The sequence below is a fragment of the Anguilla rostrata genome, chromosome 17 (genome assembly GCF_018555375.3).
Source record: "Anguilla rostrata isolate EN2019 chromosome 17, ASM1855537v3, whole genome shotgun sequence".
Taxonomy (NCBI): Eukaryota; Metazoa; Chordata; class Actinopteri; order Anguilliformes; family Anguillidae; genus Anguilla; species Anguilla rostrata.
The window spans coordinates 1285449-1429627 of record NC_057949.1 but is presented as its reverse complement, the minus strand read 5'-3'; the positions used below and the strand labels follow the sequence as shown (position 1 = coordinate 1429627).

General features: G+C 44.3%; 1 protein-coding gene across 1 annotated transcript; it reads right to left on the bottom strand.

The window, feature by feature from the left end:
• Positions 1 to 61605: 61605 nt before the first annotated feature.
• LOC135243220 (C-type mannose receptor 2-like) lies at positions 61606 to 141021 on the bottom strand. Its single transcript, XM_064314874.1, has 29 exons — positions 139623 to 141021; positions 122328 to 122696; positions 117418 to 117438; positions 116378 to 116527; positions 114360 to 114524; positions 113685 to 113798; positions 113458 to 113601; positions 112938 to 113129; positions 109881 to 110035; positions 108051 to 108155; positions 89648 to 89763; positions 88853 to 89001; positions 87749 to 87978; positions 86449 to 86591; positions 86000 to 86096; positions 85639 to 85774; positions 84313 to 84345; positions 83928 to 84097; positions 83186 to 83354; positions 82566 to 82708; positions 81474 to 81588; positions 80979 to 81139; positions 77353 to 77461; positions 73221 to 73459; positions 71933 to 72098; positions 70325 to 70474; positions 68991 to 69110; positions 68422 to 68610; positions 61606 to 66640 (listed from the first exon to the last, which is right to left on the bottom strand). Exons 1-29 carry the CDS (start codon positions 139738 to 139740, stop codon positions 66387 to 66389), a joined length of 4422 nt encoding a protein of 1473 aa, XP_064170944.1. The 5' UTR covers positions 139741 to 141021; the 3' UTR covers positions 61606 to 66386.
• Positions 141022 to 144179: the final 3158 nt, after the last annotated feature.

Sequence of the window (144179 nt, the reverse complement as noted above, 5' to 3'; positions counted from 1 at the left end):
TATTTTTTATTCTAAGCCTCTTTCTCTCTCTTCCTCTTTCTCCTCTATTCTTACAGCCTTCAACACTGTCAGCCAATAATTTGTTTTTGATACCCTGAAATTTTGATGATTTATTAGGTCTATTAAGACTGTGCAAGGGCACTAACCGCTGTGTTAAATTGTCAAAACCTAACCTAGATATGAGGTAAACACAGGTATTTGTCAAGGTTGTCCAATATCCCCATTCTTCTTCCTGATAACAGCACACATTTTATTTTTATTGATGATCCAAAGCCTTTGGTGGAATAAGAATTGATAGCAATGAAATAAAGATTTCCAGCTGGCTGATGACACCATCATATTCTAAAGAAACAGTAATTAAATACCAGTAGCACTTGAGACAGCTGAAAAGTTCTCAATGGTTAAAGTAAAATGAAAGAAAATGTCAGATATAGGCCCTGAAGCATACATCCGTCTTAGGGCTCTGTATTATGTCAGTGAAGAATAAAGTAATATTTGGGAACCCAAATTAAAAGATAAAGTAAGAATGAGTGATCTTAACTTTGGCTCAGTGGACTCTGCTATAAGGAATAAATATAAATCCTGGTTAGGCAGAGACTTGTCCCTGCAAGTTTAGGCAGGGGATCTCTCTGATTACCTTTCCTCTTGCTTGGACTGCCCCAGATCATTTCCCACCCCTTTAGATAAAACTCTTTGATGTAAAATAAGACACCCAAAAAAAATTTGCGAGGGTGGCCCGAAACATTACTGACATTAACTGCAGTTTATTTTACCATTAGAAGTCTTCAATTTGTGCATACAGATTATGAATAAAATCTTTTAAAGAAGAGGGTAAGGCTCATTAGGCTATGTGAGGGTAGGCTACTTGAATATGAGAAATACAAGCAAACACAAACCGTAATGTTAACAGTCTTTGTGTTCTACTGAAACAGTACAACCTGAACTGTTGTAAACAATGAAAAGGATTGTGCGGTGCGATTATGTCCTGATAACTTAAAGCCTCTGAGATGGGGTTTATCAGTTCTACACCTGTGAGTGCAGGTGGAGGTTTATCAGTTCTACACCTGTGAGTGCAGGTGGAGGTTTATCAGTTCTACACCTGTGAGTGCAGGTGGAGGTTTATCAGTTCTACACCTGTGAGTGCAGGTGGAGGTTTATCAGGCCGCGATGGAGGGAGGGGACAAAAGGGCGCAGAAAAGAGAAGAAGAGGTCAGGAACGTGACAAAGAGAAGGACAGGCATGGAAAAGCAGGGGGAAAAGGAGGCATGCCAATAAATAAGAGGGGAAGAAAAGGAGAGAAAGCAATAGAGAGAAGACTGGAGAATGGATGAGGGACAGGAAGCAGGCTCTGCAGGGATAGGCTGTAGCAGGGGATGGGGGTCTGTGCTGTTGACCAGGCAGAGAGGTAGCCCATCTGTGCAGAAGCAGCTCTGCAGGGATAGGCTGTAGCAGGGGTTGGGGGTCTGTGCTGTTGACCAGGCAGAGAGGTAGCCCATCTGTGCAGAAGCAGCTCTGCAGGGATAGGTTGTAGCAGGGGATGGGGGTCTGTGCTTTTGCCCAGGCTCAGAGGTAGCCCATCTGTGCAGAAGCAGCTCTGCAGCATGTCTGGGGCCAGGGGCGTGGTCTGTGCCACTCACGGCTCCACCCACATCTGGCTAAAGCACGGCAGGGCTGGGAAGATTGACAGACAGCACCAGCTGCCCAGGCAAGACTGAAAGCTTTAAACTGCCTGTAAAAGGTTAAATCACAGCTGCCAATCACAGCTTGCCTGCCTTGTGCAACTATACCCATGTGATCACCACAGCTGCCAATCACAGCTTGCCTGCCTTGTGTCACTATACCTGTGAGATCCCAAAGCTGCAGGGGCCGCCCTAATCTACAGCTCCTTCTCCGCGACTGAACCCCAGTATCTGCGTCACGTGTACCCCAGAATGTTCTAGGAAACATGTGACTAAACAAATCCTACAATCCTATGAAAGAAAAATCTTGTTTGGAGTGTATACACGGTTAGTGAATTTAAAATGAAGCATTTGAGCCAGGTTGGACACATGCATGTACATGCAGACACACACACGTGAGCGGTGGAAGTAGCAAAAACTATGAATTAAACACTGAATCAATTAAATTGCAATTAAATTAAATGATGAATCAAATAAAAATGCAATTATATGAAATATTGAAGTGTTACAATGGTATCAAATTAAATAATGCCTCAGTGATAAAATTAAATTATTTACAAGTACCTTTATCATTGTATTTGATTGCCTTGACATTTGTTTATTCATAAACAGTTTAATCAGTTCAATTCGCTGCAATTCCAATCACCATCACTTTTATCAGTTCACTGCTGCTTCCAACACTACTTTTATAAATTCAATGGCAGGTTTCACAGTTTCACCAAGTGTCAATCAAATGATCCCACCCACCAACATAAACTACCTCTATGCACTTGGCCATCTTCAGGTCTTGCGTTTGGGCTCAAGATTAAGACTCTCCAGCCGTGGGTTCTTGTGCCTACTTGTTTATATGCATGGTATTTCTAGGGTTCCATCAAGGAAAATATGTTTTGTGTGTGGTTTCAATGTGTCTGCCATTTAGCCCTAAGTGGCTTTAGTTTTCATTATTATTGTATTGTTATTCTTATTAATTTGAAAACAGCCAGAACAAGTTTGCAACATCAACATATGGACCGATTGTTGAGCTGGTTAGCTAGCTAAGGTAGTTACACAGCAGTAAGCTAGCCCCAGCAATTGACAGAGTTGCTGCAGTGGTAACCAAACCTGTTCCTGGAGATCTACTCTCCTGTTTCCAGTTCAATCCTAACTTGGCGGTTTAAGGTAGTAAAAAACACGGCCTTTCTAGAGTTGGACTGCTAGTGAATTAATGAATGTCAAGGCGATCAGATACAATGATAAAATGATTTGTAAATAATTTTATTTTCTCACCGAGGGATTATCTAATTTGGTAGCATAACACTTGAATATTAAATTGCATTTTGTTTGATTCAGTCTTTAATTGGATTGCATTTTATTTGATTCAACATTTAATTTAAATGCAATTTAATCAATTCAGAATTTCATTCATAATTTTTGTTACTTTCACCCCTGACACACACACACACACGCAGTGTGCCTCCATACACACATGCACACTCACCCAGGCCTGCTTGTCAGTTTCAAGATTCAGCAATGATATGGATTCAGCAGGCATTTGATGCCTACCTACACTTATTTAAGAAACTGCTGGAAAAGCCCCCCCAGTTTGGGCCCTTGCATGCATCTTTAATGCTCCTGTTTTGTCAAACGAAATCAAATGTGTGCAGCTGGAATTTTTAAATGCGCCTGTTGGAGAAAGTCAGTGATTAAAAATGCATGGCCCATTTATATGGCATGTAAGAGCAGGGAGATTAAAGTCTGCTCAGCCCCAGTGTCCACGAGGCCCCCTGCTGCCTCAACTGCACCAGCAGTGCAACAGCTGCAGGATCTGCCATCCGGACTTCACTGGACAGTCACTCCAATGTCACCAAGGAAATATATGGTCTGGTACTGCGTGTGTTTGTGTGTGTGTGCGCGCGTGTGCGTGCATATGTTCGTGAATGCCAACATGTATGTGGACTGTATATGAAAGAAAGGCATGAAAGCATTTTAAATTTCAACTTGAATTTGAGGCAGAAGATGAGCTGGGGACTAAAATGTGCACAATGTATGAAACCAGCTTTATTTACCACCTCACAGCTGCCGATGTTGACTTCTCAAGAAAGTTCTGATTTTATTTTTGCTCTGACAAAACATGAATTCTGTAACTGGTGTCTGTGCTGCATCTGCTGTAACAACTATTAAAATCTGCCGTGAATGAGTTCCCAGAAAGCCACACAAGTGTTATTTTGTAAAGGAGGATAGGAGGGAGACAGAGAGAATGAGAGAGTGTGAGAGTGAGAAAGCGGCAGGTGAAGAATGAAAGAGGATGTGAGCGTTCAGTGATTCAGGCTGAGAAAATCGATCAGACGGAGAGAACATGACAGCTACACTAATTATTTACAGAGGTGAGACAGGAGCACTACGGCACTCTGCCAGTCAGTCCCCAATGCACGACTGTCCCTCTGTCACCTGCTCCAGGGGACCTGCGGAATTACACACTGGGGTTATCTCTCAGGGGACCTGCGGTATTACACACTGGGGTTATCTCTCAGGGGACCTGCGGTATTACACACTGGGGTTATCTCTCAGGGGACCTGCGGTATTACACACTGGGGCTATCTCTCAGGATACCTGCGGTATTACACACTGGGGTTATCTCTCAGGGGACTGGTGGTATTACACACTGGGGCAGCAGAGTATCTCTCAGGGGACCTGCGGTATTACACACTGGGGTTATCTCTCAGGGGACCTGCGGTATTACACACTGGGGTTATCTCTCAGGGGACCGGCGGTATTACACACTGGGGTTATCTCTCAGGGGACCAGCGGTATTACACACTGGGGTTATCTCTCAGGGTCCAGCGGTATTACACACTGGGGTTATCTCTCAGGGGACCGCGGTATTACACACTGGGGTTATCTCTCAGGGACCTGCGGTATTACACACTGGGGTTATCTCTCAGGGGACCTGGGTATTACACACTGGGGTTATCTCTCAGGGGACCAGCGGTATTACACACTGGGGTTATCTCTCAGGGTACCTGCGGTATTACACACTGGGGTTATCTCTCAGGGGACCTGCGGTATTACACACTGGGGTTATCTCTCAGGGGACCTGCAGAATTACACACTGGGGTTATCTCTCAGGGGACTGGCGGTATTACACACTGGGGTTATCTCTCAGGGGACCTGCGGTATTACACACTGGGGTTATCTCTCAGGGGACTGGCGGTATTACACACTGGGGTTATCTCTCAGGGTACCTGCAGAATTACACACTGGGGTTATCTCTCAGGGTACCTGCAGAATTACACACTGGGGTTATCTCTCAGGGTACCTGCAGAATTACACACTGGGGTTATCTCTCAGGGGACTGGCGGTATTACACACTGGGGCAGCAGAGTATCTCCCAGGGGACCTGCAGTATTACACACTGGGGTTATCTCTCAGGGGACCGGCGGTATTACACACTGGGGTTATCTCTCAGGGGACCGGCAGTATTACACACTGGGGTTATCTCTCAGGGTACCTGTAGTATTACACACTGGGGTTATCTCTCAGGGTACCTGTAGTATTGAACACTGGGGCAGCAGAGTATCTCTCAGGGGACCTGCAGTATTCATACTTTGTTGAAGGCTGCAGGGAGGGTGCTGTTGCCTGTATGGTAATGAGATGCCAAACTCCTGACCATTTGTTTACTTTTGTAAACTATCCAATCACATTGCACAACAAAGTATGACGGTGTCCACAATATGACAATATTCTAGTGGTGCATGACAATGTTGTGCGATACTTTTTTCAGTTGAAAATATGTCATTCTGTCAAATGACACTTGTTGAAACTTATGTACAATGAAGGATGAATTAGCCTTAAAGGGAACCCTGCCTGTTAAGACTTGGCTTAATGGCTTAATATGGTGTAAATGCCCTCAACTATGGAAATATGTTGTAAAAATCACACAAAAGATTTTTATTTTTTTAAACCCAGCATTTAATAGAAATTTTGACCTACGGGGATCATTTTTAGACGCGCAGTGCACTTTGGGTAATGACGTAAAGTAGTTCCACTGGAGGTGAACTCGGTGAGTTGTTTTGTCCAGCAGTTGTGGATATTAAGAGTGAAAAATATCAATACAATGCCACAGGATATCTGTGAAGAGGGAGGATTCAAAGAACATCTTAGTGTACCAGCAAGTGTTATTAGGGATTATGAATTTAAAGGAGGTATTATCACGTGTTTATGCTCATATTGTGATGTTATTATTGATCCACGTCGTATATATACAATATCGTTACATCAATTAAATTAATGGGGATGATGACACGTTTCAGTTTCACCAAAAACGAGTTTGACTCATATGCTAAAGCGACTTTGAACGGTGGCTGCTAGAAAGCGCAGTTCTTTACAACAGGCAACTTTTCCATCTCTGTTGGCATAGGCAACCAGTTGCCGCACAGACGCCATCGCTAGTTTTACGCCCTATCTCTCTCCTCCGATCTTCATTGTCTTGATTTATTTGATGAGGGTTGTCCTCAGTGCTCCTGAGTAATGTCCCGCTTGGACTCGAATTGAAATGCCTGAACAGAAGACATTTTCAATGCCAGTGCTGATCTCCATTCCTACTTCTACATATCTCATGTTAGACCTGGACCAAGGATCAAAAGAACACACATCTGTGACACTTACACAGGTCAGAGGTCACCGTGCAGCCTGCGAAATGCATCGGCGGGTGTTTGAATGGGTCTGCAGCTCCCAGGTCAGAGTTCAGAGGTCACCGTGCAGCCTGCGAAATGCATCGGCGGGTGTTTGAATGGGTCTGTAGCTCCCAGGTCAGAGTTCAGAGGTCACCGTGCAGCCTGTGAAATGCACCGGCGGGTGTTTGAATGGGTCTGCAGCTCCCAGGTCAGAGTTCAGAGGTCACCGTGCAGCCTGTGAAATGCATCGGCGGGTGTTTGAATGGGTCTGCAGCTCCGTCAGAGTCAGAGTCCCGGCAGCTCGAAATGCATCAGGTGTTGAATGGGTGCAGCTCCCAGTCAGAGTCAGAGTCACCTGCAGCCTGCGAATGCATCAGGCGGTGTTTAATGGGTTGCAGCTCCCAGGTCAGAGTTCAGAGGTCACCGTGCAGCCTGCGAACCATCGGGGTGTTTGAATGGTCTGTAGCTCCAGGCAGAGGTCACCGTGCAGCCTGTAAATGCTTCGGCGGGTGTTTGAATGGGTCTGTAGTCCCGGGTCGAGAGTTTAGAGGTCACCGTTGCAGCTGTGAAATGCATCGGCGGGTGTTTGAATGGGTCTGCAGCTCCCAGGTCAGAGGTCACCGTGCAGCCTGTGAAATGCATCGGCGGGTGTTTGAATGGGTCTGCAGCTCCCAGGTCAGAGTTCAGAGGTCACCGTGCAGCCTGTGAAATGCATCGGCGGGTGTTTGAATGGGTCTGCAGCTCCCAGGTCAGATCGGGGTTAGAATGCTCAGTGAAGGGGGGTGGCTACCCTGTAAGAATGATGAGATCACATGTTCATCCTGCATCGTTACGTACACACAGTAAGGACACTGAGCACAGGAGCGGGCTGGGTCCTGTAGCTGAGACTTTAGAGGTCAGAGTCTGCCCAGTGACGGAGAACCTACAGAGCTGCAGTACCACTGGAGGACTGTATATACAAGCCTTCTTACGAGGATCTTACCATGACTAGTGGCATCACCATTAACCTAAATTTCATCTATTCGATACAACGAACAGAAGACATATTGCATATATGCAGGGGTCTGTATCCCTGATCCTGGACAGTCTCAGGGTCAGTTGGTTTTTATTTCATGCATCGAATAAAAATAAATGAGTTGCATGTAGTGTAAAATGGGTATAAAATCAGGTCCAGCCATCAGTTCACCCACAGTAGTAACATTCCCATAAACCACACACACATTCATCATGTTTTTTTTTCTGTTTCCCTCTCTGTCAAACCCACAGGGTTTGATTAGCTTGTTTGAGCTCTCTTGCTGAGAGAGAACAATAGTTGGCCTTTCAGCTAGTTCCTGCTATAATGTGACCGATAAAACATACATGCATGTACAAATGACTAACTGAGAAGAAAATTATATGTATATGAAACGTGCAGAAATTATTAAAAGAGCCAAGAGGAGAAGAGACTGGAGTGGTGGTTATGCACAGTTGTATAACTACATTTATAACTCCATATTTAGCTGGTTATTTTGTGAGCATTCCAGATGGGATGTTATAAAATATAAATAAAACCTCTCAGTGTTGTGGAAACGACAGAGGATGGAGTTTCATGGGGAGAGTGCTCCCGTGTTAGTTCACACCAGTTTCTTTATAAGCAGAAGAACAGCAGATCTGAGAAGCAGGGCGTAACAAACAGGACATATGAGAGGTGAACAGAGCAGGGAGGAACTGGAGTATGTGTGCATGTGTGTTTGAGTATATACGTGTGTATGCCTGTGTGTTTGTGTGCATGTGTACACTTATGTGTATGCCTGTGTGTGCATGTATTTGTATGTCTGTTTGTGTGTGCATGTGTATGCCTGTGGGTGTGTTTATTTGTATGTCTGTGTGTGCATGTGTATGCCTGTGTGTGTGTATTTGAATGCCTGTGTGTGTGCATGTGTATGCATGTGTGTGCGTGTATTTGTATGTCTGTGTGTGTGTGTGTGCATGTGTATGCCTGTGTGTGTGTACGCCTATCCATGTATGCGTGTCTACATCTGTGAGGGTGTTTGTGTGTGCCAGTGCTCGTGTACGCCTATGTATGCATGTGCGTCTACGTCTGTGAGGGTGTGTGTGTGTGTGTGTGTGTGTGAGTGCGTGTGTGTGTGCACAGCTTATGCACCTGTCTGTGCAGCAGCCCATGGGCTCAGAACAGCTGAAGACACATGCGTGTCTTTGCTACAGTTTCATAACATGAGCTCCCACGATGCATTTGGCAGTTTCACCCAAGCATGCAGAGCTCAGCTGTATCTTCACAAACACATACACACACACACACACACACACACTCCCTCTCTCTCTCTCACACACACACACACACACACAGGAGTCCATTATTTACCCCACTGCCCAATGAACTGTCCCAAAGCCCCTAAGGTTCTCTCTCACTGCTGCACTAAGCTATACATGTGAAGTGTTATAATCAAAGACAGCGTATCTGAACCGCGTGCCATAAACCAGACTCCAGAGTGCATCTGCTTTTCCCGCTTTCCTCCACCACGTCTCAGAGGCATTGTCCCGCTAACCGCCGTGAACCACTCATGTGGAAGACGCGACACTCAACAGCCACGACGCGACAAACTCAACAGCCACGACGCGACAAACTCAACAGCCACGACACCACAAACTCAACAGCCACAACGCGACAAACTCAACAGCCACGACACTACAAACTCAACAGCCACGACGCGACAAACTCAACAGCCACGACACCACAAACTCAACAACCACAACCCGACACTCAACAGCCACGACACCACAAACTCAACAGCCACGACGCCACAAACTCAACAGCCACGACGCCACAAACTCAACAGCCACGACACCACAAACTCAACAGTCACGACACCACAAACTCAACAGCCACGACACCACAAACTCAACAACCACGTCTGCAGACCAGCACACGGAACGTTCACGGAGACTTACCCCACCACAAACTCAACAGCCACGACACCACAAACTCAACAGCCACGACACCACAAACTCAACAGCCACGACACCACAAACTCAACAGCCACGACACCACAAACTCAACAGCCACGACACCACAAACTCAACAGCCACGACGCCACAAACTCAACAGCCACGACACCACAAACTCAACAGCCACGACACCACAAACTCAACAGCCACGACGCGACAAACTCAACAGCCACGACGCGACAAACTCAACAGCCACGACGCGACAAACTCAACAGCCACGACGCCACAAACTCAACAGCCACGACACCACAAACTCAACAGCCACGACACCACAAACTCAACAGCCACGACACCACAAACTCAACAGCCACGACACCACAAACTCAACAACCACGTCTGCAGACCAGCACACGGAACGTTCACGGAGACTTACCCCACCACAAACTCAACAGCCACGACACCACAAACTCAACAGCCACGACACCACAAACTCAACAACCACGACACCACAAACTCAACAGCCACGACGCGACAAACTCAACAGCCACGACGCGACAAACTCAACAGCCACGACACCACAAACTCAACAACCACGACACCACAAACTCAACAGCCACGTCTGCAGACCAGCACACGGAACGTTCACGGACACTTACCCCACCGCAAGCTCAACGCCACTGAACGCGGTGAAGACGGTGAACATGCTGAACGCTCTGAACGCCACTGAACATGCTGAACACGCTGAATGCTGCTGAACATGCTGAACACGGTGAAAGCCGCTGAACATGCTGAACACGCTGAATGCTGCTGAACATGCTGAACACGGTGAAAGCCGCTGAACATGCTGAACACGCTGAATGCCGCTGAACATGCTGAACACGGTGAAAGCCGCTGAACGCGCTGAACACGGTGAAGGCAGTGGTCTGGGCACCTGCTACCACACACAGCTGAGAGCGTGCAGCTCTTTGGTGCTGTGAACTGAGACTGCTATTTTGTGGTTTGCACCTGAAACCTGCAGAAGGCTAACTAGCTACAGTAGATTAGCATAAACCTTATGCTTGTGCTTTAAATATAGAGAAATGATGATGTGAAAGGAGGCCTTTGTCCAAACTGCTGGTTATAGGAGTGCTGCCTGTGTTCTTTCATTTGCAAGATGTAGGGTAAATGAGCCACACACACAACACACACAAACAGACATGCGTGCACATACCACACACATCTATACACCGTATGTATGTACACACATGCACACACACAACACACACACATTTTCACACACAACAAACATCTATACACCATATGTATGTACACACATGCACACACACACACACATACCACACAAATCTATACACCATATGAATGCACACACACAACACACACACACACATTTTCACAAACACACATGCACGTACCACACACATCTATACACCATATGTATGCACACACACAACACACATATACATTCGTACATATACGTACACACACATGCATATACCATACACATCTATTCACCCTACAGTACATGTTCACACACATGAAAAACAAACAAGATGCATTTTGAATATCCCGGAACTTACCTCTCCAATCAAAAAATGGCCAGCACACTTATACACCCAATTCACTAGCTTTGAAGATGAAAAATTATTCCCATTTCCATTAACCTTGGCGTGAATGGTCACTGGGACGGCTTGAATTGGTTTGTGAGATTTTGGCAAGATCTTGGATCTTGAACATCTTGGCAGGGCATTATCATCTTTAATCATGCTCATAGCATTGTGAGTGAGTCAGGGACAGATTGTGTGACAGAGAGAAAGAAAGAGAGGGAGAAGACAGTGAGAACTAACACCGTAGCAAGTGCTAATAGCAAGTAGCACAATGCCTGAACTGGCATACGGCTATTAGTGATATCATTCATAGTAGGTCTACACTGTCTAGGCCCAAGGAAACTGATAAAAAAACAAACTTGCTTACTGTGTTTAACAATATGAAATATGTCTTTATGTGTTTATAAAACTATGTATGTAACTGAAGGTGAACAATGGAAAGGTACTGGAGAGGAAGAGGAAGAAAACAATGTGAGTAAAACAGGAAGCTTGCCACAGGCGTTTAAGAAGGTCATGAATGTGTAAATGTGACTTGAGAGATATGCTTTGTAAATGACATAAAATCATAGCTAAAAGTAACATCTGCTGTAAGCATAGAACCATTGTGCGCAAAAAAAAAAAAAAACTGTGGACAGAGCAACAGTGTTTTGTGCTGAAGACCAGGGTACAACACCTGAAATTTCATTCTTTTACAGATTTTTTTTCTTCATTTTTTGTAGCGGCGTTTCAGGCACATTTCAGTGTTAAAACAAGAACGACTGACCAAAATGACCTGGAGAATCAAATGCTTTCGCTGATGTTGGGTAGTATGCTGGTGATTGCCTTGCTATACTTTTTTTTTTTGAGCAGTGAACATGCTTTTTGAGATTAGCACTCTCTCTGTTGCTTCGTTCCACAATGGCATGTCAGATGCACTAGATATACCTGTACACTGTTTCCTTTCCACGGAAGCACTGTACCACATAAAGGAAGGAATTAAAACCATCTTTCTGCTTTCCATCCATTACTTGAATAGGAACTTTTCTACTTTTGCTCCAACGTGTCATTAAATAAAAATGCATTGACCTCCTGGGTGGTGAGTTTTTGTAATTTTAGAAATGTGGGAAGCTATCAAATTCAGGGGTGTGTCCCAGTTGTAATTATCTTGAAGATGAAGTGTCTTTCACCTGACGTCCCCTTATGCCACTTGATTTTCTGTATCAGGAATGAATGTACTGATTTAGCAATCAGCTGATAATCCGTTGTATAAACATATCTTCCTAAACACGGGTGCTTGCAGATTTAGGTCAATACATAAGTGCTGATTTGTCAGCTTTTTTCAATTTTAAAATGACAAAAACACCTCATAGAGGCCATGGTCAATGCCCCATTACTTCATGGTGCTTTACAGTGAAAATAGAAAGGTTTCTACCCTTTCGCTACACAGAAACATTTGCATTGTGCTATGTGTTGCTAGCAAGAAAAGGTCCAGCTCAATATGAATGGCAACTGTATGTTTTTAAAGCACCCATGATAGCATGCAGGCACCCTAACCCAAACCATGCAGTTTCAGCTCTGGCTCAGCAGGGACTCAAACACCCTGTGATGTGATATGAAAGGAAATCAGATTACCAGGGAAACAAAGGCAGACCAGAACTGTAATTTACACACTCCCAGACACAACCCACACGTTAAACCTCCTGTAGGGAGAGGACTGCTAATGGCTCAGACTCCATGCTGTCACAGCAAACAAACGATAACCCACAATTTTGGCAGGGTTTGCTTTCCTTCAGAAATGAGCGCCGCGAGAGTGCGCAGCAGGGACATGGTCTGGCGGGTCTCTGGTCATGTGATGCGGGAGCAGGTGCACTTTGGCTTTAGCCCTGGCTGCGGCTCCCGCCTGTCATGTGGATCCAGCCAATCAAAGCCCTGGCCAAGTGGCAAGCTTCCAGACTGGCACAGCACCTGCTGCTCAGCAACATGGCCTCTGCTTTAAAGCCCTCACAGCCGCCTACTTCCCCCTTACCCTTCCACTACCTCTCTCCTTCTCTTGCCCCTCTCTCCTTCCCACTCACCCCTTCCTACCCCTCTCTCCCACTGCTTCATCCTCCAGTTGACCCCACCTCCCCAATTTTCACTCCCTTTTCCCTTGTTTCTCCTTTCTGTCACATGGGGCCAAACACATGCTCACTGTATCATTGTATCATACACACCAGCCTGTGCCTCTGGGCCTTCTTGGCGCATCTTGACAGCCCCAAAGGACAGTCTGGCCTGACAGAAGGAAATGACATACAGGCTTGGAGCTTATCCACCATCCTGCAGATTGTCATTGAATTTCAATGCCAATGATGTAAAATCACAGTTAACTTTTCAACGAGGGACAACCTGCCGTGGTTTAAATAATTAATGTAAATATTTTTACACTGCAGATACCTGCAGATTGCTTAGGATGTACTAGATTTTTATGTGGGACTGGTCTTACTCACAGCTATAGTCTTGCTACAGACTTCCATACTTTGGAATGCATGTTTTAGAAGTTTTTCACATTATGACACCATTTGAAAGTTAAGACATTTGGATAGGGTCACCATGTCACCAATACACAAGATGTATTTATTCTCCTTATCATAAGTCGCCATGGCCCTTTTCACAGCAAGCGGCAGTGACGTCTGGATGGGTAACAGTTTTTCCTGTTTCTTCCCTGAATGGTAGATGCAGCAGATATAGATTTATCATTATGTCATAAAACTGCAGGCTAGCAGGTACACACTGGCCTAAACATGTGATGATCCCACTTCCCCGTCCTCAAGTCCCTCCTTCAGATATTTGTGACTGTCAGCTCCCCAATATAAAATAGTGATGTCCTTGATACCAATCTCAAATACATTGTAAATATGGTTCTTCTTGTTTTTAATTGCCACACATTGTCATTGGGACACTACAAAAGCTGCTGTTCCAACTCTAAGGAGGTTAATGAAAAGGACACTGCATAGTATTTCTGAGTTATTGTTTCCCCATGAACAGATTACAATCCAGTCTTCTGGTCTTCTTCAGGAATGTCTTAAATGACACAGTATTTTTCTGACCAAGTAGTGTACATCAGTAGTGAACATAACCAGACAGGCCAGTTCAGGAAATCACCACCTAGACCTAGGACAAATCTCCTCAAATCTACTGTAATTTACAGAGCCATTACAGGATGGAACTCTTTACCTAATCACGTTATTAAAACAATTACCAGAGCCACTTTTAAGAAAACAATAAAAGAGTACTTAATGCAATTAAATGTATGAACTAACAGTAAATTATTAATCTTGCTTGCTGATTGTTTTTGTTTGTAGTGTCTAATGGTTTGATGATGAAGGTGTCTTTGGGCACACATGGTCGTTTGTCATGTCTTTTGTATGTAATGTGATGTCTGAATGTATATAATGTATACAATTGTTTGTTAAACCTTGTGATTTCTGTGTCGGACCCCAGGGAGACTAGCTGACGTCATGGCGTTACCTAATGGGGATCCTAATAAACAATAAAACAATGTTGAGTGCTCCCATTAAAAAAACTATTATTTCCCATTGTAACATCTGAAATCAAATGTGTTGGTAAGAAAAACATCCTTTGGAAATGGTTGGTTGAATAAATGTATTCATGCATATTCACACCGTGAAATAATGGTAGCTGTCAGGCCTATTTATGTTTATGAGTCATATCTGTTTAAGCAGCATTCTTGTACAAGCAAATAAATAAATCATTTTGTCCATCTTAAATTGCCAAATGTATCTGTTGGATATGTGCCACAAAAAACAAACTGACATTTTGTTAAGCTTGCTTCCTAAAATTATGGATAATGTCAGATTCTTGGGATGGTCCTTTAATCTGTGGGCGTGAGCACGATGCTGTCACCCAGAAATGTCAAAATACTTGTGTAGTATCATACATGCTGGTGTAAGAGCAAAGACTGTTGCAGGCATAGACATATGTCTATGGTTGCAGGTACAAAACCTGTTGCCTTCTGCTTCTGGGCAGCCCCTTATTGGATAAAACGGCATCACATGCTTAAAACTTCAGGACATTGCTTTACGCAAGTGTGCATATAAGTTACTGGAACATAAGCAGAGTTGATTAGCTGGAGAAGCCCATTACACATAGGCCTGTGTATATGTCAGGTACACCTGCTTGTTATGTGATGTAATTGGACATAATGATACAAATATCCAAAATATGGTTTATGCAAACATGCGATCTCTACAGTGGAATGAACGGGGAAGTTTGGGATTTGGCAATTCTGTGCAAATGTTCGAATTATACGATAATCCAGTGTGCAATTAAGGGGACTGTACTAAACATATTTGATGCAGCTGGCACTGTACTGTATCTCTTTTCATCAAAGTTTTATGGGCAACCTGCCATATCGGGTTAGCTAGCTCAGTTTTGGCAGGCAGGCGGCCATGGGCGTTTAGGCTGGGGTAGCGCGGATCTGAAGAGGTTGATCAACACCGTCTTTTGTTAGCACTTGATGACAGGCTGATATTGAGTGCAATGTCAACCTGAGTGAAGTGAAATTATGGGTTGGTTACTCTAGACAGCATAAGTAGAATTTCTCACTGAAGGTCCAGTAAATATGTTAAGCCTGGTATGTATTATGATAGTTAGCTTTTTTTTTTGCTGAATTTTATCTGAAATTCTTTGTTTTGTGATCTGATACTCTTACTGTCGGTTTTATTGCACTTGCAAGCCTGAAGCCCTCTGCTATTCTCGATAGATAGATGTAGGCATTACAGCCATGTGTGTTCACTTACTTATGGGAGGTATGTGTTGACAAATGCCAATAACAGACTCCAAAGGCAAGTAGAAGACTAGACACACTAAGTAAGCAACTGAACACACCTGACTAATCACAAACACCTGTGAGGCGATTTGTCCGAACTGTTATGGCGTCCTGAAAAAACTGCATGAAAAGTTTTGTAATTTCTTCAAGGTAAAAACCAAAATGTATAATACCCTTTAATAAAAGCTGAAAATCTTCACTTTAACCACATGTGAATTGTTTGATAACAAATCTAAAATGGGGTGGGGCGTACAGCGCCAAATCAAGAAAAAAATGTCTTTGTCCCAAATGTTTTGGAGCTCACCGCAGCTGTTTCAAAATGAAATTTAAATTAAATTGGCAGCTTTTAATTAAATTAATTTGGTATTCTTATACTTATTACTCTTGATGTAAATACTAAAGAACTGCTCAGTCTTCCTCAAAATGGACAGCTATATCTGTGAAGGAGTTGGAGTTTTGGGAGACCAACCGCGACTGAACAGGGGGTTCTTTAAGCTAATAACCAGAGGTAAAATAGCCACAAAGTCTCAAGAGACAAGGGAAAGGAAAACAATACTCCTTAGGGAGAGTATCCCAAAGAAAAGCTCTACACAACCCACGTACTGGGTAAAAAAGAACTAAAGCTTAAGGAGTATGAAAATAAAACAAAACTGCCGGAGCAGAAAACGGGGCAACTCAAAGAAAACAGACCTCGAACCGAGGCTGAAAAAGTAAAACCCTAAAGAAAGAATACTGAGCTTAGATTGTGGCACTAACTTGTTGCCAACAATCTAAAAAAGCTAAAGACTGTTGTGCTAATTTTATAGCCACAACAATCCAATATCGCAGCTCAATCCTATACCTTTACATTTACCTCGCTTGACAGAATACCGGCTCTCGTGCAACATAAGTGACACTGAAGCAAAGCTTATCGGCTTGCTCAGGGTTTAAATAGAACACCAACAGGTGCAAATTGTAAAAGGAAATTTGCACGTGTATAATTCAATCAACTCAATGGCCGTAATAACTGAAGAAAAGGCGCAGGAAGGAAAAGAAATGGTGGCATCAGCCAAAACCATGACAATATCAGGACACTGCACTGCAGAAAATGTGGTGACATTCATGAAAACCATCTCATCAAAAACCTGAGGCACATTGTAAGGTCACCACCCCTAATTAATTTCTTTAAGCCAGTTTCTGAAACTACTAATGTAACTGGTCAGTGGACAATGCAGCTGTTCTTTTGTAAAAATATGTCCAGAGATAGTGGTCTTTCACAGAGCACTGATGTTGCCAAATATTTCTGTGGAAGATCTACCAAGCCTTCATAGGCACCTTTGTGTTTTTATCATAGCTGTAATGATCCAGTCAATGCGAGAGCCACTGTATGAAACCCTGTGTCCTCATATGAGGACATAACATTTTGGCTTCCCTGAGCTCTATACAGTATTTTTTCTTAACTACCTTACAACTGTTGTACTCAAATAAGGATGGATCCTGCCATGTTTGACCTAGACAATTGAAAAGAATGTCAGTAGATGCCCCTCTTCACAGAGAACAAATTTGCCTCAAAGAACCATAAGACTGACATTGGATTTTCCACCATTTTGAATTTCCCGAAACCACTTAAAATGGTCCTCCTTTCATACAATTTGCATGAAATTTGGTATTTTGCTTCAACTCACAGGTATTATCTTGGTTATGTCAAAATATGGCTCACTGATGATCCAATTAATCTGCAGTAGACACGGTTTATCACAGAAATGCCAAACCATTTCAGAGTTAGGAAACTTGGTATGGACACTGACATTAGGGTTCTTGCACACCTCACTTCTGCTTTGCCACATTTCTTTTGCCTCCGGCCATCGGGTGCTACCCTGGGAGCGTACCTATGTTCCCATGGTCCTAGGACCTTGGGAACATAGGACCCTGGGAGAGCACATATGTAGAGCTGGGGAACATAGGACCCTGGGAGAGCACATATGTAGAGTTAGGGAACATAGGAATGACCCTGCTACCCTTACAATGGGTTTCATTTAGATTTCACCAATAGCGACCCAGATAGCCAGCGACTCCGGGCCGGATCTGCGCCGAATCAGGCCCGAAGTCTGCACTGCCGGGCCGGACTCGGCGCAGATCCGGGCTGGAGTCGCTGGCTATCTGGGGATGCTAAAGAAATAGTTTTGAAATGGTACCAGTGCCAAAACTTCTTCAAAATAAAAAGCAAACAGTGACATTAAAGAACATCTTTTTCATTGCAAATATCATTAAAAATAATAAATTGAATAAGTGTTTTATTTAATTGCTTAAATTATACTTTATACTAACACTGTACAGTGTTACACTGTAGACTGTATACATTAAAATCAGTAAAAATGCCAAGAGCAAAATTGCTCTTGGCATTTTCACTGATTTTAATGTTAGCTAGCTTGCTAATGGTACCTGCTGTCATTAGCTAGTGAAGAATACCTCTGATTAAAAACCTATTGCTTGCTAGCGAGCTACATCATGGGGACAATGTCACTAGACATTCCACTTTCAGGTCCTGGCTAGCAGGGTTGCAGAACTGGATCCATGGCTGTCGGCTGGAACACATACAGAAACTAGGAAGCTAGCTTTAACTAGTGACTAGCAAATCTTGCTAGTTGCTAGTTAAAACTAGCTTGCTAGCTAACGTGATCATGGCTGTCACCTGGAACATTGACAGAACCTAAGAAGCTAGTCATTAGTTAAAACTAGCTACTGTTCATGGCTGTCTCCTGTAAGACTGACACAAGCTAGGAAGGCTAGTTTTAACTAGCGACTAGCTTCCTAGCTTCTGACAGTTCATCAACACTGCTAGCCAGGAACTGTGAGTAGGATGAGTATCTGCATTACCCAGCTAGCTAGCTTGTTAGCAAGCATTAAGTTTTTAATCAGAGGTGTTCTTAACTAGCTAATGTTATCTAATGCTTGAGTCCTGAATCAAAGTAACAATGCGTTCACTTGTTTGTAGTCAAAACTAGCTTTCAAGCTTCTGTCAGTGTTCTAGGAGACAGCCATTAAGACTGTTCAAAAACCCTGCTAACCAGTACCGGCGTGTGAGATGTCCAGCTTTATCAGTGCTAGCTGATTAGCAAGCTGTAGGTTTTTACTTGGAGGTGTTCTTAACTAGCTAACATTATCTAGTTAGCATGCCAAGTGGCTAATGTGACTATTGGCAGCTGAATAATCAATAAAAAGTAAAAAAAATCATGTGAGTGCTAGATGATGATTTCATTTGCCAGTTGCTGCTTTAGCCTCCTAGGTTCTGTCACTGTTCCAAGAGACAGCCATGAAGTCAATTCAACAACACTACTAGCCAGAGCGAGTTATGTTTTGCGAGATCTTGCAAAAGTAATTTGTTTTTTCTTACCCATGTTCATTTAGGGGCTCTTATACTGTATAATAGTCTTATATATTGTCATAATTTCTCAGTGAAATAAGGTATTATTCCAATTTGACAACATTGATTTCCTTTTATTTCTTTTGTTGAATAGATTTAGGTTGTTTTAGATTCATTTTAATGGTAAAATACCATACTTGAGGCAACTCCCAGGCTGTAGGTTTAGTGTAAAATTAAGGAATTACATTTTTATGTCTGGTACATAAAAAACTCACCAATTTTCTCTAGTGTGCCAAGTGTACTGTTAACAGGTTTTCTCCCGAGAAACTGCTGGCTAGTTTAGGTTTAGGTTAGCTAATCTGGGTAGCAGTGCAACTCGAGCAAACAGTCAGTACCGAGGACATGGTCAGAAGTCTATTCTGTTTAAGCGATACCAATTGTCATTTAATAAGCAGCTTTCATTGTTTTTCCAACTACACAAAGTATTTTCAAAATTTAAGAAACAAAATCAGTAGGCTATTGTTCATCAAGAACACAAAAAGTGCCGTTTTGAGAACGCAGATTCCCTTCTAGTCCTTATACAGTTCAGTGGGTGCCAACTTACAATAATTGTCTCATTTGAAAAAAATGCACATCCGGTTTCATCCTACCGTCTTCCATCCACTCTGTGAATGGCCCTTTAACTTTAAGCTTGCATGTCTGCTAGAAAACCTGACTTAACTTAGCTTATTCAGTAATTTCGTGCTAGTTCTGCCTGTTAATGGACCAGCTTCTCATTAGCCTTGCTATAAAAATAGCACTGTCAAACACACTCAAGCACGTGGTCCCAATATATGCTTTGCATTTAGCTTTGTAATTTTTCAAATCGAGAGGCTTTTTTTACAGACAAGGATTCTAATTTAAAAGCACAGGTTTAGAAATAAGGATTTCTTTTTCTTTCTTTTTTTTAAACATGGATTTCTTTTTAGGAATAAGGATTTCTATCTCGGGGTTCCTACAGGTCCTTAATAAGTCTTAAACCAGTACCATGGTGATTTTCACACTTTCTTTTTTTCACTTTTATGTGCTATTTGCACAAGAGGCATTGAAGAAACACAATGAGTAAATATTAAATATGTCCGTTCTGTATTTTTGGAGAAATATGCGTTTTAAATTTATCGTCCTATTTTCAACCGGTTGAGAAAGTTGTCAACTTGGTGCGTCACGAACACAGTAACCACTCCCCTTTCCACGCCCGTAAAGCCATGGATAACTCGAGACCCATAGTTTGCGCCACTGGCTTACAGGCAAGACAATGCAAATATTTGACTAACGTTAGGTTCACTTAAATTAGAGTGCCTTTTAAGGACTATTAGATTATTTCTGGTTATATTCATTTAAGGTAGTTAAAGGTAGTTTGCTTTCATAAGGCAATGTTATCGATAACGTTAGCTAACTAGTTTGCTTTTATGAGGACGTTATAGTTGTGCTTTTATCTTAACTTGGCTAGCTAGATAGCAAAAATTATAATTGGATATAAGTCAACGTCCTTACCTTAGCTATCTATCGATACTTGATATACTACTAAGCTAGTGAAAAGTCTCCCAAAAAGAGTGCGTATCATGGGGGTAGCTATGATAACGGGGCACGGTCTGTCAATCATAGCTAACTGACAGTTCTCATTACCACGCCCAGACGGTTCGGGTGAACTTTTATAGTGGAAAATTTAGGCTTAGAAAAATACGTTTTAAAGTACATTGAAATGACTGAATAACAACCACCGTGTTACTCCTTTAAAAGTCCATGAATTAAATTACTTAAATGAATGGCCTTGAAAGGTATTAAACATCTTAAATACAATTTTCATGGGCCTTACAAAATACGGCCACCTATGATGACTAAGGGTACTTTTTATGTAGTCTTCACATTGGACACAAAAGAATGAATAGTGAAAATAATTTATTTAGCAGGGGAGCGTGTAGATTAGCAACCACAATGTCAGTTACACAGGGTTGTCAAGTATTTAGCTACAGTAGTTAGCTACAGGGCTAGCTAGTGCTAGCTCGACATTGTTATATTTTCACTGTGTTTGGTCACAATGCATGCCTGCATGGAGAATAGTGAAGCAATGTAAGATACATAGCCTTAACTAATGTGTGTTTTGTCTTTTGATCGTATTGATTTTCACCTGGTTCACATTAATCCAATTTATGACAAGTAACATTAAGGTCTGTGACTGACTGAATAATCTTATTTGGGGCTATAAGGTATTTTAGGCATCTGCTGCAAGGTTAGTCCAGATTGGCTGCAGATGGGTCAGTATATCAATAGCCTACTATAGTCTTGCCTTAATATGAAATGTACTTTTGTTAATAAAACGTATTCTAGTCATTAACAACTAAAAGCAAGACAGCTGCTAGGAAAGTTAGGTTGGAAACCATGAAGCGATATCTGGACAGTTTCCCTTAGCTAATCATGGTGATTGGTATCAAGTGGAATTTTCTAAAATTTAGACAGGAAAGTATATATTTATGGGACTTGCATTATAATTGCACCCAGTGTTCTACAGCGTTTTTCAAAAAGAGTACAGGGATAAGCGTCTGAAAATGACGCTTGGACTGCAGTTTCAACTTGCTCACTTGCTAGCTAGTGAGGGAGATAGAGAGATCGTTGGCTAGGCAGCTAACTAGTGAGAGAGATTTAGAGAGGGAGAGAGAGACATGTCATTCTCTGCTTCAGCTCTTGAAATTTTGGCTTTGTTTGTCATTTAAAAACTGATAAAGTATTTTAAATTTAATTACAACAAAGATAGTTAATCATATAGATAAGGAAAATAAACAAATTCAGAAAAAGAAAGGACAATCTGAAGAAACAACACCCTAATCACAGGAGAGGGAGGTGATACAGCAAATACCTAGCAAACAGGACAGCAACAGAAAATAGGAGGACAATCAGACACAAAAAGCAGGAGTGAGTACATTAGGAACCAGCAGAAAAACATATTCAAGTACAGAAGAACATAATCTATATAACTGTGTTTTTTTAATGTTTTAATTTTAGTGATTTTTAAATTACAAGCTATTGCTAAGCGCTAAGTAATAAGCTAAAGGACTAACAAAGTGACAGTTGGGTTAAAAAGAAAAAAGTGACAGTTGGGCTACCAGCAGTTGAACTCCAGATCTACTCTGTTAAATGTAACAATTTAAACTAACTGCATAAATGAGCCAATCAGAAGAGCAGCAGCCCCTCCCCCACTGCCCAGCAGAGAGAATGTATCCACTCAGTGATACACTATAACCACACTGCAGCCCAATTCACTATGGCGGTCATGTGTAAAATAAACATAAAATCTTATGTACAAAAACAAAATATACACATATAAAATATTATGATTTTTAGTCGCCCAGGAAAGTTTGTAGCCGTGGAAGACATTTTTCTTGCTGCATCCACACACTTCCATATTTTTTACTACCCAGTCAGAGATATTGGAGCCATGAGAAAAGGCCCATATTTCCGACTCAGAATTACAGCTCGGGGGCTTGAACAGGTTTTCCCAGGCAGAAGCTGGTCATTTCAGTAACTCCCATAAATATTATTGTGATGGCTAAATAAAATAAAGTATTTTATTTATAGTACAATTGAGAACAGAACTTTATTTTACACTTTTATGCAGATTTTCCCAGCTGGGAATTCTAACATGGTTTAAGATAGCTGGTCTGTGGCTGGTCAAACCTGGTTAAGCTGAGTAAGCTGGTGGTCAAACTGGTGGACTAAAGGTCCATCCTCCAGCCGCTCACAACAGGCATCCTTTTGAATGGTTGCCAAGCGATGGCACGCGTTGTCTCTCAGGCGCATCCTTGGACCCACATCTCTGCGACGGGACCGTGACGTCATTATCGCCGTCTGTAGGGGAGACAGAAACAAACGCGGCGGCAACAAATCACAAGGCACAAAAGGCACGGGGGACAGCAAATAAATTCCGTCAAATATCTCCACATGAAACAACAGCAATTTATTTGTTATAAGTCTCGCACATTCTTGATAAGGCATCAGCAAGAATGTTATCATGACCCCGAATGTGTCGAATGTCCGGATCATAACCCTGTAAGAATAAACTCCACCGCATGAGATGTTGATTGTTACGCATGCAATTAAGAAAAACAAGCAAGTTATGGTTGGTTAACACTGTAATGGGACGAAAAGTAGAGTTCACACAAACATCAAAGTGTTGTAGAGCGAAGATCAGAGCAAGTGCTTCCTTCTCAATAGTGGAATATAACCGCTGGTGTTGGTTGAATTTCTGGAAAAGTAACAAACTGGGCGTTCAACACCGCTTGGGTCCTGTAAAAGAGCCGCTCCAGCACCAAGCGCAAGCTTGAGAGGACGTGCAAAGTCAGGGACAGTGAGTACCGGAGCGCTAACTAAAAGGTTCTGAACACATTAAGCTGACATTTTTCCGACCACACAAAAACAGTTTTGGGGCTAAGGAGATCTGTCAAAGGAGAGGCGACAGTGGAGAAATTCTTGCAAAAACTACGATAGTAGCCTACCATTCAGAGAAACCTCCGCAGCTCATGCCAACTCTTTGGGACTGGGTACTGTTTAATGACCTCTACCTTAGAATCGACTGGGCATACCTGTCCTCGTCCAACAACCTTCCCAAAATATGTAACCGTAGCCTGGCCAAACTCACATTTTGCAAGAATTGTGGTGAAGTTGGCATCAGCCAACTGGGGCGTTCCTTATTCCGAAAGGCATGATAGTATATTGGTGGAAGTTATCTGGACTAAAAGTGGCAGAGATTTACTTTGCGCGCTTGAAGCAGATTGAATTTGCTCACAAAGGCAGCTGAGCCCACGTGGTCCACACAATCGTCCATCCTCGGGAGAGGAAAACAGTCAGGTTTTGTGACTGAATTAAGCTTCCTGTAATCCGTACAATACCGGAAAGTGCCACCAGGTTTATTAACCAAAAAGCAGGGAGAGCTCCAGGTTCAGCAATGTTGTTTTCTAACATGTAATCCACCTCCTTCTGTAACAGAACATTTCTCAGGATTGATATGATAAGCAAGCTGTTTAATTGGGCGTGAGTCACCAACACCAATATCGTGTTCAATAAGATGGGTTTGATTGGGCACATTAGAGAACAGCGGCAGGTGCGACTCGATGAGGTTAATTATTGGCTGTGTGCAGTTGATGGTAAGAGCTGGCTCCTCTGTGCAGTTGATAGTAACAGCTGACTCCTTTGTGCAGTTGATGGTAAGAGCTGGCTCCTCTGTGCAGTTGATGGTAAGAGCTGGCTCCTCTGTGCAGTCGATGGTGAGAGTTGACTCCTCTGTGCAGTCGATGGTGAGAGTTGACTCCTCTGTGCTGTTGATGGTAAGAGTTGGCTTCTCTGTGCAGTTGATGGTAAGAGCTGGCTCCTCTGTGCAGTTGATGCTAGCAGCTGGCTCCTCTGTGCAGTTGATGCTAACAGCTGGCTGCTCTGTGCAGTTGATGCTAACAGCTGGCTCCTCTGTGTAGTCGATGGTAAGAGTTAGCTCCTCTGTGCAGTTGATAGTAACAGCTGGCTGCTCTGTGCAGTTGATGCTAACAGCTGGCTCCTCTGTGCAGTCGATAGTAAGAGCTGGCTCCTCTGTGCAGTCGATAGTAACAGCTGGCTGCTCTGTGCAGTTGATAGTAACAGCTGGCTCCTCTGTGCAGTTGATAGTAACAGCTGGCTGCTCTGTGCAGTTGATGCTAACAGCTGGCTCCTCTGTGTAGTCGATGGTAAGAGTTAGCTCCTCTGTGCAGTCGATGGTGAGAGTTCGCTCCTCTGTGCAGTCGATGGTGAGCGTTGACTCCTCTGTGCAGTCGATAGTAAGAGCTGGCTCCTCTGTGCAGTTGATGGTAAGAGTTGGCTCCTCTGTGCAGTTGACAGTAACTGTTGGCTCCTCAGTGCAGTTGATAGTAAGAGCTGGCTCCTCTGTGCATTTGATGGTAAGAGTTGGCTCCTCTGTGCAGTTGATAGTAACAGCTGGCTTCTCTGTGCAGTCAATGGTAAGAGCTGGCTCCTCTGTGCAGTCGATGGTAAGAGTTGGCTCCTCTGTGCAGTTGATAGTAACAGCTGGCTCCTCTGTGCAGTCGATGGTAAGAGTTGGCTCCTCTGTGCAGTTGATAGTAACAGCTGGCTTCTCTGTGCAGTCAATGGTAAGAGCTGGCTCCTCTGTGCAGTCGATGGCAAGAGTTGGCTCCTCTGTGCAGTCGATAGTAACAGCTGGGTCCTCTGTGCAGTTGATGGTAAGAGCTGGCTCCTCTGTGCAGTCGATGGTGAGAGTTGACTCCTCTGTGCAGTCGATGGTAAGAGCTGGCTCCTCTGTGCAGTTGATAGTAAGAGCTGGCTCCTCTGTGCATTTGATGGTAAGAGCTGGCTCCTCTGTGCAGTCGATGGCAAGAGTTGGCTCCTCTGTGCAGTCGATAGTAACAGCTGGGTCCTCTGTGCAGTTGATAGTAAAAGCTGGTAGTAACAGCTGACTCCTCTGTGCTGTTGATGCTAACAGCTGGCTCCTCTGTGCAGTTGATGGTAAGAGTTGGCTCCTCTGTGCAGTTGACAGTAACAGCTGGCTCCTCTGTGCAGTTGATAGTAATAGCTGGCTCCTCTGTGCATTTGAGGTAAGAGTTAGCTCCTCTGTGCAGTTGATAGTAACAGCTGGCTGCTCTGTGCAGTTGATGCTAACAGCTGGCTCCTCTGTGTAGTCGATGGTAAGAGTTAGCTCCTCTGTGCAGTCGATGGTGAGAGTTAGCTCCTCTGTGCAGTCGATGGTGAGCGTTGACTCCTCTGTGCAGTCGATAGTAAGAGCTGGCTCCTCTGTGCAGTTGATGGTAAGAGTTGGCTCCTCTGTGCAGTTGACAGTAACTGTTGGCTCCTCAGTGCAGTTGATAGTAAGAGCTGGCTCCTCTGTGCATTTGATGGGAAGAGTTGGCTCCTCTGTGCAGTTGATAGTAACAGCTGGCTTCTCTGTGCAGTCAATGGTAAGAGCTGGCTCCTCTGTGCAGTCGATGGCAAGAGTTGGCTCCTCTGTGCAGTCGATAGTAACAGCTGGGTCCTCTGTGCAGTTGATAGTAAAAGCTGGTAGTAACAGCTGACTCCTCTGTGCTGTTGATGCTAACAGCTGGCTCCTCTGTGCAGTCGATGGTAAGAGCTGGCTCCTCTGTGCAGTTGATGGTAAGAGCTGCGCAGTCGATGGTAAGAGCTGGCTCCTCTGTGCAGTCGATGGCAAGAGTTGGCTCCTCTGTGCAGTCGATAGTAACAGCTGGGTCCTCTGTGCAGTTGATAGTAAAAGCTGGTAGTAACAGCTGACTCCTCTGTGCTGTTGATGCTAACAGCTGGCTCCTCTGTGCAGTCGATGGTAAGAGCTGGCTCCTCTGTGCAGTTGATGGTAAGAGCTGGGTCCTCTGTGCAGTTGATGCTAACAGCTGGCTCCTCTGTGTAGTCGATGGTAAGAGTTAGCTCCTCTGTGCAGTCGATGGTGAGAGTTGACTCCTCTGTGCAGTTGATGGTAAGAGCTGGCTCCTCAGTGCAGTTGATAGTAAAAGCTGGTAGTAACAGCTGGCTCCTCTGTGCAGTTGATGGTAAGAGCTGGCTCCTCTGTGCATTTGATGGTAAGAGTTAGCTCCTCTGTGCAGTTGATAGTAAGAGTTGGCTCCTCTGTGCAGTTGACAGTAACAGCTGGCTCCTCTGTGCAGTCGATGGTGAGAGTTGACTCCTCAGTGCAGTTGATAGTAACAGCTGGCTCCTCAGTGCAGTTGATGGTAAGAGTTAGCTCCTCTGTGCAGTTGATAGTAAGAGTTGGCTCCTCTGTGCAGTTGACAGTAACAGCTGGCTCCTCTGTGCAGTTGACAGTAACAGCTGGCTCCTCTGTGCAGTCGATGATAACATATCATTATCCTTCTATAGCCATGTACTCTGTCATTACAATCTGTGTTCATTATTTAATGCCGTATGTTAGTGAATTGAATTAAACAAAGCTAGAGATGCTAGCTAACCAGTCAGTTTACTAGTTAGCTTTGCATTAGCATGAGCTAGCTTGCTAGCTGCATTTCTGCATGGCTGAACTCAGTTGCCAAATTTGTGAGTGAAGCGTGGGAGGCAGCGATCGGCTGAAGCGTGGGAAGCAGCGATTGGCTGAAGCGCGGGAGGCAGCGATTGGTTGAAGCGCGGGGGGCAGCGATTGGCTGAAGTGCGGGGGGCAGTGATTGGCTGAAGCGTGGGAGGCAGCGATTGGCTGAAGCGCAGGGGGCAGCGATTGGCTGAAGTGCAGAGGGCAGCCATAGGCTGAAGTGCGGGGGGCAGCGATTGGCTGAAGCGCGGGGGGCAGCGATTGGCTGCAGTGCGGGGGGCAGCGATTGGCTGCAGTGCGGGGGGCAGCGATTGGCTGAAGCGTGGGGGGCAGCGATTGGCTGCAGTGCGGGGGGCAGCGATTGCCTGAAGCGCGGGGGTAGAGAAGCCTTCCAGGCTGCAGCCTTAGAGTTGAACGTTGCTTGATTAAAAGGCACGAAGCTCACAAAGTGGTTTTTGTTGACTTGGTGACACAGGTGTAGGCTCAGTTTAGTGGTTATTTTTGTGGCTGTAGTTTTGGGGTGTTTATCAGCTAACAAGCTGTCAAGTATCTGTCTGGCCCTGTTGGTGAACTTTGATGTGTTTGACGTATGTCGTCATGTTTTTTTGTGTGTTCCCCTAGCCATGTTAGATCATTTAGCAGTTTTTGTGTCTGATGACTGATGCACCTTCAGACAGACTATTTTCCTTCTTTAGAACACTGTTAGTTGCCTCGTTGCTTTGGAAACTCATTTTTGAAACTGCTTATTGTCAGACCTCTTTTATAGCTGACACATACTCCCATTTGACATTCAACTAAGCATGACTCACCCGTGTAGCTACTTTTGTAGCAGTGTTTTAGTTACTTTAGGTCCTTTTCATGGGGTGTTTCTGTTATTGTGTCCACCCCCTGTATGCATTCATTAATAAACAGTGCTAGAAGCAGCTTGTTGAGCTGGGTTGTCAGAGACAATTCATAGTTAAAAGTGATTTTGTTAAAAAGGAAAAGTTTCAAGTAAGGCTATAATAATGGGAGTAATCATTCCAATAAATTACTCAAATTTAAGAGTATTTCTGGAAAGGCCCTATTCCCAATGGTACTGAGGTTCTACTGTAGTACTGGGCTGGTCTGCTATGGAGACAAACACAACCAGAGGAAGGGAGATACTCTGCAAATCTTACTCTGCACAGCTTGGTTACACTGATCCAGCCCATTGCTACCAAATATTAAACCGGCTGGGTTTAAAAACTCTCCCCCACAAAGCAAACCAAGAGGTATGGAGAAAATTTTTTTTTTTTATAAAACATTTGAACAGATTTCACCCTAAATGCAAGATGTTTGATCTTATGCACCAAAATCTATGCATAAATTGAGATTTATAAAATTTGAAATTAACATGAAAACCATTTTTCCCCGGAGTATGCGTGCAAGCTATTCCCTGGGGCTGTGCAGTGGTACTGCCGGCTCAGCACATTTTGTTCAGGCCTGAGAATGGGCTGCCAGTCCCCTCACATATGGGGGTGCACACACAGTGGCGACTGCGGAGCTGAAAATCAGCTTCCCTTCACCTGATTATTGGTCTCAACCTGTTTTCAATCATTTTTCTTAAGATGATTAATTAACTCATTTAATTAAAGTGGAGAGTGAACACCAGAGTGGCAATGCTTTCAACCTCAAGATAACGAGAGTAGAAAGACCACAGATAAGAGTTTTAAGAGTAGTCAAACTTCATAAACACAGTGTTTCTGTTATTTGTACCCTTTCTGCTGTTGATGTTTCTCGGAGACATTTTCATCTGTAAAAAATGGATTGAAAACAGTTATCTTGACCGTGAGTGGTAATGACGTGACCATTAGTAATTTGAAATAAAGTATACAGTACAAGCAAAAAAAAATATTTGCATGAATATTGTATTATTTTATGTAGAAAAATACAGGACAAAGAAATAAATGTTCAGGCTGATTAAATAATTTCCAACAGACACGTTAGACTTCTCATTTAGGTGTGAACTAATACATATCGGAAGGTGTGATCATTATTGCTTGTATAACTCAAATGCGAATTATTTCTTCATTTTTGTTTTCTTGTAATAAATTACATTAAATGACACTTATTGTTAAATTACATTTATTACAAATTTATGTTTATAATGCCAAAAAGAGAAATTGTTGGAAAATATTGCATTTATTGCGAAACTCTAAATTCAGTATAAATTCAGTGTTTTCATAACTTGTACCAGTACTGTATATAGCTAGCTAACCAGCTATAAAATTTAGATAGGAAATGGATAACATTAGGTAGCTACTTAAAGATATTCAAAGTATGATTAATTAAGTTCATCATGGAAGAACATGTATCCTTTATCCAGTTTTGCTCATTTGTCTTGGAGTGTTTTTCCATCTGAGTTTATCTGAAATATGAACTTTGGGTAGGTGTGCGAGACATCTGCTGAAAAGCACCACATTTCACACACCCCCTCTACAACACATTGCAATCGCTATCCTTGGTGGGTTTACACCTCACTTGCACAACTTTGTTTTTAAAATGGTGGCAAGAGAAAGTCTGAATACTTATGTTCACTTTTACCATGATGCAAATTATATTTTTCATTAATTATTATACAAGTAGTGAACCCAATTTAAAGATGAACATCTTAAAGTGACATTTTCAAAATATATATAAATGTAGTATAAAAATATAATTTTCCTATATACAGTATGGACAATTGCAGAGTCATATGAAACAGCAGAGGTGTAATTTTCAGTCCTTGCTGTCTTCAGGTATCCTCAAATAATTAAACAGCGGATTTAGTTATTCCACGTGATACTTTTTTTTTCTGATTTCACACATATTTCACACCAAATTATTACGATTATGAAAGTAGCAGCTCCAGCTGTGATACTAGAGTGTGCATTTGGTGCTTTGGGAGAAAAAGACCTAAGATGTGATGACATCAGAGATTTTTGGTTCACCAGATGGCTTTCTCACGAGAGGAACTGTGATTTATGCAGTGCACTCAGGTTCCCTTTGATGTAGAGGGTAAGTATCTCTGCAGAAAGTGAATCTAAGGACATGTCAGTGCACTGTCAGAGTTAAACACAAAACGTCATATTTTAACTGCATGTTTTGTTTTTGCATTCAAAAACCTCAGTGTTCATGCACTGCTGCTGTTGTGAATATGTACGTGTGGATCTGTATCAGTGAATGTGCATTTTGTGTGATTGTGTGTGACAGAGAGCGATGGAGAGAGGAACAGTGTGTGCTTGCTTTGTGTGGGGTCATCTGAGAGAGAGGTGTAGTGTCGAGCATTCACATGCATCGTGTGACGTGTGTGGTTAGTTACACGTTGTACCCAGATACTCGTCTTATTCGGTTGGAAACATGAGAGCCAGTCCTCTGTGCAGGTCCAGTCGGTACAGAGAATGTCACTTCCGCGTGAAAGACCAGGGCAATGGATGCGCAAGCTACTCGCGGTTTCCACACGTGCTGAGAGGCTGACGTACCAGGCAATCTAAGATTCAACCCTGCTGCACCAGGGCCAGCTCAGCTACAGCCCTCTGCTGAAAGGGCCTCCCAGGGTGGGCTCCACACCTGTCCGCTCCCTCCATCTCCCTGCCAGGGTATAACAGAGTGGACTCTCCCTGTCGGGGTATAACAGTGGACTCTCCCTGTAGGGGTATAACAGAGTGGATTCTTCCTGTCGGGGTATAACAGTGGACTCTCCCTGTCAGGGTATAACAGAGTGGACTCTCCCTTTCAGGGTATAACAGAGTGGACTCTCCCCGTAAGGGTATAACAGAGTGGACTCTCCCTGTCGGGGTATAACAGTGGATGCTCTCTTTCAGGGTATAACAGAGTGGACTCTCCCTGTCGGGGTATAACAGTGGACTCTCCCTTTCAGGGTATAACAGTGAACTCTCCCTTTCAGGGTATAACAGAGTGGACTCTCCCTGTCGGGGTATAACAGTGGACTCTCCCTTTCAGGGTATAACAGAGTGGACTCTCCCTGTCGGGGTATAACAGAGTGGACTCTCCCTTTCAGGGTATAACAGAGTGGACTCTCCCTGTCGGGGTATAACAGTGGACTCTCCCTGTCGGGGTATAGCAGAGTGGAATCTCCCCGTAAGGGTATAACAGAGTGGACTCTCTCTGCTGGGGTATAACAGAATGGACTCTCCCTGTCAGAGTATAACAGAGTGGACTCTCCCTGTCAGGGTATAACAGTGGACTCTCCCTTTCAGGGTATAAGAGAATGGACTCTCCCTGTCGGGGTATAACAGAGTGGATTCTCCCTTTCAGATGTATTTTTAAGCCTGTTTTTGATTGTGAGCTGGGAAAGAGTCATCCTGGGAACTCATTAAAACCCAGCTGGAAAGAGGCACACTGATCCCTGAAATGATCACAGGAAAGGTGTGTGTTTTCATGTGCTTCTCTGCTTACCTCTGAGGTATTTTGGGGTGGGTGAGAGTGGAGGGGGAAGAGTATTTTTCGTCTGTCTGGCTGTCCCTGAGAGGAGAATTCAGAGCCCAGGCAGTCCAGAGAGGTGGACCATCTGCATGGAAAAGCAGAGTAGAGCGCAGACTCTTTTTCTTCCGCTCGGCAGGGAGGCTGTGTTATTAGCAGCCAGGGCTGAATAGCACACGATTTTGGCTTGCTGCACAGGGTCCAGCCAGCTTGACCACACGCCTCGTGATGGTTTCCCTTTCCCCCGCTGTCCCGGCAGGGTGCTGGAGTCCTGCCTGAGGGGAAGTCAGAATGGTGCTTTGAAACAGCTGGCTTTCATCAGTGACCACCCTTTTCCCCAGCATGCCTCCTACCTCCTACCCCCTCTCCTGGCTCGGTGGCGAACAGGCTGCTGTTACCTGGCCAACCCTCCTCTTTCATCTGCGTGGTTAATGATGAGACACTGGCCCTTGCTCAGGTCTTTATCCCCATGCTGCGTGATAGCATAGCGTCCTCTTTATCCCTATGCTGCGTGATAGTGTAGCGTCCTCTTCATCCCTATGCTGCGTGATAGTGTAGCGTCCTCTTCATCCCTATGCTGCGTGATAGTGTAGCGTCCTCTTCATCCCTATGCTGCGTGATAGTGTAGCGTCCTCTTCATCCCTATGCTGCGTGATAGCATAGCGTCCTCTTTATCCCTATGCTGCGTGATAGCATAGCGTCCTCTTTATCCCTATGCTGCGTGATAGTGTAGCGTCCTCTTCATCCCTATGCTGCGTGATAGTGTAGCGTCCTCTTCATCCCTATGCTGCGTGATAGGGTAGCGTCCTCTTCATCCCTATGCTGCGTGATAGGGTAGCGTCCTCTTCATCCCTATGCTACGTGATAGGGTAGCGTCCTCTTCATCCCTATGCTGCGTGATAGTGTAGCGTCCTCTTCATCCCTATGCTACGTGATAGGGTAGCGTCCTCTTCATCCCTATGCTGCGTGATAGTGTAGCGTCCTCTTCATCCCTATGCTACGTGATAGGGTAGCGTCCTCTTCATCCCTATGCTACGTGATACTTTCCTACGGCGACTGTGTTAGCTGCCCAGGTGGCTCGTGGAGACAACCCACAGCCAGTCTGTTATAGAAAACCCAAGGAGGAATATGTTCGCTGCTTAGTAGATGCCCTTTGGCTCATATTATGGGTATTATGAGGCAGAAGGTTAAAATGCTGTCATAAACGTTTTAACAGTTTGGGCTTGAAATGAATAAAGCGTCTTCATTAGGAGAGTTAACTTCAGATGCGTTGGTAAGTTTAAAAACAGGGATATGTTGCTTTCATAATGGTCTTCACTCTAGTGTGTTTTTCTGCGCCTCTGCACCTTGAACTAATGCACTTGTTGTACGTCGCTCTGGATAAGAGCGTCTGCTAAATGCCTGTAATGTAATGTAATGGTCAGTCTTTCCATGTGGCCTTTGTTAGAAAATAAACTCTCCTCAATTCATCTCCTGTTGCCTTCAGTGTGAGAGGGAGAAGGGTGAAGAGAATATATAAATGATTGGAAGGAAACCACAAAAACCTGCAAACAATAGGTCTGGATTTAAACCAGCAGACACTCACAATCCCATTTCATCTACTGTACGACCAAGCCACATCTGTACACACTGGCAGGGTGCCGTTCACCTGGCCTGGATCACACCTTCCTCACCTGTGATAGGGCATGCATTTCTGCTACACGTAGCTCTCCACAGCCATATGAAACGTGACTAGATATGGGACTGCACTGTAGCACAATAGTTATGGAACTATTGAGGTTCAAGGTTAAATTCCCCGGTAGGGCACTGCCAGTTTTATCCTTAATAAATTTGCTTAATTGCTTAGGTCATACTGAGCAAAATATGCATCATGATCTCCTGTGGAGAAACAGGCACAAGTGATTTGTATCTGAGGCACGGTGCTCAGACAGACCTGGGTGAGTCTTCAGCACAAGGCCAGGCCAAACAGCCAAAAGGACTCCTGGATAGGGGGACTTATTTTGAGAGCGCACTGAATGTGAAGTAACTGCTGGTTACTGTGCCAAAGCTGTAAGACATGGAGGCTCCACCAGGTATGTGTAATCGCAGTTCCGTTCGCCAATTCGTTCAGTCAGGGAGAGGCTTTGTTTTTAGTCGCGCTCATTTTATTTGGCGTGAGATTTGTTTGGGTGGCGTGAGATTTGTTTGGGTGGCGTGAGATTTGTTTGGGTGGCGTGAGATTTGTTTGGGTGGCGTGAGATAGAGCCTGAAAGCCTCAGACGAGAGCTGGCAACCCGGCCATTCAGGACTGGATTTATTTACATTGTGCATCGCGGTACACAGGAAGCAAGTGGCGTTTTCTCTGTGGGACAGGCTTATTTTAGCAGAGCCTCTTGCTTCACAGAGAATCCGTTCCCTTTCCGCGCTGCGTTATGGTGCCGTTTCCCTGGATACCATTCCAACATGATGGCAGGAGTTAAATGCAAAAACGGGTCAAAGTTCCATCTTTAGGTGTCTGTTCTTCAATGTCCGACCTTCTTCCAAATAGCCTTTTATTTTCTGGAGTGATCTATGGCGGCCCTCAGATGAGTGCCTCAGACTGTTCCCAAGCCTAAAATCGAGGGGGGGGAACGCGACTCTGAACAGGACATGTGCTCTGCATCTGCCGGGGAGAAAGCTGGCACATTTCCATAAATTAACATCCCCTTTGTTTTTTCCCTCGTGTCCGTTTTGAGATCTATGCTAATGAGCTGCGTGTAATCTCTTCCTGGGCACGGACAATCCCGTCGTTCATCGTACAGGTGTTAGCGGCTTTAGCGCCTCCGCGCTCTGAGGCAGAGTGCGTGGCGAGCGAACAACAGGCCGATTCAGGAAGCGGGAACCGCGGGGGGGATCAAAGGGACCATCAAACGAGCGGAGCGAACAGAGGGAGGCTGTGGAGAGCGAAGGGGTCTGCTGTGAGAGCGTGTGCATGCGAGCTCAGGGCGACCGTCAACAGTCCTCTTCAGAAAGCAAAGCGGAGTGCTTTAGCGGGCGAGGAAGATCGCCTCGTCGTGACTGCGCTTGTATTTCAATTAAGTGTGTATGCACTGAATGACGGCTTGATCTTGAATCATTAACAGGATATTCAAACCTGAGTTTTAAATGTCATTTATATGCTAGGATGAATGAAGGATGCAGCAAGGTGTAGAGTTATTGTTAGCTGTGTGGTACCTCTGAGGGTTATGGACGTATTCAGATAAACGTGCATTTTATCATAATCCCGATTAAACTGGACATTCACATGATTCCTTCCTGGGATTTTGTAACATTACATTTTTATTTTTAACATTACAAGTTCAGCTATTGCTGCCATTAGTTTTTTTTTCATTGGTAAAATGATTTATCAGTTAATTCTGACGCTATAGTTTTTATCAGTGGGTTTTACACTGCGAGGCTCCGCCCTCAGAACCTCAGCTGTGGGAATGGGAGGCTCCGCCCTCAGAACCTCAGCTGTGGGAACGGGAGGCTCCGCCCCCAGAACCTCAGCTGTGGGAATGGGAGGCTCCGCCCTCAGAACCTCAGCTGTGGGAATGGAGGCTCGCCTCAGACCTCAGCTGTGGGAATGGGAGGCTCCGCCCTCAGAACCTCAGCTGTGGGAATGGGAGGCTCCGCCCCCAGAACCTCAGCTGTGGGAACGGGAGGCTCCGCCCTCAGAACCTCAGCTGTGGGAACGGGAGGCTCCGCCCTCAGAACCTCAGCTGTGGGAACGGGAGGTTCCGCCCTCAGAACCTCAGCTGTGGGAATGGGAGGCTGATAACCCTTCACTCCCAACATGCCCTACAGCACAGTACTCCAACCACCTTCCCACCCAAAGTGTATTCAAATACCCAGTCTGCACTTCACAACTTCAGTGTTCCCACTTCTCCATTTAAAGTTTCAGAACCCAGTCAGTTGGGTGCAGCCTGAGAAAGCTAACCCTAGTTTTTTAAAAGAAAAAGAAACGCATCTTATGTTGGATGCTGTAGAGGTGAAAAATTGTGCATGCAATAAGGCGAATTTACAATGGAACTACCACACCGCATACCTTTTACTTTCAAGCTTGTTTGAATTTGAAATGCAACTCCATGTCTGGATCCAGTGGATCCACAAATGATTTAAACTGTTGTTGTTGTCAAGCAACAAGATCAAAGCTGCCATATCAGGAAAATCAAAGCAGGCCTCAGCGTGAGCCTTGGTTCTGGTTAGTTAAGGAACCACAGTGGAAACCTGGGCTTTGTTCTGCATAACCAGTGGATATCATGCTTTCCATAAAGGGTAAATCAGGGCTACCAGTCCTGGTATACCTAACATCTAAAAAAAGTGTTTAGACAATTTAAATTTACAGAGAGGAACCAACATGCTCTGCTGAAAGGAACTATGGCTTTATTGTACCATCAGTGTTTTGGAGGCTGGTCTGAATCAAGGCACTGTGCCCCACCATCTGAAGCATCCAAAGCCAGCAGCATCTAACCTGCCAAGACCTTAAAGCCAGTCCAATAATGACAGACCATGGTGTGCGGTTATTAAAACATCACCTCAACAGGAACAAGACTTCAATACAACTTCATCTTTATGAGTATTTGTGCATTGCCAATCTAGTCATAAGAAAGGCTACCCACCAGGGAGAGGACAACTACCACAAAAATGTACCTTCTTCACTACAATGAATCACCTATCCCTTTTGCCTTGCTTTTGGGGGTTTGACACAAACCCCCAAAATCCCATGTGGCTTCCATGTTGAAAAAGCACAATCGCCTTGTTATATTCTAGGTTCTGACCCTTGACCCCACTGTCAACAGATTCCTTTAGGGCAAAATACATGGTAATTTACCAGACAATTTTCATACATTTTCCATTCCTTAGAAATTACATGCCACTTAGTCTTGAATTATACACCCCTAGATTTGGTTTCCTGCAGCCTGATTGGTCCTACCAATTTTCAGCCAGAGTTATGGACAATGTCAGAGTTTGAATCTCTGTCTCCACCTACAAGCGATCTGGGCCTGGCTTTTCTCTATTTTAATGAATACAGGGTGGTAGAGAGTTAGCTGAATGGCGCATGTTGACATCCCTATTTTGGGTTTTCTGGGGAATTTATCTAAATTGTTTCACACATTGATTCACAGTCAGGGAACACAATGTTAGCTGGAGCAAAGGATTGTCCTAATTTATTGAAACTTGTGCCTTGACCTCTGGGAAACGCATATTATATTACAATGGCAGATATGCGCACGGTGTATGCCAGTAATACAAAATATTCTAATAATTTTATAGGACATTCTGCTTAAACTGGCTGTGAAATAATATTAATGATAAAAAGAACATATTTATTGTTCTAAATAAGTTCTGCCGAAATCACAGAAATTATTTTCAAGGATGTCAGGTATAACTTTATTGGCAACATCTGCTGATGGCTTGGTTATTGAATCATAAAAACATCATGGCAGTTGTTACAAATACATTCAAAGAATATTCTGAATAAAAGTACTGAGATGTCTGATCTGTCTAAAATGACCAACAGTCAAAATGAACTTAACACAAATGGCCATCCACAAATCAAATAAAAAATGTATTAACTTGAATGACAGAAGTGAATGGAATCCTAAGGCTGTTTCTGTCGTGTTTTTTGTAACTTAAAGATAAAGTTCAAGGATCATCCAGGCAGCCTATTTGAAAATGTGCATGCTGGACATGTTCCACAAATTTACCTTTCTTAATTTTCTAGGAGGACTCAGGGAAATAACTTTAAAAAAAAACTGAAATAACCCTTAAAAGACTAACAGATAATTTCATGGGTATATTCCTGTATGCTTATCGACTGGGTGAAATATGAAGGGCAGTCAGACCGGTAGAATCTCAGGTCTCACAGCTGTGAACGTGTGTGTCTGCGTAACCCCGGCCTATCTCACCCAGAGTAAGGAACCATAACAGGCATGACATTGCAGCATGATTTAATTAGGGGCACATCAGAGCCCCTGAACCCGCAGACGTTTCAAACGGAGGGAGAGCATCCGCCTCGCGTTAGCTCCGCGGCGCTCGAGCGCACAGTTCACCGCTCGCCGCCTCCTCTCAGGCACGTCTCAGCACAGTCCACCGCTCGCCGCCTCCTCTCAGGCACGTCTCAGCACAGTCCACCGCTCGCCGCCTCCTCTCAGGCACGTCTCAGCACAGTCCACCGCTCGCCGCCTCCTCTCAGGCACGTCTCAGCACAGTTCACCGCTCGCCGCCTCCTCTCAGGCACGTCTCAGCACAGTCCACCGCTCGCCGCCTCCTCTCAGGCACGTCTCAGCACAGTTCACCGCTCGCCGTCTCCTCTCAGGCACGTCTCAGCACAGTTCACCGCTCGCCGCCTCCTCTCAGGCACGTCTCAGCACAGTTCACCGCTCGCCGCCTCCTCTCAGGCACGTCTCAGCACAGTTCACCGCTCGCCGCCTCCTCTCAGGCACGTCTCAGCACAGTTCACTGCTCGCCGCCTCCTCTCAGGCACGTCTCATCTCCACAGGAGTGAGTAAAGCTCGATTCATTCTCATTTTTACACATTCAGGTTCTTTCATTTTGTCGCCCGTCCCTTGCCCCTGGGCTGGTCAGGGGGTCAGGGGTCAGGGCGGGGAGCAGAAGCAGGGGGCATAGGCAGTGGAAGCAGCCTAAGAGAATATAATGCCGTCAGGACCTAATGTTTTTAATTTCTCATTTATCCACAAGTGACTGTAGCACGTTGCAGCCTGTTTAGTTCTTCTCCTTACAGTTTGTCCTTGGCTGTGACTTATGAACTTAAGTACTCTCTCTGAAGTGCTCTTGTCTTGATTAGTTTTGCAATGTATATTTTGGAAACCTCTGCAACTGTGGTGATCAGTAATGTGGACGTTGTTGAAAAAGATTAGTGTTCTCTGAGTGTGCAAATTGCAAAGGCACAGAATTTAAGAGCCCTTTAAGATATAGCTGAGAGTCAACAGGGCTGATGAGTCAAAAAGGGCCATAAAAACGCTATCGAAATGCCGCACTGATGTTTTTATGAATCTTATGCCTATCTCACCGAGTGGCCACCCACACATTTATCCACATGTGATGTTTTAGCTCTAAAGTCGGGAATACACCAAGCCAATAGCCGGCCGACAGCGTGGGGGTCAGGTTGGCGCTGGTCAGGAGGGAGCTGACCCAACTCTGACCAAGTTGGGTCCCTGCGCAGACGCTCGCCTTCTCATTTACACCTATGTGCATTCTTTGCTGGAGGCATGCAGTCGACACAGAAAGAGAACGGACAGTGAGAGGATGGTGAAGATGGCGTCTGTCGCCAAGCTGGATTCCGAAAGGAATCTGCAGGAACGCTGGCTTTAAGTGCAGCCTTGTTTGTGATGGAGAATAAAAGGATGTGGAGAAAGTGAAGGAGTGCATAATGGCTGAAAATCTGTGTCAGAAATCTGTGTCACCAACTTCAGGGGAAAGAGATTGCAGATTTAAAGAATTTCTCCTGGTTGTTTCTTACTCAGTTTCGCATGTTAGAAGTGTTGGCCACTCCTCTGATACAGCGGCACAGTCTGAACTAGAGGGACTGTCTTTCTATTGGGGAGTGTCTATGATAACTCTGCGATTCTTGGCCACAGGTAGTAAAAGGTTTGTCAAACGGGGGAGGTAGCTAATGTACTACAAGTTACACGCATAACAACGCAAAGAAATAATCAATGAGCAGGGCTTGTTTAACTAGTTTAATTATAAGACTAGGACAGATGACTCTGTGTTTTGAATGTGCCACTGCAGAAATATCTAATCAAAAATTGTGGAGTACAGAGCCAAATGTGTCTTTTTCTCAAACATTATGGAGCTCATTCTATATATATACTGCTTGTCCAAAGCACATTTAGTTGCTTTTTTCAATGCTCTATATAACTAAAATTTGATTTGTATGTGGGGAGATGTGCTGTATGGGGGAAGATTGGTTGTATGGGGGGAGATGTGTTGTATGGGGGGAGATGTATTGTATGGAGATAGATGTGTTGTATGGGGGGAGAGGTATTGTATGGGGGGATGTGCTGTATGGGGAGAGATGTGTTGTATGGGGGGAGATGTATTGTATGGGGGGATGTGCTGTATGGGGAGAGATGTGTTGTATGGGGGGAGATGTGCTGTATGGGGGAAGATTGGTTGTATGGGGGGAGTTGTATTGTATGGGGGGATGTGCTGTATGGGGTGATGTGCTGTATGGGGAGAGATGTGTTGTATGGGGGAGATGTATTGTATGGGGTGATGTGCTGTATGGGGGAGATGTATTGTATGGGGGATATGTGCTGTATGGGAAGAGGTGTGTTGTATGGGGGAGATGTATTGTATGAGGGGATGTGCTGTATGGGAAGAGATGTGTTTTATGGGGGAGAGGTATTGTATGGGGGGGATGTGCTGCATGGGGAGAGATGTATTGCATGGGGGGATGTGCTGTATGGGGGAGATGTATTGTATGGGGGGATGTGCTGTATGGGGGATGTATTGTATGGGGGGATGTGCTGTTTGGGGGGAGATGTGTTGTATGGGGGAAATGTATGGGGGGATGTGCTGTATGGTGGGTGATGTGCTGTATGGGGGAGATGTCCTGTATGGGGAGAGATGTGTTGTATGGGGGGATGTGCTGTATGGGGGATATGTGCTGTATATGGGGAGATGTGATGTATGGGGGGAGATGTATTGTATGGGGGGATGTGCTGTATGGGGGGAGATGTGTTGTATGGGGGGAGACATGCTGTATGGGGGGAGATGGGTTGTATGTGGTGGAGGAGGCAAGATATTAATCAAAAATGGAGACTCCCTATAATGGAATGTTTCATTAATTCCTCATTCCAGTTGAAAGCTGCACAAGAAAAGCCCTATGTTTTGGATATGAATGAATTTTATAACATACTGTAAGATCAAATGAAGCAAACTTTCATCACAATGCTTGTGGATTGTAAAGACCAGGGTCTGCTATGGTAGTGTGCAGCTGCGATATCTGCAGCATGAATGCATTTGCTGTGATAGATTTGTTGTGACAGGGCTCATATGTGTACACATGCATGTCTGAGTATATGATCCCTCTTCCCTTCACAGATGCAGACCACTAGGCCTGCTTATCACGGACTTGTGCTGGAGAATGACCAGATTTATGACACGCCCCCTGCTCAACCTCATTCTTCCTTTTGTTTAAAGAGATAACCTCAACTTCTTCATTCTAAGTGTCAAAAAATAAATCTTTATGTTTAAGTATTTTTATATAGTGACTGTAATGTAATCCCATAAATACATGGGATAATGCATGATGTATGAACAGTTATAAATAGGTATTTATATAATATTTATGCCTCATTGAAGCTTGACGGACATTCTCATGCAATGTGGAAACATCAATGGCTCTCAGACGAGGTACTTGTTTTGGTTCGTCTTTATTGCATTCAGTCAGAAAGGAAAATTCTAATTAAATGGCACTAGCCCAGATGCTCTTTCTAAGTAGTGCCCTTACTTCACAAGGTGAATTAGCTGAACCGTGGTACATCGTGTCCTCAGGCTGAAGATGAGCTCTAACCCTAACTGTCTTCAAAGCAGTCAGACACTCTGTCCACTGACTGGAAGAAATGCCTTTTGTAACGGGTAAAAATTGAAACTGGATTTGTACATCCCAGCATTAATTTTAGACTATTCAACAATGTGACTTGAGGCTCAGGTGGAAATGAATCTGAAACTGAAACAGAAACGTAAACAAGGCCAAAAACATTGTCTCATAGCAACCTCATCAGCTTTAATAATTACATGTTCATGTTCAAATACACGTTCAAAGCCTCAGTTTTAAAGTTCAAACTTGCAGGCCTCTGAGCAATGCGACCTTTAAGGGAAGGTCATTTTGTAAGATTACAATGAAAAGTTACAGACTTAACCTTTAATGGTTTTGTTTGTATATTGCAAATTGAAAACGTGACTCAATCCATCGATCTTTGATTTGTCTGCTTCCATTTACAGTAGGGTGGCCACACAATATTTCACAGTGGATATTCTCCTGAGGGAATAGAAAAACATACAAAACTCATGTACGTCAACATGAGGAAAACTTGAGTATCTCCTAAAAGTGCTAGTGGGCTCTAGGGTTGCTTTATATTGTTCCAGCTGTATTGTATATTTTTATGTCAAATGAAAGATATTAGTGATCGCTACCCAGCAAGCTGCCTTTACAGTGGTGAGTATAGGCCATTCAGGCATCTGAATGGCCTATACTCACAATTAAAAGAAAGAAAACAGCTCACAGGTAACTCAAATAAGTTGCTTTGGTGTTATTTGAAGTTTATTCTTTTGCTCTCTTGCTTTTAATGATTATCATTATGATGACAATGATAATGATGGTGATTATTATAATGATCATCATCATGAAGGTAGCATAGAGATATGTGTAATCTCTCAAGAAACAAAATGAGGATTCTTCAGTTTTGGTTTGAAAATATATTTTTAAAATATTTATTTTAATTACTATTACTAATACTAATACTAATAAATTCATGTTCATGACTCAAGGAGAGCCCGATGACCTTTTCATCCAACCAAACTTTTTGTCTTTCATTTCACTGTCTACTACAAAAACAAAAAAGGTTTCCATAAAAAAAGCTAATTCATAATTTTTATGTACTCACACAAGGAGTGGATAACATAATTTGATTCAAAATGCATTATAATCAGAATATTTCATATTTATGTCAACATGTGTAACCTGGAGCCTCTCCAAAATGCACAGCTGTTCTCCAATATTTTAATAACCAGCGCCATCATGAGGGGAGGTACCCTGTGGGGGCATCTGCAGTGTCTACAGAAATTATTAATCCCCTAAAATCTTTTACATTTTTTTCCTGTTAGACCATAAAATTGTAATGCATTGAAATGTTTTCCTCCTCCATTTACTAGCACAATTTCAACTCATTTATGATGCAAAAACTTTTCTTTCAACATTTATTAAAATGAAAGACATTTCTCATTTCCAAAGCTATTTGCACCTCTAAAGTACTTTGTACATAGGTCTTTGGCAGTAATTGCAGCTCTGAATCTTCTTCGGTCAGTATGAGCTTTGCACGTTGAAATTTCTGAATTTTTTCCCTCCATGCAAATTTGCTCCATCATAGACAAGATTGACAGCGAGCGCCAGTGGAATGCAATTTTCAGGCCATACCGCAGATGTCTGGACTTCGGATTGGCCATTCCAGAATAATCTTCCTGTTTCTAAGCCATTCTCGTTTTTTTTTTTTTTGGGTCATTGTGCTGTTGTAACAGGAATCTTTGCCCTAAATGCAGATCTCTTGCAGACTGAAACAGGTTCTCCTCTAGGCTTCGCCTGCATTTGTTTCCATCTATCTTGTCCCACAGTCTTCCCTGACTGTCCTTCTGAAAAGTAACCCCATAGCCTGATGCTGTCACCACCATGCTTGACAACAGGGATGGTCTTACCTGGATGATGAGCTGTTTTAGGTTTGCTTTCAAGACCACAAAATCTTCTTTCAGAAAGTCTCAGGATCTGTCATGTAACTTCTGACAAACTCCAGTGTTAATGTAATTTAGGAGTTTGTTGATCTCCTGACAGTTTCTCCTAGATCAGCAATTTTATTGACTAATGACAATATTTTTTTACCCACTGTTCAGACTATTTTCTTATAAACCTACTATATACTGTAATGAACAAACATGAGAAGGAATAGCCCAGTAATTATGTATGCAGTTTAACAGATATTGTCACAACTGTACCTTGGTATACATTCCAAGCTACACGTACACCTACACTTACACACGTACACGTCTTGTGGTGGGAGGTCGTGTCTAGATGGGATACAGGAGATTTCAGAAAGTGGTGTCCTATCCAATAGGTTCGCCGCAACAGAAAGGTCACCAAATAAAAGTCTGGGATACTATTAACGTTATGTAAGTAGCTAGCTACCTAGCGTTACTAGTTTCCCTGTCTTCTCTAGGTAGTTTTCCCATCTTTTATTTGGCTAATATTCTTGATTTAAGGTCAGATTTTACTCGATTTAATTGTATCATGGCAAACCTTTTGGATAAGACACCACTTTGTGAAATCTCATCTAGACACAACCGTGGTAATGTTGTTGTAGTCCTCACTGAGACATAGGCTATTCATTGAGAGTACAGCTTTTCCAGTTGAATATATCGATAGCACAGATTTAACGAAGATGAAATAGGCTGATTCAGTATGAGACTGCTGAGCTGTTCCAGTGAGATAATTGGCTGATTCGGTATGAGACTGCTGAGCTATTCCAGTGAGATAATTGGCTGATTCGGTATGAGGCTGCAGAGCTGTTCCAGTGAGATAATTGGCTGATTCGGTATGAGGCTGCAGAGCTGTTCCAGTGAGATAATTGGCTGATTCGGTATGAGGCTGCAGAGCTGTTCCAATGAGATAATTGGCTGATTCAGTATGAGGCTGCAGAGCTGTTCCAGTGAGATAATTGGCTGATTCAGTATGAGACTGCTGAGCTATTCCAGTGAGATAATTGGCTGATTCAGTATGAGGCTGCAGAGCTGTTCCAGTGAGATAATTGGCTGATTCGGTATGAGGCTGCAGAGCTGTTCCAGTGAGATAATTGGCTGATCCAGTATAAGGCTGCAGAGCTGTTCCAGTGAGACAATTGGCTGATTCGGTATGAGGCTGCAGAGCTGTTCCAGTGAGATAATTGGCTGATTCGGTATGAGGCTGCAGAGCTGTTCCAGTGAGATAATTGGCTGATTCGGTATGAGGCTGCAGAGCTGTTCCAGTGAGATAATTGGCTGATTCGGTATGAGGCTGCAGAGCTGTTCCAGTGAGATAATTGGCTGATTCAGTATGAGGCTGCAGAGCTGTTCCAGTGAGACAATTGGCTGATTCGGTATGAGGCTGCAGAGCTGTTCCAATGAGATAATTGGCTGATTCAGTATGAGGCTGCAGAGCTGTTCCAGTGATATAATTGGCTGATTCGGTATGAGGCTGCAGAGCTGTTCCAGTGAGATAATTGGCTGATTCGGTATGAGGCTGCAGAGCTGTTCCAGTGAGATAATTGGCTGACTCGGTATGAGGCTACAGAGCTGTTCCAGTGAGATAATTGGCTGATTCAGTATGAGACTGCAGAGCTGTTCCAGTGAGATAATTGGCTGATTCAGTATGAGGTTGCAGAGCTTTTCCAGTGAGATAATTGGCTGATCCAGTATAAGGCTGCAGAGCTGTTCCAGTGAGATAATTGACTGATTCGGTATGAGGCTGCAGAGCTGTTCCAGGCTTGAGTAGGGAGTGGGGATCCTGAATTACCTCCTGGGCCTACCAGCGCTGTCCAAGGTGCTGAGATTCTCTTCTGCTGGGGAAGGTGGCGGTGCTGCTGGGGAAGGTGGCGTTAGGAGTCAGTGCTGATGGGGAAGGTGGCGTTAGGAGTCAGTGCTGATGGGGAAGGTGGCGTTAGGAGTCAGTGCTGCTGGGGAAGGTGGCGTTAGGAGTCAGTGCTGATGGGGAAGGTGGCGTTAGGAGTCAGTGCTGATGGGGAAGTGGCGTAGGGGTCAGTGCTGATGGGAAGGTGGCTTAGGAGTCAGTGCTGATGGGGAAGGTGGCTTAGGAGTCAGTGCTGATGGGGAAGGTGGCGTAGGAGTCAGTGCTGATGGGGGGTAAGGTGGTGGCTTGGCAGCTATGGAATGGGAGAGTCAGTGCTGCTGGGGAAGGTGGCGTTAGGAGTCAGTGCTGCTGGGGAAGGTGGCGTTAGGAGTCAGTGCTGATGGGGAAGGTAGCGTTAGGAGTCAGTGCTGATGGGGAAGGTAGCGTTAGGAGTCAGTGCTGATGGGGAAGGTGGCGTTAGGAGTCAGAGCTGCCAGTATGCAGGTAGGGGTGGGGATTCCCATCCCACCACCACAATACATCGATAGATAGATTATAGAATTAAAACTGAGACTAATTGTGTTATGAACTGGTCATTCAGAAATCATATCTCTGGATCTCACTGCTTTTCCTGGTTTATCTGACCATCCTTAGTCTCTCCACCTGTTATATGAGTCTCAGTATTTAGAGTACGTCTGTGTACTGTGGTTACCAGCCCTCTCAGAGGTCTGCTAATCAGTCACATTATGAAAAATACCAGAGTTCTTCACTTATCATTTTTCTAAATTTTCACAAATGGTTTCCATCTCTTTAATGAATAACTGCCTTAATGTGTTTTTTGGGATTTAATTTACTGTGATCGATTCACGTGTTTCTCAGAAGACTCTGAACCTGAGGGGCCTTCCTAATGAAGGCCAGCCGTGTGGCAGGACTATGCTGGGATATTGTCTGCCCTTGTTGATGGAGAGGCCAATGCAGTTAGATTAAATAGTAATTGGCCGCACAGAAATGTGAACATTATTGCCGTGACTGTCCCAGAATTTGTTTATTAATTATTTGGCAAAACCCATACTCACAGAATCACAAGGCTATTACACATTAAAAGAGCCTATTAATCACACCAACTGTACAGTATTCTACGACCCTGCGTTTCACGCACTGCCCTCGCAGACGGAGGACTGGCACAGCCATCTGAATACTATGTGTACAAAGACAACAGCAACTCCTCCCACCACTCTGGCCCCACCCCTTTGCCTCTGCAGAAAGATTGAGTGCACAAACTTAAACTTGCTCCCTGTAAAAGGATAGTTTGCTTTCTGGAGTTTTATTTTTATTTTTCATTTATAGTGTATGTTTTGATTGGCCCAAACAGTTTTTGTGTAGAATGAAGAATATTTTAGATAGTAGAACTTTCTCATGACCTACTGGCTTCACAATGACTATTGGCAGGATCATTGACAGGTTTGTGGTTTATAGAGTTTGCACGTTTGAGCTAGCTGGCATGAATGGGGGGCGACTGAGATTGCAGATAGGGGTGTGGCACTGAGGAGGGTTGGGGGTTGCTGAATTCTTGGATAATATCCGACCCCTCGGTATGACAGATAGATTCTCACCCCCTCTTCTAGTTTAGCTGCTTTGGAAAAGGTAAAAACATCAGCAATGTACGAACCAGTTTGTCTGAAGCATGTTGAAGCCTTTAGGCATGTGAGAATAGGCGAGCGGTATGGTACTGACCCGTTAGCCAGGCTGGCTGCGTCCAAACCAAGCCTCTTAGTTCCCTTCGGGAGTACAGAGCTTGCACTGGGGGGGACAGAAACACCAGAACAAAATTTAGCCAGATATTTGTTTACAGTTGTGAATAAAAGCAAGAAATGCTTTTATATGTTCATATGTATAGCCTGGGAGCATAGCATCACTGTAAACCACAAACCCGTTGGTGCCAATACTAGCAAAGCTGTAAAGCTGGCAGGTCATCGGAAACTTATTGCACAATATCCAGAACTTGGCCTGAAATGATACTGTATATCCAGAAAGCCAGGTGCTGATTCGCTGGGTCTATATTTGCCACACACACACACACACACACACAAATGCACAGATATATGCACACAATAATAAAAAGTTTTTAAACACACACAAAACCTTGCCATGTTTGTAAGCACTGTAAATTTGCATTCTGAGAATTCCATTTAATTCTTGTTATTGGAAAATTCTATTCTAACCCTTCAGCAAAGTGTTCAGTTTGAGTTAACCATTAACCATATACAGTATTTTGTTTATACTTTTTGGAATTGAGATACAAAAAATATATTGAGTATTTTTCTATACATTTTATTTCTTAAAAATCCCATGTCCTGCGTATATTTGACCCAGGCTAACAGCTCCCCAGGTCCTAATAAGTAAACAGACCATGAGTGTTAAGCAGCTCCCAGACACTTCTGAGTATACATTATGATTTTGTGTAATGTAGCACTTTTATATGATTGCTAGTCTCCGTGAGAGTGGTCGCATGATGCAAGCCAAACTTCTTGAGCTGAGTAATTTTCTAGCGCTGTAAACACAACGCTTTAAGGTAGCGTGATAAGCATAGCCTGGCTCTGTGCTAACTGTCTAACCCTCTATGGTACCGTGTTGCCTCTAGGTAACATACCCATTTTTGGCCTTTTACACTCACACAATACATCCTCAATTATGATGCAACACTTTAAAAAAGAGGCAGGGCCCTAAGGAAACCAATAGCAGTGTTTTAATTTGTCACATGACTCTCTGGAGGCCATTTTGAATCCCTATTTTTTTTTCTGCCTTTACCACATGGTTCAGCTCCATCATCTCTCTCCACAAAATTCGTCTTAAAATGTATTTTTGTGTCATTTTGCAATCTGGAAAAAGAAAGATTAATTTTTAATTGTTTAATGTACTTTATTTGATAATTAAGTAATGGAAAATTGTTAAAATGCAAATGTTGCCTTGAAGTAACACCGTACCATTATGCATTTCCACCATGACATTTTTTGGTATTGTGTATGTAGGTTTATATACTGTTCAAAAGCATAACAGTCATCATAATTTTTATCTCTACAAATTAACCTAGGTAAATCTGATAGTGTTAGTTGTAATAAAGTTCAGGCTATTACACTGTATTGTCTACTATAACAGTGCACTTTGTGAGTCCTCTCTGCAGAGCATAAGCTTATATTTTACACACATTTTTCTTCCATTTAGAGAATGAACACAACATTTTTCTATGGCTCTTCAAAGAAGAAGGTAGAATTAGCACTCCCAGTTGATGTTAGTGAGGATGAATTAGAATTTAGTGGTGAGGAAGACAACGAGCTGCTAGCAACCCTGCAAGAAGAAAGTGAGAGTGAGGGTGAGAGTGAGCCTGAGGATGAAGATGAGGACAGTGAGGGTGAAATTGCAGCGACAGGTATTACCAGTATAAGATAGGGTGTATAATGCATTGATAACCATTTTTCACCTATTCTTAATGTATTGCATTTTATTTATATTTTCATAGCATGCTTAGGATATTTGTTTGTTTTTTAGTTCCCCTTCAAGAAATACCAAAAAGGGCCAAGGGACTAGAGTGGAAAAACTGCAGGACCATTCTTCCTGTCCCACAATGGAAACGCAGTCTCCCACAAGCCACAGAAGTGAAGCCTCCAATTGAATACTTCAGGGGCTTGTTAAGTAACACCTGCATTAAGAACATGGTGGAGCAATTTAACCTCTACGCTGTCCAATGTAATTTAGAAAAGCCACTAAATGTCACCTGTGATGAAATAGAGCAGTTTATTGGCATTAGCTTCTATATGTCCATTTATGGGCTGCCAGGATCCCGCATGTATTGGAACTCAACCACAAGGGTTGACTGTGTAGTGAATACCATGGCGATGCATCGTTGGGAGGCTATCAAACGCAACCTCCATTTCGCAGACAACATGCAGCAAATTCCTCCAGGCCAACCTGGCTATGACAAACTTTACAAAGTGCGATCTCTACTGACATCACTCCAGCAACGCTTTCAAGAAATCCCAAAGGATGAGAGGCTCTGTGTTGATGAGCAAGTTGTGCCATTCAAGGGAAAAAGTGGCACAAAGCAGTATAACCCAAACAAACCAAAGCGCTGGGGTTACAAAATATTTGTCTTGACAGACAGCAATGGGATCGCCTACAAGTTCGAAGTATACACTGGCTCAATCTCTCCAATGGATGGAATGCCAGGTATTCGAGCAAGTGGCAACATCGTTTTACGACTTGCAAGCATAATCCCAGGCAACTTCTCCCACAAGCTGTTCCTTGACAACTGGTTCTGCAGTGTAGATCTCCAAATCACTCTCCAGAAGAGAAAGATCCACTGTGTTGGAACAGTGCGGCAGAATCGCCTGGCAGGGTGCAGCTTCTCTGAGGATGCAGCAATGAAGAAGAAAGGCAGGGGAGCCTTTGAAGAGAAAGAAACCAGGCATGATGGAGCCCAGCTCAGGGCAGTTAAATGGCATGACAATCGTGCTGTCACACTCCTCCTAACCTTTGCCTCAGCCAACCCAACGGTCTCCGTGCAAAGGTGGGATAAGAAAAGAAAGGAAGCAGTGGAGGTTACATGCCCAAGTATTGTTCAGACCTACAATAAAGGTATGGGAGGAGTGGATCTTCTAGATTCGCTGATTGCTCTTTACAGAACAAAGGTGAGGTCAAGGAAATGGTATCACAGGATTGTGTTCCACATGATGGATTTCACTCTAGTTGAGGCGTGGCTCTTATACTGCAGGGACTGCAGGGACTGTGGCATCTCAAAGAAAGATGTGTACAGCTTGCTAAAATTCAAGGCTGAAGTTGCAAGTTGCCTTTGCATGGAGAGGAAAGTCTTGAAGAGGAGGGGCAGACCATCATAGAATGTTGAGGAAGACCTGGCTGAGAAGAAGCGCAGAGGTCATGCTGCACCAGTGCCATCAACACCTGTGCGTCAGGACAACACTGATCATTGGCCTGTTTGGGTGGAGAATAGGGGCTGGTGCAAATACCCTGGCTGTAAGGGTATAGCAAAAGTTCAGTGCTCAAAGTGTGCCACTTACCTATGCTTCACAGCTGAGAAGAACTCCTTCATGAATTACCATAAGCAGTGAGCCAAAGATGGCAGCAACACAAGAAATGGTGGCAAAATATCTGAGGAAAGTCACACATCAGGAAACTGAAAACAAGCATTTAAATGTAGCACAAATGATCAAACACTGAAATGTGACTCACTATCTTGTTTTGAAGAGGGGTTTGATAGTTCGGTTTGATAGACTGTTGATATAAAGTTTGCTGAAATATGCTTACACTCTTTATTGCATTCATTCCTATAGGCTGTTCCACAATGGTACAATGTTAGGGTAACGTTCAGACAAACTTCTGAAAAAAGTTCATTTTTAATGTTTTTCAGTTTCAAATGGCATGAGTTTTAAACTGTTGAGGCGATTGAATATTTTCCATGAGTTTTTGTAATAAATTTCATTCAAATTTTAAACAATAACTCTTTTTTCATTCCTTACCATTATGGTACTGTGTTGCTTTAGGGTAACGCACCCTAAAGTGTACCCCAGAAAAATTATTTCTTGAAAATTTCTTTAAATTATGTTTACTTGGTCTATTTTATGACAAAAAAACATTACAAACATTTTTTTACCAGCTGGCATCATAATGCGTACCATAGAGGGCTAAGGTAGCGTGATAAGCATAGCCTGGCTCCGTGCTAACTCTTTAAGGTAGCATGATAAGCATAACCTGGCTCTGTACTAATGCTTTAAGGTAACGTGATAAGCATAGCCTGGCTCTGTACTAATGCTTTAAGGTAGCATGATAAGCATAGCCTGGCTCTGTGCTACTGCTTTAAGGTAGCGTGATAAGCATAGCCTGGCTCTGTGCTTACTGTTTAAGGTAGTGTGATAAGCATAGCCTGGCTCTGTGCTTACTGTTTAAGGTAGTGTGATAAGCATAGCCTGGCTCTGTGCTAACTCTTTAAGGTAGTGTGATAAGCATAGCCTGGCTCTGTGCTTACTGTTTAAGGTAGCGTGATAAGCATAGCCTGGCTCTGTGCTTACTGTTTAAGGTAGCGTGATAAGCATAGCCTGGCTCTGTGCTAACTCTTTAAGGTAGCGTGATAAGCATAGCCTGGCTCTGTGCTAACTCTTTAAGGTAGTGTGATAAGCATAGCCTGGCTCTGTGCTTACTGTTTAAGGTAGCGTGATAAGCATAGCCTGGCTCTGTGCTTACTGTTTAAGGTAGCGTGATAAGCATAGCCTGGCTCTGTGCTTACTGTTTAAGGTAGCGTGATAAGCATAGCCTGGCTCTGTGCTTACTGTTTAAGGTAGCGTGATAAGCATAGCCTGGCTCTGTACTAATGCTTTAAGGTAGGTGATAAGCATAGCCTGGCTCTGTGCTTACTGTTTAAGGTAGCGTGATAAGCATAGCCTGGCTCTGTGCTTACTGTTTAAGGTAGCGTGATAAGCATAGCCTGGCTCTGTGCTAACTCTTTAAGGTAGCGTGATAAGCATAGCCTGGCTCTGTGCTTACTGTTTAAGGTAGCGTGAAAAACATAGCCTGGCTCTGTGCTAACTCTTTAAGGTAGCGTGATAAGCATAGCCTGGCTCTGTGCTTACTGTTTAAGGTAGCGTGATAAGCATAGCCTGGCTCTGTGCTTACTGTTTAAGGTAGCGTGAAAAACATAGCCTGGCTCTGTTCTAACTGTTTAAGGTAGCGTGAAAAACATAGCCTGGCTCTGTTCTAACTGTTTAAGGTAGCGTGAAAAACATAGCCTGGCTCTGTTCTAACTGTTTAAGGTAGCGTGAAAAACATAGCCTGGCTCTGTGCTAATGCTTTAAGGTAGCGTGATAAGCATAGCCTGGCTCTGTACTAATGCTTTAAGGTAGCGTGATAAGCATAGCCTGGCTCTGTGCTTACTGTTTAAGGTAGCGTGATAAGCATAGCCTGGCTCTGTGCTTACTGTTTAAGGTAGCGTGATAAGCATAGCCTGGCTCTTTCAGCCCAACGGGGACATGCTGCTTTGTGGCTGCCCCCATATTCCTCTAATTCTAGCTGCTTCTGCAGTATGTATCTGTGGGTAATTCAGTGCTGGAGTCCCAAAGCCGTGGCCCCAGATGGCCCCGTATCCTCTCCTGCTACAGGTGCTCCATGCCCTGGGTCACAGTGCTGGGTGGGTGCACCAGTGCTCAGAGAAAATATATACTTTCCTAGAAGCACTACCATCATTGCCATTGCTGCTGTTGTTGTTAATATTACTATTAGAAGTCTTTTTTTGTTACTATTATTATTAATTACTCAGATGCTCAACATGAATTTTATTTAATATATTTTGATATCTTGCTCTGTTTGCCATTTTTAAAAAAAGTAAAAATAAAATGTAAAAATAATATGAGCCGGACAGGACATGGAGCCTCCTGCTGTTTTCTCTATAGCTGTTGCGTACACACGGACATTGGAGACACTGTCCGGAAGACCTGCCTGCCCTGGTGAAGTGGGTGTACCTGGGTATCCTGCATGCACACACTGCCCCCTGGTGGACATTTCCCTCTGCACAGGCTACAGCAGGGAATAAACCAGTCCTGGAGGGCCAGTGTGTGTATGCAGGTTTTCATTGCTACCAGTTACACTAGCTCAGTTAGCTGATGAGCTGAATACATCAACACTGGCTCAACACAGCATGGACTATACCAAAGTGAAACATTTCATATTGTGACACATGAGCTGTCAGTCTTCAGCTATCATTCATGAACTTATAAAGATGTGACAAACATGTCTAGAAATAAATGCAAATTAATGCAAATGCAAATTATGCAAATTAATTAAGAGCAGAAGTTGGCATGAAATCCAGGAACAGATAAGGCCCTCCTTTGCCACCCCTGGCATACAGTGTGACAGCATGGAACAGACATCATAAATGTCCTTATTTTCACAGCAAATAGCAAGACACCTGAGTACACTCAATATAAATGTACTCCAAGCTTAGTCTATAAGCATGTTCTCTAAGATAAGGTTGCACTGCATGGAACTGGGACAAAGGTTTTTTTAAATCACACATTTGTAATTCAGTAAGTGAATATGGTAATAAATGAAAGAGCTCTGCTTCAGGTTGCTAAGCTGTAGGGTGGACTGAGAGACTTGTGCAAATGCAGAAATAGTCACCGGGCTTCCAGGAGGGGCACTGTGTGGATCTGAAAGCTTCTGGCTGGCTATGTGGCCTAGAGGCCCCTCAGTTAGCATCGCTGGGCCAGTCACACTGCCATGGTCACAGGCCGCAGGAAGTTAGCCTAATTTTGGGCTGCCCCCCACCTCTTCTTTCAGCATGGCCCTGCAGGTACCCCCCCCCCCCCCCCAGGACATAACTGGATGATTAAGACTGAGCAGGGCATCAGAAAGGAATGAGATGACTGGAGAGAAAAGGTCCAGAGAGAGATTATCACAACAAAAGCTCATCTGTAGCCCTTCCACCGCAATGCCACATAAAACCCATGTAAAAATGGGGCTGAGCGAACCAGGACTGTAATTGCCAGTAATTTCTTGTCCTCTGGTACCTGTCTGCTGAATCAGAGGTTCCCAGTGCCAACCAGAACCCTTCCTCACCGCTGGAATCCACCAACGCGTTCTTGGGTTGCTGCCAGGACATGCACCGACCAGATTTTGACCACAGCTTCCAGAAGCCGCGTCCACAATCGAGGTTTTGAACAGGGTCCATTCAGACTCTGTGTCACCAGCCTCCTCTTGTCCACTGTAGCAAACTCCAACTGAGCGGCCACCAGCCGGGGACTTGTGAGTATCCCCACTCTCACCCGGCTCCTCTCACCCAGAGAGTAAACTGCACATTGTAATTGTCTACCGCGAGTAAGGGGTCTGTTGGATCAGGTTCGTCTGGGTCCTCACCCCAGACCTGTTCGCCTTGGGAGAACCTGCCGGGGAACATATACACCCCCAACAACATAGCACTGGGGATCATAAAACCTTGCAAGCCCTTCTGCCATGATCCAGGAAGAGATGATTAGAACATATGTATTAAAATTATACTTGGCACATTTTAAAAAGTATGCTGAAAGTATAATATTTTTTGCCTGATTAGTCATAACTGTATCTCACTAGTGCTAATTCACACAAACAAACAGATTTCCTGCTGGGCCACATCTGTTAGCAGCTGCTCAGAGCGTTCTGCCCTGCGGTTTCCTCCAGTGCAGTTCATTTAAATGTTGTCATTAGTGTTCCGTGTCATCTTCCATGCCAGAATTATAGCATATTACCGTAGTAAATCATTTGGAAGAGCATCCACAATAACAGCATATTTAAATGTGTTTTGGCAACCAAAAGAGATTTCTGTTTTATTCAACAAATGATTATATGAGGGCAAGACAACTTTGTTTCCATGATTTTGATTTTATGTGACTTAAAATTGATTCGTAGTGTTGTGTGACTAGAGGGAACTCATGTCGCTGTTAGACAAATTAGACAGGATTTAGGTTTTCATGCTCACTATGCCTATGTGTCACCAATTAACATGACGTTGTTTGAAACATGCTGTGATGTGATGTGTACTGCCTATACAATTACAAAGCATTCTTTCACAACTGGATGTAAATAGGTGATATTGAAATGTTTTTCTGGAATGACAGTATATATTCTAAGTAGGCTACACATTCACCCTTCTTAAGTTGATGGTTTTGGCTAACAGGATGCCCTCAGCCTTTTTAAAACAGTGAGTGCTCTGGCATCTGTGGTCAGCCTGCGGTGAGTAAGATATGTTTGATTTTAGATAATTTTTTTGCAAGCACAATATAAAAAACAACCGTAATAATGGGAAGCACTGAATTATTCAGGATCACTGAAACTGCATTTTAAACATTTTGGTTGAGCAAGCTGATGAAAGTGACAGCTTCTTTACAATTGATTTGAGTTAGCACTCCCTTTAGTGGTTACACAGTCTCTCTCTCTCTCTCTCTCTCTCTCTCTCAGACACACACACGCACACACACACATCACAAACAAACATATTCACCTATACATGCATAAGCAAATACACACAGACACACCAGACCTGGGTCAAATACACGTTTTGGATTCAAATACTTTTCTACACTTTACTGATCTTGTCTGGTGTATTAGAACCAATGAAATACTCTCAAAAAGTGCAAACCCTGCCTTCTGGTCATATTGGCAGGATCAATTATACCAGGCAAGATCAATAGAGCACAGAAAAGTATTTGAATCCAAAACGAATACGTGTTTGACCCAGGTCTGAAACACACACGCTTTCGAAAGGGTTCTAACTCAAATTACAAGAAATTCTTTGGCTTGTACCTGTAGGAGATTGCTGGTTCTAGGTGAGGGGAGTCCTGTTTTATCCAAAATGGGCTGGTGTTGGTGCAGGTTTTTGTTTTAGGCCAACACTAAAACATCTAATTCTACTTATGAATGTCTTGATTAAAGACAGTTATTAGTCAGTTAATTAGTTGAACCAGGTGCCATAATGCTGTGCTGAAACAAAAGCCACACCTGCCCACCTTTGATAAGACTGGACACTCGTGTTCTAGGTGGACCCCTTTGTAAAGGTTATACCTAGAGAAGGTGCAATATAGGACCCTATGTTAAAGATTCTCTAGAATAGCAGAATCAGCTTCACTGAGAAGGCTGAGCGTAGAAGCAGCAAAATAAGCTTCACTGAGAGGGCTGAGCGTAGGAGCAGCAGAATCAGCTTCACTGAGAGGGCTGAGCGTAGGAGCAGCAGAATCAGCTTCACTGAGAGGGCTGAGCGTAGGAGCAGCAGAATCAGCTTCACTGAGAGGGCTGAGCGTAGGAGCAGCAGAATCAGCTTCACTGAGAGGGCTGAGCGTAGGAGCAGCAGAATCAGCTTCACTGAGAGGGCTGAGCGTAGGAGCAGCAGAATCAGCTTCACTGAGAGGTCATAGCCAGGCGCAACATCAGGCAGTCCTCTGCAGGTGACATCAATCATGTGACCTCCTGCAATAGAGTCATGGCAGCGAGGGAAAGCGAGAGAGGGAAAAGATTGCTTGCAGCAGAAAGCCAACATCCTGTCCTGATGTACACTGTCAGGTGGTCTGATTAAGTGATAGAGAGTCCTATGGGACCAGTCAGGGGATGAGCATGTTATAGTAACGAGAGGGGTCTAGCCCGAATTGCACCAAAACACAGGAATCATGCGGTGTAAGTGTTTGAGACCATTAGATCAGGGGTGTCCAATCTTATCTGAAAAGGGCCAGAGCACGGGCAGGTTTTTGTTTTAGCCCCACACTACCGCACCTGTGCCTTAGGCCACCTGTGTCTTTGTGTTGGGCTAAAACAAAAACCTGCTCCCACACCGGCCCTTTTGTGAAGGAACTCATTTCCACAAAACAAAGAAACAAATTATAGCATTACATTACAAACCGTTCACCTTCTATACAACTCAAAAATAGACACAAGACACAAACATCAACAATTCCACATCTGACCTCACCTACCTTGAGTCTCTTCTGAGCCTCTCTGGAATTTTCTGAAAAGATGTAGGCTCACTGAAGCATGATGTTTTGATGTTTGATTTAGCTTACCTTGAGTCTATAGTGTTTCTTATCTTTGTTTTCTGTTTAGTCCATCCAGCCTCCAAGGCGATCTATGTATCAGTTCTCTACTCTTATCAGGCCCATACAAAAACTTATCAGGCCCATACAAAGTGCTTTTGAATGCATGAGGAGCAGTAGCCAAGTTAATAATCAAGAGAAACTAATCAGAATGCAGTGACACCACAGTAATCACTGTTGCTATTCTACACCTGCTGAGTATGGTTAACGTGCCAACCTGAACACTGGTTTTGGACGTACTTTCTGTTTGGGTGGATCCTTAAAGTAGCAGTTAAAATGCACACCTGTGATTCTCCACGTGGCATGCAGCCATGACCCAAATGTGAGTCACGCGTGATGCGTTTCTGAATCCAAATTCAAATTCAGATGCTTTATTGGAATGACATATTTAAAAATACATATTGCCAAAGCGTAGTGATAACAGTAATCAACTACAGTAAGAATATAAAATTAAAAGAAAAAAGAAGACAAGCAGCAACAACAATAACAGCATAAATGACAGGAACATAATACTTATTATCTATTAAGTTAACTGAATCAAATTAATTGAAAAAAAAAAGTATTGAATCCTTTTCTCTCTCTGGCATAATACTCTGCCCCACATGACAGAAGTTTGCACTTTTTGATGGTATTTAGTTGGTTCTAATACACCAGACAAGATCAGTAAAGTGTAGAAAAGTATTTGAATCCAAAACGTGTATTTGACCCCACATGTCTGTTCTACGTACGTATCACGTAGGAAGAATGATTTAGATTGGCTTTTGAAAAGACAGTAAAAAAAAAAAAAAAAAAAAAGTCAGTCAGTCTGTATATCATACATGTAAAAGTTTACAAAGCAGTGACAATAAAGCTGTAGCAATCCCATCCCATCCCATTCTGCAGCTGGGGTCACAGGCTTCATCCAGCTGGTGCTGTGGTTGGACCCTTCAGCAGGTGCTCTGGTTGGACCCTCCAGCTGGTGATCTGGTTGGACCCTCCAGCTGGTGCTGTGGTTGGGTCCTCCAGCTGGTGCTGTGGTTGGACCCTCCAGCTGGTGATCTGGTTGGACCCTCCAGCTGGTGCTCTGGTTGGGTCCTCCAGCTGGTGCTGTGGTTGGACCCTCCAGCTGGTGATCTGGTTGGGTCCTCCAGCTGGTGCTCTGGTTGGACCCTCCAGCTGGTGATCTGGTTGGGTCCTCCAGCTGGTGCTGTGGTTGGATCCTCCAGCTGGTGCTGTGGTTGGATCCTCCAGCTGGTGATCTGGTTGGGTCCTCCAGCTGGTGCTGTGGTTGGACCCTCCAGCTGGTGATCTGGTTGGGTCCTCCAGCTGGTGCTGTGGTTGGATCCTCCAGCTGGTGCTCTGGTTGGGTCCTCCAGCTGGTGATCTGGTTGGGTCCTCCAGCTGGTGCTCTGGTTGGATCCTCCAGCTGGTGCTGTGGTTGGATCCTCCAGCTGGTGATCTGGTTGGGTCCTCCAGCTGGTGTTCTGTTGGATCTTCCAGCTGGTGATCTGGTTGCATTGCAGGCCAGCAGCTCAGACTAATGAAAATGACTGTTCTCAGGGATGGGTGGGAACACTACTGAGTGACTATCCTTCTCCTCCTGTGCATTCTATCAAAAGAATATACACACATACACACACATGCATGCACGCACACAAGCACACACACTACTCTTGGGTAAAAGAGCACAAAACTATGTTGATAGATAGATAGCAATGCCAGATAGATAGTAATGTCAGACCCCCCCCCAACATTGACCAGCAGCCAGGTACTGGGTGTCAGTCCCATCGATAAGAGTAGCCAGACATTTGAGAAAAGACATTTCTGTTTCATACTGCTGCAGACAGCTGCTTCAGAAAAGGTCCTTTAAGCCATCCAGCTGTCACTCTGTGATTCAGACCAACTCAGCAGAGTCCAGCTCTCACTTTGTGATTCAGACCGACTCTGCGGAGCCCAGAGAGCAGTTTGTGATTCAGACCGACTCTGCAGAGTCCAGAGAGCAGTTTGTGATTCAGACTGACTCTGCAGAATCCAGAGAGCAGTTTGTGATTCAGACAGACTCTGCGGAGTCCAGAGAGCAGTTTGTGATTCAGACCGACTCTGCAGAGTCCAGCTCTCACTTTATAATTCAGACCGACTCTGCAGAGTCCAGAGAGCAGTTTGTGATTCAGACCGACTCTGCGGAGTCCAGAGAGCAGTTTGTGATTCAGACCGACTCTGCGGAGTCCAGACAGCAGTTTGTGATTCAGACCGACTCTGCGGAGCCCAGAGAGCAGTTTGTGATTCAGACCTACTCTGCGGAGTCCAGAGAGCAGTTTGTGATTCAGACCGACTCTGCGGAGACCAGAGAGCAGTTTGTGATTCAGATCGACTCTGCGGAGCCCAGAGAGCAGTTTGTGATTCAGACCGACTCTGCGGAGTCCAGAGAGCAGATTGTGATTCAGACCGAGTTTGCAGAGTCCAGAGAGCAGGTTGTGATTTTTCCACCTCTCTGCTGCAGCTGTTACTGTAATAAATGTGCATTTTTTCTGCTGTCATTGAGGAACCTGTAGTGCTGTGAATAAGGCAATTTGCACTCGTCTCCGAGCATGTTACGTTGCTTGGTAACGGTCGCTACTCACAGAGCGGTGGCTGACTTCGCAAGCGATGGAGGAGGCTGGTTCAGGCCTTTACCTCCCTTATTGGTGTGCATGTTGTGCGATACGGAGAAGACTTGAAGGGGGTTGAAAAAGAAATTGTACCAATATAATTGTGCCTATATATAGCTCCTATGATGAAGGGGCTCGTCTCCGGAACACGTCAGTCTCTCGCTTTCCCTTGATTATCTCCCAAGAAGAGTGCTGTCCTTTATTCAGTTAGCTTTGTTTATTTCCATGGACTAGGCATCTTCTTTGTATGTTATAATCTTTGTAATTTCCTGGTAGAACTGACGACATTGCCTTTTTTAGAATTTCCTTTTTGGTCCACAGGCTTAAGTTACAGTGTTCCAAACAAGTGTGTAATAGAGTGCTTATAAGCGGTTCAAAGCCCTAGCATCACTGAGGGCAGTGGTTACAGTGCTTCTGTCTGGTTCAGAGCCCTAGCATCACTAAGGGCAGTGGTCACAGTGCTTCTGTCAGGTTCAGAGCCCTAGCATCACTAAGGGCAGTGGTCACAGTGCTTCTGTCTGGTTCAGAGCCCTAGCATCACTAAGGGCAGTGGTCACAGTGCTTCTGTCTGGTTCAGAGCCCTAGCATCACTAAGGGCAGTGGTTACAGTGCTTCTGTCTGGTTCAGAGCCCTATCATCACTGAGGGCAGTGGTTACAGTGCTTCTGTCTGGTTCAGAGCCCTAGCATCAATAAGGGAAGTGGTCACAGTGCTTCTGTCTGGTTCAGAGCCCTAGCATCATTAAGGGCAGTGGTTACAGTGCTTCTGTCTGGTTCAGAGCCCTAGCATCACTAAGGGCAGTGGTCACAGTGCTTCTGTCTGGTTCAGAGCCCTAGCATCACTGAGGGCAGTGGTCACAGTGCTTCTGTCTGGTTCAGAGCCCTAGCATCACTGTGGGCAGTGGTCACAGTGCTTCTGTCTGGTTCAGAGCCCTAGCATCACTAAGGGCAATGGTCTCAGTGCTTCTGTATGGTTCAGAGCCCTAGCATCACTGTGGGCAATGGTCACAGTGCTTCTGTCTGGTTCAGAGCCCTAGCATCACTAAGGGCAATGGTCACAGTGCTTCTGTCTGGTTCAGAGCCCTAGCATCACTAAGGGCAGTGGTCACAGTGCTTCTGTCTGGTTCAGAGCCCTAGCATCACTGTGGGCAGTGGTCACAGTGCTTCTGTCTGGTTCAGAGCCCTAGCATCACTGTGGGCAGTGGTCACAGTGCTTCTGTCTGGTTCAGAGCCCTAGCATCACTGTGGGCAGTGGTTACAGTGCTTCTGTCTGGTTCAGAGCCCTAGCATCACTGTGGGCAATGGTCACAGTGCTTCTGTCTGGTTCAGAGCCCTAGCATCACTGTGGGCAGTGGTCACAGTGCTTCTGTCAGGTTCAGAGCCCTAGCATCACTAAGGGCAGTGGTTCTGTAGTCCAGGGATCACAGAAAATAAATCTATGCACTGTACCCTCAGCTGTCATGGACAGAAGAGCCAACAGTCTCTGCTATTGTCACTCTCCCATAGACTCTTCCACAGAAGTAACATATTGCATAGGAATAAATGGTGGTAAATTATTTATTATATCAATGATGGCAGAAGACAAGTCTATTTTTTATAAATTGAATTATGGGGATCATGGACACATGAGCAAACAAAAATAAATACAGTTTAAACCATGGGTAAAATGTTTGAGGCTTTGATAGTGAAGATCACATCCAAACACCCGTTTTAGAATTGTGCTCAGATGACTGAATGGTGTTATAATGCTATTTAAAACAAACTCAACCAAAAATTATATTTATGAGGATGAAAAGAGAACCCCATTTGCTTTCTATGGCTTCTTTAAACCTCCAAAGAATCTTCGAACTTTTTACTCCAAAAAACGTTCTTTGAAAAAACCAGGTTCTTGGTAGACCGTATCTTTTTTCTTGCAAGGAACCCTTAAGAAACCTTTTCTTCAAAAAATAGCTCTTCAGATGAAAACGGTGGAACCTCCAAGATTAACCCATTTTTAGCCCTTTTTTTTACCAAGAATGTAATGCGCATGCACTTGGACACCAAAAAATGCAAGTATGGTACAAGTTCTGGTCCAATTAAAAAATGAAGTTACTTTGTAACTTCAGATCTCAAGGTGTTAAAGTTTGACTATCTGAAGTATATTATATGGAGTATAGAGTCATGTTCTCATATCCATGAGTGTTCGGCACAGGAGTGGATCCCGAACAGGCACAGGCTTGAACAGAGCAAGGTGTCAGATAACACACTAGCATAAACTTCATCTGATGCAGACACGGATTTGAGGACGATAGAGTTGAACCCAGTTGAAAAATTGTCACATGATCAACAACAGATACGCCCAAGCATATGTACATGCACATGTATAAGCATATGTGTATGTACAGCCTGCATGAGACTGACTCAAAAAAAGAAATTGATTGCATAACATCACAAAACCACATATACATTCAATGATCATAGCGGTGCCACTGCTTTACAGAGCAAACATATACTTTATTCATTTCATTAAAAAACAAAAATAACAGGTGCTTATTTCAAACTCCTGCAACAGGGATGTAAAATTAACATCAAACCTTCTTCATCGGCCCAGACTGAGAAAACCGCAAATCTTGGCTCAGAACCGACTCACGAATGCTCTTCTCCACAGCTGGCTACGCTCAGGATCACTACACAGCTTGTACACCAGGGGGCAGTGCTGAAACCAATCCAGTCCTGTATTGTTCTTCTGCGTACTCCTCTCTTCCCATCGTACTTTCTGTTTGCATTTTTAGGACGTCCTCCCTCCCTGCTCTCCTTTAACTCTCCCCTCCTTTTGCTACGTCCCTCCACCACTCGTTTCTCACACACAGTGCATGACTAACAGGCCATGTTGTCTGCACAGAAGCCTATGCTTAATTCAGATAAAATGTCTGGCTTCTGAACCAGTCAATCAACTCAACAGATATCACAGCAAGGGAACTGCGTGAGTCTGCCATGGCATGGGGACTGATGGAAAAATGAGACCACATCCTAAGGAACAGCACATTCAGTGGACGAGGTCTCCTAAACGAGTAGAAACAGAAACTCTTCTTTCAGGACATTAACCTATTCCACTCAAAGTTAAGGACTCTCCACAATCAAACAAGAAAGAAACAGATAAAAAGAAATAAAGGAGGTGAAGCTTTGGGATAAAATTTCTTAAAAATCAGAAACTTGGTAAATTAACAACCCCACCACCCCTCTACCCTGCCCAGACAGATATTGCAGGCTGATGTATTTCCCATTGTAGGAGTGAGTGACTGACTGTCCAATGGCAGACAGCGTGTGAGTATTTCTCATTGTAGGAGTGAGTGACTGACTGACCAATGGCAGACAGCGTGTGAGTATTTCTCATTGTAGGAGTGAGTGACTGACTGACCAATGGCAGACAGCGTGTGAGTATTTCTCATTGTAGGAGTGAGTGACTGACTGACCAATGGCAGACAGCGTGTGAGTATTTCTCATTGTAGGAGCGACTGACTGACTGACCAATGGCAGACAGTGTGTGAGTATTTCTCATTGTAGGAGCAAGTGACTGACTGACCAATGGCAGACAGTGTGTGGGTATTTCTCACTGGAGGAGCGACTGACTGACTGACCAATGGCAGACAGTGTGTGGGTATTTCTCATTGTAGGAGCAAGTGACTGACTGACCAATGGCAGACAGTGTGTGGGTATTTCTCACTGGAGGAGCGACTGACTGACTGACCAATGGCAGACGGTGTGAGAGTATTTCTCACTGGAGGAGCTAGCAGAGACTGTAAAAAATATGGACAAAGCTACTGCGACGTCACCCATTGCCTCTCCGTGGGTCTCTAAAACAGGTTTTGAAGCGGGCGTGGGCGTGGCTATGTTGTCGATTTGGAGCCAAAACCATAAGCGGTCTTGTGATTAATGTGATTGACAGTCCGGTGCGGAAAAGCCCATCAACCTGAACGAACGATTGCAGAACGAACTTGAGGCTAGCTGACTGTCTGCCGTTATGTTTTAAAATATATTATCAAATGTTTACGGAGTTTAATTTCCATCCGTGACTGTACTGTGTCATGTAATCACGTTATATGTATGACATTAATAATACAATTATGTTCAGTTATCTTCAATTTATGTTTCTCAGCAAAACGAATATGCTTAGCTAGCATATCAGCTTGCCAGTGAGCTAGGTAGGCTATCCATGGTTAGCTCACGGATTAGCAATATGAACCACAGGGGAAGAACATCGACTACACTAATGGTCACTCAATCAGAGACGTGTAGGCTACTGGTGATTTGACTAGGCTAATTTTCATACAACTGTCTGGTAGACCTGCTGTTAACCGAGCAAATTATTGTCGTAGGTTTTCACCACAGTCAGTTAATGAGCCAGTAACTGCTACTAGCTACTCCATCGCCATCTGTGGTGTTCACTTGCTGGGTGACGCTAGCTGACCGATCGTTCGCAAGTCACTTTCTACCGAATAAAAATGAACACTGTCAGCGATGATTAACAAATCTACCAAGTATTTTAATAACTGATCTGCAGGCGTGTAAATATGACAACGCACTTTGTACAGCAAGTTTTCCACCTGGTGCATGAAGACAAAAATAATGTACATTGAATTTCTAATTATTATTAGGCTTTTTTTTTCTTCTTGTAAATCATCAAAACCAATGGAGAAAAGCCAATATACGCAAGGAGCCCCCAGGACCGATTCTGAGAACCACTGTCTTAAATGCTCTTGTCGGTCTCTTAAATGTTAAAAACATGTTCCTTTCTAAGTGCCAGTCTTACAAAGATGGTTAATTTCGTTAAATTGTGTGTGTGTGATTTCATCGTGTGTTGTATGCTATTCAGCAAATAAACCTTAAGACTCTTCATTCGCTTCGTGAAACTGAAAATTTTGCAATGTTTATCCCAAAATCGGGATTATAGTAGCTTTGCCACATGCGTGAAGCATGGCCCAGGTAGACATTTACGGAATGTACACGACTGACAAGCCGTCAAACACGTTTGACAGATTGAATATTTGCCGGTTAGGGTTAGCTAGCTAGTCAAATAGCTTGGTAGCCGAAGTTGCAAAGTTTTAGCATAGGCTACTGGACTACCAAATATAGCAAGCTGATTACGCTTTCTGCCAACTAATTATTTGGTTAAGTAGGCTAAAGGAAATAGTAAAAATGACTCGCCTACCTAAAAACTTAAGAGGAGGATTATTTTACGGTCGTCTACTGCAGCTGTAAATAGCACATGCCATAATGAAATCACTACGAAATGGGATGCCTGCATTTTCTGACTTCGCACAGACTTACATGGAAACCGGATATGAAAACACCTATACTGGAGCCAACCGTAGTGGCGCTAGTGAGCAACCAGGAACAACAAGACCAGGAAATGAGCTTCAAAAACGAAGTCTGGTTTTGGCCGCTTGGGAGCTAGTGACTGATTGACCAATGGCAGACAACGTGAGAGTATTTCTCATTGCAGGAGCAAGTGACTGACTGACCAATGGCAGACGGCGTGAGAGTCAGGTACAGAATTCATGCTCTTTCCTGGCTCAATAACCACCAGTGATTGGTGAATGTTCATGTATAACTCATGACAATTACCATTTTCAATTTATCTGATTACATTACATTTGCATTACATTTATTTGGCAGATGCTTTTATCTGAAGCAACATACAGTAAGTGCAGGTCTGATCACACAACCCACTCTAAGGCCAGTTTTTAATTTAAGAAATTTTAGTGATTCAGTGATTTTTTGTTTTTTGTTATGTATAATGTACTGTGTAGTAGCACTTGCCTGTAATTCTGAGTAATAACTAATCACTGCAGCTTCAAGTCGCAGCTGTTTAACATAAGAAGCCTGCTTTTTCAAATGGCAGGGCCGCTTACGGGATGAGCAAACATGGCGACTGGAGCGCTGTTACCATGGCTGCAGATAGGGCGACTACATGCAGCGTGACACCGATTCTTAATCACATCTCTACCACAGAGTGACACCGATTCTTAACCACATCCCTCACTGTGGAGTCACACGGATTATTAATCACATCTCTCACCAGAGTGACACCGATTATTAATCACATCTCTCACTGTGGAGTCACACCGATTCTTAATCACATCTCTCACTGTGGAGTCACACCGATTATGAATCACATATCTCACTGTGACCTGTTTCTCCAGCACTCTCCTACCTGTTTGAAATCTGAAGGTCAGTCAGCAGCTCTACTCAAGCAATACCCAAAACGCAGGCCCCCCCTTTCACAAACGGAGAAGGAGTAGCAGAGACCAGGGCTGCCCCACCCAGAATTTACATTTCCCAACAATAATTCATTCACAATAGCTGCACTGCTCAAAAACTTCAGCTTCACTGCAGATATACTTGGATGTGTCATAATAGAGGGCTGGTATGTGTATAACAGGTATTCAGATCCAGGTTTGACATGGTGCTGGATGCTCTCTAGAGTCTACACTGTAGGTAAATGATGAGCATCGACTGTCTGAATGTCCTCCTCTCATCATTATATTCTAATGTTCTTAAGTACAGAGGGAAGCTGTCATAGCCCACAAAACATGGCAGCTCATCACCTGGAACAGCAGTGACTCAGCATTTAATGCAGCAGGGCACAATTCATGTGAGACAGCAAGAGCATTACAGCAGCTTCAGAAAGAAGGTGTTCCTTCAGGTATGCGCGTTTGAGTAGCAAAGCAGAGTAACAGACATGCTTCAGTACACTGCCGACTTCAGCACTGTTCGGGGGGGGGGGGGTAATGACCACCATATGGCATCGTTCATATGGGTGGGCCTGTGGGCTGACCAAGACAACAGAATCCGGTTGGGTGCATGTAGGAAAAGGGGCGCGTCTAAAATGGATCCGACTGGGTGCATGTAGGAAAAGGGGCACGTCTAAAATGGATCCGACTGGGTGCATGTAGGAAAAGGGGCGTGTCTAAAATGGATCCGATTGGGTGCATGTAGGGAAAGGGGTGCGTCTAAAATGGATCCGACTGGGTGCATGTAGGGAAAGGGGCGCGTCTAAAATGGATCCGACTGGGTGCATGTAGGGAAAGGGACGTGTGGCTAGGGTCACGTTGCTGAGTGGGCTGAGGGGCGGGGTCTGTAATCCGGCTCCACCCACATTGCTCCGCAGGGCTGTCTCCGCCTCTCCAGTGGAGAGGCAAGCGATGACTGGGCGTCTCCGTGCGTCCGTCTGTCCGGCCCCTGCCCCTGCGCCCTGTCCGTCCGTCCCAGGGCTACTCGGCCTGCTCGTTCAGCTCCATGTCTGACACCAGGATGTTCTTCTCCAGCTGCCCCTCGGGTGAGGCCTTGGATCGGCTGTAGCGCGCCCCCTCGAAGGCGCCCCGGGACTGCCCCCGGCCGCGACGGTACAGGAACGCCACCACTGCCAGGAGCAGAACCAGAACCAGAACCAGAATCCCCACCAGCACCGGAACCAGAGCCGGGAACCCCTCCGAATTTGACACTACCGTCACAGAAGACTCCACACCTGCACAGAGCAAATAAAATCTGTTAAATACATAATTGGGATTTAAGTTGAGTTTAAATTTCAGTCTGTACCCAGTACCCACAGAATGTTTGTCTTCCTCCTGTGTGGCTGTTCCCTCAGGTCTGCCTACTCCTTCTGTCCCCTGTGTGGCTGTTCCCTCAGGCCTCCTACTCTCTGCCCTGGTGCTGTTCCTCAGTTCTACTCCCTCTGTCCCCTGTGTGGCTGTTCCCTCAGGCCTGCCTACTCCCTCTGTCCCCTGTGTGGCTGTTCCCTCAGGTTTTCCTACTCCCTCTGTCCCCTGTGTGGCTGTTCCCTTAGGTCTGTCTACTCCCTATGTCCCCTGTGTGGCTGTTCCCTCAGGTCTCCCTACTCCCTCTGTCCCCTGTGTGGCTGTTCCTGTGACAGATAATCATGTGAAGTGCATGTGGATTGTATGTGCTAGGGTGTACTGATTTTTTGAAGTTCGTGGTGTATTGAAGTTTGTGGTGTGGTTTGTATGTGTTTGTGCGTAATTGTGAGAGTTGGTGAGTGGTTTGTATGTGTTGGTGTGTAATTGTGTGAGTCGTGAGTGGTTTGTATGTGTTGGTGTGTAATTGTGTGAGTCGGTGAGTGGTTTGTATGTGTTGGTTTGTAATTGTGTGAGTCGGTGAGTGGTTTGTATGTGTTGGTGTGTAATTGTGTGAGTCGGTGAGTGGTTTGTATGTGTTGGTGTGTAATTGTGTGAGTCGGTGAGTGGTTTGTATGTGTTGGTATGTAATTGTGTGAGTCGGTGAGTGGTTTGTATGTGTTGGTGTGTAATTGTGTGAGTCGGTGAGTGGTTTGTATGTGTTGGTATGTAATTGTGTGAGTCGGTGAGTGGTTTGTATGTGTTGGTGTGTAATTGTGTGAGTCGATGAGTGGTTTGTATGTGTTGGTGTGTAATTGTGTGAGTCGTGAGTGGTTTGTATGTGTTGGTATGTAATTGTGTGAGTCGGTGAGTGGTTTGTATGTGTTGGTTGTAATTGTGTGAGTCGGTGAGTGGTTTGTATGTGTTGGTATGTAATTGTGTGAGTCGGTGAGTGGTTTGTATGTGTTGGTGTGTAATTGTGTGAGTCGATGAGTGGTTTGTATGTGTTGGTGTGTAATTGTGTGAGTCGGTGAGTGGTTTGTATGTGTTGGTATGTAATTGTGTGAGTCGGTGAGTGGTTTGTATGTGTTGGTGTGTAATTGTGAGTCGGTGAGTGGTTTGTATGTGTTGGTGTGTAATTGTGTGAGTCGGTGAGTGGTTTGTATGTGTTGGTTTGTAATTGTCTGAGTCGGTGAGTGGTTTGTATGTGTTGGTTTGTAATTGTCTGAGTCGGTGAGTGGTTTGTATGTGTTGGTGTGTAATTGTGAGTTGGTGAGTGGTTTGTATGTGTTGGTGTGTAATTGTGTGAGTCGGTGCGGCTGGTGTGCGGTTGGTGTGCAGTTTGTGTGTGTCTGTATGAGTTAGTGTGCGGTTGGTGTGCGGTATGTGTGGTTTGTGCGTGCTGCTCACTCTGCAGGGTTTTGCAGACCACGGCCTGCGTGCAGTTGGTGTGTGTCTGTATGAGTTAGTGTGCGGTTGGTGTGCGGTTGGTGTGTGTCTGTATGAGTTAGCGTGTGGTTGGTGTGCGGTATGTGTGTGGTTTGTGTGTGTCTGTATGAGTTAGTGTGCGGTTGGTGTGTGTCTGTATGAGTTAGTGTGCGGTTGGTGTGTGTCTGTATGAGTTAGCGTGCGGTTGGTGTGCGGTATGTGTGTGTGGTTTGTGCGTCCTGCTCACTTTGCAGGGTCTTGCAGACCACGGCCTGCGTGCGGTTGGTGCAGGGCCCAGGCATCCACAGCCCGCTGCTGCTCTGGACCCAGAAGCAGGTGTTGGCCGACAGCATGCTCAGATTGGTGTCCTGCACCTCCCAGTTGGTGAACCCCACCTCCTTCTTCCCCCAGGTGTCCGGCCAAGCCAGGCTGCCCCCTGCAGGCCACAGAAGGGACAGACACGTCACCGCTGAACTCTGAACGGTTTGGGCGCCACGGAAACTCACAGATCATTTCTGAAGGGCTGATGCCCACTTCTGTTCTTAATTAGAGTTTAATTAGCCATTAATTAGAGTTTAATTAGCCCTATTATGACATGATCTGATATTTTAGTGCCATTTACTCACAAGCTCATGAAGGCCAGCTGAAGAGTTCTTTAGTCCCCTTGAGTTTTGGTCTCAACTATAGGTGAACTGGTGCTGGTATATACAGCTAAGTGAGTCAGGCTAATTGGGGGGGAACGGATTAGGCCCTTGAGGAATGGGGGATACCAGGCCTGGCTCACAGTGTGCATGGCTACTTTTCGGGGATTCTTACCCCTGCTGTTGACGGACAGACCCAGCCAGACCCCCTGGGCCTGATCTTCATATCCCCGCAAGTGCTCCCACACAAACGTGTTCTCTGTCTCATCCAGGATGGACAGCAGCTCCGCACCCACTGAGAGAGAGAGAGAGGGAGGGAAAGAGAGGGAGCGAGAGAGGGAGCAAAGACACACATGAAAATTGCAATGATACAAGTGGATGCGGTGTGCAGTATCTCTGTGCTGTATGTGTAGTATCTCTGTGCAGTATCTGTGCTGTATCTGTGCAGCATGTGTGTGCAGTATCTGTGTGAAGTATCTCTGTGTTGTATGTGCAGTATCTCTGTGCTGCATCTGTGTGCAGTATCACTGTGCTGTATGTGCTGTATCTCTGTGCAGTATGTGTAGTATCTCTGTGCTGTATTTCTATGCCGTATCTCTGTGCTGTATATGCTGTATCTCTGTGCTGTATCTGTGAGCAGTATCTCTGTGCTGTATCTGTGTGCCATATCTCGGTGCAGTATGTTCTGTATCTCTGTGCTGTATCTGTGTGCCATATCTCTGTGCAGTATGTTCTGTATCTCTGTGCTGTATGTGCTGTATCTCTGTGCAGTATGTGCTGTATCTCTGTGCAGCATGTCTGTATCTCTGTGCAGTATGTTCTGTATCTCTCTGCTGTATGTGCTGTATCTCTGTGCAGTATGTTCTGTATCTCTGTGCTGTATGTCTGTATCTCTGTGCTGTATGTCTGTATCTCTGTGCAGTATGTTCTGTATCTCTGTGCAGTATGTCTGTATCTCTGGTGCTGTATGTCTGTATCTCTGTGCAGTATGTTCAGTATCTCTGTGCTGTATCTCTGTGCAGTATGTGCTGTATCTCTGTGCAGTATGTCTGTATCTCTGTGCAGTATGTTCTGTATCTCTGTGCTGTATGTGCTGTATCTCTGTGCTGTATGTGCTGTATCTCTGTGCAGTATGTGCTGTATCTCGGTGCTGTATGTCCGTATCTCTGTGCAGTATGTCTGTATCTCTGTGCTGTATGTGCTGTATCTCTCTGCAGTATGTCTGTATCTCTGTGCTGTATCTTCTGTGCAGTATGTGCTGTATCTCTGTGCTGTACCTCTGTGCAGTATGTGCTGTATCTCTGTGCTGTATCTGTACAGTATGTTCTGTATCTCTGTGCAGTATGTGCTGTATCTCTGTGCTGTATGTGCTGTATCTCTGTGCAGTATGTGCTGTATCTCTGTGCTGTATCTGTGCAGTATGTGCTGTATCTCTGTGCTGTATCTGTACAGTGTGTGCTGTATCTCTGTGCTGTATCTGTACAGTATGTGCTGTATCTCTGTTCTCACCACTGGCGCAGGTCTTGTTGGCCTCCCGGTGCTGTTGCAGCCGCTCCAGGTGGAAGGAGTAGCAGAAGTTGCGGAAGGGAACCCAGCTCCACCCGCCCAGCGGCCGGGGACAGAACCCAGAGAAACGCCAGGGATGATCACTGCCTGGCCCTGAGACAGAGAGGCTCTTACAGCTCTAACGAGCATGCATGTAATTGCACACACACACTCTCTCTCACACACACACACACACACACACCTACACACAGATACACACCTACACACACACACACACACACACCTACACACAGATACACACCTACACACACACACACACACACACACACACACACCTACACACACACACATACACACACTCACACACACAAACACACACACATACACACATAACTGCACACATACACACATACACACACAGATACTCTCACACACACACACACACACCTACACACACACTCTCACACACACACACACACACACACTCTCTCACACACACACACACCACACACACACACTCTCTCACACACACACACACACACCTACACACACACACACACACTCTCTCTCACACACACACACACACCTACACACACACACACACAGATACTCTCACACACAAACACACACACATACACACAGACACACACAGTCTCACACACAAACACACACACACATACACACACACACACACATAATTGCACACACACACACATACACACATAACTGCACACATTCACACACACACAAACATACACACACACATACATAAACACACACACACATAACTGTGCACACACACACAAACACACACATACACGCAGACACACAGACACAGACACACACAAGAGCACGCACACACACATAACTGCACATAATCACATACACATACTTACACACACACATATACACACACACACACACACACACACACACACACACACACATAACTGCACACATACACACACACTGTCTCTCTCTCACACACACACACACACAGTATAATATCCCTCTCTATGTAGTTGTCGACGGACTGTTCTTGCTGGCACAGTCTGATCACTTCCTGCACTGACATTCTCAAACACTTGAGGAAGAGTTGCTCTTCTGTTTCTTCTTACATATCACACTAAGGCACAAGCATCATGGTCATTGCACGTGCACTTTCGACCACAATTTCCAACCCTATTTACTGATGTCTTTCCCATAGATCACTTTAAGCATGATTGTTCCTACTGAAACACAAGCCAGTTGAGCAGTGTTTGTGACTGAAGCTCCTGATATCCGTGCCCCAATAATGAACCATCTTTCAAAGATCTTTTTCTCCTGCCATCTTGATCCAAAATTGAGGTCAACTGGGCCTGCTCAACATTCTTATACATGCCACAGAGCATGATAGGATTGTAATTGCTTAATTATATTATGCAGTACACCTGTATGGAAGCGTCTGCATTTGTTATGTTTCTTCACTCATTTATTCAGGTTTTCCCCTTAAATTGTCACATACATGTACATACATAAACACAAACATACATAAATGCACACACACACACCGACACGCATGCACACGCATACACACACACATACATACACACAAAGAAGCATGAACAGTACCTGTGTTCAGCTGACAGACTGAAAAGTCCAATTTATCCTCGCAGGGCCTCACGCCCCATTGGCCGGTATGTACCATGTGACCACACCCCATTGTGTGGCTTGGCTTCCCATTGAACCAGTTGCTGTAGGTCACTGGCCCTGCCCCCTGCCAGGAGTAACTGCGGGCCTGAGCAAAACACAGGCAGGTCAAAGGTCAAGGGTCAACGTTCGGCTCCCTCCCTCCCTATTCTGTATACTCAGCCATGTGCATGTATACACATGAGGACACACATATACGCACAGTCACATGTCCAGCCAAAGACAAAAGCCCTGATATCAACAGATTTTCTTTCATTTTTAAATAGACGTGGTGCCCTTGCCACACAATTAATTTTCGGTTCTCACAGTATTCTCTCATAGACTTACATGCATGGATAATCTAACACTGTCAAAATCTGTTTATGATCACAGAGGCTTCTGTCTTGCAAGACTGGGCAAAGCAGTCCTCTGACTCATACAGCTTAAAAAATTGTAGGGCTGTCGTACAACATAACAGTACAGTACCACAGTTTTTCCATTTTGTTCCTGGCATGCTTTCTGCTCATTGACCAGCAGGTGTCGCTGTAGCCCATGCAGTGAATTTCAGCACAGTTTCACCACATGAATAATCGATTAGCCAATGGGTAATTACAGTCATAATGGTTCTGCTCCTAAACTACAATGTAGAAAACGAAATGAGTGACACCCTCTGCATATCTAAGAGTGACATCGTACCTGAGAAATAAACTATCAGAGGGAACTTTTTTAAAGACGGAACTCATTTATCTTACAAAACCTGCAAGTGCACTACACCTTGCAGATCACTACGATAACATTTCTGAGATTACGGACACATTTAAATTGCTGTGAATGAGAGAACAGAGGTAGAGACGGGGCAAACAGCTACTTCTTAGCAAACAGCAAATCCTGCCACCAGCTGACTTCACAAATATATATTTTTATCATGGGAATCATGATAATAATACATTTTTTGGTCTATTTGAATAACTCCCTGCTTTGTTGGCACATTAGGCACAGCTGTCCAAAAAGCTATTTGAAAAATGACTCCCTAGAGGGAAGGAGATAAGAACAGAAGAGAGATGACTGTACTTCTGAAAGAGACAGCTACCATACGTACGCAAAAAGATTCACACATTCAACTGAAAACATTTCATGATTATTAGCCAGCCTGCCCTTTGTGTATGAGATAATGCTCTAACCGGAACATTCCCCAGGCAGCGCTCAGAACATGGCTGCCGCCGCCTCTCACCCCGTTGCCGTAGAGACCGATCCAGGCTGGCCACCGCAGGGTGCTTAAGAGCAGGGTGAGGTAGGCCTGCTGGAAAGGGTCCTGCACGGAGGCCAGCGTGGCGTTCAGCGAGTCGCACACGTGCACCGCCCCCGTCCAGTCCAGCGGCCGGCTCAGCACGCGGTACGTCACCCCCCCGAACTCCAGCGGTCCCGAGGCGGAGGGGGGGAAAGCATCCACGCTCGGGGGCAGGGCTTGATCTGAGAGAAAACAGCACACACACACATTTACACAAGCACACACACACACATACATTTCCACACAGATTTACGCACAGATTTACGCACACACACATACATTTACACACAGATTTACACACACATTTACGCATGCACTCACACACACACATACGCACACACACACATTTACGCACGCATGCACACACACACATTTATACACACACGCACACACACACATTTATACACGCACACACATTTATACACGCACGCACGCACACACACACACACATTTATACACGCACGCACGCACACACACACACACATTTATACACGCATGCACGCACGCACACACACATACACACACATTTATACACACACGCACACACACACAGATTTATACACGCACACACATTTATACACGCACGCACGCACACACACACACACATTTATACATGCACACACGCACGCACACACACTTTATACACGCACGCACGCACGCGCACACACACATTTATACACGCATGCACACACACACACACACATTTATACACACACGCACGCACATACACACACACACACACATTTATACATGCACACACGCACACACACACACATTTATACATGCACGCAGGCACACACACACACACACATTTATACACGCACGCGCGCACACACATTTATATACGCATGCACGCACACACACACACATTTATACACGCACGCACGCACACACACACATTTATATATGCACGCACGCATGCACACACACACATTTATACATGCACGCACGCACACACACACACACACATTTATACACGCAAGCACGCACACACACACACACATTTATACATGCACGCACGCACACACACACACACATTTATACGCACGCACACACACACATTTATACATGCACGCACGCACGCACGCACACACACACACATTTATACGCACGCACACACACACATTTATACACACACGCACACACACACAGATTTATACACGCACACACATTTATACATGCACGCACGCACGCACCCATTTACTCCAGCAACCCTGCCAGCCCGGGCCTTTGGCAGGGCTAGCAGCCACAGCCATAGTTGGGTTGAACTTGGCCTAGCACTTAGATGGAAGACTTAGGGAAATAGCTTGCTGCTGGATGAGGTGTTGGTGGGCCAGCAGGGGGCACTCTTTCTTCTGCAGAGAGTAGAAACCAAAGGCCCAATCACAGTGACTGTGCTGCAGAGGGCCTCAACACAGTGACTGTGCTGCAGAGGGCCCCAACCACAGTGACTGTGCTGCAGAGGGCCCCAACCACAGTGACTGTGCTGCAGAGGGCCCCAAACACAGTGACTGTGCTGCAGAGGGCCCCAACACAGTGACTGTGCTGCAGAGGGGCTCAACACAGTGACTGTGCTGCAGAGGGTCCCAACACAGTGACTGTGCTACAGAGGGCCCCAACAGTGACTGTGCTACAGAGGGCCCCAACACAGTGACTGTGCTGCAGAGGGCCCCAACCACAGTGACTGTGCTGCAGAGGGCCCCAACCAGGCCCGGCGCCAGGATGAAGTGACTGAGGGGGCAGTTAAAACAGTAGGTTATCATCCCGCTATGCCTATTTCAGAATTTTTTCATCCTGCAGGTGGCAATATAGTGGCGTTTTGACTAGATGCGAACGATTCCATACCTTAACTTTTCCATGTGTTTGTGCGTCATGGCCAGAAATAGGAATATTTGGGGGAGATTGCTAGGTCACCACCTAAAATTGGTCTCGTGGTAGGTTTAATGAAATTCATTGATTTAACCATGCAATGGCCTCTGAAAGGCTAAATAACAACAACACAAGACTACTGTTTCTAAATCAAATACATTCATTTCACAGCAGTGGTGAAGCCAGTATTAAACCTGAGTGTCCTCGCACAATTTAGGGAATCGGAGCACTCGGAAAGTAGGTCTACAATACGCAGAATAATAGAATTTATGAACGATTCTAACCACTGACCTTGCTTGCCGCCGGCGTAACATCTTCTGCGGCTGGTGGAGCCAGCAGATTAAGTTTGGGCTCTGCGATATCATTGCTGCTGCTGTGGCTACTGGCCTCGGCTGGGGTCACTACGGTGTTTTCTCTCTTCTTACAGAGCCACATTCTGATATCCAACTTTATTCCTGAACTGCTTTTTGGCTAAGCAAACAAGCTACGTAACGTGATGGCGAAAGTTGAACTAACTATTTAGCAAGTAAACTAGCTTGAGTGTTAAAGGTTTTAACTTTTCATTTTTTTTTTTTTATCATTACATTACATTACAGGCATTTGGCAGACGCTCTTATTCAGAGTGACGTACAACAACGTGTATAACCATAACCAGGAACAAGTGTGTTGAAAACCCTAGAGAGAAGTACCGTTTCCAAGTGCAGGGAACAACCGCATAGTTCAACTTGGACCCTGTAGGTTAAACTGATTAACACTAACACAAACAAAAACAGCAACAACGCAGTCTATGCAAAAAATGCAAGCAGTAGTTAAGACACGAGTGCATTAACTAAGTCAACTAAGAAACAGCTACCTAGTTACAACCCTAAGCTTACAGTCAATTTAGAGATTACAGGGAGGTAGGGAGGGATGGGGAGAGGTGCAGCCTGAAGAGGTGAATCACATCGCGTACAGCGTGCCGTGAGGTGCAAATCTAATAAATAAATCTCTTGACAACGCACAACAAACAGCGCAGACCGTGCTTCTAAAATAACAGCGCTATATTTCAAAACAATGTTTGAATGCTGTTTGTGCATTTGGAAAAGAGACTGGATCTGGTAACAAGCTTCAAATATTTTATGGGGGAAAACTTCAAAGAAGGTGTTTCATTACTGTCGTCTCTATGACACTTGTATCTCAGCCAATATTTTTGTTGTTTTTGCTATTTTTCTATAGGGGGGGCAGAAAATACAACTGAGGGGGCAAAGCCCCCACTTGCCCCCTCGTGGCACCAGGCCTGGCTCCAACCCAGTGACTCTGCTGCAGAGGGCCCAAACACAGTGAGTGTGTGTGTGAATGTGTGTGTGTGTGAAGGTGTGTGTGAGTGTGTGTGTGAGTGTGAGTGTGCGTGTGTGTGCGAGTGTGTGTGTGAGTGTGTGTGTGTGAGTGTGTGTGTGTGAGTGTGTGTGTGTGTGAGTGTGTGTGTGTGAGTGTGTGCGAGTGTGTTTGTGAATGTGTGTGTGTGTGTGAGTGTGTGTGTGAATGTGTGTGCGAGTGGTGTGTGAATGTGTGTGTGTGTGTGTGTGTGAGTGTGTGCGAGTGTGTGTGTGAATGTGTGTGTGTGTGAGTGTGTGTGTGAATGTGTGTGTGTGTGAGTGTGTGTGTGAATGTGTGTGTGAGTGTTAGTGTGCGTAAGTGCGTGTGTGTGAGTGTTAGTGTGCGTAAGTGTGTGCGTGCGTAAGTGTGTGTGTGTGAGTGTGTGTGTGTGTGTGTGAGTGTGTGTGTGTGAGTGTGTGCGAGTGTGTGTGTGTGTGTGAGTGTGTGCGAGTGTGTATGTATGTGAGTGTGTATGTGTGTGTGTGTGTATGTGTGTGTGCGTAAGTGTGTGTGTGAGTGTTAGTGTGCGTAAGTGCGTGTGTGTGAGTGTGTATGTGTGTGTGCGTAAGTGTGTGTGTGACTGTGTGTGTGTGTGAGTGTGTGTGTGAATGTGTGTGTGAGTGTTAGTGTGCGTAAGTGTGTGTGTGTGAGTGTGTGTGTGTGTGAGTGTGTGCGAGTGTGTGTGTGTGTGTGAGTGTGTGCGAGTGTGTGTGTGACTGTGTGTGTGTGTGAGTGTGTGTGTGAATGTGTGTGTGAGTGTTAGTGTGCGTAAGTGCGTGTGTGTGAGTGTGTATGTGTGTGTGCGTAAGTGTGTGTGTGAGACGCTGCTGTCTCCGCCTCTCCTCAGTACCTTTACTCTTCTGACAGACGAAGCCGTGCCTCTCCACCTCGCATCTTCGGGACGCCCACATCCCAGCGTTCTTCTTTGGGTTCCCGTGAAGCACCACCACACAGTTCACCTGCCACACATCGTCAGTAGGGGGCGTCATTACAACAGCCAGCATGGAATGAGCATTGGAGGGGCAAAAATAAAAACCTCTGTTTTACGTTTGGAACAACAAATCATTTTCATGGTTACATACTTTGCTATAACATGAGGCACAGAAGGTATTATTTGATCATGAAACAGGTGCACTTAAGAAGCGTTTGTACAAGTGAGGACCTTGAAACAGCAGGATTGCCAACAGCCTGAGACAGAGGCGCTTCCACTGGTTTTCCACAAAGAACACGGAACACTGATGTATTAACAATTCAGCATGAACTGAGTGGGCATGCAGACTCGAGCTCTTATTCACAAATGACCCTAGAACAGTAGAGAACTTCGCTGGGCATGCATGTGTGAAGAGAGCTCCTGACCTGATTACTAGAGAACCATAAAAAAGTAGTCTGTTTACTAGCTGGCAAACAAACTTTAGCTGTAACCTTTCTAACTCTAGCCAAATTTGCCATCAACCCATAAGGAAAATACAAGGAATCTATTCCAGAATGCTATGACAAATCAATTTCACTAATAAACATGAAACAAGTTAGGACAGTGTGTGAATAGACAGATTAGAGGCAGTTAGGACAGTGTGTGAATAAACAGACAGATTAGAGGCAGTTAGGACAGTGTGTGAATAAACAGATTAGAGGCAATTGGGACATGTGTGAATAGACAGATTAGAGGCAGTTAGGGCATGTGGGAATAAACAGATTAGAGGCAGTTAGGACAGTGTGTGAATAAACAGATTAGAGGCAGTTAGGACAGTGTGTGAATAAACAGATTAGAGGCAGTTAGGACAGTGTGTGAATAAACAGATTAGAGGCAGTTAGGACAGTGTGTGAATAAACAGACAGATTAGAGGCAGTTAGGACAGTGTGTGAATAAACAGATTAGAGGCAGTTAGGACAGTGTGTGAATAAACAGATTAGAGGCATTTAGGACATGTGGGAATAAACAGATTAGAGGCAGTTAGGACAGTGTGTGAATAAACAGATTAGAGGTAGTTAGGACAGTGTGTGAATAAACAGATTAGAGGCAGTTAGGACATGTGTGAATAAACAGATTAGAGGCAGTTAGGACAGTGTGTGAATAAACAAACAGATTAGAGGCAGTTAGGACAGTGTGTGAATAAACAGACAGATTAGAGGCAGTTAGGACAGTGTGTGAATAAACAGATTAGAGGCAGTTACTTAGGACAGTGTGTGAATAAACATATTAGAGGCAGTTACTTAGGACAGTGTGTGAATAAACAGATTAGAGGCAGTTACTTAGGACAGTGTGTGAATAAACAGATTAGAGGCAGTTAGGACAGTGTGTGAATAAACAGATTAGAGGCAGTTAGGACAGTGTGTGAATAAACAGATTAGAGGCAGTTAGGACATGTGTGAATAAACAGATTAAAGGCAGTTATGACAGTGTGTGAGTAAACAGATTAGAGGCAGTTAGGACATGTGGGAATAAACAGATTAGAGGCAGTTAGGACATGTGGGAATAAACAGATTAGAGGCAGTTATGACAGTGTGTGAATAAACAGATTAGAGGCAGATACTTAAAACAGTGTGTGAATAAACAGATTAGAGGCAGTTAGGACAGTGTGTGAATAAACAGATTAGAGGCAGATACTTAAGACAGTGTGTGAATAAACAGATTAGAGGCAGATACTTAAGACAGTGTGTGAAGGAAAAACAGGTTAGAGGCAGTTAGGACATGTGGGAATAAACAGATTAGAGGCAGTTAGGACATGTGGGAATAGACAGAGTAGAGGCAGTTAGGACATTGTGTGAATAAACAGATTAGAGGCAGTTAGGACATGTGTGAATAAACAGATTAGAGGCAGATACTTAAAACAGTGTGTGAATAAACAGATTAGAGGCAGTTAGGACAGTGTGTGAATAAACAGATTAGAGGCAGATACTTAAGACAGTGTGTGAATAAACAGATTAGAGGCAGATACTTAAGACAGTGTGTGAAGGAAAAACAGATTAGAGGCAGTTAGGACATGTGGGAATAGACAGAGTAGAGGCAGTTAGGACATTGTGTGAATAAACAGATTAGAGGCAGTTAGGACATGTGTGAATAAACAGATTAGAGGCAGTTAGGACATGTGGGAATAGACAGATTAGAGGCAGTTAGGACAGTGTGTGAATAAACAGATTAGAGGCAGTTAGGACATTGTGTGAATAAACAGATTAGAGGCAGTTACTTAGGACAGTGTGTGAATAAACAGATTAGAGGCAGTTAGGACAGTGTGTGAATAAACAGATTAGAGGCAGTTAGGACAGTGTGTGAATAAACAGATTAGAGGCAGTTAGGACATGTGTGAATAAACAGATTAAAGGCAGTTATGACAGTGTGTGAGTAAACAGATTAGAGGCAGTTAGGACATGTGGGAATAAACAGATTAGAGGCAGTTAGGACAGTGTGTGAATAAACAGATTAGAGGCAGTTATGACAGTGTGTGAATAAACAGATTAGAGGCAGTTAGGACATGTGGGAATAAACAGATTAGAGGCAGTTAGGACATGTGGGAATAAACAGATTAGAGGCAGTTAGGACAGTGTGTGAATAAACAGATTAGAGGCAGTTATGACAGTGTGTGAATAAACAGATTAGAGGCAGATACTTAAAACAGTGTGTGAATAAACAGATTAGAGGCAGTTAGGACAGTGTGTGAATAAACAGATTAGAGGCAGATACTTAAGACAGTGTGTGAATAAACAGATTAGAGGCAGATACTTAAGACAGTGTGTGAAGGAAAAACAGGTTAGAGGCAGTTAGGACATGTGGGAATAAACAGATTAGAGGCAGTTAGGACATGTGGGAATAGACAGAGTAGAGGCAGTTAGGACATTGTGTGAATAAACAGATTAGAGGCAGTTAGGACATGTGTGAATAAACAGATTAGAGGCAGATACTTAAAACAGTGTGTGAATAAACAGATTAGAGGCAGTTAGGACAGTGTGTGAATAAACAGATTAGAGGCAGATACTTAAGACAGTGTGTGAATAAACAGATTAGAGGCAGATACTTAAGACAGTGTGTGAAGGAAAAACAGATTAGAGGCAGTTAGGACATGTGGGAATAGACAGAGTAGAGGCAGTTAGGACATGTGGGAATAAACAGATTAGAGGCAGTTAGGACATGTGTGAATAAACAGATTAGAGGCAGTTAGGACATGTGGGAATAGACAGATTAGAGGCAGTTAGGACATTGTGTGAATAAACAGATTAGAGGCAGTTAGGACAGTGTGTGAATAAACAGATTAGAGGCAGTTAGGACAGTGTGTGAATAAACAGATTAAAGGCAGTTAGGACAGTGTGTGAATAAACAGATTAGAGGCAGTTAGGACATTGTGTGAATAAACAGATTAGAGGCAGTTAGGACAGTGTGTGAATAAACAGATTAGAGGCAGTTAGGACGTGTGAATAAACAGATTAGAGGCGGTTAGGACACACTGGGAACGCAGATGAGATAAGAGGCAGCGCTGACGTTACCGCCTTCGTGAGCACGGGGTCTCTGCGGCCCACAGGTTCTCCAGGGGCCCAGTTACTGTAGGTGAGCCGATCTTTATTAATCCACTGGAACTGCCTTTCTGCGTCCGAGAGCCCGATCCACAGGCTGAAGCTGATGTTGGGCAACAGAGTGGTGAGAAAAGCTGTTTGAGGAGAGGAGAAAAACAAGAGGAGAGGAGAGAGGGGGGAGGTTGTGGGAGGTAGAGAAGGGAGGTGGAGAAGAAAAAGATGAGGGGGAAGAGGAAAGAGAGGAGGGGAGGGGGGAAGGGTGAGGGCTGGCAAAGTATTATTGTCCACTCCACACATATAATTTTCACACAAGCAGTGAACTGAATGTCTGCTGGCAAGGCAATCATATTTCCATACAGCAGAAACTTTTCCACTGTAAATGATAAGTATTTATATTAATAAGACAGAATGCAGTACAGAGAGGAAAAGCACAGTAACTGAGGGTGTAATAGCGAGGTGAGAGTGTACCCTGCTGCAGAGAATTGGTTAGCACCGCCAGACCAGCTCCCTGAGTCGCGCACAGGGTCTTGGCTCCTGACCATGTGACCCGCTTTGTATCCTGATGCCCGTACACCTTGTAACACTGCAGGGAGACAGGGATCACATGACCTGGGGTAAGAGACTGCAGCATGGTACAATACTGCAGGGAGACAGGGATCACATGACCTGGGGTAAGAGACTGCAGCATGGTACAATACTGCAGGGAGACAGGGATCACATGACCTGGGGTAAGAGACTGCAGCATGGTACAATACTGCAGGGGGACAGGGATCACGTCTGGGTAGAGACTGGCTGGTAAATACTGAGGACAGGATCACTGGTAAGAGACTGAAACATGGTACAATACTGCAGGGGGACAGGGATCACGTGACCTGGGGTAAGAGACTGAAGCATGGTACAATACTGCAGGGGGACAGGGATCACATGACCTGGGGTAAGAGACTGAAGCATGGTACAATACTGCAGGGGGACAGGGATCACATGACTTGGGGTAAGAGACTGCAGCATGGCCCAACCCCATTACACCAAATACACATTACACCAGGCTCCCATTACAGCAGGCTCCCATTACACCAGGCTCCCATTACACCAGGTACACATTACACCAGGCTCCCATTACAAGAGGTACACATTACACCAGGCTCCCATTACACCAGGTACACATCACACCAGGCTCCCATTACACCAGGCTCCCATTACAACAGGTACACATTACACCAGGCTCCCATTACACCAGGCTCCCATTACACCAGGTTCCCATTACACCAGGATCCCATTACAGCAGGTACACATTACACCAGGTTCCCATTACACCAGGCTCCCATTACAGCAGGTACACATTACACCAGGCTCCCATTATACCAGGCTCCCATTACACCAGGCTCCCATTACAGCAGGTACACATTACACCAGGTACCCATTACACCAGGCTCCCATTACAGCAGGTACACATTACACCAGGCTCCCATTACAGCAGGTACCCAGCAGGTGGGGCGGAGCGGGGTGTGGTCAGGTGGGACAGGGTGGGGTGGGGTCAGCTGGGGCGGAGTGGGGCTGTACCTTGCGGTGAAAAGGGGCCCAGCCATCTGGACAGCCCTCGGGCGGGGGTGGTGGGGCTCTGGTGGGCGGGTTGACAGAAGAGATGTGGACCCTCTTACAGACGTAGGGCAGGTCAGAGAAGCACTTCTGGTCACCCCACTCCTCTGGGCCGGGGGGAGAGACAGACAGCACCCAGCCCCGTGGGGCCATTAGCACACTGAGCAATGACAGTGGCCATCTCATTTTCATTTCCCCTCAGAAACAGACTGCGCCTGTCACAAACACACACCTGCAGCCACTCAGCTGTGTTAGCTGCCCTACACACAAACCTGTTCCTGCAGGCACAGGTACACACACCTGCAGCCACTCAGCTGTGTTAGCTGCCCTACACACAAACCTGTTCCTGCAGGCGCAGGTACACACCTGCAGCCACTCAGCTGTGTTAGCTGCCCTACACACAAACCTATTCCTGCAGGCGCAGGTACATACACCTGCAGCCACTCAGCTGTGTTAGCTGCCCTACACACAAACCTGTTCCTGCAGGCGCAGGTACACACACCTGCAGCCACTCAGCTGTGTTAGCTGCCCTACACACAAACCTGTTCCTGCAGGCACAGGTACACACACCTGCAGCCACTCACCTTTGTTGGCCGTCAAGTACACACACTTGCGGTCGCGGCTGATGGGGCGGGGCTTGCCGGCAGCCCAGGTGACGTAGTTGAGCACAGTGCCGTCGGCCCAGTAGAAGCGCCCGTCATTCTCCTGGGTGTGCAGCCCGACCCACCACAGGTGCCCCTCCACTTTGGTCTCCTATGAGCCAGGCAGAAGCCACAGGTTCCACAGCGAGGAGACAGGCAAGAGGCCATCAAAGCACCCTTTTAGTACTGAATGTTTCAAGACGTACAAAGAGACGCGTCATGGGGTATCCACATCCAAAATGTCTACAGAACAGCTGCACTGGTTCTGGGAGGCACTTTCACTATTACAAACCCTAAAAGTAGGGTGAACCATGTTGGACTGTGCTATACTAGTATGGTGAACTATACTCATAGGTGAGATTGACTCTGGCACAGTGAACTATACTTTAGTACAATGAGAATGACTGGTACAGAGAGATGTATTCTGGTGCCGTGAACCATTTACTGGTTACCGCTAACTGTACTTTGGTGCAGTGAAGTGCATTCTGGTACAGCAAATTATACTTTGATGCAGACAGCTGAATTCTCATTCAGAGAGATGCATTCTGGGACAGAGCTGTGTTCTGTTACAGTGAACCACATTTTGGTATGAAGAGCTGCATACTGGCGCAGTGTGCTGTGTGCTGTCACAGTGAACTGCATTCTGGTACAGAGAGCTGCATTCTGGTGCAGTTAGCTGGCTTACCTTCTGTAGGGTCTGCATTAGGAAGGCCTGCTCCTCAGGTGAATGCACAGAAACCAGGGAGGAGTGGAACCAGGTGCAGATCCGCTCGGCCTGGTTCCAGGTGGACCGATGGTCAAAGATCTTATACTCAGCATCCTGGAACTTCAGCCACTGCTGACTACTGGACTCCTCTGTGAGGAGGGGGAGGGCGGGAGGGAGAGAGAGAGAGAGAGAGAGAGAGAGGAAGGAAGAAAGGGAGGGAGAGAGAGACACACACACATCACATACCAGGAAAAATGAAAAAGCAGCAATCAGTCGACTAGGCAAAGATAACTTTGACAAAGACAAGAATACAGAATAGAATAGAATAGCATAGAATAAACAGGACACTGCAGTTTAGACTTACCTTCAGTGACATCAGGTTCCGCCTTAACAGCTCCTGAGAAGAAAACACCACATTTATTAATAATATTATCATTTCTGTTGATGTGTAAAATGCTATAGTTGGTGAGGACTATGCACTGTAGCTGGATGTGGCATCTTACATGTGCAATGCAGTGTGCAGTATTGTACAGCAAAATGCAATGCACTGCTGGGTATACTGCAGTGTGTGGAATGCAGTGCTGTATTTCTGTGCTACAGTGTGCAGTGTGTAGAATGCAGTGCTGTACTGCAGTGCTACAGTGTGCAGTGTGTAGAATGCAGTGCTGTACTGCTGTGCTACAGTGTGCGGTGTGTAGATCGCGGTGCTATATTTACGTGCTACAGTGTGCAGTGTGCAGAATGCAGTGCTGTATTTCTGTGCTACAGTGTGCAGTGTGTAGAATGCAGTGCTGTACTGCTGTGCTACACTGTGCAGTGTGTAGATTGCAGTGCTGTACTGCTGTGCTACACTGTGCAGTGTGTAGATTGCAGTGCTGTATTGCTGTGCTACAGTCTGCAGTGTGTAGATTGCAATGCTGTATTTTTGTGCTACAGTGTGCAGTGCTGTATTTCTGTGCTACAGTGTGCAGTGTGTAGACTGCAGTGCTGTACTGCTGTGCTACACTGTGCAGTGTGTAGATCGCGGTGCTATATTTCTGTGCTACAGTGTGCAGTGTGCAGAATGCAGTGCTGTATTTCTGTGCTACAGTGTGCAGTGTGTAGAATGCAGTGCTGTACTGCTGTGCTACACTGTGCAGTGTGTAGATTGCAGTGCTGTATTGCTGTGCTACAGTGTGCAGTGTGTAGATTGCAATGGTGTATTTTTGTGCTACAGTGTGCAGTGCTGTATTTCTGTGCTACAGTGTGCAGTGTGTAGGCTGCAGTGCTGTACTGCTGTGCTACACTGTGCAGTGTGTAGATCGCGGTGCTATATTTCTGTGCTACAGTGTGCAGTGTGCAGAATGCAGTGCTGTATTTCTGTGCTACAGTGTGCAGTGTGTAGAATGCAGTGCTGTACTGCTGTGCTACACTGTGCAGTGTGTAGATTGCAGTGCTGTATTGCTGTGCTACAGTGTGCAGTGTGTAGATTGCAATGCTGTATTTTTGTGCTACAGTGTGCAGTGCTGTATTTCTGTGCTACAGTGTGCAGTGTGTAGGCTGCAGTGCTGTACTGCTGTGCTACACTGTGCAGTGTGTAGATCGCGGTGCTATATTTCTGTGCTATGCTGTGCAGTGTGTAGACTGCAGTGCTGTACTGCTGCAGTGTGTTGTACGGTGTCCGCAGTGCTGCAGGAATAAGTTGAGGCACCTTTGGGAATCTTGCAGATCCAGTCCAGCTCGGACTCGCACTGTATGGCCATCCACTGCATGGTCCCCAGGTCGGCCACGGCGCACTGGCGGATGTCGTACTCATGGAAGTAGCGGCCAAAGTTGTGGTAGGAATACTGTGCCGTAGGAGCAGGGTGTCAGACGACAGCACAGACAGCTCAGCAGACAAGAGATCCAACTGCTCTCATTAAACCTAATGCAACACAGCTATTGTGTAATTGTAAATTGTGAATAAGTGTGAATGACTGCGCAGACTGGGCGATAGAGGGGCTTTGGGTGTGAGGCGAGGAATCAGAGAGGGGTGAGGGGGTGTTTGGGAGGGAGAGGGAGCGATGACTCACCCCCAGCCCGTCACTCCACTTCCAGCTCCCCTTGTCATCCGGGTTCCTGCGATTCAGCCCAATCCAGAACCAGTGCTGCTCGTGATCCTCCGACTCCCTGTGAATCACACAATCACATTATTATTATTATTATTATTATTATTATTATTATTAATGGTTATTATTAAGTACATTTTATATTCCCAAAGTGCATTACAGATTACAAGGTGCTCAAAAATTAAGCAAAGACAGTCAGTCATCTCTAAATAAAAAACATCATAAAATAAAGGCTAAAAGTAAAAAGAACAGTTAAAGAGGGTTATCCAATAAAAACGAATGAATACAAGAGGACAAACACGGTTCCGTTGAGTCAAGATGTGTAACTCAAGTGCACACAGTGAGGACGGACTGCTCTGTGCCGAATTACAGAAAGGCATGGGGAGCAGCCGAGGGCACGAGGCCCCACCCACCCGAAAGCCTCATGGAGGACCTGCCAGACGAACTGCTCCTCCTCGAAGTCGGCGATGCTGAGCAGGTGAGCTCCGTGCTGCCGGCAGAACAGGTGAGCCCGCTGCCAGCTCTGCTTCTGGTCCTGCTGTGAGAAGTGGAAGACCTGCAGGCGAGTGGGGAGCAGCGGTGAGAGGAGAGCCAGGCGGGACCCTGAGAGCCTCCCGCCTGCGTTGCCGCACACCAGACACCAGCCACGCTGCTCACAAACGCACGCTGGAGCCACCGCTACGTCCCACTAAGAAACCGAGGAAAGTTTCAGCTGTGTTGCCGAACGCTGCTTATCTGAGCCCGAATTTACGAACGAGGAGTTGCGATAGATAGGGGCTGAGAGTTTGAAGAGGGAAGGTGAATTGGCATGCTGGTATTCCGTTTGAGGACAACTAGCCACATTTTCATTAGATCTGGATTGCCTAAATGTAGTTGGAGAATGTGACATGAAGACCATCTTAGTCATTTTTCCCCCTGAAAGTTGGATTTCCATAAACGGGACCCATTTTTAGTGTCTTTGAATTGATCTTGTTTAGAGATCTTCTTTCACATCGCAGTAATTTGCCTCTCTCCATGCGCGGTACTGCTAACATAAGAAGCCACACCACTTCTATTCTTGCATGTAGTGGTCTCAGGTTGCATGCACCATAAGAATAAGTTCCAACCAAAAATTAAATTAAACATAACTGCTTGAAAAATAACAAAGCATCCCTTTCAGGTGCCACAGGGTGTACTCTGTGTCAGGTACAGGGTTTAAGGGGACGCAGAGTGTACTCTGTCAGAGGTACACAGTTTAAGGGGACGCAGAGTGTACTCTGTGTCAGGTACAGGGTTTAAGGGGACGCAGAGTGTACTCTGTGTCAGAGGTACAGAGTTTAAGGGGACGCAGAGTGTACTCTGTGTCAGAGGTACAGAGTTTAAGGGGACGCAGAGTGTACTCTGTGTCAGAGGTACACAGTTTAAGGGGACGCAGAGTATACTCTGTGTCAGAGGTGCAGGGTTTAAGGGGACACAGTCTGCTCTGTGTCAGAGGTACAGAGTTTAAGGGGACGCAGACTGTACTCTGTGTCAGAGGTACAGAGTTTAAGGGGACGCAGAGTGTACTCTGTGTCAGAGGTGCAGGGTTTAAGGGGACGCAGAGTGTACTCTGTGTCAGAGGTACAGAGTTTAAGGGGACGCAGAGTGTACTCTGTGTCAGAGGTGCAGGGTTTAAGGGGACGCAGAGTGTACTCTGTGTCAGAGGTACAGAGTTTAAGGGGATGCAGCGTGTACCTTATAGCAGTTGCGTAAGGTGCCGCTGCTTTTCCAGCCCTGGGGACAGGCTCCGGTGAGGCTGGGGGTAGGGGCGGGGCCGGGGGGTAGGGCAGGGGTCTCAGGGCTCAGAGATGTGTCCAGGTTCTGCCTGCAGATATACTTGGCTTTGTCAGAGCCACAGTCCCTGACCTCCCACAGGCCTGTGCTGACACCAGTCGCCAGGGTAACACAGCCACCCTTACCAAGGCCTGGAACAGAGACAGGTGATATTTCTCCTTGAATGCCACAGCCATTTGCAGACCCTCTGAGATACAAACACATTGAGAATGTAGACCATTCAGAACTGCTAAATGTTTGCAATGCAAGTGACATCACAATACACCAGTTTAAAGAATGTGAATCCTACGCTGACTGTGATTGTTACTTACATCAGTGTAACCTTATTTTCTATATTGGTTTTCTGAATGATAACTCTCCTTTTCAGTAACTGGCTACCTTTGCAATTATGTGGAGGCATGCCCCTTTGTCCAACTTTGATAGTATTTAGATTGTTTTATCAATGTTAAGTGTGACTTTTTTCAATGTAACTCTGGTCTTATCATCAATAAATAAGGAGCAGATCATAAAGAGCTCGATATTGACAAGGTGATATTTCATATGCCAATTTTGGGTTCATATGATACCATGTCCAGTTGACCAGGCCAGTCCATATATCCACATTTAGGCATTTAGCAGGTATACAAGCCCAGCTACCAGAGTTAGCAGCTCTGAGGATCAGCAGTCAATATGAGGATGGTTCAGATCAGGGGTTCCCAACCTCGGTCCTGGGGCCCCCTATGTATTCTCATTTTGGTTCTAACCACAGTTGCAATCCCAGAATTTTAACAAGCTGTTAATTTACTTTAGTAGTTTTCAGGCTTATAGGGATTATTTACCTAAGCCGCATTATGTCTGAATAGTAAAATAAATGTTTAATGTTCACATTGTGCTTATTGTGCTATATTCAAAACAATCACATAGAAAGAGGCAACAACAGACCAAATGGAAGACTGAGGTGGGAGCCACTGAGGCAGATCATATGTACAGGCAGACTAAGGCTCCTCCCACCGATGCTCAGCCTACCTGGCTGGTCCCTGTTCCAGTTGGTGTAGGAGACCTCATCTCCGCTGAGCCAGCGGAAGGTTCCGGTGCTGTTGAGGTCCTGCAGGGCAGTCCAGAAGGAATCACCCACCCGGCCCAGAATCAGGCTGCTGACGAAGGCCTGCTCAAACCTGCCATCATGGGGGCAGAGGGGTTAGCCGAGATTCACAGAAACAAGCCACACGCAATGGGCCTCTGAGCAGATACGGCATAATATCAGAAACTGTCTGTGGACCACTTTTCTTGCAGGGTTACCAGGCCCTTTACAGACATTTTAAATTTAAATAGAGAGAATGCATATACAGAAAAAATACAGAAAACTGAAAATGAAGCAATTTAATGAAGCGATAATGAAATACTGCTCTGCTTCAGAGGCTAGTAGACTTAAATGAGAAGCCACAGCCTGCTTTTGGATTCAAGTGTCCAGATAAGGTCATATTTGAATAAGCTGTTAAATGAAACTATGTCAGAACTGTGAAAAACACACCATAATTCTGAATGGCAGTGACAACAGAATAAATGAAAGAGGATGCACTGTCAATGGTAATGCAATTATCAATAAACAAAGACTGAACTGCAACCTCTTCTTATCTGTGTGTGGAGGGGTTGGTGCATGTGGCTATTCAACAAATGCTCATTGTACTGGAACATTGTCATTTTTCTTCTTGCATATGTGTTTTTATGTCAATCTCAATTGGACATTTTATCTCATAGATAAATACATAAATAAATGAATAAATAAAGGGAATCTGAGCATTTCAAGGGCTGTGATCTCACCTGTTTGTTATGGGGACTAGGCCTGCCTGCTTGCTAATGCACATCTTCCTGGCTTCCTCAAAGGTCACCTGATCCTCTGCCACCCAATAGCAGGACGGGCTGTGCCACCTCCAGCCCTAAGAGGAAGAGAGTGGCAAAGTGAGAAGATGCAGTCCATAAAGTCGACTGAGGAGAAGATAATGAAGAGAACTAGGTGGACAATTCAGTGAGTGAAGAAGAATCGGACATGAGGCATGGAATCCACACGGTGCCAGTGGTGAATTCCATACATAACATAACATAACATAACATAACTTAACAAACATAATGACGAGAACAGGCCATTAAACCCAACAAAACTTGCCATTTTCCTGACCGAACTAGTGCTCTGATTACCTACAGACTAGATACTATCTAACACCTTGTCAAGCCTCTACTACATGACCTGGTAGGCTATTCCACACATTGACTATTCTCTGGGTGAAAAAAATATTCCTAATGTCTATATGGAATTGACCTTTTTCTAATTTCCATTTATGTCCCCTAATCCTAACAGATCTCAACCAGTAGAATTTTGTATTTCACTTTGTTGATCCACTTTATGAATTTAAAGGCCTCAATCAAATCACCCCCGAGTCTCCTTTTACTAAGCTTGAAGAGGTTAAACATCTTAAGTCTTTCCTCATAGCTTTTATCTTTCATACCAGGAATCAATTTGGTTGCTCTTCTTTGAACCTTTTCCAGAGCCTCTATATCTTTCTTGTAGTGCGGTCCCCAGAACTGCACACAGTACTCCAAATGTGGTCTAACAAATGTATTGCATAAGATAACTTCCTTGGATTTATACTCAATACCTTTGGCAATATATCCCAGTATCCTGTTGGCTTTGCTTTTTACTGCTACAGCACAGCGCTTAGAACCTGAAAGGCTTTGAAAAACCATTATTCCCAAGTCTTTTTCAAATTGACCACATTCCAATTTTGTCCATCCCATAAAGTAATCCTGCCTAATGTTTTAATTTCCCACATGCAGAACTTTACATTTGGCTATATTATATTTAATTTGCCAGGTTTCCGCCCACTTCTGGATTTTATTAAAATCTTCTTGGATTACTTTAGTAGATTAGCAGGGCCTCCCAGTTTTGTGTCATCTGCAGATTTGACCAATGTACTTTCTGTGTCCCTGTCAAGGTCATTGATATAAATGAGGAAGAGTAGTGGTCCCAGCACCAATCCTTGTGGGACTCCACTTCTAACAGTGCCCTGTGCTGATAACATCCCTCCTATTACTCTTTGTGTTCTACCCTATAGACCCTGATTCTTCTTCACTCACTGAATGTGCATGAGAGAGAGAAAGTGGGTATATGCGTGCATGAGAGAAAGAGAGAGAGAGAGATGCATGTGACGAGAGATAGAGAAACAGGAATCTTGACCTTACTTAGTCTTTCTGTCCATTACTGATGACATCGTAGTGACATCACAACAGCAGAAGAGAAGGAGGCACTACCTTAGTCAGCTTTCATATTATCATCCTAAAATTTCCTTAGGATCACAAGCCTGGGTCACAACCGTGGAATGAATCAAGCACTGTGGTATTTTATTGTTAGCTTTTAAAGAATCTTCGGGGTGACAGTGATCAAATTGCTTAAATTGCTAGACAGCAAGTGCTTCGAGAGCACTTGGTTGAGTAATCAAGAATCTGGAGCCTGTTTTCACTGACTGTTACATCAGAGTGAACTGAACCATCACCAAACTCTACAGTACTTAATAAGGCAAGCTACAATTTGTGTCAATGGATCCCCGCGATCTGATCCAGCATTATGTTTTATGGTCAGTGGTTTTTCTATCTTGAATCTCCACCTCCAAATGGAGACCAACTTACACAAGATCACGATTCTTCACATGAAGGAACAGGCCACTGGTTAATTTACGAGGCCGTTAGCTGCAGGGTAGATCTCACACCATAGCCTCACGCTGGTCAGGCTCAAGGACACCTTTCTGACTATATATCCTGTACATTCTATGTTAGCAATGTACTCTGTGACTGTCGGATCTATGCAGGTTCTATGATTGTTAAATCTGCCACACTGATTGTTCTGCTGGTACCTTTGGAGAACATATAATATATTCTCTATGGGGAGCGTCCCGTTAAGTGGAGGTCATGGTTCTGCAGTAGTTCTCTTCAGTCGCACAGTCTAAAAGAGCTTCCACTAAATGTCACACGAGAGGCCTGTTTGAATTTCAGAGGATAGATAACTTGAGAAATAGTCTGACTCAAAATAAGATTATTGAAACGAACCAGTGAACTACAATAATAATATTCTCAGGCCAGTCTATAGCATGTGGCGACAAATTAATCAACAAAACCACTGAGTTCTGCTAATATTGTCACAGCCTACTTCACAAACTGCCATTTGATTCACATTGGTTCTTCAATTCTGCTATTTTTGTGATTAGTTGTCCTTTGAGAGTTTCATAAAATTGGTATATTCTGTGGATGCAAGAAATTGTGTGAAAAGGAATGAGGTAAATAAACATGTGGTATGTAAACAAATGGCATGTACTATATGCTCAAATAAACACATGGCACATACTATACGTACAAATGAACACGTGGCACATACTGTCTGTACAAAGGCACACCAGTGAGCACGTTTATACAGTCCAGCTGGCTGCAGCCAAACTAACAGGAAACAGCGAGCAACGTTCTGGGCAAGCGAGGAAAAGAGAGAGAGACAGAGGCGATCAGAACAGACACCTGAAGGGAATGGAGAGCAGAAACGACAGAGGCTTGGGGAAAATGCTTTGATAAATAAAAGGATGAGAGAGGAGGACAGAAAAGCAGGGAAGGGAAAGGGGAAAGGACAGATGCATTTTCCAGATGGGCAGCGTGTGTGGGCGTGTCTGTGGGGGAGGTCAGTGTGAACTCCAGGGCTGTGGAGACACTGACTCACTCACCACAGAATGGGGGACGAGGGAGGCAGCGTATAAGGGGACGACGAGGGGGGGGGGGTGGCCATAACAGTTGTGTTGACTGTACACAGCTGGACTGGGGCCTGGATGATGCTGAAAGTTTGAATGGAGTTTTTGTGTGGAGAGAGGAAGAGAAAAGAGACAGACAGAGAGAGTGTGAAAGAGAGAGTGAGAGAGTGTGAAAGGGAGACACTGTGTGAAAGAGAGAGTGAGAGAGTGTGAAAGGGAGACACTGTGTGAAAGAGAGAGTGTGAGAGAGTGTGAAAGAGAAAAATAGTGTGTGAAAGAGTGTAGCCAGCCCCCGCCTTTGCCCCCACCCCCACCCTTGCCCCACCCCCACCCTCGCCCCCACCACCACTGAACTGTGAGAGATTAAGAACCTCCTCAGCCTCCTCTGCAGCAAACTGATGAGTTAAAACTTCACCAAAGCGGGTAACACAAATTTGCAAATGCTAAATATTTTAGAAACAAAGTTTAAAAATTCTGTTGTTGGATACACATTTTGTTTCACTTTGAACCGTTAAAAAAAAAAACATACACACACACACACACACACACATATATATATATATATGTGTGAAATCACTCTCTATTAGTTTGTGGAATGTTCAGTGTATGCGCTCCTCGACCTTTGGATTCCAGAGTGCAAACCCTGACTTTATTAATAATGTAAATAGTCACAATATAATTGTTTTGTTAGAAACATGGTGCCGTATACTGTAGACGCGCTGACTCACTGTCCCTCAGGTTACAAAGAAATAAGGGGGAATAATAATATGGCTTAAGGAAGACCTGGCACCCACATCACCCCAGTAAAACAAGGACCAACACACATATCGCTAAAGATTAAAAAGGGAATAGTCATGTGTGATCCTGATGTTAACCTGTGTGCGGCCTACACTCCCCCTACTGAATCACCTTATTATGATGAAGATTTTTTCCGCACCTGCCACACAGAAATCCGCCATTTCCAGGCCCAGGGACATGTGCAACTGTGTGGAGATTTAAATGCAAGGACAGGAATAGAGCCTGATTGCATTACCATAATAATGGAAATAGACACATACTTGGACATACCCCTCTAAATATAATACCAACTCTAACACAGAGAAATAACCCCGAGTGTGCTGTAAATAAAAATGGTAGGGAGTTAGTGCATCTCCGTTTAGCCTTAGGCCTGCACGTTCATAATGGTAGGACCAGAGGGAACTCTTTAGGAAGGTTCACTTACTACTCAGCTCTTGGGACTAGTGTAGTCGACTATGCCATCACTGACATGGACCATTCTTTCATTAGTGCATGCACCACAAACCCCATTTTCAGACCACTGTAAAATCAATGCGTACCTGAAAAGACCTGGACAACCCAGGAACACTGAAACACAGCCCTCTAAGCTGTATAATCTCAATCAAACATACATCGTTATTCAGGCTGAAAACAGCATGGAAGAATTTACCACAGCAGTCAGTTCCACTGAAATAACTAACCTTTTAACAATTTCATTTTAATATCATTTAAACCTGACCAAAGTGGCATAAATCTAGCAGGTAAAATGATAACTGAAATCTTCCATCAATCAGCACTTAAAACTAAAAAAAACTAACAAGAGAATTAATCAGAAACAAAAACTTGAAGAAAAATGGTCTGATGATGAATGTAACTCTATAAGAAAAAAAACTAAGACAATTATCAAATTTGAAATATCATCAGCCACAAAACCCTGACTTGCACCTCAAATATTGTGAAATCCTTTCATTATATAAACAAAAGAAGTTAAAACAAAAGAAACAAAAACATTTGACACAATTCATAAAACTCTTAAAATGATGATTTAAAGATTCCATTAACCAAAATCAGTTCTGGGAAAAATGGAATAACTTAAGTAACAAATCACCTGAAGAATTAGCCATTCAAAATTGTGAAATTTGGAAAAAAAAAAATTTGAAAAACCTATATATGGAATTCTCTCAGGATGATCTCAATTCAGAACAAAAACTACTTTGAAGATACTTGGATCAACAATCAAGGACAACCAGAATCCAATGGACAACCAAATTACTAAATTACTACAATAACTAAATGAAAAAATCAAAAAAATCTAACCTAGAAAAGCTTGTGGCCCTGACAGTATCAGGACAGAAATGTTTAAATACAGCACCCCTGAGCTACAGAAGGCCTTACTCAAGTTATTCAACCTAATATTACAAACAGGCTGCTTCCCTGAGATCTGGAGCCAAGGGCTTATATCCCCGATCTACAAGAGGGGAGATACATTTGACCCCTATAACTACCGAGGCATTTGTGTGAGCAGTAATCTGGGGATGTTTTCTGCAATATTCTTAACGCCCAAGTACAAGCCTTCCTTACCGAACACAATGTCTTGAGCAACAGTCAGATTGGCTTTCTTCCAAAACACCGCACAACTTACCATGTTTACACCTTACACACCCTAATCAATAAACATGTATCCCAAAAAATAAAGGAAAAGTCTTTGCATGCTTCATTGACTTCAAAATAGCATTCGATTCAATCTGGCACGAGGGTCTACATTATAAACCCCTACAAAGTGGTGTTGGGGGTAAAGTGTATGAGATAATTAAATCAATATATGTAAAAAAAAACCATTATGGAATAAAACAAAAAAAGAACAGATTTCTTCACACGGGTGTGGGGTGAGATAGGGCTGCAGTTTGAGTCCAACATTGTTCAATATCTATATCAATGAGTTAGCGGTGTTACTGGAACAATCTTCAGCTCCTGGCTTCACCCTAAACAACACAGAAGTTAAATTTCTGCTCTATGCAGATGACCTGTTCCTGCTCTCACCCACTGAACAAGGATTACAGTAGAACCTGGATCTGCTGGAGCAATAGTGTCAGAACTGGGCCCTGACAGTAAATCTGAAAAAGATGAAGATTATGATCTTCCAAAAAAAGCCCAGATCTCAGAAAAGCAGACACCTCTTTACTCTAGGAACACACACTAATCAACAACTACCCTGGACTAAAAATCAGTGCATCAGGGAGCTTTGGCCTATAGTGAATGCATTAAAAGAAAAGGCCTGCAGGGTTTTCTATGAGATTAAAAGGAGATTCCATAAAATAAACAGTCCTATTAGAATCTGGTCAAATATCTTTGACAGTGTAATCCAGCCTATCATGCTATATGGAAGCAAAATATGGAGCCCGCTCAGTCAACAAGACTACACTAACTGGGAGAAGCATCCAGCTGAAACCCTGCATGCAGAATTCTGTAAAAACATACTGCAAGTACATATAAATGCCCCTAAGAATGCATGCAGGGCTGAATTAGGCAGATTTATGACTATCATTCAAATTCAAAAAGGGCATTACATTTAATTTAACATCTAAAAATGAGTCCAACAAACTCAATTCTTGGCACTCCAAACCCAAGAGCTCAGCCCAGGAAAGTATCCCCTCTGTCAGCTGGTTCTGAATCTCTCTGAACTAACATAACAAAAAAAATATTTCCACAAATTATCCCAAATTATAAATAATTTAAATTTCATATGAAAAGAAGAAAAATGTGCAATTCTGTTAGGGGAAGGATCAACAGCCCCAATTGCGGCACTGTTCATTTTAGCCTGTCATAACCTGAGGGACAGTGAGTGACCACCCACCCCACATGTACATATTTATTGATTTACTTCTGTTGCTGTCAATGCTGTTATTGTTATATATTGTTACATTTATCATTATTATTTTAATATTATTATTATTTTACATATTATATATGTATGCTTTGGCAATAATTACATTAGAGAGATTAAAGATATACTTATACAGTAATACTTACATAGCAATGATGAAATCTTATCTGTTTTCAGTAGATAGAGACAGAGACAGTAAATCAATGCTACAGTTCTATGCGCTTCTGTCTTACATCAGAAAACGATGTCAGGTCTATCAGCAAACATATGGCTTAGCTATGCCCATAAGTCCTCAATAATAATAGTATTTTCCAAGAAATTACAAAAAATCGTTGACAAGGTTTTGTTAGGTGCAGCGTCTTTTACTGCTACCACAGAGTGAATGCGTAAGTGAATGCGATGATAAGAACATTTTCGGTTACGCTTACCTATAAAATGCTTTTCCAAAAGCAAAATTAGACATGTTATACATCGTTAGAAAGCTTATACTCTCACCTACTGAATAAATGAACTGTCAGTCAAGCCAGACTGTACTAAAAAGGGCGACAATGCCGTAAACAACACGTGTGGTATTAAGCGCAGTTACTTTGGAAGGTACCCAGGCGTCAGAAATGCGCGTATATTTCACAAACGGATTGTCCAAGACAATATATGACCACACAAAATTTTACAAAATTTTACCACACAGCTGACGGAGTGTGGCACAGTGGGTAAGGAACTGGGCTTGTAACCGAAAGGTTCTAGGTTCGAGTCCCGAGTAAAGACACTGCCGTTGTACCCTTGAGCAAGGTACTTCACCTGCATTGCTTCAGTATATATATCCAGCTGTATAAATGGATACAATGTAAAATGCTATGTAAAAAGTTGTGTAAGTCGCTCTGGATAAGAGCGTCTGCTAAATGCCTGTAATGTAATGTAATGTAAAATAGGGGCATCTCTACGCTTAAAACCAATGGTAAGGTTGCATATTTATTCAATATTTAGTCCCAGATATTGACTGTAGAATGACATGGTATCATTTTTTAAAAACTTTGCCTCGTTTATTTCGTTATTCAGTGAGCAGCGTTTTCACTGCTGTATTAGCATATCTTAGGGATATTGTCCGGTTCATCTTGTTGCTATGACAGAATATGATTTTTGAGTGGTGAAAGAATATTTTTATGAATGCCGAGATAGACAATATTGTCCATTATGTCATGGGTGGGGGGTATAGTTGCAGATGAGTGGCGCTGCGAAACTCCGTATGCGGCATTGTTGTCGTGATATGGGGGGTTTGGGGGGTTTCGGAGGAGGAGGAGGAGGTATCGTCTACTAATGAAACAAAAACAACGCATTTCTGTTTTTAACTCATACTTTGGTTGCAGTAGCACTGAATGTCTGAGTTCTGTAATCTCGACACGCAGGCGTGCCAACCACTGGGGGCTTTGCGCTAAGAGGTTAATATTGTTATAGTTTATGTGTACAGAATGTTATTAGTATACTGTACATATGTATTTCAATTGATTTATGATGCTTTGGCAATATTTACATATGTAAATAATAATAATCTGAGAAAAAACTGTTAACTGCTAACTTAAATTTTAACTGCATTAAAAAAACAGACAGAAAAACAAGAGGATTGCCAATCAACCAACTAACTAAAGATAAGGAGGAAACAAGGGGAAAGAAAAATGATGCAGTAAGTACATCTTTTTTTTAATTAATGGACTATTAATATAAAAACAAACAGCAAACCAGCTAACTTTCTGCTCTCAAGAAAAAGTGGCAGTTAGAAGAAAAGTGGCAGTTAGAACAGAAGTGACAGTTGAGCTGCAGCTACATGGATACATTGCTAAGGACTAGGTGGGCAGCAGGCTCTCCCCCTCTGCACTGAACTACACTACCCAGCAAGCTCAAGAATGAGACTGCCAGGAAGCATTACAAGCACACCTTCACAAAAGAAAGACCAGAGACACTCATTGCAGATACCTATCAAAATGGGGATGTTAGCATCTTAATTTTCTTTACAGAGAAACCTACTACCTGGCTCGCAGCCATATGCAATTTCTACCCTCACATTTAAAAACCTGGCATTTGCAATGGCTGGATAGTACAAATCTGTGAAGCCGATGATCCTGACAGTGTCAAACAAACAATTAACATCTATACAAATGGCACTGTAGTGGCATTTTTATAGATGTTATTTTTTTTAAAGATTTTGAAAAAGATTTCTCACCATAAAAGAGGTAACCAAGAAAGACAAACCCACTCCTCAACACATAGCAATGCTTCCACATGAACCAGTCCTACAGAGGAAGGCCTGACCCCTGAGGAGCGTGACACCCCAGCTCAGACCCTGCTCAGGCCCTCCAGCTCCACAGCACTGTGACTCTGATGAAGGACAATTTCACTCAGATAGACACAGAGATGGTGCAGCTAAGGGAACTGGTGCGCTAAAGACAGCACACAGCACTTACAGGAACAAATCATCAAAATAACAAAAGAACAGGAGAGCACCCGGGCAACTCTCTTAAAGGAGCTTCAGAGAGACAGGAACATGTTTATGGGGGAATACACAGCACTGACAGAGGAGGTTAGACAGCTACAGCAGGACAGAGAAACACACAGGAGGGGGTTAGCGGCAGTGACTGAGGAACTGCGGGACAGAGACAGGACAGGGCAGAACCTGAGGGAGCAGCTGCACTCACTCTCCATCCACAGCCCCCACCCTACAGCGAACCCCACCCAGAACAACCAGGACCCCCCAGCCCAGCTGGAGGCTCCCACCACCCCCTTAATCACTGAGGACCCCCCTATCTTAACTTTTAGTCCCAGGAACTACTTTTCAAGGAACTAAAAGGTTTCTTCAGCCCATTGTTGTCTGCGTTTCCACCGCGGTCTAAGGACTCGCGAAGATTAGGCAAATTAGTCCGCTGACATACTAAAACAAGCTGTTTTACACGTCATTTTTATTATTGTGGTCCTTAATTTTCTTGTAATCTTGTTTTAATTTTTTAAGCTTCTCCCGGCACTGTTTCCCGGTGTGAACAATTTTCAGCTCGCTTAACTTGCAGGAGATTTTCGCGTACACTGTATCATTTCGGGTCGCCGTTTCCAATTCCCGCTGGATTTCATCCTCAGCATAAATGCTCAATAAGGCCTGGACTTCGTCATCGGTCCATCTGTCGTATGATTTCTTCTGTAACTCCATGTTGATGTGTCGAGGCACAATGAACAAAAAACAAAATGGTTTGCGGCTGCAGATTTTTATAAATGGCGGTTGAATTAAAATGCTGCGAGTACTCGACCAATCAGAAATGTTCAGCGCTGCAAGCCCCACCACCAAAGTTTCTGTACTTTTGGCAAGTACTACCCCCCGAACAGGGACGTTTTTTGGGGGTAAAATAATGTCCCTGGAACTTAATTTAGACCCTGGTCCCTGCGGTGGAAACGCATTGAGTTCCTCAAAAGGTTCCTAGTTCCTGGGGAAAGTTCCTGCGGTGGAAACGCGACTTTACTCACAGCATCAGAAACCCACACAGTCTGCTTCTCCTGCAGCAAACCCAGAGGGGCTGAAACAGTGCTCCTCATTGACTCCAATGGGAACATTATCGATGAAAAACAGCCATTAACCAAGACACAGAGTGAGTAAAATCTGGTGTACGAACACTAAAACACTTTCAGTGTCCAGGCTTGGCTCCCCTAGTCATCTCCTGATACACACGGGCAGAGAGAGAGAGAGACAGAGTGTGTGTGTGTGTGTGTGTGTGTGAGAGAGAGAGAGTGTGTGTGTGTGTCTGTGAGAGAGAGAGAGAGTGTGTGTGTGTGTGTGAGAGAGAGAGAGCAGAGCAGCATGATGGCAGCAGCATTTATGTGCTCCTGCTAAACAAAAACATTTTTTACCATTTTTTAATCCTAAGTAGAGAAAAATGCTTATATAACACAAATCTAATATAACACAAGTTGTATACTGTAATTGAACTGCATTTCAACCAAAAAAAAAAAACTTTTGAGAGAACTATAACTTTTAAACATTTAAAAAAAGAAGAAGATTTAAGGAAAAAAATCACAATAACCAAACAAAAAGGCAAAGAACAACAAGAGGACAAGGAAAAGACAAGGAAAAGAAAGGCAAAGATAGGAAAAAGAAAAGGACTGTAAACAAGAAAACAGATATATAAAACAAAAAGGAAACAACCAAAAATAATAAACAGAATAATAATAATATATGAAGGAGAAAAAAGACAAAACAAATAGGGACAAAGACACTATAAAGACGCACAAGAACAAAAGGTAGGGACAGTACATTTATGTAAAAACTAATTTTATATAAAAGCTCATTTTAGTGCAGTCTTTATAATTAATTAATACATTTTGATCAACATTTTTGATCACAAACTACAATTTACAGTACAATTGACAGTTAAGTTTTCAGTTGACAATTGACTGCTGGTTTTGATTAGAATTATAAGCATTGTTACATTTGTTGCCATGGTTGCCATGGAGATCATCTACCCAGCGGAACTCAAGGGTGCCCAGGCCAGGAAGAGTTATAAACTCACTCAATCCTGAGTGCCTGTACGCAGACATGACCAAACTTAAAGACCTAAATGTTAAAACCAACCTAATCTTCCACACACAATGTAACCATGTGTGGAAAGCAGTCCTATGTAAGACCTATCCCTTCATTAAAAGAAGAGGAATTTGTCATGGCAGCCAAATCACCATCCATGAGGATGCAGACCTTGACAGCCCTATAATGACTGTAAATATATATAACAATGACACTGTACTCATCCAAGGGAGTGAAGCCAGCTTCCACTCCTTTGAGGAAACATTTTTACAGCTAAAAAGAAAGGTAGAGAGTGAGAAGGCCACAGCAATTGACAGTGAGGAAGAAGATAAAGAGGAAGACACTGAGCCCTCAAACCCCACAGACAGCCTGCCAGTCTCTGACCCCCCCACACTCAGTCCCCACTCTCAACACATCGCAGAGAGCCTAGCCCTGCTGGAGTTGGAATTTGTTGAATTCAGAGAGCACACCCTGTCCAGGCTGTCTGAAACCAGCTCAGTCCAGCTCCTGAGAGATGATGTGTTGTAGTCTGTATTTCCCGGTCACTTGTCTCCCCAGTACTGTCTCTGTGTCTGTGTTCCCTGAGCTGCTTCACTCCCCTGTACTTGTGTGATTTCACTATTCGGGTGGTTCCGGGTTTTCGTGGTTTCCCCCCTTCTTTCCAGTCTCGCTTTACTTTCTTCCTGCTGATTTCTAGTTTTACTAATTTCTACTAATCCTTACTAACTTATAGATTGTAAAGTACTAACCTCGCTAATATACTAACATGTGAATATTACTAATGGACTAACACACACTAGTTTTGGGTTTTTGATAGTTTAGATCACTATACTAATACATTAACCAGTCTCCCCTTTTCCATGCTGCGCTGTAGCTCCGCCCCTTTTCTTTCTAGCCTGCTCTAACGCTGAGTTCTGCAATTGCCTGCACCTGTCTCTTGCGCTAACTGCACCTCTCTCTCTCTGCACGTGTTTTACCTGCTAAACCCAGGCCGTCTGTTATCATTGTTGTCTATGTGATTCCAGTCCGCGTTTTGTCAGTCCCCTGTCATTTAATTAGTTATCCTAATGTTCTTCACCTGGATGTTGTTTGTTACTCCGCCCTCACTCACGTAACCCCTCCTTGATTGTTACCTTCCCCAGTGTATAAATGTCAGTCTTTTCCACCATGTCCCTGTCAGAACGTTGATCATATTCATTGTGCCGATTATTTGTAAGCCTTTGTTTATTGAGATTCTTGCGACACCCCTTTGCCCGACTTCGAGTTTGCCTGCCCCTTTTGGTTTTGTTTGACCTGGTTCGACCTTCGCTTTTCTTTGACTTCTCTTTTGCCTGCCCCTTTGTACCTTCGCTATTTCTGATCTCCTGGTTTTTGACTTTTTGCCTGTCTTTTTACTTTTCTTTTGGAAACTCGATTCTGTACCGCACTCTCTCTGATCACCTGGCTTCGAACTTCGCACTGATTAAAGACAACGTTTTTTGGATTTCCCTGGTCTGCGTGTGGGTCCTTACACAGAACATCACATGATGTCACCCAGATGCGGAGTGAATACCGCCTTGCCATTAAGGAGCTGAGTGTAGAGATGGCTGAGCTGCGGCAAGACAACCAGGCCCTGAGAGCTCAGCTGGCCAAAGTAAAGGAAGACGCGCTGCACAGGGAGAGGGCCTTCTCCGGAGAGCTGCAGGACCTGAGGGAGCAGCTCCGGGGACACGCTGCAACCCCCTGCCCAAACCCACACCTGCTCCACAGACAGACACACACTGCTCTCCCCCCAAAAACACAGTCCTTCCCCCTGACACTGACACACAGCCGCCGGCAGCCATACCTGAACACTCTGGCACTACCACACTACCTGTCACACAGGAGAGTCACACACACCCGACAGACAGCCCTGCTGTTCCCAACACACAGCATCACCCAGAGAACCAGCCACCCTCAGACACACAACCTCCTTCCAGCAACAAGACTGAAAAGCCCCAGGCACAGGTAGTCCTGCTCATGGACTCAAATGGAAAATTCCTGGAAGCAAAGAGGCTATTCCCTGGTCAAGAAGTCCAGGCAATCCGCTGCAGCAACACGAGAAGGGCCATGGACCTGCTGAAGAAAGACAAACTGGGAAAGCCTTCCTGCATCGTGGTGCACACTGGCACCAACGACCTGCCCAACATGCACCACAAAACTGCCAGAGCAGTGTGGAAGGTGGCAGAAAGAGCAGCACAAGAGTTTCCCCACTCACGAGTTGTCATGTCCACACTGCTGCCCAGAACAGATACACCTCCACACATCCTGCAGGAGATAAACTCAGAGATCGCCCGGGGCTGTGCTACACTACCAAATGTGCACCTGGCACACCACTCCACCATCCGCTCCTGGCATCTCTATGATGGACTCCATTTAAACCAGGAGGGGGTCAAAATTTTCGCTAAAACCCTAAAAGATGCAGCCCTGGGACGCAACCCAACAGTCCTGCCTTACATCTCTGCCAACAGAGGACGCCAGAGAATGCAGCCGCACCCCCCTACCCACACACCCCGAGCTCCACAGAGACCACACTATTCTGCTCATCGTCCTTTCCCCCCACACCACCCCAGCACCCCACACCCTGAGCACCAGCCCCGCCCCACCAGCAGAGCCCCTGTACAGCAGCAGCCCCAAAGCTATGCTGCAGCCCTGTCAAAACCCCCTGTTCCACCCACCCCACCTGCCCCGTCAGAACTTGGAGAAATTAAACACCTGCTGGGGATCCTCTGCAGCAGACTGCTGAACTAACCCTGCAGTTTCAGGGTACCACCAACAGGGGAGCACCAGAGAATGCAGCTGCACCCCCCTACCCACACACCCCGAGCTCCACAGAGACCACACTATTCTGCTCATCGTCCTTTCCCCCCTCACCACCCCAGCACCCCACACCTGAGCACCAGCCGCCCAACAGGCTCTGTGCAGCAGCCCCAAAGCTAATGCTCGCCCTGTCATAACCCCTCCTCCCCCCCAGACCCCCCTCCCTGCCCCATCAGAACTTGGAGAAATTAAACACCTGCTGGGGATCCTCTGCAGCAGACTGGGTACAACCAACCAACAGGGTAGGGAGAAAAACCTGGCACAACGGTGTTTTTCATTAATTATTATAACTAAATAAGTAAATTATCATAAGTAAATAAATACTAACTATAACTATCATAAGTAAATAAATGCAACTAATAATATGAAGAATAAAAACATTTGTGTTAGATACATTGTTATTATACTTAGGATTATATAATGTTTATTTGTTGATTTGAAAATGAGATCATTTAGAATTAGTTCATGGAATCTGCAGGGTTTGTACTCCACAGCTTTTGGATTAAAAAGTACAGATCCTGAATTTTTAAAAAACATAGACAATATTGATATTGTAATTCTGTTAGAAACTTGGTGTCGCACTGATGTGCTCACTCAGTGCCCCTCAGGATACAATCAAATCATAGTACCCTCCTGGAAGCTGAGCACTGTGCGGCATGGCAGAGACTCAGGAGGAATAATAGTGTGGTACAGAGGGGATCTCGCTAAGCACATCACAACTGTCCAACAAGGAAGGACACACATATGGTTAAAAATAAATAAATCTATTGGCATCTGTGACAAAAACATATATTTGTGTGCAGCCTACACTCCTCCATCAGAGTCTCCCTACTTCACTGAGGAGTTCTTCAACACCCTCCACACAGAAATTGTCCATTTCCAGGCCCAGGGAAATGTGATGATCTGTGGAGACTTTAATGCCCGCACAGGCACAGAAAATGACTGCATAGAGTCAAAAGGAAATAATCATGTGTTTGGACAGACCCCTCTGCACCTCACACCCACACAAATAAAAAGAAACAACTCAGACAAAATAGTGAACAAGAATGGAAGAGAGTTAGTGCATCTCTGTCAAGCCTTAGGTCTGTATATCCTTAATGGCAGGATCAGAGGGGACTCCTTAGGGCGGTTCACGTATTCTTCAGCTCTTGGGAGTAGTGTAGTTGATTATGCAATCACTGACATGGACCCCTCCTCTATCAGTGCATTTACTGTCAGGCAGCAAACTCCCCTCTCAGACCACAATCAAATAAATGTGTTCCTGAAAAAAACTGTACATATGAAAAAATCTGAAAAACAGCCCAGTAAGCTCTACAATCTCACCCAATCATACAGATGGGCACAAGACAGCAAAGATAAATATATCAAAGCAATCAGTTCAAATGAGTTAACTAACACTATTAACATTTTTAACAATACACATTACCAGAATAACAATGAAGGAATTAATCTGGCAGTTAATGACATTAATTGTATTTTTTACAAAGCAGCAATTGATGCCAGCCTTCTAAAAACAAAGCATAAAAATGTGAAACAAAAATCTACTGAAAAATGGTTTGATTCAGAATGCAAAGATATAAGAAAACATCTGAGACAAATATCAAACCAAAAACATAAACAGCAGGATAACCAAGATTTACGCCTCAAGTATTGTGAAATACTTAAACAATACAAACAAACCCTGAAAATAAAGAAACAAAGCTACATCAATAAACAACTAATCGAAATTGAAGAATCAATCAATCAAAATCGGTTCTGGGATATGTGGAATAACTTGAGCACAACAGCACCACAAGAATTGGCTGTACAAGATGGAACCATTTGGAAAGACTATTTTGAGAATCTATACAAAGATATCCCGCAAAAAGATTTAAAATATAATCAGAATATAATTAAAGACAAACTAAACCACCTTGAATCAACAATTAAAACAATCAAAATCCATTAGATAACCCAATCTCATTGCTAGAACTGACTGAAAAACTCCAGTCTTTAAAACCAAAAAAAGCTTGTGGTCCTGACAGCATCAGAAATGAGATGCTAAAACACAGCACTACTGAGCTGCAGAAGGCTGTGCTGAAGTTATTCAACCTGGTACTGAGCTCTGGCTGCTTTCCTGACATCTGGAACCAGGGGCTTATATCCCCGATTCACAAAAGTGGAGACAAATTGGACCCTAATAATTACCGAGGCATTTGTGTAAGCAGTAATCTGGAGAAGTTATTTTGCAGCATCCTTAATACAAGACTTTTAAACTTCCTTAACGAGCACAATGTCTTGAGTAAGAGTCAGATTGGCTTTCTACCAAACCACCGTACAACTGACCATATGTACACCCTACACACCCTAATAAATAAACATGTCCACCAAACAAAAAATGGAAAAATCTTTGCATGTTTCATTGACTTCAAAAAAGCCTTTGATTCTATTTGGCACCATGGCCTATTCTATAAAATTATTCAAAGTGGTGTAGGGGGTAAAGTTTATGACATATTTAAATCTATGTATACAGGAAACAAGTGTGCGGTACGAATTGGCAATAAAAGAACAGAGTTCTTCACGCAAGGACGTGGTGTGAGACAGGGCTGTAACCTCAGTCCAGCATTGTTCAATATATACATTAATGAGTTAGCGGTGTTGTTGGAACAGTCTGCAGCTCCTGGTCTCACACTGTGTGACAAAGAAATCAAATGTTTGCTTTATGCAGATGATCTGGTCCTGCTGTCACCCACAGAAAAAGGGTTACAGCAACACCTAGATCTTCTTCAGCAATACTGCCAGAACTGGGCCCAGGCAGTAAATTTTAAAAAGACAAAAATCATGATTTTTCAAAGAAGCCCAGATGTCAGGAAAACAGATACAAATTAACTCTAGGTAACACCGCCTAGAGCACACTATGAATTATACCTACCTTGGTCTGACTATCACTGCATCAGGAAGTTTCCGCATGGCAGTAAATGCATTAAAAGAAAAAACTCGAAGAGCAACATATGCAATAAAAAGACAACTTTTCAAACTAAATATCCCAATTAGAATCTGGTTCAAATTATTTGACAGTGTAATTCAGCTTATTGCGCTTTATGGAAGTGAGGTCTGGGGTCCACTCAGTCAGCAAGACTACACTGCATGGGACAAGAATCCAATTGAATCCCTACATACTGAAATCTGCAGAAATATCTTGCAAATACAAAGGAAAACACCTAACAACGCATGTAGGGCAGAATTAGGCCGATTCCCATTGGTAATAAATATACAGAATTCTGGATACATCTCAAATCAAGTCCCAATAACACTCTACAATTTAAAGCGCTAAAATCCCAAGAACTGAACCCAGAAAAGAGTCCCCTCAGTCAGCTGGTACTGAAGCTTACTAATTCTATAACCCAAACTAACCTGCATCACGCTCAGACCAGCACTGCTTACCAGCCGCAAATCAGAATAACCCAAATTATGCAACAAACAAAAAAATTTGTATTTGGAACATTGGGATAAAGAAACCAAAACACAAAGTCGACTAAATTGCTATCGAACCCTGAAAAAGACTATTCTGTCAGAGATACAAAGCAGAGACGGATCCTGACCAAATACAGACTCAGTGACCACACCCTTGAAATTGAAAAAGGCAGACACAGAAATTCATGGTTACCAAAAGAAAAACGAATATGTGGTCACTGTAAGACAGGAGAGGTTGAGACAGAGATGCACTTCCTCCTAAATTGTACAAAATATACAAATATTAGAAAAATATATTACCAAAAATTTTCAGAAATTATACAAAACTTCCATTCTTTATCAAAGAACGAAAAATGTGCAGTCCTATTAGGACAAGGACCAACAGCCCCAATTGCGGCTCAATATGTCTCAGCTTGCCATAACCTGAGGGACACTGAGTGACCATTGTACATAAAATAAATAAATAGATAATTATAATTATTTTATTTTATTATTATTAATAATAATAATAATAATGATAATATTTTATTTTTTAAATTAATTAATTAATTAATTTATTTATTTTAATAGAATGTTCATTATTAGTATTCCACTGTAAATATGTATTTTGAATTGATTTATGATGCTTTGGCAATATGTACCTATGTATTTCCTGCCAATAAAGCAATTTGAATTTGAGAGAGAGAGAGCGCTGTGGGACAGACTGGAGAGAGAGAGAGAGAGAGAGGGCGCTCTGGGGCAGGCTGGAGAGAGAGAGCGTGTGTGTGTGTGTGTGTCTGTGTGTCTGTGTCTGTGGTCTGTGTGTATGAGAGAGAGCGCTGTGGGGCAGGCTGGAGAGAGAGAGCGAGAGGGCGCTGTGGGGCAGGCTGGAGAGAGAGAGAGAGAGAGAGGGCGCTGTGGGGCAGGTTGGAGAGAGAGAGAGCGAGAGGGCGCTGGTACCGGTTGGCAGCCGTGGTCCTGTGTGCGTGCCTCAGTCCGCTGCGCCTGCTTCTTGCAGATGGAGGGCAGCGTGACGTTACACGGGCTGTCATCCCACCGGCCGTCCTGCACAGCAGAACACACAGTCACATGACCACCATCGCGTACATCACCTCAACCCACCTGTTCTTCATCCACCGCCCCTCCTGCACAGAACGCACAGTCACATGACCACCATCGCGTACATCACCTCAACCCACCTGTTCTTCATCCACTACCCCTCCTGCACAGAACGCACAGTCACATGACCACCATCGCATACATCACCTCAACCCAACTGTTCTTCTCACAGCCATGTTTCTCATGCTTGTAATGGTGCAGACAATGCACACATTGGATTATAATAAACAGCACTCTACATATTTCATCAACTGTGCTTTCAATTAACCAACAAAAACAAGATAATACAAAGCCTGATAAATGCCTCCACCAATGTTTCTGGTTGTTGTTTTGGCTGAAAACTTTTAGCTTGTACAGTGATCCAAATTTTCCACATGGTATCCCAAGACAGACATTTCTGACTTCCACAGTAGCTGGATTGCTGCAAAGAAACACTGAACACAGGCCATCCTAATTCTCAGATACGAAAGTGTAGTAAAATGGGTGAAAGAGTTCTGTCTGACTGGAACCTCAGGCTGCAAAGTGCCCTTTTAAAACATTTTAATGGCGTAGGGAAGTAAGTATGTTTTGGTGCTCTAACTTAATAGTTCCGCTGCTATTTTGCTTTGAAAATTCCTATGTATTTATGTACCCCCAAAAAAATTGGAAATAAAAATAAACAAGTTAGCTGACAAAGTGATAAAAAGAAGAGGAAAAGCAAGAGCGAGGCTGTCCTGTGCCATATTTGGCTTTACTCCAGAAAGCTCTTATTCACTTAAAACATTTTTGTCTGAATTATGCCAATATAGTCAGTCCATTGCATCCTGCAGGAGCTTGGCCCCTCCCCTGACACACAGAAAGCAGAATCATTGGGTCCTGCCATAGCTTGACCCCTCCCCTGACACACAGAAAGCAGAATCATTGGGTCCTGCAGGAGCTTGACCCCTCCCCTCACACACAGAAAGCAGAATCATTGGGTCCTGCAGGAGCTTGACCCCTCCCCTCACACACAGAAAGCAGAATCATTGGGTCCTGCAGGAGCTTGACCCCTCCCTTTCACACACAGAAAGCAGAATCATTGGGTCCTGCAGGAGCTTGACCCCTCCCCTCACACACAGAAAGCAGAATCATTGGGTCCTGCAGGAGCTTGGCCCCTCCCCTCACACACAGAAAGCAGAATCATTGGGTCCTGCAGGAGCTTGACCCCTCCCCTGACATACAGAAAGCAGAATCATTGGGTCCTGCAGGAGCTTGACCCTCCCTCACACACAGAAAGCAGAATCATTGGGTCCTGCAGGAGCTTGACCCCTCCCCTCACACACAGAAAGCAGAATCATTGGGTCCTGCAGGAGCTTGGCCCCTCCCCTCACACACAGAAAGCAGAATCATTGGGTCCTGCAGGAGCTTGACCCCTCCCCTCACACACAGAAAGCAGAATCATTGGGTCCTGCAGGAGCTTGGCCCCTCCCCTCACACACAGAAAGCAGAATCATTGGGTCCTGCAGGAGCTTGACCCCTCCCCTCACACACAGAAAGCAGAATCATTGGGTCCTGCAGGAGCTTGACCCCTCCCCTCACACACAGAAAGCAGAATCATTGGGTCCTGCAGGAGCTTGGCCCCTCCCCTCACACACAGAAAGCAGAGTGCACAGCTGCCCTGTGGAGGCATGCTGGGAAGCGGAGTCCACTCACAGGTCCCCAGAGGGTGACGCAGTCCTCTGGAGTGTTGCGGAAGTTGTTGGGCTCAAAGGGGTGCCAGTGGGTGAAGATGACGGGCGTGTGGTCTGACCACTCAAAGCTCATGTCCACCTTGGTGTCATGAAGCCCGATCCACAGCTGCTCCACGTCTGCATGTGAGAGTGAGAGAGACATGAGGAGAAAGCAGACTGCCCATGTCACGTACCAATAATTAAACACGCTAGCCATTCCATTAGCCTGAAATACAGTACATGACAAATTAACTGTTGAGAAATCATTTAAAGATGCATCAGTACCCAAGTTTTTCCATCATAATTACATTACATTCATTTGGCAGACGCTTTTATCCAAAGCGACGTACAAAACAAAGTGCATTTCATGGTCGTAGACAACTGCTGAACACGGGTTCAGCAAGGTACAATACTTATTTTGTACAGCTATTTCTAGCCGAGAACAGTGAACACTATTCTGGCCTAACATCTGCAAAGCCAACTAGGCAGAAGAATAAGCTACAGTATTAGGACAAATACAAATTACCAAGAAGTGCAGGGATGGGGCAACATGTAACAAGTGACAGGAAAAAGGTTTTTTTTTAATTTTTTAAATTTTTTTAAATTTTTAAATTATTATTATAAAAGAGTGAAATATACACCGTGGTGGTGGTTAGTCTAGGTATAGTCTGAAGAGATGAGTCTTCAGGCCACGGCGGAAGATGGGTAGTGAGGGGGAGGTTCGGAGAGGGACGGGGAGTTGTTCCACCACTGGGGAGCTAGGGTGGAGAAGCTCTGTGATCCCTTTGGGCGGGTGGGAGGGGTTACAAGGCGCCCTGCTGCCGCAGAGCGGAGTGGTCGAGCAGGCACATAGAATTGAGTCATGTCCTGCAAGTAGATGGGGGCTGTCCTGTTGGCAGCAGTGTAGGCAAAGGTCAGGGCTTTGAACCGGATCCTGGCGGCGACCGGTAGCCAGTGAAGTGATCGCAGCAGAGGAGTGACGTGGGAGAATTTGGGGAGGTTGTAGATGAGTCGGGCAGCGGCATTCTGAATAATCTGTAGTGGCTGTATGGCACAAGCTGGCAGGCTTGCAAGGAGAGAGTTGCAGTAATCAAGGCGAGATGTCTTAATGATGTCTCCATAATGATGTCTTAATGCTTATCTTCTCGTGCCAATAAACAATGATACAAATAATTTTATTGACTGTAATTGAAGCTAGAGTTTCAGTTTTAATGGCACAAATGGACATGTCAATATTTTAATTTTACAAGCAGCTTATGACCACCACTGTCCTTGCTTGCCAGTGCTGGTTTATCAGTAGCTAGACCGGTAGCTGTGTAAGTATTTAAAGTTAGCTTTGGTTAGGATATAGCCACCGCCGGCCTCTCAGAAGTCTGATTTTTGATACTTCTCCAGCGCATACACCTTGCTATTGTATTAACAAAACTAGTTTAATTTAAAGTGTTATTTAAACTAGCAGTGTTATTAAAACTAGCTTGATTTAGATCCTCTCCGTCAATTTGACTGCTGGTGGTGCCGCTGATTTAAGCTGGCTTGTTTTTCAATCATACTCTCTCACACACACTACTATTCTCTCACACATACAATCATACTCTCACACACTACTGTTCTCTCTCACACATACAATCACACTCTCACACACACACTACTATTCTCTCACACATACAATCATACTCTCACACACTACTGTTCCCTCTCACACATACAATCACACTCTCACACACACACACTACTATTCTCTCTCACACTTACAATCATACTCTCTTACACACACTACTGTTCTCTCTCACACATACAATCATACTCTCTCACACACACTACTATTCTCTCACACATACAATCATACTCTCTCACACACACTACTATTCTCTCTCACACATAAAAACATACGCTCTCACACACACACTACTATTCTCTCATACATACAATCATACTATCATGGTTCTGTGTTTTCCTGTCTGTGTTTCCCTTGTTGGGCCGCCAGATGGCGGCACTTCTGTTTTGTGTCCTGCTCCCCCCTGTTAATTGTATGATTGTTTTCAATTGTCTCGTTATTCCATCATTGTTCCCACCTGTGTCTTGTGATCCCCTCTTCTGGTTTGATTGTTTTTTGAGTTCACCTGTGTCTTGTTACCCCCTGTCTATTTAAGTTCTTTGTCCCCTTGACTCGGGTGCTGGTTCCTTGTGTTTGTTTCCGACGTGTGTTTCAGACCGTATGTACCTGCCTGCATTTTTGACCTGTTTGTGTTTGTTTGCCCTTGTACTCTGCCTGCCTGTGTTCTGCCCTGCCTGTGTTTTTGAGTTCCTGTTGTTTTCTGTTTTATTAGATATTTTTTGAGTTTGTGTTTTTGCCCATCGTGGCCTTTTCTGTTCCCTGCTTGTTTGCCTGTCCTGTAAGTAAAGTCTTTGTTAATTTTCCCTTTTTGAGTTTGTGTTTTCTTTCCCTCTGCGTTTGGGTCCCCCCTACCCGTTACGTGACACATACTCTCTCACACACACTACTATTCTCTCTCACACATACAATCATACTCTCTCACACATACAATTATACTCTCTTACACATACTACTCTTCTCTATGATGGTCTGTGTGAGAGAGTATAATGGTGTGTGTGAGAGGGTATGATGGTATATGTGAGAGGGCATAGTGGTGTGTGTGAAAGAGAATGATGCTATGTGTGAGAGAGTATGATGTTATGTGTGAGAGAATAGTAGTGTGTGTGAGAGGAAGTATGATTTATGGCCTAAACGGCCTGTCATACCACACGCACGCACACACACACACACACATTTATACCTCTAATAGCTACGCGCCCAGTTCCTACTTTTATCTCCAGGCCATGCTGGCCCTTTGAAGTTTCCTAGCCCCCAGAACAGGCCCAATAGTGATTCAGAAGTCCGACAAGCAACTAAATGCTCACTCAGGTGCAGTCAGTGAATACAGTTTCAGGTGAACTGTAGAGCAGTAAATGCAGGTTTAAGTGGGATACCTGCATACCTGGGGTGAGTGCTATTACAGGGCCCAGGGATTCCCATTCTCACCTCTCTTCAGGTTGTTGATAATGAACTCCAGCTCTGGCAGGGTGTGGATGCTGACCAGGTTGGCCTCCATCTTCTGGCAGATTTTCTGTGCCTCAGCCCAGTCCTTCTTCTCCTCCGTCAGCCTGTAGCAGCCGGCCTGGAAGGAGAGCCACCCCGCCCCACAGTCTCTCTGCTCCTCATCCACCCAGGAGTCTGTCAGATACACACACACACACACATAAACAAACGCGCCCACACACATACACACGCACGCACACGCACGCACACACACACACACACACATATACACGCACGCGCACCCACATGCATACACACACACACACACACACAAATGTACAGGCACACACGTAAGTAATTAGCACACATATCAACAACAGTTGATAGCAGCAGAATGTTCAGCAATAAAGCCTGAGAGACATGTTATGTCTAAAAATGAGGAAGAATAACATGTGTGAGGATGGAAGCTGACTGAGGGGTCGGGGGGTCAGGAGGTTGGGGGTTGGGCAGGGGGGAGGCTGACCAGTGCTGAAGGGGTCCAGAGTGGCGTTGGGCCTCCTCTTGCAGACGTAGGGCAGGGCCATGGAGCAGTCCCGGTTCTGCCAGCGGCCCGTGGACTCGGTGCGGATCACCGCGCAGTTCTCCTCATCCACGTGATTGGGCTGCTCTGCAGGGGGAGGGGTAAGAGGGGTCAGAGCGCAGAACCGCGGTCCTGGGCGCAGCCTGTAGGGGGCAGTGTTGCTCACTCACCGGGCTCCCAGTACAGGAACTTGACGGGGGCGGAGTCGGCCCACTGCCAGCCGCCGTTGAGGTCCAGGTCATTGAGGCCGATCCACAGGGTGGAGCTGTACCCCGTCAGCAGGCCTGCGAGCAGAGAGGTCACATGATCAGGAGAGCCCCACCCACCCACTTGCACTGACAGATTTCTGTCATCCTTCAGCAGGGCAGACTGCAAACAGACAGAACTGTGTGTGGCTACACTCTCAGAAGAAAACTTCAAGTTCCTATAAAGGTACAAATGCTTTGTCACTGGGGTGGTACCCTCCAGGTACATAAGATTTTACCCCTAGCCAGCAATACATAATTAATTTGTCCCTTCTTTGCTTGTAAAAGGTACTTATTAGTACCCAAAGAGAACATTGTTGTACTTTCGGGGTACATTTGGCAAAGTTGTTGTGTGTGTATGTGTGTGTACGTGCGTGTGTGTGTGTGTGTACGTGCGTGTGTGAGTGTGTGTGTGAGTCTGTGCATCTCCCCCTCAGCATTGATGTAGCTCTACTCATGCAGCTTAGTGATGTGTGTGTGTGTGTGTGTGTGTGTGTGCGTGTGTATGTGTGTGTGTGTGCGTGTGTGTGTATGTGTGAGTATGCGTGTGTGTGCGTGTGTGCAGCGTGTGTGTATGTGTGAGTGTGGAGCTCCCCTCACCGTTGATGTAGCTCTGCTCGTGCAGCTCGGTGATGCTGAGCAGGTCTGCCCCCTGCTGGCGGCAGCTGATACGCGCCTCGTTCCAGGAGAGAGTGGACTGGAAGTTGAATTGATAGCAGCTGCCGGTTAGCGTGTCGATGTCCCAGAACGTTTCACAGTCTTTGGCTGGGAAGGCGGGTGGGGGTGGGGGTGGGGTGAGGGTGGGGGGTGGGGGGTGGGGGGTGGAACGAGAGATGGAAGGAGAGAGAGTGGGAGGAGAAAATGACAAAGAGAGGGAGAGAAGGAAAGAGAGTGAGCGAGAAAGAGAAAGAATGGGAAGAGAGAATGAGAAAGAGAAGGAGAGAGAGAGAGAAAACAAAGACGAATGAAAGTTGGAGAACACTGCATGTCATAGTAGTCAAGAAGGTTAAGAAAGTGTGATTCAACAGAAGACAATTTCTACGAAAGAAAGTAAATGGCATAAACTGCCTATGTGTGCCTGTGCTCCCCTGGTATTCACTCGACCCCTGGACAGCAGCAGAGTCCGCTGGTTGCTGTTGTCAGTCGGAACGTAATCCATCAAATGAGGCCGTTTTTATGACACATTAACTCACCTCACTTGGTTTCTTGGGTCTGACCTGGTTGCTGGTTTGAGGTGAAAATAGAAACCAGAACACCCTGCGGCTCTCCTGGATTAAGACTGAGCAACACTGTTCTGCTCTGCCAAGACCCGCGAGGTGAGGAGGGGTCAGGTTAGGATAGAGTGAGGGTGTGAGAGCAGGGCGGGGGTGTTAGGGTGGAGTAGATTAATAAAGCCAGAATAAATGCTCAGAACTCACAGTTAATTCCATGCTGAATCTGCTACATTTAACTGAGCACTCAAATGCATTTGCTACTTAAAGCATGGTAGCCTCAATCTTACTTTTATGCTACTATGGCAACGTTATGCTGCAGGTATAACTCCTAGTACTGGTCATAATCAGGCCATAACATTGTGTCTCAACTTTTGAATGCACTTCTGTAAATTGCTCTGGATAAATTAATACCAAATTAATGCCCATATAAGCAATGTAATATACTGATAATGTAATATTATTTCATGTGATGTAATGAAATCAGATGCAATATAAATCAACTTAATGGAACATAACAGGATGTAATGTAATGTAATGAGACATAATGTAATATAATGAGACATAATGTAATGCAACAATACACAATGTAATGTAATGTAATGAGACATATTTGTAATGCAATGAGAAGTATGTGTAATGTAATGTAATGTAATGAGACATATTTTGATGTAATGAAACGTATTGTAATGTAATGTAATGCAGTGGGGTGATCACTGTGGACTGGGCAGAATGTAATGTAATGCAGTGGGGTGCTGACTGTGGACTGGGCAGAATGTAATGTAATGTAATGCAGTGGGGTGCTGACTGTGGACTGGGCAGAATGTAATGTAATGCAGTGGGGTGCTGACTGTGGACTGGGCAGAATGTAATGTAATGTAATGCAGTGGGATGCTCACTGTGGACTGGGCAGAATGTAATGTAATGCAGTGGGGTGCTGACTGTGGACTGGGCAGAATGTAATGTAATGCAGTGGGGTGCTGACTGTGGACTGGGCAGAATGTAATGTAATGTAATGCAGTGGGGTGCTCACTGTGGACTGGGCAGAATGTAATGTAATGTAATGCAGTGGGGTGCTCACTGTGGACTGGGCAGAATGTAATGTAATGCAGTGGGGTGCTGACTGTGGACTGGGCAGAATGTAATGTAATGCAGTGGGGTGCTGACTGTGGACTGGGCAGAATGTAATGTAATGTAATGCAGTGGGGTGCTGACTGTGGACTGGGCAGAATGTAATGTAATGTAATGCAGTGGGGTGCTCACTGTGGACTGGGCAGAATGTAATGTAATGCAGTGGGGTGCTGACTGTGGACTGGGCAGAATGTAATGTAATGCAGTGGGGTGCTGACTGTGGACTGGGCAGAATGTAATGTAATGTAATGTAATGTAATGCAGTGGGGTGCTCACTGTGGACTGGGCAGAAGCCCCAGCGCTCGTCCTTGCCGTAGTCCAGGGTGGTGGCGCACCAGAGGTGCCCGTCCTCACGGCCGACGCCGGTGCAGCTGTGGAACCACTGCTCGTCGTACAGGAGGAATGCAGGCTGCCCATGTGCGTTCCCTGAATGGTGTCTGCTCTGTGGAGGAACAGGGTTACTCCTGAATGGTGTCTGCCCAGAGACAGGTTACTCCCTGAATGGTGTACGTCTCTATGGAGAGAAACAGGGTTACTCCCCTGAATGGTGTACGTCTCAGAGAGACAGGGTTACTCCCCTGAATGGTGTACGTCTCAGAGAGACAGGGTTACTCCCCTGAATGGTGTACGTCTCAGAGAGACAGGATTACTCCCCTGAATGATGTACGTCTCAGAGAGACAGAGTTACTCCCCTGAATTGGTGTACGTCTCAGAGAGACAGAGTTACTCCCCTGAATGATGTACGTCTCAGAGAGACAGAGTTACTCCCCTGAATGGTGTACGTCTCTGTGGAGAGAAACAGGGTTACTCCCCTGAATGGTGTACGTCTCAGAGAGACATGATTACTCCCCTGAATGGTGTACGTCTCTGTGGAGAGATACAGGGTTACTCCCCTGAATGGTGTACGTCTCAGAGAGACAGAATTACTCCCCTGAATGGTGTACGTCTCAGAGAGACAGGATTACTCCCCTGAATGGTGTACGTCTCAGAGAGACAGGATTACTCCCCTGAATGTGTACGTCTCAGAGAGACAGAGTTACTCCCTGAATGGTGTACGTCTCTGTGGAGAGAACAGGGTTACTCCCCTGAATGGTGTACGTCTCAGAGAGACAGATTACTCCCCTGAATGGTGTACTCTCTGAATGGTGTAGAGAACAGGGTTACTCCCCTGAATGGTGTACGTCTCAGAGAGACAGAATTACTCCCCTGAATGGTGTACGTCTCAGAGAGACAGGATTACTCCCCTGAATGGTGTACGTCTCAGAGAGACAGGATTACTCCCCTGAATGGTGTACGTCTCAGAGAGACAGGGTTACTCCCCTGAATGGTGTACGTCTCTGCGGAGAGAAACAGGGTTATGCCCACTAAGCCCTGAGAGTACCTGGTTTTTACATCTAAAACATAAGAAATTAACTCCCCTATTTAAGTTGTTTTATGCTTGTGAAGGAAGGAACTCACATAGCCTTGTCCCATTATTTATTGAAACATAAATTATTATTATTAGTACATTTAGACTAATTGAACAATTAGAAGAATCGTGTACAATCCAAGGACTGAAGACACAATGCAATCAGTATGCAATAAACTGTTCAGTCACAAAATGAAGATAGAATTTCCTTTTGATGCAAAGCAACCTATTTAATTCATAAACAGGAGAGTGGGAGGACTGTGTTTATTCCGTATGGATATTCATTTCAAGTTCACTTTTGATTGGCAGCCCTCTAAATGGGTACACAGCTGATTGGTTAAAATGCAATTGCGATAATGCTTATGTAAGCATTCCGGTCTCCAAAAAGCAAATACCAAAACAGTACAAGAACCCTCAGGATAAAATAATCTGAAATCTCAAGTGAATTAAACAGGCTTGATATCATAGCATCTCTTTTCTTTGGCCCTTTGTGTAATATGTGTAATATAACTAATAATATAACTCTTAAAAATGACTGAACAGGTCTTTAATATCCAAGGTTGCAGTTTTTTCTGCAATGCTTTTACGAACGCTTTTGATTCAACACCTGATTCATTAATCAGGAATCCTGAGTATGAGCTCTTTTGATTCAACACCTGATTCAATAATCCAGAATCCTGAGTATGAGCGCTTTTGATTCAACACCTGATTCAATAATCCAGAATCCTGAGTATGAGCGCTTTTGATTAAACACCTGATTCATTCATCAGGAAATCTACTGCACTTTCTCTGGCAGCCGCCCTGCATTTGGAGACATCCAGAGAAACGAGTCCCTGAAAATGGCCTGTTGTTTTCACTGAGCGGGTTTCGAGGCTGGACTGGAAAATGGCTAAGGCCTCGCATAAGCGCCGACTACATTCCTCCCAACCAGAGAGGGGGAAGCAAACGCTAATGAGGAAGAGAATAACTTGGCTGGCCAGGACACAAGGGGCAAGACTCTAAGTGAGAACACAGAAGAATACAAACATGCAACGCAAGAGGAAGTTATTATTACAAAATGAGCCTTTCAGAGTTCCTTCTCTGAGAGAAACAAATAGTCTGGAATAGTCCAGAGTCTGGAAGGTAGAACACATGACTAATATCATTGGTATTTCTTTTTCTCAGTCAGTGTTGACTTGGGAAACTGAGTTTGGCACAGAGAGGGGAAAATGAACGCTCAGACAGCAGAAGAGGTCCTGCCATGTGGCATGTCCCATTTATAACTGACATACAAGGCAGCCAATAGCAAAGCTGATGCTGTCCTCTAAGACTGAGTGAATGTGTCATGCGCAGTATGAATGCAGAGGTATGCAATGATAAAAAACACATTCTCTTTGTTAATGAATGCAGGAGGAGTCTTCATGTTCTCCCCATGTCTGCGTGGGTTTCCCCTGGGTACTCTGCTTTCCTCACGCAGTCCAAAGACATGCAGGTTAAGTCAATTCAAGAGTCTAAATTCTAGGTCTGAGTGAACGGTGTGTGTGCCCTACAATGTACTGCTGACCGGTCCCAGGGTGTGTTCCTCCCCCAATGCATGCTGGGAAAGGTTCCAGCACCTCCCACAACCAGGTATGTATCATCAATGGATGGATGAATGCAAGTGGATGTCTTTGTCTTTAGCCAGCACCCAAAAGTAAATAATGAAAAGATGAACTAGCATGTTTAAATAGTAACTTAAAACTATGCCCTAGAAAATATCCACTCTATTTGTCTCACTAGACACCAACTTTGATTAACACAATATTCACCTGCTGCTAAAAATGGTTTTTACATGAACACATTCAGGTGCCATAGTCTAATCATGTACTGTTTGGCTTGAAGTATATAGAGCTAATTACCTGGGACTCAATGGACAGTCCAGCTCCTCAGGCAGGCAATCAGAGCATCAAACCAGAAGAATTTATACTGTGTAAAATGGAAATAGATCTTGATTTTCTGAATCCACAGTTCGCAGAAGGTTTGGATTCTTGGTGAACCAGCAGGCTTAAAGTCCCCCTCCAGCAGAGTATATTTTTCCTTTTAAAAACTGAAATACAAGGCGTGGGTGTATAGTGTCTGCTTTCACACGAGTCTCCCGCATTAATATTCATAGAAACACATCTGCATACAGGCACAGAAACTGTCACATCATATCATGTGACTATTTGTTTCAGCTACACCCTGTCGTTATATCAAAAGAATGTTTGCTTAAAAAACTGACTGCAAGCTATACATCTTTGTGTTTTGCAATTTTCATAAATCACAGCCAAAAAACACCCACAAAATATTCACCGGAGTGAGTCTTTGGAAATATGGCGGGAGTCTGGCCCAGCACTGCCTCGAGGGCTGCAGGTCTTCTGCTCGGTGCGCTTGATGGTGTGGGAGCCCACTACTTCTGTTTCTAACGTAGGGCTGAACAAATCCAATTCCTACCCTAATTTGGAATGTCCAATTATCTCAAACAGCAGCCGCATTCATGTGCAAACGCCACTGCCGATTCGGGAGGGCGGGCATCCATGGTTCTCCGACGAAACATGTGGTATCACCAGCTTCTTCCTTTCACACCGCAGACTACAGCCAAGCTTGCATAAAGTGGAGTCTGAGGAAGACCTTTCACATACAGCTTTTTGGCCTCTGATCGACCAGTGGGGGTGGCTGAAAAGAAATGAAATGTGGACCCAAACCAACAGAACTCTCCCATCCCCTGGGTGGCAGAACAGGCACCTGCGTGTTACCCGAAGGGTCTACCGGCCACGGTTGGCACTGGCATGGTCCGGATTCAAACCGAGACTGTGATTGCTTAGCTACCCAGCAGCAGGAACCCATTGCTAGCCTAGCTGTCAATCCCACAGAACCACCCAAAATGGCCGAAATCACAGCTATCATAAATGAACTGCTCCGGACGAGCTTTAGTTTGACGTCCGAGTTTCAAAGATTTACACATGGGGAAAAAACTACTACAGGCTTGTATGTGCCTGACCTATTGTGATTGGTTCACTGGTAGAAAAAAATGTCCAATCAGGTGTGTTGTGGCCATAGACCGTATAAAAATATGGACAAAGTGATCATGACGTCACCCACTGATTTTCTATGGTTAGTGCTCACTGGCACATGAAGCCCAAACTAGGGCGCAGCCATTGCCCATTGCAACCAACGCAAGCACAGTGGAGCAAAAGAGAGGAGTCCAGGACTACAGGAAAATCCACCCAGACCACCTTACATGGTAATTAAACATGCCCACTTCTGGACAACAAGTGTGTCTGTGCAACCACAGAACCGTACTGTCATAATATTTCAAAAAAGTTAATTGTGCAAGATACGTTTAGCGTTGAGATATTTATATAGAAAAATAGATCAAATAGATCACCAGCTAGCTAGCTTACTAGCTAGCTAGTTATATGGACAGATAGATAACAGATCTTTAGATAGCTAGACAGCAAGTTAGCTAGATACAGATAGATCGATAGCAAGACGGTAAGCTTTAAAATCCCCCTAGCTTGTCTTCTTAAAGAAGCTTCAAAACTTCTTACAAATCTGATTTCACCAACAACATATACAAATTATTAAAGGCGAGACTTTATGAGAATCAACTGAAATCCCGAAATTGTCAAAAATTGCGTTTTGAATCTTGTTTATCTGAAAATGTCTTAAATGTACTGACAGAAAGAACGGGAGAGAAGAATCCTCAGAATAGCGGTGAGTACAATTGAACCCTATTTTTTATACAGTCTATGAGTTGAACGCAGCACACAACATTTTTGAACCTTGGAATTAAATTGGTGAGATCATATGTCATCTAGCTAATAAGAATAAAATGACACAGCATCACACCTGCTGCTGAAGCACTCTGCCTGGCTGCGAGGATGGTGAAATCCTTATATGGTCATATGGTAGTAGGACAAGCCACATTGCATGCACTGAAATTAAATTTCCAAATTTGGGAATTTTGGCAGAATTATTTTAAAAAATCAGACCCATGGGAGACATTACAGGAGATGGGATTAACTAGTTAAACCATAATTTCTTGTGTAACTAGAAATACCGCCTCGCAGTTGTATGCCTCCACCAACCAGTAGCCAGTTTGGATATAAAATGTCATCACTTCATCAAGGCTTCATGCATGTGATAATTCACTCCTTCCCTGGTTCCTTTTCCTGGCTAGATCAATGACTCTTCACATATTATAATTTCTAGTCACCCAGAGTTGCTTTCCAATGGCTCTCGGCACCTAAGTCTTGGGGGAGAGCTTACATTTGAAAGGGCACAGCTTAAGTACAATCTCTAAACAATGGGGTCTAGCCAGGAGGAAAGGCTTCATGCATGCGATAATTCACTCCTTCCCTGGTTCCTGGCTAGATTGACCACTTGGATATAAAATGTCATCACCTCATCATTTTATCCTATTAGACACTTGTGTGAACTTTGTCATAATTAGCGTATGAATTCTTGAGTTATGGCCAAAAACATGTTTTGTGAGGTCACAGTGACCTTGACCTTTGACCTTTGATCTAATCAGTTCATCCTTGAGTCCAAGTAGACTTTTGTGCCAAATTTGAAGAAATTCCCTCAAGGCGTTCCTGAGATATCGCGTTCACGAGAATCGGGACAGACGGACGGACAACCTGAAAACATAATGCCTCTGGCCACGGTTGTGCCGTCGCGGAGGCATAAAAACATTTACATTGGGTGGGCAGGGTTTCAAGTTCTTTTTGCAACCAGGCGGTGCAGTTCACTCTTTAGCCACTGGGGAGAAAGGCTTCACTCATAGAGGCGAGTTGCTGGCGCTTGGCTGTGGCTTACCGTGATAGGCCATGGTGCACAGGTCCTGCTGGTCACCGTAGAGCCTCCAGCCGGTGCGGTTGGTGGGGAAGAAGCCGTGGGGCACGTGGGCGCTCAGGCTCTCCAGCACCAGCTTGCAGTGCCAGCGCGAGCGGGCGGGCTCCTGGTCACAGCCGAACATCCTCAGGCCGGGCTTCCCGCTCTCCTCCTCAGGCACCAGCCCAAGGCAGAGGGAGGAGCCCAGGTTGAACAGCCGCCCGTGGGACCCAAACGTCCACTGCTGGGCGCTCTGATCACATTTCCCCGGCAACCGCAGGATAGAGCCTTCCACCCCCAGGCAGCCCTGCGCCTCCTCACTATAGAACGCAAACACACCTGGGTCTGCGGGCTCTGCGGGGGGAGAGGGAGAGAGAGAGGGGAGGACGGAAGAGAGAGGGGGGAAAGAGGGGGAAAGCGGAGAGAGAGAGAGAGGGGGGAGAGGGGGAGAGGGAGGGGGAGAAAGTAGGAGGGGGGGAGGAGAAGGGGGAGAGAGAGAGGGGGAGTCAGGGAGAGAGAGACAGGGGAGAGAGAGAAAGAAGATGAGAGAGAGGGGGAGGGGGGCGAAAGAGGGAGAGGGATTATAATGATGTAATTATTACTATTTATTAATGTAATATGTAATAATGTAAGTTAGCACAATTATTTTTGTACATACGTTCCACAATATGACATAGATATACATTCTGTGACCAGAAAATCGTTATATATTCTATGACCAGCAAAAACTTAATGAGAATGACATCCTTAGTTCATGAAATATTCAGGGTTCACATTTTTCTGTATTGTAATTGTATTTTAATACTGACACTAAGAACAAAAAAAACAAAAAAACAAAAAAAAACTGAGCCCTGCAAATATTTAATTGAGACAGTAAAATCAGGCCTCTTGATAGTCATGTTAAAGTTATGGCAGCGATTTAAAAAAGCATTAATTTAAATAGATAACAACTACCTCTCAGAAACATTTAAACCAAACAAACCTGGCCTAAACATTTCTGTAACCAAAATATGTGAAATGTATGATAAATCAGCCCGTAAAAAAAGGTCTCAAAAAGTACAAAAATCAAATCACATCCACGTCCTAAAAGTGAAAAGTGGTTTGATGAGGGTTGTAGAAGTGTAAGAAAAAAATGAAGACACTTGGTCAAGCAGAAACACCAGAAACCAAGTAATACAGACCTAAGCCATGCTGAAATACTAAGACAGTGGTCCTGGAGGGCCAATGTGTATACAGTTTTTTTTACATCAATCACCCTGGTTAAATGAGCTAACTGGCTGCATACATCAGCCCTGGTTTAGCTATTATCTTATTAACGACACCATTATAATCCTATAAGAGACACAGTTATTAGCCTATAAGTGACATTCATTAACCTAGAAGAGACACAGCTATTAACCTATAAAAGACACCGTTATTAGCCTATGAGAGACAAATCTATTAACCTATAAAGACAGTTTCTAGCCTATAAAAGACACAGTTATTAACCTATAAGAGACACAGGCTGTGTTCAAAACTGCATACTACTGTATCTGTACTTAGAATATTGACTGGCAAGTAAAATCAGTATGCAGTATGATTCTATTGCATAATATGTTTATTTTTAGTATGTAAAAAGTACCCAGTGGTATAGTACATTCGCAAAAGATTTTGAGTATATAATCGAGCTTAATCAACAGTCAAGAGACCCATAATACATTACGGCTGCATGTTCATCATCTGAACAACCAATGGTGGATTGCAAGGAATAATTTCTGATGAAACAAGTACGACAGCAGCATCACCTAGCTTTTAAAGGGATAGTTAGGCATGTTTCATATCTAGCCTGATTTCTGACTCACCCATGATATTGCTGATTGATACAGTCCAGCCCTGACATCATACCGAGCGTAGCTCCTGCTAGTGAGCCACGGGTTAGAATAGAAGTGAAGGGTTGACACCTTCATGCTGCTCCAAAACCACTTACACATACTCCACAGTTCACCTTCAGAAAACAGAATCTCTATGCTGTTATGTCATAATGTTGAAGTCAAATTATTGCTAAATCTGTATAAATGTATAGCTTTCTATAGAAGTTTAGTATAGAAGTATAGAAGAGTGTGCAGCACAAGTGATACTTGGCCATATAATAAAACGCCCCCGCACACAAACTGATGATGGGTTGCAACTTGCAAACTTCAGACGAGTTAGCTAACTGAAGCATCTGCTCTTCTGCTGCATTTGTGCACACACAAACACTTGGTAGCTAGTGTTGTGATCAAACGTTAGATAGGTACCACAAAAGCCAGGGATTTGCACCATAGACTGTGGCTTGCACTGAGGTCTAATACCCTGCAGTGGGGTTGCTCCATGAACGGGGTTGGGAGACAATCAGCCATTCCAAGTTAGAGGTGGAAATTGTACATACACAGCCTTGTGTTGGGCACCAAATTATTATTTGAAAAAATAGAAAACTAGCACTGAAGATTATAGCTAGGTAAAGACAATCCAGCTAATGGCGTTGGTCAACCAGCTTCAGGGCTAACGCTAGCTCACGACTGCGATGCTGCCTGATAGCCAAGGCTGTTAACCTGGTGTAGAACCTTTTCCTCTATAGGGTTTACAAACCATACCCTGTCAGATATGATCAGGTTAATTGTGAAAGAGTGACAGAGTGCTCTGAGCACACTTCACTGTGTTCTGCAGGCAAATCCCATTCATCCTGGCTCGTGCTGTGCCCTAGTGGTCTGTGCTCACAGTTCCTCCATCTCCCTTCCGCCCTGTTTTTCTCCCTTTTTTATATTATGGCGATCTGCTTCAGAGGCTGCCAAACTGCTCCCTGGCCTCTCTCTTGGGTTGATCTCTACACATGTCTATAACTGGGATGCTGTAAACATATTCTTGCTTTGGATCCACCCCAACTGCGTTACACACGTACGCCTATTACTGCCATACGCCACATAGGCTACCAGTGTAATCCACTCGCGGTACATTATTCAGAGCTAAATATTAAGAGGAAAGGAAGCCTGGCTGGCTCTATGATGAGCAGGGCTGGGTGCAGCTTGGCTCTATAGTGAGCAGGGCTGGGTGCAGCTTGGCTCTATAGTGAGCAGGGCTGGGTACAGCTTGGCTCTATAGTGAGCAGGGCTGGGTGCAGCTTGGCTCTATAGTGAGCAGGGCTGGGTGCAGCTTGGCTCTATAGTGAGCAGGGCTGGGTACAGCTTGGCTCTATAGTGAGCAGGGCTGGGTACATCTTGGCTCTATGGTGAGCAGGGCTGGGTACAGCTTGGCTCTATAGTGAGCAGGGCTGGGTACAGCTTGGCTCTATAGTGAGCAGGGCTGGGTACATCTTGGCTCTATGGTGAGCAGGGCTGGGTACAGCTTGGCTCTATAGTGAGCAGGGCTGGGTACAGCTTGGCTGGCTCTATAGTGAGCAGGGCTGGGTACAGCTTGGCTCTATAGTGAGCAGGGCTGGGTACAGCTTGGCTCTATGGTGAGCAGGGCTGGGTACAGCTTGGCTCTATGGTGAGCAGGGCTGGGTACAGCTTGGCTCTATGGTGAGCAGGGCTGGGTACGGCTTGGCTCTATGGTGAGCAGGGCTGGGTACGGCTTGGCTCTATGGTGAGCAGGGCTGGGTACGGCTTGGCTCTATGGTGAGCAGGGCTGGGTACGGCTTGGCTCTATGGTGAGCAGGGCTGGGTACGGCTTGGCTCTATGGTGAGCAGGGCTGGGTAACGGCTGGCTCTATAGTGAGCAGGGCTGGGTGCAGCTTGGCTCTATAGTGAGCAGGGCTGGGTACAGCGTGGCTCTATGGTGAGCAGGGCTGGGTACGGCTTGGCTCTATAGTGAGCAGGGCTGGGTGCAGCTTGGCTCTATAGTGAGCAGGGCTGGGAGATGTTCTACTCGGCAGCCCCACAGACACGCTGGCCCCCAGCCACAGACAGAGGGCTGCTGGAGGAACTTAACACCCTTCCCTCAACCAGCATGGCTCTGTCGACTGCATTCCTGATTTTCTTTCTCTGTTTTCCCTCTCTCCCATTCCTGCCTTTTCTTCCTCTTTTTTCCCTTTTAACCATTTTGCTTTTTCCTCTGTTTTCCCTGTCTCCCATCCTCATCCTTGGGTCTTTGCTTGTATTATCTCACCCTTCTGTGGCTCCTGAATATTCCCCTCCCTTAGAGGAATGTTTAAAGAGAGGGAGGGGTTGGGTAAGAGTGGAGATAGAGTATCAGAGTGAGAAAAAGGACAGACAGTCATAATTCTTATATCATTTTAAATCAGAATGAGAGAGAGAGAGCATAGCTGCAATCTGAAGTGACATAAAACAAACAAAAAAAACCTCAGATACACAAGATATTCCCATCAGGCGTGGGGTCTGAGAGCAGAAAAAAGGTCCTTCACATTCCTTCTGGCCCCTTTGAGGAAACAGGAAGTGGTAAGGTGGGAGATTACTGGCAATTCAGCTGCAGAAAAGCCTGGAACTTTCGGCCCCTGACCGAAAAGTGCCGACAGACACAAACGCGTCCCTGTGGCCTCTGGTCATGGAAAATAATTTATCTCTTCAGATGCAGTGAGGAAATAAGAGAAGTCTTTATTTCAGCAAGTCACTGGGAGTTACACCCGAGTCAGGTTAGACATGAGCAGCTTGATTCTCCTACATATCAGCAGCCTTAATAGGAAACTATCCGGCATCTTCTCCTTTGTTATAACGACCTCTTTGCAAATAATCTTTACCCAGCACCCATGCATGGGCTACGCATGGGTTTACCCAGCAGCTGTCACATAATTCTTATATTAATTTCTGGTCCCGACATATATTTTAAATCATCCAACGGCATAGAGAACACCGGTGTTTCCTGAACCTTCACCTTGTTCATGAAATTATCAATCTAATGTCCATCTTAGGCAGTCCATATTGCAAAATCATGGTCTGGTAATTGTTACAGTTCCCTTTCTTTCTAGAAGATGTCTTTTTGTAGCAGCAAGCAGTGGAGACCGGGGCACACCCGAACAGTTGGTTTTCGCTCATTTAAAATATATGCACGCATATTAGAGTACATATTTGTCACCCGCAAACAAGATACAAGTCTTTGCTATGACTACAGACCCTCAATACAGTTCAGACATTTCTTTCCATTACAGTTCAGCAGAAAGTAGCAGAAGTGCAATGTTACAACTTGCTCTGTAGTCGGGGCAGCTTGTAACAGCTCCGGGCCATGTAACAGCTCCAGGGCATGTAACAGCTCTGGGGAAGTTTTAACAGCTCCGGGCCATGTAACAGCTCCAGGGCATGTAACAGCTCTGGGGAAGTTGTAACAGCTCCAGGGCATGTAACAGCTCTGCGGCAAGTTGTAACAGCTCCAGGGCATGTAACAGCTCTGGGGCAAGTTGTAACAGTTTTGGGGAAGTTGTAACAGCTCCAGGGCATGTAACAGCTCTGGGGCATGTAACAGCATCTAAAAAAGAATTTTGCCCGGAATTCCAAGGTAGGTGAATCCAACATTTGTTAAATTTATATTTTTCATTTTTGATACTTGTAGTGTAGAAAATTGCCTATATTTTGTCTAACAATCCGCACATGACACCTGTTGTTAGTATGAGATGAATGTCTCCAAAGACATGGATAAGAGCAAGTGCTCCCCACTGACTATGATGGCCTATATAGGACAGAACAGGATGGCATGGTACAGATGGAATACATACCATCACAAGAAAAGTTATTGAGGATTTTGTATAAGCAGACCATGCTGTAACACAGCGTTACAAAGTGCCTCACGCTGTGCTCGTTGCTCTCCTGCGTGGCTCAGTTTCTGATTACTAGTGTCATGTGTTAAAACTCTCATAACACACATGACAGTGATTTAAATGACAGATCTGTCAGTGTCTGTGGCATACACACACCATTTATCAATGGAAAAACACCGCTGAAAAAAATGCATTGCAAGGTGCTAAAAAATACTTTTTTTTTTTGATAACTCTTGATGAAAAAATCTCCACTTTAGAGGTGAAGAACAGAATGACTGATCCACCCCCTCCCCCTCATGCTTCACAGAGGCTCCTCCCCTTTCTGCTTCACAGAGGCTCCTCCCCCTCATGCTTCACAGAGGCTCCCTCCCCTTTCTGCTTCACAGAGGCTCCCTCCCCTTTCTGCTTCACAGGGGCTCCTCCCCTTTCTGCTTCACAGAGGCTCCTCCCCCTCATGCTTCACAGAGGCTCCTCCCCCTCATGCTTCACAGAGGCTCCTCCCCTTTCTGCTTCACAGAGGCTCCCTCCCCCTCATGCTTCACAGAGGCTCCCTGTCTCTCTCTCCTCTCCTTTCCCTCTGTAATCCCGATTGTCTGTCTGTGACATCGGTTTCTGCTGCTAGCAGGTTTTCTCATTACTGAAATGTAGTTACACGTCCGCGGGCCAAGTAAGCCTACAGAGCTCTACACTGACTGGGCCGTGCAGTGCATAATCAGATGTAATTACCACCTACAAAGGAGCAAACTTCACTGTTGTACCCTGTGGTTGAGAGAGAGCAAGCTATATAAAGACCCGGGGACAGGCTCCAGAGGCATGTTTACTGTCAAAAATACTCATGTGTGAAGCAATGAAAAGAGACTCAAACGTTTGTTTTCTTGGCAGCAGTCCATCCTCTGCAAACTCCTTACTACACAGAAGAGGGCAGACATACTTAGGACAGCCATTTAAGAAGAGCGCAGAATTCTGGGAAAAGCATTGTTCATAATCATTTCCATTGCATCCTTCTCCTCTGATACGCGAGCAGAGCACGCTGGAGGAAATTTCAGAGCAGGAGTGGATGTTACAATATTATAACTGCAGAGTCTTCCTGTCCATCCTCCAGGTTACACTGAGTGACCATTTTTCCTCCTATCTCAGCTTTGACTCTAACTGACCAAGGCAGCTATAATCACTTCTGTCTGGATCCCACAGTATGAATGCAATAATGGTGATTCAATCTGCAGCTAGTCTAAGGACATGTAGGCTTACACATTCTTTACAAATGTTAATTCCATGTCAGCAAGATTCCAGACTTAAAACACATTAGTTTGGCATTGGAAAGTTTCTCTTACACAGATCAGGTCATTGTAAAATGGCTGAATGGTTGTGAGAGTATATACAGGTATGGCTGCACTAAAGGTTAGCGCATTAGCTGGGTGTCACTTTAAAATGGCTGGATGGTTGTGAGTGTATATACAGGTATGACTGCACTAAAGGTTAGTGCATTAGCTGGGTGCATAGCCAAGAAGTCTGACCAATCACCATGGCTAACTGCACGCCTCAAGTAACTGCTATACCACAAACACCTGCAGTAGTTTTAGATACCCAAAGGATAAACACGTGTACCAACATTTCTAAAGTACTACTTAACTACCAAACAAATTTCAGAGAGTGGCTGAAACAAAAAGTCCAGAGATGCAAATGAGACAGCTTCCATGTGTGGCTGCTTCTCTCTGAGTGGGCTGGGTTATCCCATGCGTGGCTGCTTCTCTCTGAGTGGGCTGGGTTATCCCATGCGTGGCTGCTTCTCCCTGAGTGGGCTGGGTTATCCATGCGTGGATGCTTCTCTCTGAGTGGGCTGGGTTATCCCATGCATGGCTGCTTCTCTCAGTGGGCTATGTTATCCATGCGTGGCTGTTTCTCTCTGAGTGGACTGGGTCTCTCTGAGTGGGCTATGTTATCCATGCGTGGCTGCTTCTCTCTGAGTGGGCTGGATTATCCCATGCGTGGCTGGGTATCTCTGAGTGGGCTGGGTTATCCCATGCGTGGCTGGGTATCTCTGAGTGGGCTGGGTTATCCCATGCGTGGCTTCTTTTCTCTGAGTGGACTGGGTCTCTCTGAGTGGGCTGGGTTATCCCATGCGTGGCTGCTTCTCTCTGAGTGGGCTGGGTCTCTCTGAATGGGCTGGGTTATCCCATGCGTGGGTGCTTCTCTCTGAGTGGACTGGGTCTCTCTGAGTGGGCTGGGTTATCCCATGCGTGGCTGGGTATCTCTGAGTGGGCTGGGTTATCCCATGCGTGGCTGCTTCTCTGGTGGACTGAGTCTCTTGATGGGCTGGTTATCCCATGCGTGGCTGCTTTTCTCTGCGTGGACTGGGTCTCTCTGAATGGGCTCGGTTATCCCATGCGTGGCTGCTTCTCTCTGAGTGGACTGGGTCTCTTTGAGTGGGCTGGGTTATCCCATGCGTGGCTGCTTCTCTCTGAGTGGACTGGGTCTCTCTGAATGGGCTCGGTTATCCCATGCGTGGCTGCTTCTCTCTGAGTGCACTCGGTGAGCCCCTCAAGGTGGGAGGAGCCTCATCTACATGTAAGTAGCTGTGTATTGGTTCTCCAATGCTGTTCATGATGCCTGCATGCAAACGTGTTTTGATGAATATTTATACAGGAGACTCATGTGAAAGCAGCCACTATACACCCACGCCTCGTATTTCAGTATTTTAAAGAAAAAACTGAACGCACAGAGTAGATACTTCGCTGTTGGGGGACTTTAAGCCTCCCGAGACTGAGCGAGCAGAGTTGGAAGTTTGGCCGAGCACATGGTTGCGTTTAACGATTTCTCATCTGCTCGTCCCCTCTGAGACGCTCCTGCCCTCACACCCCTGGCTGAGGCTCCAGCTCCACGAGTCAGCTGAGGACACACACCAAGCCTGAGCTCTGCCAGATATCAGAGCCACTCTTAAAACCCTGCTTTCTAAAAAAGAAAAAAACGGAAAAAAACTGCCAGCACTGCAAGTCCACCATGACACAGCAATCATTTGCAGAACAAACTGAACACAGCCTAATGGCTCGACTTCATACTAAGTCTGAGTCAAATGCTTTTTAATAGCATGGCTTCATCACTCTGAATCAAATGCTTTTTAATAACATGGCTTCATAACTGTGAAACAAACACTTTTTAATAGCATGGCTTCATAACTGTGAATCAAATGCTTTTTAAAAGCATGGCTTCAAAACTCTGAACCAAATGCTTTTTATTAGCATGGCTTCATAACTCTGAATCAAATGCTTTTTAATTGCATGGCTTCATAACTGTGAATCAAATGCTTTTTAATAGCATGGCTTCATAACTCTGAATCAAATGCTTTTTAATAACATGGCTTCATAACTGTGAAACAAACACTTTTTAATAGCATGGCTTCATAACTGTGAATCAAATGCTTTTTAATAGCATGGCTTCATAACTGTGAATCAAATGCTTTTTAATAGCATGGCTTCAAAACTCTGAATCAAATGCTTTTTAATTGCATGGCTTCATAACTGTGAATCAAATGCTTTTTAATAGCATGGCTTCATAACTGTGAATCAAATGCTTTTTAATAGCATGGCTTCAAAACTCTGAATCAAATGCTTTTTATTAGCATGGCTTCATAACTCTGAATCAAATGCTTTTTAATTGCATGGCTTCATAACTCTGAATCAAATGCTTTTTAATAGCATGGCTTCATAACTCTGAATCAAATGCTTTTTAATAGCATGGCTTCATAACTCTGAATCAAATGCAGTATAACAAAACTGCTCCATACTAAGTACTACCTGATTTGAATCCCGTTAAATTGAATGATTTCATATTAACTCAGAATTTAATGCAGTTTAATGACACCTTCATGCTGATCTGAATCTATTTAAAAGACATGGCTTCAACTCTGAAAGGAACTGTTCTGAATGGAAAAGAACAAGAACTCACTGACATTCTACTGTAGACCTGCACTCGGCAAAGAGAACAGGACTGGAGTCAGGAGTGAATTACTGAACACCATAGAGGGTAATAGCAGGAATGTCTATGGTAGAATGATTATTCAAACGTCGTTCAAATAACAAATAATCACGATTGTCTATTATAGCAGAATCCCATAGACCTTTCCATAGTGTCTTTTTACCACCCAGCTAGAAGGCCTGCAGAGGCCCACCATTGGCACAGCAGTCAGTCTGCACCCTACACAGCACTAGTCCACCAGCAAGTCAAGGTGAGGCAATCAAGGTGAGGATCAGTTGTGAGGAAAAAGCAGAAATAGTTGGTGAATGGCCCCGCTGCAAGAGATCCATGGCAATTTGCTAAACGCTGTATGGCCTATAGATGTTTGAATTGGCAGTCTGATAGGCCCTTTCAATGTAAATATTTAGATGACAGTAAATATGACTAATCTTGAGTACTTCAGAAACTCAGCCACAGACTGAAATGTTGGTCTTGACTGACTGGGAACAAAACCAAAATCTTTGACCCACCAAAATAAAATTGCATAGCAACCGGTGTTTTTAAGTTGTAAGCAAGCTGTTGGTTTGACCCCAAACTGAACTTGCTATAAATTTCTACACCGAATTTCTGATTAGTGGGTGGGTTGAAAATGTGCTTAATTTGGCCCAAGAGTTTCAGCAAGTTTCAGACAGCCCAAGTCCCAGCTGGCCTTGGGGAAAAACACGAGAAACCCTCAAACAGCTCGGACCCGCTTCCCCTGCCAGAGAGAGAGAAAGCGGCTTAATTTTGCAGCCAAAAGCACCGGGCACCCAAAGCCAGAATACACCGGAACTTTCCAGAACCTGCTCTTTTGACACGGTGCTGCTGGAGAGACATGAGACGTGAGACTACAGAGGAGAGAGGGAGGGAAAGAGGGGAGGTGACTAGAGAGGAGAGAGGGAGAGAAAGAGGGGAGGTGACTAGAGAGGAGAGAGGGAGAGAAAGAGGGGAGGTGACGAGAGGAGAGAGGGAGAGAAAGAGGGGAGGTGACTAGAGAGGAGAGAGGGAGAGAAAGAGGGGAGGTGACGAAAGGAGAGAGGGAGAGAAAGTGGGGAGGTGACTAGAGAGAAGCGGAGGGCAGGAATGGCGGTTGGGGGTGGGGAGTGGGGGGGGGAGGCGGTTGGGGGTGGGGAGTGGGGGGGGGAGGTGGTTGGGGGTGGGGAGTGGGGGGGTAGGCGGTTGGGGGTGGGGAGTGGGGGGGGTAGGCTTCAGGCATGGGGCAGGTCTCAGGATCTCAGGACCCACGCACAGCGACGGGGACACTTGATTTTCACAGATGTTTCAGAAAGGCCAGTTGGGTTAAACTAAAGGCCTGTGTCCGATGTAATGGCAACCAGCCAAGAGCCCAGGAACTTCCGTCAGCACTGCGCTTGTTTCCCCAACCTGTACCATACGCTGTGCTGCCACAGGGCACCTGTGCGGAGGGGTCAGCACTCCTCCCAGTCTCCACTCCTCTCCCTACTGGCTCCCAGTGAGCTGCCCACCTCCGTCAGGACAGCACAGTCCCTCCCTACTTTAAGGCATAACCTGAAGCACAGTCCCTCCCCACCTCCTGCCATAACCTGAAGCACAGTCCAGCCTCCTGCCATAACCTGAAGCACAGTCCCACCTCACCTCGTGCCATAACCTGAAGCACAGTCCCTCCCCACCTCCTGCCATAACCTGAAGCACAGTCCAGCCTCCTGCCATAACCTGAAGCACAGTCCAGCCTCCTGCCATAACCTGAAGCACAGTCCCTCCCCACCTCCTGCCATAACCTGAAGCACAGTCCCACCTCCTGCCATAACCTGAAGCACAGTCCAGCCTCCTGCCATCACCTGAAGCACAGTCCCTCCCCGCCTCCTGCCATAACCTGAAACACTGTCCCTCCTCCTGCCATAACCTGAAGCACAGTCCCTCCTCCTGCCATAACCTGAAACACTGTCCCTCCTCCTGCCATAACCTGAAGCACAGTCCCTCCCCGCCTCCTGCCATAACCTGAAGCACAGTCCAGCCTCCTGCCATAACCTGAAGCACAGTCCCTCCTCCTGCCATAACCTGAAGCACAGTCCCTCCTCCTGCCATAACCTGAAGCACAGTCCCTCCTCCTGCCATAACCTGAAGCACAGTCCCTCCTCCTGCCATAACCTGAAGACCCATCTCTTCAGACTGTATCTGGATTATCACTACTCTGCAGGACACTCCCAATCTAGAATCACTCCTATCACTTGAATCCTTTTAATTTGTAGTGTCCCTGAGCAAGACACCTAACCCCTAACTGCTCTGGTGAATGCGAGGCATCAATTGTAAAGCGCTTTGGATAAAAGCGCTATATAAATGCAGTCCATTTACCATTTACCATAATTTGTTCCTGTAGCACTTTCATGTTACATGTACCTCCATCCAGCACTTATTTTGCACTGATCTTCATGATGTTGTAGCCTGTTGTCATGCCTCATAGTTTGACATAACATCACTTTCTGACTTAGCCTATGCTTACTGTGTGAAATGGACTAAATGTGTTCAACTGTTACATCATGAGTATTATACCTTATCGGACCTGTGTTTTGTAGTTGTCCAATGACTTTCGGTAAGCACTTATTGTACGTCGCTTTGGATAAAAGCGTCTGCCAAATAAATGTAATGTAATGTAATGCAATGTTATGTACAATACTTCAATAACTCTAAATCAGGTTCTACATCAACATTATATCTGAGGAGTTTTCATGTATATATATATATAACCAGATTATTCTCCATAATTGTTATTCTCCATGGCACATTCAATCTAAAAAAGTATGGCCATGGTATAAAAACAGATATAAATGTTTCCCATTGTAAATAAACAATGTAATGTTAATTTGTTTATACGTACAGCCTCTGGAAATTGTACAAGCTGTTTTTGGAGTGGCATTATTTTCTGACTATAGACCACAAACCCACAAATGCCCCTGCACCAGTCACTGCACAATCTTCTGTATATATCTCAAATATCCTTCATTGCGCTCAAAACCTGTTTGGACCAGTTTAAAACATAAATTAAATCTGAAATAATATTTTAACCCTTGTGTTCCGTTTACTTATTACTCCTCACCTATGAAACTGTGATGACATTATTGTGATTTTAAAGCAATACAGAACTAAAAGTGGTGAAAAAATACTTAATATATATTATCTTTGTCACAATTCCAAACAATAATAACAATATATATGCTAATGGTTGTCATTTACCTCTGCAAGATTACATTTAAGAATGAAAATGTAATTCATTTTAAGATAAAGATGTGATTCATATAAAAAAAATCCACCATAATGACGGCATGTGGGCATAAATCATGTTAGTCTGAATTTTTTATCTGTGAATTAAATTGAAACAAGGGTCTCATGCAGTATATTACTGGTGTTTATTGTTTTGAATATATATCTAACAGAATTCCATATTATACATTTTCACAGGAATTGTGACCATGTTTTATCTCTCTTCTGGGCCCTCTACCATCTCTCAGAGGGGCCTTCACAGCTGTGTCAGGCTCTGGGATTCAGTTCTCTTAGTGGGGCCTTCACAGCTGTGTCAGGCTCTGGGATTCAGTTCTCTCAGAGGGGCCTTCACAGCTGTGTCAGGCTCTGGGATTCAGTTCTCTCAGAGGGGCCTTCACAGCTGTGTCAGGCTCTGGGATTCAGTTCTCTCAGAGGGGCCTTCACAGCTGTGCCAGGCTCTGGGATTCAGTTCTCTTAGTGGGGCCTTCACAGCTGTGTCAGGCTCTGGGATTCAGTTCTCTCAGAGGGGCCTTCACAGCTGTGTCAGGCTCTGGGATTCAGTTCTCTTAGTGGGGCCTTCACAGCTGTGCCAGGCTCTGGGATTCAGTTCTCTCAGAGGGGCCTTCACAGCTGTGCCAGGCTCTGGGATTCAGTTCTCTCAGAGGGGCCTTCACAGCTGTGCCAGGCTCTGGGATTCAGTTCTCTCAGAGGGGCCTTCACAGCTGTGTCAGGCTCTGGGACAGCTCTACCACAACGGTCACAAATCCAGTTTGGTTACACTCTCAGAAAAAAAGGGTTCTTTGGCTCAGAAGCTTTGTTGGTAGGTGCACTTTAAAAAAACGTCCATAAATTTTACAGTAAAAGTCGATAAAATAGTGAAGATACGCAATCGCAAACAGCTGAAAGTAAATTATTGTATTAATTACAGTGAAACACCATAATGCATTTAACATTAGTTAGATACACAGCCAGCTACCGTATGTTTAACATATTGTTACCATTGGGATGGCAGGTATGTCATCCCTCCAAGTTACACCTTGGTGGGGCAGCATGCCCCATAACTATACAGCATTTTATATATATACGGCACTTTTCAGGGTTCCCTACAGAAATAACCTCAATCACCAGACTCTCAGCCCTTAAAAACATTAATTTCTGTACCTTCTGACCCAATTTAAACAGACAAAATTTACAAACAACTTCACACGTCCACACAATAAGCCCCCAAACTTAGGGGATTTTGTGTTGTTTTCTTCTTTTTCCTGCCTGATTACATCATCACAAATGCTCCAGGCCCACAAATAATGTCTCCCCATTGGACATTTAGGTACATCAGTCAATAAAAATATTGGATGCACAACCACAATGACATATATAAAAGTCCACTCTTTTAAAACAGCAAAACTTTGAAGTTCCTGTATCTCCTTCGCTAGTAGCTCACCGGGTAGCGCGTCTACCGACAACACTTTTGGATGTGTGACAGGCCGGGTTCAAATTCCCCCTCAGACTCAGACTAAAAACCTCTCACTCATTACACTGCCTTGCTGGGTAACCCAAAATAAAACATTTAAACTATTGCTTTTGCATCTGCATAATTGTTGCGGGAAACTCATTTATATTTCTGTATTTATACAACTACAAATAATATACACCTGCACTTTACATAGTTCCACATCTGACCAAGTTTAACGTTTGCTACTTTGCTAACAATACGACAGACCGAGTGTATAGCCTTAGTACAGACGGCTGTGAAATTAAACTCTAAAATCAGCGTTGCACTTTGGGCCGGAAGATAACGTTACCAGTCGTAGAGAAACGGGAGAAAGATAATGACTTCTTCATGGCATGTATAATGATTTTCTTAAAAAGAGACTGTCAAGTGCACTGCTCTGCCGTTTCTACTGTTCAATATTTTTGAACTAGGCATGGCTATACACTGCAATGCCACGTTTCTAAATTTCAACGTTAACTAGCCCTATATATCCCCTACCGACATACAAACACTTTGTAGGTCCGTTGTGTACAATAGCCTGTTCCATTTAAAAATATGAAATACACTTTCCTTTACTTGCCCTTCATGGTAAAGGAAAAATGACTGAATCCATGCCTATGTGCTTCTTTCAGCTAGAATGTGTGTTTGCATGCATGTATGTGTATGCATGTCTCTCAGCCTACATTCATATGAATTACTAATATCACTAACTCATAACAAACACAGTGCAAAAGTAATTGGTATCTGATGAAAAACATGTTGTCAATGTACAAAAATGCCAAGTTACTCACACATATAAAGCACTGTCATTCATTCAAATCTAGGCCTGCCATTAAAGGTATTGATATCAAAATTGCACCAAGTTACATGAAACAATATTGGCTATCATAGCTCACACAAATTAAACAAGCTGTATTCCAAAGCAATGCAACCCAATGTTTCCTAAATTGTTTCAACTAACTTGGCCCTGTGTTTTTAATCTTACCATCTGAAGACAATTTCGTCAGTCAAACTGTGTGTCATGTCAAAGTGTCTAATTACATAAATTGCTTCATGCAAGGCATTTAAATGAATGTATGAAACTGCTGGTCAACACATAAAGAAAAGACATTCCTCCAGAAAGGATGTGTTTATACTTTGTTGTCAAGTTCATTTTACAAAAAGTTTGAAGTCTTTGTATATTTACAACTTAAAATAAATACTGATTGTAAAATACATACTGTACATACATACACACACACATACATTATATGCAATACTTAATTATCCACAAGGCGACATTTCCCTAGCAGCATGTAACATTGACATTCATAAACAGACATTTATACCAAGAAACATACAATCATTCAGACTACAGAAAGAGGCTGGGGGAGGCTGGGGGTTGGGGGGCAGGGTGAATACATACATACAGATAAAATTTTGACATAATGAGGCCTATCCACAATCCATTAATTTACTGTATGCTTGTATACACACAGGGCCAAGTTACTTGAAACAATTTAGGAAACATTGGGTAGCATTGCTTTGGAATACAGCTTGTTTAATTTGTGTGAGCAAAGATAGCCATTACTGTTTCATGTAACTTGGTGCAATTTTGATATGAATACTTTTAATGACAGGCCTAGATTTGAATGAATGACTAATAGACAGTACTTTGTATGTGTGAATAACTTGCTATTTTTTGTACGTTTAAAATATGTTTTTCATCAGATTACTTACAGTAAAGCTCTGGCAACCCAGTTTATAGTTGTAAAATTTATTAATTTTTTGGGACAGTGTGTGAAAAATATGAAACCTCCCAGATCAAACCATTTTGCCCCACGAAGAACCCTTAAACTAGATAGCAGATATGATACATATGTGTGTTGCTGGTCTTGGTGCAGAGAAGTGGTGAACTGTGTAACCCAATCTTGGGTTTGACCCCGTTGTCACTTCGGTCAGAGGTCCCCAAAGATCTCAGTATTTCATCACTCACTCCGAACGGCAGGTCTCTTCAGTCCAGGCAACAATTCACCAGATTACCCTCCTTAAATTCATCTCAAAGGAACCCATAGCAACGCTCACAGCAAACTAAGATTCCGTTCCTTGTCAGTACTAATGCTCTGCACACCCCAAAACGAGAGTAAGGTGTTAATTTGCCAAATTCACCACATCATCCCAAACTGATTAAAACCCAGGACACAGGAATATGCACTTCCACATTAAATAATTCCTGTGTATTATTTATTATAGCGGGCTACTGCTCAGTTGCTATATCAACACTCATCAAGCAAAACATGTAAATACCTAAAGTTGTTCACATTACCGAATAAGTACTGTATGAAACAGCAGGGTAGAAATAAAACAAATCAGGGGATACAAGAAATACAAAACTGATGCGCACCCGACAGGACCTCAGCTCTGCACTGATGTCACGTCCTTTTACAGAATGCCAAATGGCGCTCAATGCAACACGTATGCAACTTCTACGGTGAGAGGCTATTAGACGCGCTAACCCTGGACCGGGAGAAGATCATTGCACTTCAAAAGGGGAAAACGTTACAATGCTTCTAAACACGGGAAGGGCTTTGTACAACCGCCTTTTCGCCCAAACACACAGGACACACGCACACACACACAAGTTTACTACTCCACATCTGGTTCCACTCAGTTTTTGGACTTTCGTGGCATTCCAGCTCATGTGTTCATGCAGATCCAAAATCTACTAAAAAAAATCAACGCTCAAGAAAAGCATTAGTAACTTTAACACACTTAAACTCCAACCGTCGTGACGGCTTTTCTGTGTGTCAACTCTTGAGAAAGGAGCACGTTATTCAAAGTCCCAACAGTTTTTTCTTACCTGATACGGTTGTCAGTAGTTCCAAACTTAAGATAAATACATATAAAGTGCATCGGTAAAAGTTTAAGTATCCTGTCCATGTTTCCCCCGACAGACTGTAACGATAGCCACGTTTCATATCCACAGCTTGTTTTAGTTAGTGAGTAACGAACGAAATGCTTTTCGTTCAGAGTGGATGGATAAAGTGCAGATAGAGAGCGAGGCAGAGCGGACTGCGTGGATGGTGGATCGCGTCTGTAAAGGAGGCTGATATGAGTGAGAGATGCAGACGCTGCGTCATCATCATACGAGTGCCCGAGTTTGAACGACTTCCCTAGCAGTAAATTTGCAACCAATTTTACGCACCAACACACCAAAACAACAATATAAAAGAAACAGAATTTCTCGCGCAAAAAACCTGAAGTGTTTCTTAAGAATACTAAATGCGTACGATAAAGCATATTAGAAACAAGTGATGTCACAATGATGGGAATATTGTAGTCACACCGAATTGAAGTCAATTACTATATTATTTAATAGATTGAATAATCAATATTATTATAAAGATTTTGACGTATATAATACAGGGGAATCTTCTAAAAAATTAAACAAGATACAGAACAAAGGACATTATTGGGCCTCATTCGCGAAATGTGTACGATCACGATTGTAAACCGTGTGTAAGATAGTATCTTATTCTTTTTCTTTCTTGTCTTATTTGTTCACGGCCGTTATTTAATGCTAATCACATGAACGGGATTGCACATAAAACTTTTAAATAGGCAGTTTTCATCATCCCATACACCTGGGATATGCACAAACACGAAGGTCAGCACGTGCCATGAATCCCATATTGTTTTTTTTTTTTTTTTTGTGGGAACATTTTTAAGAACAAAAGTAAGAATAATTTAAGAAATGTTTTGTGAATGAAGCCCAATGTCGTTTTGGGCAAATAAAATATTCTTCAGTTTATTCAACAAGTTAATGTTATTTGTTTTCACTTTTTAGAGAATGCAGTGTCCCCCAATAAAAAAGGGATTTTAAGATACATTTTTTACCTGACCCTCTTAAATACAATGCAAATGTGAACATGGGACTTTTATTCTTTGTGGTATGCATAGCTATTTTTGCCATAGAATTCCTTAAAAGGGCAAATAAACCCTCTAAATATGTAGATTAAGAAACATTTAAGAAACATTAACAGCTTGTTGCATTTCTGAGATTGAAATTGTGGTTGGAGCGAAAACCAGCATCCACAAAAGGGCCCCAGGACCAAACACTGCTGCAGTGTTACATGTGCTAACGTCTCCTTTTTTCAATCCAAAATCAAATCTTCATATGAAGGCTTGGCAAACTCTTGAGAAGGGAAGAAAATGTGGGAAACAATTTGCCAAGCTTTCATATGGAGTTTTGATTTTGGATATCTTTTTTATAAAAACATAAGCCTTTTTTACTTATGATGGGAGTCCCCTGGATGCCTTTGAGCCTGGATGGGGGTCCTTGGATCAGGAAAGGTTGAAAACCCCTGCTTTGAGGGACATCCAACCCCTATGGATGTCCCTCAAAGCTCCATCATTAGATTCCTCCTATTTTCCTCTTTACCCAATCTCTTGGGTCTCTCCCCGCCCTCCTATGGTTCCTCACACCTCTTCTATGCTGATGATACTCAGCTTTCCCTACCCTTTTCTCCTTTCCACACACTGGGCACATTACAAAGCTCAGCTGGCCTAAATGGCATCTTCTGCCGGGTGGCAGACTGTCACCTGAAGCTCAACCTGGCTAAAACGGAAATACTTTTTACTCCCTGGAAGTCAGGACACTACTAATTAGCAACAGAGATATCTAGCAATGAGATCTCTAGAATGAGGTGTGCTTTGATAGTGTTGGAGTGAAAACCTACAGGATGGTAGATTTCTAGCTGTTGAATGAGGTGCTTTATTAGAGATTGTGTGAAAACCTACAGGATGGTAGATTAAGGTTGGAAACCACTGTCCAAGATATTCAACTTTGATCCTCCCATACAGGGGCAGTGAGTTGGCCATGCAGATAGTTCCATTGCAACGTCCACTGAATCAATCTCTTCCTCATCATCTACACTATATATAGCTCTTAATCCAGGTCCTGGTAATATGACCCCTGGTCTATTGTAATTGTTGCTGGTCTCCCTGCCTGGGCCGAAAATCCCCTGCAGCTAATACAGAATGCAGATTTGTCTACAGTCTTCCCAAGCATGCTCGTATCACACATCTCCCCATCTCATTGGCTGCCTGTAACTGCTCACAAGTTTAAAACCTTGGTACTAGCATACAAGATAGCGAGTGTAACAGCTCCACCACACCTCCAGTCAATCCTCAGACAGCACAATTGTCTGCTTCAGATGAACTCTGTAAACTGAAGACCCACCTCTTTAGAATGCTTCTTGGTTCACCTCCCATGCCCAACCATAATATTCCTATATTATGTACTAGTTCAGGTTATGATATTTTTTAATGGTTTTTGGTTTTAATTTTTTGTGATGTTATGGATGTAATCTGTGTGAGTTCAGGGTTCAGGGTATATTGGTTCTTGTTTAGCTTAGTTAATTAGCATTACTGCTTCAGTGATATTAAATGTGTATGACTCTCTGGTCTGGGAGTGCTGTTAGCCTGGTCTGGCACTATTACCCATATAAATCAGGTGATCACACGTATTTTCTTCTACATTGAAAGTTACTCTGGATCAAATATGTATTTGTTTTGGATTCAAATACTTTTCTACACATTACTGATCTTGTCTGGCGTATTGGAACCAATGAAATACTCTCAAAAAGTATAAACCCCCGCCTTCTGGTCATATTGGCAGGCTCAATTACACCAGGCAAGATCAATAGAGCACAGAAAAGCATTTGAATCCAAAACAAATACGTATTTGACCTAGGTTTGCTCTGGATAAATGTGTCTGCTAAACCACTGTAATGCAATTTAATGCAAAAGAGAATTGAGTTCTCATTTGACCTTCCTGGTTAAATAAAGGTAAAATAAAAGAAGAAATATTTAGCACAATCATCATACAATCCCCCTTTTCATAGTTAGTCAAACTGGACATTTTCAGGGTAGATGGACACCAGACTGCCTATTGGTAGTGGTTTGGCTTCAGTTCATAAGTAGAGCTGAGTAGTTTACATTTCTTTAAATTGCAGGAAGCCAGAGTTTAACTTCCTGTTTCTGAACATGTAATCCAAAGCCAGCGAACCAGCCAGGAAGTGCTGAGTGGTGTCTTTTTGGTCTGGGCAGACAAATGCCCTTTGGAAAGCCTAAGGATTGACTTCTGTGAAATTGAGTACAGACCTTTGTTTTTTTCCTTCCTCAAGATCACTTGAACGCTTTCCCTGCTGTCATTTATTTGAAATAAATACCTCACATAGGGATTTCGTTTTTGAAATAAATACCTTACTTACACAGGGATTTCTTTTGGTCCTTCGGTTGCAAGTTTCATTGGGTTTGTAAGCTAAGCTTTCTATGTAAGAGAAATTAGCAGTTTCCAGATGAAGGAGCGTAACTGCGTGAGATTTCCTGTTCCAGCTAGCAGAGCCAGCACACATTTTATCTGAATGCAGTATTCAGATGCAAGTACTCCACATGATGCACTATGTGCTTTTACCTTTCAACATGTAGATGAGTGGCTTCCCATAAAAACTGAGCCCAAACTCTGGAGCACTTGAGGACGGGAGAGAGATGCTGAGTTCTGAACCAGCCTGAGATCCTAAACCCAGATCTCAAACCTAGTCAGAAGTGGGACTCATTACTTTTTTCTGACATCAAAACGAGGGTCATTCAATGTAAAGTGTAAAGCAGTGAATTGGTTACAAAAGATGGTAAATGGAACATGCTTCCTTCGAACAAAACAAAATGAAATAAAATAAGATAAGATAAAATAAAATAAAACAAAGGCTGGATTGGAAAAGAGAAGCTCTGAGCTGTCCATACATGATCATTGACTTCAGGTTCTGTATGTTCCTTTGTTCCCATAGGGAAACATGGATGTGGACACAGCATCCTTTTGGGGTCTCCTCTCTACACTTCTGTAGCCTGCATGCAGGCACCATACATGAAGAAAACCAGCTGGAGATGTTACCCGAGTCTGCAGAGTTGCAAGCTCCATTAAAGTTGATGTTCAAGGGCATAGCAAACCCCAAAGCCCTCACTGAAAACTTGATCTCAGGTAAACAGTAAGGTCAAGGGGGAGGATCTAGGGGTGTAGCACAAAAATGTCCCAAAATCTATACCCTGAACCTCCCCATCCCCATTGCCCCCAAGTGAAAGAAAATTTTTTTCTGATAGCAGCCATTTTTACAGCTACATAGCAAAATGTTCCACCCCCTGGACCAACAAGCAGTGACTAAATAATCCTTGTCCATGAGCAGCCATTGAAGCTGTACTCTGTACTCCGTTCACAGATCAGTAAAAATGCTCAGCACTGGACAAGAGAAACAAACTTAACCACATGCAACATGCCTGTACAAACTTAACCATATACAACATGCCTGTATAAACTTAACCACATACAACATGCCTGTATAAACTTAACCACATGCAACAT

Coding starts and splice junctions, on each gene's coding strand:
- LOC135243220 (XM_064314874.1), bottom strand. CDS start 139,740: ATGAAACGTGGCTATCGTTACAGTCTGTCGGGGGAAACATGGACAGGA. Junction 81,589..82,565: donor GGGCCCCTTTTCACCGCAAG/GTACAGCCCCAC, acceptor GTCTCCCTGCAG/TGTTACAAGGTGTACGGGCA. Junction 77,462..80,978: donor ACCCCGTGCTCACGAAGGCG/GTAACGTCAGCG, acceptor GATGTGTGGCAG/GTGAACTGTGTGGTGGTGCT.